The sequence below is a fragment of the Equus asinus genome, chromosome 14 (genome assembly GCF_041296235.1).
Source record: "Equus asinus isolate D_3611 breed Donkey chromosome 14, EquAss-T2T_v2, whole genome shotgun sequence".
NCBI lineage: Eukaryota > Metazoa > Chordata > Mammalia > Perissodactyla > Equidae > Equus > Equus asinus.
The window spans coordinates 9,209,201-9,353,379 of NC_091803.1; the positions used below are offsets into that span (position 1 = coordinate 9,209,201).

The 144,179-nt window shown below is 49.1% G+C and overlaps 1 protein-coding gene across 1 annotated transcript; it reads right to left on the reverse strand.

Moving 5' to 3' along the window:
- Nucleotides 1–1,303: 1,303 nt before the first annotated feature.
- Nucleotides 1,304–114,490, reverse strand: LOC123284083 (potassium voltage-gated channel subfamily KQT member 1-like). The gene is made up of 10 exons (XM_070485386.1): nt 114,463–114,490; nt 114,085–114,245; nt 73,194–73,320; nt 72,613–72,691; nt 72,173–72,269; nt 71,388–71,528; nt 61,241–61,351; nt 57,153–57,275; nt 56,069–56,213; nt 1,304–8,207 (listed from the first exon to the last, which is right to left on the reverse strand). The coding sequence occupies exons 1-10, from the start codon at nt 114,488–114,490 to the stop codon at nt 8,083–8,085; spliced, it is 1,137 nt and encodes a 378-aa protein (XP_070341487.1). The 3' UTR covers nt 1,304–8,082.
- Nucleotides 114,491–144,179: the final 29,689 nt, after the last annotated feature.

The following is a 144,179-nucleotide window of genomic DNA, read 5'->3' on the forward strand; positions in this document are numbered from 1 at the left end:
CATGCTTAGCTTCTCTTTGGCCCAAGTCATTGGGTCCTTGCACCTGTGTGGCCAGGTAGTGACAGGCAGAGAGAATGCTCCTTCTGCAGGGCATCAGGTCAATGAGGACTGTGCTGGGTAGGAGCATTTATGGCATTTCAGGTGCTCAGCAATCAGGGAGCCCTGGCACCAAGCTAGGATGCATCTGCCAGGGCTCAGGGCCCAGGCAGAGTAGCCACTGCTAAACGAAGGCCAAGCTACACCCCACTGTCAGATGGTTCCTTTTGTTTGTTCATGAGACTGTTTTCAAAAGTGGTGGCTCCTGGTGGCCTGCATTTCTGCCCAGGGAGAAGGTTGTGGCTTTGCAGCCTGGGCCTGGGGTCTCCAGTTTGGCTTCTGGCCCTGCTCAGGGCTACTCTGACCCTCCTGCTTGGGTTGGGATTGGTAGTCCCCCTGCCCTGGTCTTGCTCACTGGGGTCTCCTGACTGAGTACCATGAGGTCCTGCTGTGACAATAGGCCAACTTCACTGCCCCTTCTGACCAGTCCTGACCCCATGTTTTGGTGTTCATGCAATGCCTCAATTCCATCAGCCTTTCCTTCCAGGCATTGCCTGCATAGGACTCAACTGGGGAACACTGTTATTCCCTGTCCCTGGGGAGGGCCTGCATGTGGGAGAAGCAGCATGATAAGGAGCAGGGTGTGGCCAGGCCCAGGGCCTCGAGGAGGTACCTGTGCTGCTCTCCTAGCAGTTCGGTGACTGGGCATGGTGCTCAGGGAAGTGTCCCAGTAAGCCACCAGGATTCGGGTCACTTGGCCCAGACCTGATGAAGGGGTGGTCTGGGCCTGGTGCAGGGGAGAGCATTGGCCTGCTAGAGAAGACAGGCCCTGCTGAGACAGCAAAAGAGCACAGGATTTAAAGTCAGGTGCCTGGGGCCTGGCCCTGGCGCTGCCCACAGCTAGCGTGTCCTCTGGGTAAGGTCCTCTTGTCTCTGGTCTTGGGGCTCCCATTTCCCAGTCTATCCATCTCCTGACACCTACAGGGATATTTTCCCAGCCCAAACCCAGGCCAGGTGGTCTGATGAAGTCTACTTCCTGGTGCCGGAGACAGGCAGGCTCCCAGGTACTGCCACGGACTGTGGGGATCACTGGGGAGAGCATCTCAAGTGAAGCCCTCTGAGCCCCTGGGGACGGTCTCACGCTGCCCCCACACACATACACATACCCGCCAGCCCAAGCTTAATCAAGCTGGAGCCAGTTTTTCTGAGCATTGCTCCATCCAAGTCCATCCCTATCTCATGACCATGGTCCCCCTGCTCCTATGTATTTCTGATAAATGACTCATATCCAGGATATGTAAAGATAGAAATAACTACAAATCAATAAGAAGAGACAACCCAAAATAAAACAGGCAGAAGATGTAGGCATTTTACAAAGGACAACATCCAACTAAATAATAATAACATGGGAAAGGGTTCAACTGTCTTAGCCATCAGGTTACTGCAAATTAAAATCATAATTTGATGCCACTAGACAGCCATCAGCACGGCTAAAAAGAAATGATGGAAAATGCCAAGTGTCATTGAGGACATGGAGGCCAGAATCCGCTATGCTGCTGGTGGGTGGGAAAATGGGCCCGCCTACTTTGGGAACTAAAAGTGAACATGGCCATCCCGCGACCCGGCAGGTCCACACCTAGGCATATCCTCACCAGAAATGCAGCCCATTTGTTCACCAAAAAGCCTGTACAGAATATTCCTCACACTGATGATAACAACCCCACACTGGAAACTGTCCAAGTGGCCACCGACAGTAGAACGAATAAACAAAGTGTAGGCCGTTCACACGGTGGAGTGCCAGCTGGCAGGGGAGAGAGAACTGCTCTCCTCAGCCATACGCTAGTCTCATAGGAAGTCAGACATGCAGGTGTGTGCCTGTGCGAGTCCATCTATAGAAAGTTCAAGAACGGGCGAAGCTGAATCCTGCTGCTAGAAGCCAGGACAGTGGTTACCCCTGGGCATCACTGACAGGAAGCGGGAGCACAAGGCCTTCCTGAGAGGCTCTGCTGTCTCACTTGGGTGCTGGTTGCATGAGTCCTAGGGGGTGAAATGCATTGAGCTGTACACTTGAGACCTGTGTACGTGTTTGTATGTACTTCATGCTTCAACAAAGAAGTTGAAAACATAAAGCTCTATATATGAGGACAATCCTTTCTAAGCCTAACTTGAGAGACGGACAGTGTGGGCCTGGAGAGGGGCTGGGTCTGGCCCCCAACTCTCCCTAACCCCTGCTCAGGGGACCTGTGCCTCTGGCCTGCGGACCAGGCTGCCTCAGGGCTCAGTCTCCTCTTCTAGGTTTAGGCAGAGCACACACGGGAGCTGTGTGGGACCACCCCCCAACCACCAGAAGTGTCTCCATAGCAACACCAGTGCAATTTGTGAAGTCATTTTGTCCTCCAGCCACCTCTAGTGTATGGACGTTGTCCTCTCCCCAACATCCTCCAACACTGTTGCCAGGTCCAGGCCATTCTCACTGAGGATGTGTGCACGGTGGAGAGGGCTGAGCCCGGGTCCCAACAACGCCTGGGCCTGGGGTTATTGTGATGGCTGCTGAGGAAGTAAGAAGCCTGCTAGTTTTCCTCTGGGCCTTCTACCTAGACAGCAGGCCCACTCCCTGGAGCAGTGGCCCCACGAGGCCAACCGCATCCTCCTCACATGCTCAGATGGAGGAAGTGAGACTCCCCAAGGTTAGGGGGCCTCTGGGGGCTGGTTCGCAGCTGGGCCAGTGCAGGCTGGGAGCCAGATTGAGGGCATCCGATTCCCAGTCCCGTCTCTTTCCCACTGAGCCACTCCGCCTCGCTTTTAATTTAATTAGGAGAACATTTAATCCCCCCGAGATGGGTTTGAGCCTGGCTGGGACTGTGAGGCTCTGACAGGGAGCCTGTGACTCATGCAGCTTCGCATAGCCCTCCCGGGCGGGCTCCCATGGGGCTTCCTTGGCACCTCGTGCAGACAGAGGTGGTCTGCAGCTCCAAAGAAGACGGGACAATGGTCTGGAAAGACAAACTGGTCTCATCTGTTCCTGGCAAGCCCCCTCCCTTGTCCCCCTGGACACTGGCCCCAGAATGGCCTCTCCATCCTTTCCCACCAAGGTTTGCAGGGTGAGAAACAAAGTGAGGAGCTCAGGCTCTTGCAGGGGTACAGTGCCTGGTGCCTCCTTGGGTCCAGGGGGTGGGCTGCAGTGGGCCCTGGGTATGTCTGAAATGTCCTAGGCAAAGCTGGTCTCATCAAAAGAGCTAGCCCTGGGTCCACGGAGCCAAGAGCGGGGCTGAGCTTTGTGACTTTTGCCCCCATTTCCAGAAGGCATGGGGCTGGCCCTGGCCTCGCTGACAAACGCAGAATTCAGGAGACATTAGTAGTGATGTGGATGAAAGCCAGGCCACAGCGGCCTCGCTGGAAAAGAGAAACTTGAAGATTTTGGCGTGAGATTCTGCAGGGTCCAGGAGAAAGTTGAAGACATGGAAATTCTAATTAACGCACACAGGGCTGGTTTTGCTCAAGGATCTACAGGCTGTCATGTTGCAGGAGGCCCGCAAGCACATGCTTGCTGGGGAGGTGCTCACGGTCACCTGGTGGGGGCCCTGCAGTGCCCTAGCCTCAGCCCTGCCTCCCATGCCTGCCTTTCCTGGAAGGCCCCTGGCCCTTCCAGGGCCCATCTCAGTGGACAGGGTGCTGCCCTACACTCTCCGCCTGCAGAGCAGAATGGGGAGTGGCTAATAAACATGAGCTGAGTCTCGCCCATCCAAGATGCCATGACAGAAGAGATGGAGGGGACCAGGGACCAACTCTTCTGGGGGGACCCTTTTGGGAAACCATAGGCTGCTGTGCTCATGGAGGGCCTGGCCTCTTGCACCATCTGTCTTGGGCATCCATGTGCAACTGATGGGGCAGATGTGAATTCCAAGCCAGTCCTCGCTGACTCTGCAGCTGGGGAGGGGACTTCATGGAAATGGCTGCAATCTCCCGAGGTTGCTGGGAGAAGGGTACCCAGGCCACTTCCGCTAACAGCCCAGAGCTCAGAACCACAGATCCTCATGCTGAGGCCAGTTCTAACCCTGCCATCCCAGGCCCTGTGTGCTAGCACCCATGCCGAGCTTGCTTCATGTCCCCCTTGAGAGGGACTGGCCAGGCTTTGGCTGGGGGGATCCTGTCTGCCTTGGGCAGGAGCAGCAGTCTTAGAGCTCCTTTTGGCCTGGGACTTTAGGGATGCTGGCGAGGGAGAGGTGGAGAGGAGCCACACACTCCCTGCTCCCTAGGAGCTGAGGGCCAGGCAGGGAGACAGACCCCCAAAAAGGGTCCCAGGCGCCGTATTGAAGGCTCAGGGAGCTGGTACCGAGGGCCTCTAGAGCTGGAGGAGGATGCGGCTGCCTCGCCCGCAGGCATCCTGGCTGAGGCAGGGATGCCTTAGCAGACATCGGAAAGATGAGTAGGAATCTGATGGCTGCAATGAGTGACAAGGGCGTTCCAGATAGGGACACCATGTTCAAGGCAAGGGATGCACAAATGGGTGGATGCCCCCCCCACCCCACCACCACTATCCTGCTAGTGACTCTCCATGGGCAGAAGACAGTGGGTGAAGCAGGATCCCCAGAACTCATCTCAGCTCTTATTGGGGTACAGGGCTCTCCTCCCCTGGTGGGGAGCTCCCTTGGTCCCCCATACTGTACTCTATATGCCCTGTTTCTACCTTACACTTGCCCCTTGGAAGCCCTGTGGCAAGGCTCTGGGTAGGGAGGACAGAGCGCAGGGAGCTTGAGGCAGATGGGCTCCCTTCTGGCCCTGCTGGACCCAGAAGACTATCTCCCTGAAAGCTGTGTGGGAAGCTGCATGTGCCAGAGCTGGGTGAGGGCCCTGGGACTGCACAGGGACACTGGGATTTGCCTACAGAGCTGGCGTGGCTGAAGCCACCGTCTCCCCAGCCTACTACACCCTGGCCCCTGCTCGCTGGCGGCTCCCTAGTTTTGCACCAGGCTTGCTTGCAGACCCCGGGCCCCCCACCCCTCACTCCACCAATGGCCAACAGGCCCCAGAAAAAGGAGCTTCGCCCAGCCCCAGGGACCTTCCCGTCATCAAGGCTGCAGCGACCTCACCTCCCTGGGGCCCTGCGGGCAGGGAGAGCTTGAGATGGAAACAAAATGTGTCTTTATTTATGCTTTTAATTTGAATTCTGGAACTGGCCCAACGTGGTAATACATTTAACATCAGTAAAATGCTGAAGAAAAATGGATCTGTTTTTCAGTAACTGCCTCCCACCCACTCTGCCCCCTGCAAGACCCCCATGCACATCCCTGTCCCTTGCACACACACATCAGGGTGTGCACCTCTCTTCCTCTCTTGGGGTCCACAGAGCTGGGCTGCTCGTGGGAGCCACGTCCCTGAGCAGCTGGAGCCGAGTTTAATTAGGGGCATCAATCACCAGGTCGGCCGTGCAGGAGGCAGAGGAATGCGGCCCCAGCGTAGGCACAAAGGCCTGGCCTGCCTTCCCGCCCCAAAGGTCGGTGCAGCCTTGAGTAAACACGGTGCCCACTGGGGCTACCTCCTCCTCCAGCCATGGTGGTGGGCCCTCTGCTCAGCCTGTAGCCCTGGGGGCAGCTGGGTTCTGAGGCCCTGACACCACTTTCATTGGCCTGCATCCTACCGTTCCGACCGGAGCTCCTCAAAGGACAGTACCCCAACTACTGAGGATGCAGGCTCACAGATGCCCTGCCATCTCAGCCTTGACTCTGCCCTGACCAGACCACAGTGCCTCCAGGTGGCCCCTCAACTGAAATCTCGGTCTCCCTGCTCCCAGCCACAACCAAAGAGCCCTCATCCGTGCACCACGCCTGGGCTCCTTCCTACCTTGCTCACATCCGCTGCTTCTGGACGGGTCTGCACTGGGAAAGATGTTCGCAGGCTAGGGTGGGAACCCAGTCAGGTGAAGACTGGTGTTTTGGCCTTACCTAGGCCCAGCCAGCGCTGGAGGTGACAGAAGACACTCCTTTCCTCCAACCAACTGGCCAAAGTGTGGGAATGCTGGCCTAAGAAGTCCCATAGCAGGCTCTCTGGATGAGGATGCAGCAGGCCCACTGCAAGCAGAGAGCTTGGGGCGTTTCAGGTCTGATGGCCTCTGTCTCGTAGGAGGAGGACAAGAAGTGGCCAAGCGCCCCTGACGATGCAGCTACACTGGCTTGTGTTGCCTCCTGGGGCTCCCTGGGCAGATGGGCAGCCTCTGGCCCCAAGAGCTTGGTGTGTGCCAGCGTGGACAGCCCTCACCTCAAAAGGGGTGACTGCCCAAAGCAGCGGTGGGCCATCTCAGACTCCAGTCTTTCACCACCCTCACCCTGGGCCTCAGAGCCCAGGGAGCTGATGAGTCCTGACTGCCCGGCTGGATGGGTGGTGGGTGACAACCCTGTCCTCCCAGGGTGCAACTCTTTGTATCTACAATCTGGGGGCTGGGCCACGGCTGAGAGAATGACAGAAAATGAGCTCTGACAGGAGAGAGGCCAGGAAGACAAGAAGGGGCAGGCTGAGGCCTGGGTGGTGTCCAACCACACGAGGGTTGTAGTTCTCAGTGGGCTCTTGAGTGCCCTTGCTCTGAGCAGGCACTGCCACCTGTGTTGCACACAATACCAGCTACAAAACTCCAACTTTTACCACTTTGGGGTCTCTTCATGCCCTGGAGTCTGTACAGGCCTCAGCCAAAGTGGTAAGCTGGCGTTCTGCCTTCAGGTGCTGACACGTACCTGCACAACCCGCTGCTGCTCACACCTCTGCACTGCCCATTTATCAAGTGAGCCTGGCAGGTCATCTCCAGGACGGACCCAGAGTTCAGAGCCCCATTCCTTGGGGTAACTCAAAAGCCTGCTCTGGTGCTGAGTCCACGAGGACAAGTCACCCCTGCTTCCCAGTGATCCGGTTGGCTCCCACCAAGACCTGTGAACACTTCTTATGTACGCCCTGCCAACCACGGGGTGCTGCCAACCTCTCTGTGAGCCTGGGGGACCTGGAAAGATGGCGAGCGGGTCCTGTCTGGTCAGAATATCACCTCGAGACAACCCTATCCTTCTCTCATTCTGCTACCTGACTCTACCAGTCCTCAGGTCACATGAGCAGCCAGGAGACCCTGTAATTCGGGTCCCAACTTCCTCAGTTACCTACCAGGCAAAAGCCACACCCGGCTGGCAGCAACGGCAGCAGGCCTAGGGCCTCACTCTGACACAGGCACACATGGTTCAGGACAACCTCAAGACCCCTAGAAAGCCTGGAGAGCCTGACACCCTTTAGGGAGCTGTCTGTAGAGAGAAGGAAAGAGTGCCGGCAAGTGCCCCTGGGAAGGGCTGAGAGTGCCGCTTACACATCCCGGAACAGAAAGACTTCTCAGGGGATCCCCAATGGGGTGGCAGCCAGAATGGGCCCGAATGCCCTGCTGACCCCGCCACAGGCTATCACCGCTGGGTGCCCTGGCAGGGAGTACCGAGTCACATGTCACAGGGGAATCACACCACGGCCGGGCCCCGGGGATTGGCCTGGCGATGCCGTGACGGCGGGGGAGGACGGGCATGCATCCCAGGCCAGCTGTGCCTCCAGGGAAGGCCAACTGGAAGGCGGGGAAAATCAGCCATTTCCTCCACCTGAAGGAGCCCCTGAGGACAGCAGCGGCAACTGGCAGACAGCACTCGGCATCTGCCCCGTGGCTTGGGCCGGGGTTCCACGGGGAAGTGCTGAAAAACAAAGTCGTCTCTTTTTGGGGGGCGTGGAAGGGGGCTAGAGGAGAGAAAAACAATCTTCTCAGACGCTCGAAGCACGAAAACAAGTGGAAAATGTTCAGTCTGGTTTTCCGTAAGTCAAAACAAGAGGATCATGTTCCCAGACTCGGCGGGAAATGCCCCTGCTCCCCTCCTCGCCTGGTGCCCAGGCACTGGGGCCAGCCCATGGTGGCTGGTAGGCCCAGGTTGCTGAGGGCAGGCAGCAAGTGTTGGGTGCTGGGTGAGTAGACCCAAGTCCCAGCATTGAGCCCTTTGAGCCCTATACCCCTCTGCCCATCATCCACGGGCAAGTGGGCACTCACTGTGACACATGGGTGATGGGAGCCAGCAGCGTCTCCCCTTCCAGGTCCAGGTCCTCAGCAAAGCTGTTGGTTCTCATGAAATGGGCCATGCTCACTTCTAGCAGCGTGGGGCTCTTCTTCACTGCGGGGAAAGTTGTGGCCATGTTAGGCGTCTGGAAGGCTTGATGGCAAAGGGGCTCAGGGCTGGCTAGAGCTGGACTCAGATGCCCACCCCAACCTGCCAACCTGGCCATGGGACAGACCTGTATACCATGACCCTCCCCACAGATGGACAAGATGCCCACTCGCAGGGCCAGGTGAGGAGTAGAGATGGTGCACGAAGCCTCAGTGCCGAGGATCTGGGCAGGCTAAGATGACCCCCACGTGCCTGAGGCCTCAATGGCTGAAGAGCAGTTGAGGGCCAGTGATGCCTCCTCAGAGTGAGGACTGTGCCTGGGCTGAGCTCAGGTGTCCAGGTGTCTCTCAGGTTCACACTTGACATTTCAGGTCAAGAATAAAGCTACTGACCAGCATACGTCTGTTAAGAGAAACTGATTCCCACCACCAGGCCATCACTCATGTGGACAGAGGGTTTGCGACGCCCCAGTGAAGACCCAGGGTGGTAGGACTACTGCCTACAAGGAATCACAAGCCCGGGAGGGTGGGACAGCCACAGAGCTCCTGGCCCCTCACTCAGGCCACGATGCCACATCCACCACCCACACCCCAAGGGAGGCACAGGAACCACCCCAACAGCTGCTGTAACATTCAGATTCCTGGGCCCACCCTCAGCAATCTGACTCTGGTGCTCAGGGGTGACTAAGAATATGTTTCAGTCCCCTGATTATCAATCTGAACTTTTTTTTCATATAAAATTTTTATTGTAAAAGTATTAAGTACTTGTAAAAAGTGAAACAACTCAAAGATTTACGAAGGCCTTCCTCCTCTGCGGTCGCCAGTGTTAACTGTCACCTGGATTCCTAGCTCATCCCTCTCTGCTCATCATAGCAGCTGACACCAGGTAGGACTTGCTTTTATGCACATGTGATGGCTCTGTTCTTGTCACTTTGTTGCTGTCACTCTACAACATGCTCATCTCATTTTTCTACAGGTATACAGACATGGACCTAAGTCTTATTTTAATAGTTGTGTAGAAGTCCGTAGTTTAGAACTCCCACAGTTCTCTCAACCATTCCATGTTTGATGGACACTCAGGCTCCATTAGCTTTAAGCCACTGCTTTAAGATGACGCACCACCCATCTTTATGAAAACCTGACACTGCGGCAGGTGAGCGAGTGCTTCCCTGGTAATTTTAATAGATGTTGCTGGATTGTTTTCCCAAGAATGTAGCAATTCAGATTCCACCAGCAGCGTGTGAATGTGCCAGCTTCCCCACATCCATGACCTAACCAGCTGTTGGCAGCCTTTGCAGGGCCCGCCAAGCGTGGATGAAGACTGGGATGCTGTTTTTCCTTCTGCGCTGAACGCCTTTTATGGCTCAGAGGCTGTTTGGATTTCCTCCTACGGAATTGTCTGTTCATATCATTTGCTCATTTTTGCTTGTCGATTTGTAGGAATTTTTTATATATTAGAGATGTTAACCCTGTGTCACATGAGGCCCAGATCTCCTCCCCAGGCTATCTTTGTTATTTTAACCTTAATTATTTTGTTGTTTCTATCATAGAAATGTTTTCTGTTTTTAAACTGACACCTATTTTTTTGCATTTTTAAAAAGGAAGGTTTTCTCATCCCAAAGTAATACAACTTTCTCTTAAATTTAGTTGTAATATAAATTTGTGAATGTGTGTGTGTAAATTTTAAAACATTTACCATTTCTGCCTAATATTGTGGGAGATCATCAACAATCAGAAGATGAAAGTGTAAAAGGTATTGTATACAATCTTACTAAAAAAACTAAAGTAAAACAAACTATAAAATTTCGAAGAAAACATAGAAGAAAATCTCTGGACCTTGGATTTGGCAATGAGTTTTGATGTACGACACCAAAGGCTCAGTCCTTAAGGGGAAAAAAATTGAAAAATTGGACTTTATCAAAATTAAAAGCATTTGTTCTACAAAAGACACTGCTGAGGGAATGAAAAGACAAGCCTCTGAGTTGGAGAGAATGTTTATACGGCACCTCTCTGGTCAAGGACTTGAATCCAGAATATATAAGGAATTCTTGCAACTTGACAACAAGAAAGCCAACGACCCAATTTTAAGAAGGGATTACAAATAAGCACGTGAAGAGATGCTCAATTCAATCAACATCAATTATTAGAGAAATGCTATTGAAATCCACAATGAGCTACCACTACACCCATATAGAATGGCTAAAATTAAAAAGTGGCGTCGATTTTAGATATTTGGAAAAAATAAAGTTAGAGCCTTACTTCTCAGCTTACATTAAAAAAAAAACAAAAGAAAAAAACGTTGAAGCCTGATAACATCAAACACAAGGAGGCAGAGCAACTGGAACTCTCACATGTTTGCTGGTGGGAGTGCAAAATGTGCAGCCATGTGGGGAAAGAGTGGCAGTTTCTCATAAAGTTAAACATACACTTACCATGTGACCCAGTGGTCCCTCCCATATATTTACCCAAGTGAACTGAAAATTTATGTTCACAAAAATCTGTACATAAATACGTATAGCAACTTCACTCAAATTCCCAAAACCTGAAAACAACCAAGATGTACTTCAATAGGTGAGTGGATAAACAAACTGTGGTGCATCTATACAATGGAATACCATCCAGCAGTCAAAAGAAATGAACTAAGGAGTCATGCAACAATATGGATGAATCTCAAATGCATTTTGCTAAGCAGTGAAAGAAGCCAGATGCAAAAGGCTACATATTATATGACATTCTAGAAAATGCAAAACTACAGGGACATAAAACAGGTCAATGGCTGCTAGTGTTTAGGGGAGGGGGAGTACTTGACTTCAAAAGGGTTGCATGAGGGAACTTTCAGAGCTATGGAACGTCTCTGTATAATGCTGTGGTGGTGGATACGTGACCTCAGGGATTTGTCAAAACTCATAGAACTGTACATCTCCAGGAGCGAATTTTACTGTGGACAAACTAAAAAAAAATCAAGAGACCGTTGGAGGATCCTAGGATGGAGAGTAGACTGACGAGTGAATTCTGGGTTAATGAATGTGTGACAGTGCTGAAAGGGGAGGGGAAGAAGGAGCTGGCCTACAAAGCCTCAGTAACAATCTTTTGACCAGACACGGTATGGCTAAAGTTAACAAACTATCATAAACCCACTATTGTAGTTGGTAGGTTTGTTTCTCATAGGGGTACTACATGTTCATGCGGGTTAAACAAATAAATCATAGATAATGGGAGCCAGGTTTCTCACTGCTACAGAAAACAAGTAACAGAGCAAGTCGGGGGGTATGAATAAACTCTGTGATCAGAAACATCATATGAATTCATATTTAGCTTAATGTAGACACAGAAATAAATATAGATATGTGTGTATACTCAGGTTATGTACATACATATATGTCCTAGCTCTGTCCACTGACAGGCCCTAGAAGTAGTGACAACCCTGGAGCAATGGGCACACCCAGTGCCCAGATCCTGGCTTCTAAATACCATTCTCAATCCAATGGCCAAAGCTAGGATAATGTGAGCAACAAAATAAATAATAATAGCATTGGAAAAAGAAATATTCCTGAGTCCATACTGATTCAGGTTAACAAATAAATAATTGGAGGAGCAGGACAAATCTTCCTTACAGAAGAATTCCAAATAATAATTGTAGAAAGAAGGAGAAAAATAGAAAACCACCATTAGGACAGCACAATGATATTTGCTGCAGGCAAGATCCCTGGATCAGTGCTAAAATTAGTAGGTGAAACTTTAACAGGTAATTTCAAAGTTTCTCCCCTCAAATATTTATTCATTGCTATGTTGGTTTTAACATAGGTACACCAATTCTTTGATACTCTCTCTTGCTGGAGGTAGACTATAACTCTCCTCCCCTTGAATGTCGGCTGGACACAGTGACTTGCTTCTTACGACTAGACCATGGAAAGGAAAAAAGTAACTTGATGGTGGCGGAACCTAGCTGACATCGCCTTAACCAAGCGTGTCAAGGTTAACATCACCAGTGACGAACCATGTTGATGTCATGTACCCTGATCCAATGCAGTGAGAAAAGCACCTCACTTCTGTGGCATTCTTCCCCCAAACCCATAACCCCAATCTAATCCTGAGAAAATATCAGACAAGCCCAAATCGAGAGACATTGACACCTGACTAGTATTCCTCAAAAGTGTCAAGGTCATGAAAAACAAGGAAAGACTGAGAAGCTGTCAGATCAGAGGAAACTAAGGAGACCTGCTGACTAAATGTGATGATGGATCCTAGAAGAGAAAAAGGATATTAGCAGTTAAATTGGGGAAATCCAGATAAGTTAATTAAACTGTAGCTTATCTAATAGTATTGACGCAATGTTAATTTCTTAGTTTTGATAATTGTACCATGGTTAAATAAGATGCTAATGTTAGGGGAAGCTGGTGAAAGGTATATGGGGACTCTCTGTACTATTTTTGCCTCTTTTGTAAGTCAAAAAGTTATTTTTAAGTAAAAAGTGAAAAAAACCTGTGTACAATAGTACAAAAAAATCCTTAGTATGTAATTAAGAAGATACAAGAAGTCTAAGGAGAAATGATAAAATCTTAATGAGAGACATTTAAGAATACATAAATAAATAGAGAAATATGCTTTTGTTCCATTGACTAGAAAACTGAATATTGAAAAGATTGTCCCCAAATCTTAATAAAAATCCCAAGGTTTCTGTATTGGAACCTTGGACAAGCTGATTCTAAAATTGATCTGGAAGTGCAGAAAGCCAAGAATCAACAATATTCTTGAAGAACAACAAGGTGGAAGAACTCACTCTCCCAGCCATCAGTACTTGTTACGAAGCATTGGTCATTCAGACGTTGTGGTGCTGATGCAGAGAGAGACACACACACCAAGGGGATAGGATTGAATGTCCGGAAATAGCCCACACACATTTGGATGCTTGCTGTGTATCAGAAGGGGCCTGCAGATGGTGGGAAGAGGATGTTCAGGGTCAGTTGGCTGTCCACATGGGAAAGACAGTACATTGGACCCTTACCTCACACCGTACACCAAAAATTCACTCTTGACGTTCCACGCAACTGAAGACTAATGAAGAGAAGCAAAACTATAAAGCCTTTATGCTTGAATCTAAAAGAATGCCTTTGTGACCTCAGGGTTTGGAAGGATTTTCTAAAACTTAAGCAATAACCATAAAGGAAAAGACTGCTTAATTTGACTACGTTAAAATTAAGAGCTAATCATCAAATGACACCTTAAAGAGTGAAAAGACAACCACAGAAGAATAGTATCCACAAAATATAAAGAACTCATACAAATCAATAAGAAGAATATAAACAACTTGGTGAAAAACGGACAACAGACAAACAGGCACATTACAAAAGAGGAATCCAAATGGCCGATGACTACGTGGAAAGGTGTTGTGCCTGACTAGTAATCAGAGAGATGTAAATAAACTCAGGGAGCTCACAGCCCATCGGGGTGAGGGGCAGACTTCCAGCAGGAAACCGCATAGACATTACTTAGTCACACCCGGGAGAAGGGCTCGGAATGAAGGGCTCTCTGCCCGTGACATTCTCAGAAAGCACAGGAAAGTAGCCGGTAAGCCTTGAAGAATGCATGCACATTCAAAGGCTCACAGGTCTGGGACCTGGCGGGAGCATTTACTGTCCCCATTTTAGAGATTCGGGGCAGAGATTCAAGTACCCTGGGTTATATTATACAGTTGTCAAGTGACAGAGCTAAGACTTCGTCCAGGATTCAAATGTTCTTTCAAGAAAAAGGAAAGGAAAAAGAACACAAATACATATTTTTATGTCTGCATCACTTGTATACAGAAGGAAGGAATGGTGGAGTGGTGACTGGAAAGCAGGGCTGCTTTCCAAACACCCGAGATGACAAGTGCCATCTCTAAAGCCCATGAGCCAAGGGTGAGCCACCTGACCCCTGAGAAAGGCTCAGCCTGGCCTTTTAGGAAATTAAAATGTGCATATCGGTTGGCTGCCCAGAGCGGGTGGGGCCTGCACCTGCCAGAGAAGAATGTGTGCTGTTTGGTTTAATCCTGGGAACAGCACATGGGGCCCCACAGCAAAGGGTGAAGAGAGGGGCTCCGCAGGTTTGTTTTTCCAAATTAACAGGAAAGGCGCTGCTCTGCCCAGCTTCTGTGTTGGAGGGTGGGGGTCTGCCTCCCCCACCACGGGCAGGTGGTGAGCAGGGCTACAAAGCCCCTCCCTTCGCTCACCTGCAGTCACAGCCTGGTCAGGGACCTGCAGGAAGCTGCAGGGACTGCTGGGTGGGGATTTAGATCCTTGGCCAACACAGTGGTACACTGCTTCCTTCAGGCAAGGGCTTTGGGGTAAATGCTGTGTCTCAAGAGACCCAACTTGTCACACCCACCAAGGAGCCTGAGGTTGGTGTTTCACAAAGATGTGAAAAGACAATCAACAGCCCTGGCCTCCCAGCTGCATGGCAGGCCGAGCCCATGGTGGACTCTACAGGGCAGCTCATCTGGACACTGGGCCCCAAGGAGGGCAGCAGAGCCACGCCAGGTGAGCCATCCGGAGTGCCAGACCTCGGGGAAAAAAGAGCACTATGTCCTGGCGACAGTGAAGTCACACTTTCATAAGACAGTCCCAGTTTTCGATGCTTTAATTCCTTGGCTGCCTTTGCCTTGTCAAGGCCAGAATCTGGGCCTAAGTGTTCAGGGCAGAACAAAACAATTTTGTTTTCTAGGAAAATGGGAGGTCTGGGATGGCGAACACAGCCTCTGGCGTGGTGACTACCACAGCTGGCGACACTGGCTGCCAAGTCTCACCCTCTCTCCAGAGAGCAGGAACCAAACAGCACAGCATCTTCCATTCCAGCCAGAGGCCCTGCTCGATAGGGTGATTTTAATTTTCTTTAGAAAAATACACGCACAGAAAAATGACTAGAAGGAAATAGATCAAAATATTAACTGTGTTTGTCTTTGGGTGAAGAGACCAGGGGTGATTTTCTTTTCTTTCCTTATCATTTCCCTATTTTCTATCTTGGATGTTCCCTTTCCAAGTCAGGAAACAATAATTTGTGGCAGTCTCCCATATCTGTGCCTCACTCTCCATCCCACGGCCCTGCACGTCTTGTCCTGGAGTTACCAGAGTCTGTCGGAGCATCCTGCATCCCTCCGGCCAGCCTGCAGCAGTCCATGTGGCTGCAGAGAGCCATCTCTCGCCACAAACGTCCTCAAGGCCTTCCACTCCCAGGAGCGCCTGGTCTCACTTACTTTGGTTCCTTATCCAGCCCCTGCCCCCTGCCCATTCCAGTCCCTCGCTCTCACAGCAAGGCCAGCTCATCCCCAGCACTGGGACACACTTGGCTGCCCTGAAATGCAGGAAGGGAAATCCCACTTCTCCACCTTCTGCTTCAACTGTGACCTCATTTCATTTTCACAGCAGCCCTTTGGAGTGGCAGCTTTGATCCCCATTTCTGGATGAGCAAACTAAGGTTCAGAAAGGCTATAAATCATGCCCCTGGTCACACAGACTAGGCCAGGACTCCAGCACTAAGTCAAACTTGCTGTAAGGCCCCCACCCCCCCCTTGCCCTCTGCCCTTTGCCCTGGGAGAGTCTCTCCGGTTTCTGGGCCCTCCCTGGTAACTTCACCCGGCCCACCCTGCCTCGTGACTGATTAAAATCCTGTCTAATCTCCCAGGTGTAACCCAAGTCCTCCACAAAGCTTTCCAAGGCTCGGCAGATTGCCCCCTCCCCTGGATGGGCGCGGGGCTTATTATGTGTGCCTGCCCTCAGGTCTATGCCAGATCCTCAGCACGGGGGCCTCGCCTTCCACCTCCCCCATGTCCCTCCAGGGCCTGGCACAGGCACGTTGCCTGAGCCAGCTCACACCCCACAGGGATAAACAGAAGCTTCCCATGTCCTTCCCAAGTCAGAGCCCCTTCCCTGGCTGCCCCCCTCCCCGCCCAAGAAATCCACCCAGCTCTTGGCAGACTTGCCAAAGCCCTGCAGATCCTGCACCGTGAATGAGAACCCCCTCCCCAGGGCATCCGGACAGCTGCAGCCAGGCCCTGCGTGACATTGCTGAGCCGCGGCCCCAGGCCTATGCCAGCTGCCCATGCCCGGCTCACAGTCCCCAAGCCAGCATGGCCACACTGCCACCTGTGTCTCCACTCAGAGGCGAGAAGTAAGAGACACAGACAGAAAGTGTAAAAGCCATTCCCACAACAGCTGCCAGGAGCAGGGCAAAGAGTGGAGTGAAAATGTATGGTCACAGCTGGCACCCAGTTCTGCTCAGGAAAATACCTTGTTTGAGTGGACACCTGTTGTTTTTGCCTGTCCAGCAGCCAGGCTTGGCTTCTGGGAACAGTTTCTCAAATCTTCCTGAGAGGGTACAGCCTTCCCCCATCCCAGGCTGCAGGGTTCAGGTACCCACTGGCCGTTCCCAGAGGGGGCCTGTGGCCCAGGCCTTGGACATCAGAGGCAGGTCTGAGGACGGCTCATACCCTGCTTGGGGCCAGTGTGAGCCTGGCCTCAGGCTCTGGCAGGAATGATGGGCAAAGAGAGGGCCTCTTTCTGTTGGGTTTGCAGAGCTGGCAGCCATCTTGCCTCCATTGGAAAGTGGCTTTCTGAGGACAAAGCCATCCCAGGGGCCAAGAGGGAGAGGGAGAGGGGGAGGGGAGCAGAAGAGAGAACAAGGCGGGTTGGGGGAGAGTGAGAGCAAGCAAGCAAGGTCATCCCAGCCTGGAGTCCTGCTGTGCCTGAAACAGCTGGGTCCAGATGTGTGAGCTAAAAAAAAAAAGTCTCCTTTTTGCTTCAGCTAGTTTGAGTTGGGGTTCCATCATTTGTCACCGAGAGAGTCTTTAGGAATGTGTGTGACAAACTTGGGGGTGAGGCGTGAGCCTGAGGGAATGGGTCTGGGGCGGCAGGGTTACACAAGAGCTGAACTACTCGAATTTCCCTCCCTGCGCTTTGGGGAGCACAGGGCAGAGGACAAAAGCTGATGGGAAAGAAGTTATCTCTGCAACCAGCCAGGGAGCTCTTGGGGAGCGGCTCCCTAAAGCTGGTGGCCTGCTTTCTGCTGTGATGCCAACCCCCTCTCCACACCTTGGGGTAAGAGGATGTTTGAAGCAAGCTGCAAAACATGCTGGATCTCAGCCAGTCAATAGCCTGCAGAGTAGACTTGACACGAGCACAAGCAACAGTGATGTGACGGTCCGTGGTGACCTTGGGAATCCTGACCAATCCACACCGCCAGAGATGAGGGCACTAAGGACCCTCAGCCCCAGTGCTGCCCCTCACATTGGGGCTTACAGGGTTCAGAAAACGCAAATCGGAGAGGGAACAGAAATGGTTCTGTGGGCCCAAGGGTTGGCTCCAAATAGCGGGGGCGCTGAGGAGGACAAGCAGTGACAGAGCCAGGACAGGATCAACCCTGAGTGAGTGCAGGAAACGGAAAGGGAGCAACACAGCCACCCACACAAATCGGGTGACCCTCCGGGGTCTCCATGCTCCAGGAAGTCACTGTCCAGGTCTCCCAAGACACAGTTCCAGGGGACGGTTCCCGGCAGCAAGAGCAGCCCCAGGAAATGTTAATATACAATGGAATCTGGGTTAAGCACTGTCTTCTCCAAGAGTTGAGCTCACAGGACATTCCCAAGAAACCTCTGGAGAGGTGGGGAGGAAAGTTTCTGGAGGTCTTCGGATGAAGAAAACAAAAAAGTGGCCTTGATTTTCAAGGCGAAATTACAGAGGAAGAAAAAAATGTTTTTAATCTAATTAAGAACGATCTTTTCACCTTCACCACAACATCACGGAAATGTGCCAGTTCTTAACTTCACACAATAATCAAAGCAATTAGTGAGGGAGAAGCCTTGGAAAGCAGTGTAGATGTTCTCAGAATGTTTAATGGGGAAATGAGTTGCAGGCCTCGTTCTCAGCATCCGGCTCCAGGCCCTGGCCACCAAACCCAGACATCTGCTTGGGCCCCACCCCCCAGGCCCCGAGGGCGCGGGCTCGAGAAACACAGGTCCCTTCCCAGGCCGCCTCCCAGCCAGGCCAGATCCGGGGCTGAGAGGCTCCCCATGGCTCCCCAAGCTGGAGCCTGGACACAGTCAGAGCCACCCCAGAGCTGGGGGGAGGTTTAACGTCAAAATTATGTTAACAACTGATTGTCAAAAATGATCAGCTCAGCCTGGCTCCCCCACCCCGTCCCTGCTGGCTGCAGGAGTGCTGGGAGGCAAGGAGAGGGCAAGGGGCCCGGAGGGGAGCTCAGCTATGACACCCCCAGTTTGCATAGACACCACTTTGTGAAAAGACAAGGTGGCATCTGTCCGGCACGGCCCTGTAGGCCCCATTCCAATGCTGCTGGCCTCTTAATGGGCCCAGGAGTCAAACTGTTTGGACATGAGGAATTTCCAATAATCAGAGGAAATATGGAGAAAAGAGGACGACACTACTTAGGAAATCGCCTGTTCCAGAGAGCAGAGGGAAGAATGGCTGTGTTAACTGGCTGTGGAAGAGACTGAGACTGCGGGTGGGTCAGGCAGCTCAGCAAAGCACCTCAGGGTTGTATGGCAGGCACAGGGGACACAGAGGTAAAGAACACATTGTCCCTGTTCTCAAGGAGACGCAGGCAGCACAGGGGCCTCACCCATGTGCCCTCGGCACTCACGTTCCATACACACCAAAGGCTTCTTAATGCAAACCTTACCAGATGATTTTGTGAGCACTATCTCTGACCTCAGGGCTCTGCTCAGCAGCACACAGGGACAGGCCAGAAAGGATGCAGAGTGAATCCCCTGAGGGGCAGCCTCAGCAGTGGGAGATAAATACCCTAACTCCCTTAGCAGCTGGTGGAACGACTCTGAGGACATCTCTATACAGCTTCCCAGCTGCCTGCCATGGAGTTCTTCCTCGACAAGTGACCTGCACAGGGATTCCCAAATTGGGCTCTGTGTCCAGTGAAACTGATTCAAGACAGTGTGACAGGAAGCCGCTGGAACATTTTAAGGAGGAGAACAGCAAGGTCTACTTTATATTTAAAGAATTCTCTCTGGCTACTGTGCGAAGAATGGAGGAAAAGAGGCAGGAGTGGGAACAGATCAGGGAAGAGGGAAGGGCAACAAGCGAGGCAGAGAACTGGTAGTGGCTTTGACTAGGGAGGTGGCTGGAGAGAAGGCAAGGAGGGGGCAAAGTCCAGAAGGGTGACAAGACCTGCTGATGGATTAGACAGAAGCACTAAGAAAAAGGCATCCTTTTAGAAGATTTCCAGCCAGGTTTAGAGAACAATGGCATGCTGCTCCCCTTCCCCTCTGGTTTCAAATTTCCCTACTCACCTCCTCCAAAACATAAACCCAACAAGAAGTGCAAATAAAAGTGTAGACAACCTATGCCTTCAGCACCAGTAGGAAACAGAATACCGTGGCCTTCAAATTATCTGTAAATGGCAAAATGAACCAAATTCCAACCGTGCTCTAGCCACCTGCCCACCACTGCAAGCCTCTGAATGCAGTCAGGAGATGAGGCTTAAGATGCCCTGTCAACAAATGTGAGGAAAGTGAGTGACCTCAGCCAAAATGGTGGACTAGGTACATCTGAGGGCCTTTCCCTTCACAGAAACATTGAAAGATCAAGCAAAACCTTTAAAGTGACTCCAGAATCAACTTCATCAGAACTCCAGAAAGCAGGCAAAGGTTTAAAGCAAGCAAGTGAACACCAAACCAAGAAACAGGCAAATGAAAAATTGTAGGAGAGCTCTGTGGCGTTTTTATTGTCCTTGCAATACTCTCTTCCCTAGCTCAGTGGCAGTCTTGAAGACAGCAGCCCACATTCCTACTTTGGGGCCCTGCTCCCTGGTTCTGGAGGCAGCAGAGCAGATCTCATTTTCAAAGAACTGTGTTCTGTATCATCTGGGGGTTGCCTAAAGGACTGACACAAGGTGATTGCCTTTGTTTCCTCTAACATGGAACTCACTCAGCGTGAAAAATGGTGGACATTCCTTGCAAATACTATAAGGGGGTCAAACAAATCATGGCTACCTGTGGAAAAAGGATACAGTTTGAGGCATACAATAGAGCACAAAGTCTGGAAGGAAAAGCTGGGGAGAGAGTTTCTTCAGGAAATCAGGCCATTCAAAAGCACCTGTGTATACTGAGGAATTGAGAAAACCAAGAGCACGCACAGGGGAGGATGCACCCTCAGAAAAGTCCTGAGCACACACTAAGCTTTCACCTCTGACTGATCTCTTCCCACCTCAGACAGGAAGAGTTGCAGACAGCCTGGCCAAGTCTTAAAGGATTGTCCCAGCACAGAGCTAACCTGCAAAGATTGGGAGAGTTCTGTTACTTTTTTTTTCCCCTCCCTCTCCTTCTCCCTTTTTGTATTCCTGGCACTCAAGAAGATCTCTGTCAAAACACCAGCTGAACACAAACTAGAGGAACAATAACTTCAGAGACCACACATGACAAAGAATATGGATTTCACAAAAATAGTTTAGAAGTCACTAAACAAACAGCTTCAACTCACATCAAGAAAAAAAAATCCTGAGAAGGGAAAAGAATCAGATGTCTAGAGTTACTACATATAATATCCAAAATATCCAGTTTTCAACCAAAAAAATTATGAGACATGTAAAGCTTCATGTAAAAAAACTATGAAGCATGTAAAGAAACAAGAAAAAGTATGGCCCATTCATAGAGGAAATTAACAGAAACTGTCCCTGAGGAAGCACAGACATTGAATACCAGACGGAGACTTTAAATCAACTTTGTTAAATATGCTGAAAGAACTAAAGGAAATCATCAACAAAGAACTAAAGGAAACCAGGAGAACAATGTATGAATACATAGAGAATATCAGTAAAGATACAAACTGTAAAAATGAATTAAACAAAAATTCTGGAACTGAAAAGTATAATGACTGAAATGAAAAACTCGCTAGAGGGTTTTATTAGCATATTTGAGTGGGCAGAAGAATCAGTGAGCTTGAAGAGAGATCAGTTGAAATTATCCAGTCTCATGAGCAGAAGGAAAAAAGGACAAAGGAAAAATGAATAGACCTTGAGGGACCTGTGAGATACCATCAAGCTTAACAACATACTCATAATGGGAATCCCAGAAGGAGAGGTGAGAGAAAGAGGCGGGAAGAATATTTGAAGAAATGAAGCCAACAACTTCCCAAATTTGATGAAAGATGAGTCTATGCCTCCAAGAAGTTCAATGAACTCCAAGAAAGACATCATAAATCAAATTGTTGAAAAAGACAGAATCATGAAAGGAGTGAGAGAAGTGACTCATCATATACAGGGATACTCAATAAGATTAACATCAGATTTCTCATCAGAAAGGATGGAGGCCAGAGGGAGTAGGATCGAATTTTTAAAGTGCTAAAAGAGGGGAAAAAACTTGTGAGTCAAGAATTCTATATCTAGCAAAATTATCTTTCAACAATGAAGGAGAAATTAAGACATTCCCAGATAAACAAAAGCTGAGGGACTTTATTGCTTGTAGACCTGCCCTATAAAATTCACTAAAGAGAGTCTTTCAGGCTGAAATGAAAGGACACGGAGAAAGTAACCAAAGCTATACCAAGAAACAAAGAATTCCAGAAAAGCTAACTCCATAGGTAAATATAAAAGCCAGTATTCTTGTACTTTTAGTTTGCAACTCCTCTTTATTTCCTATGTGACTTAAAAGACAAATGTATAAAACAATTATACATCTGTGTTATTGGGAATACAATACACAGACTGTACAATACATATAAAGATATAATTTGTGACTATAACAACTTGAGGGAGATGGAACTATACAGGAGCTGACTTTTTGTATGCTATTGAAGCTACGCTAGTGTCAGTTCAAACTAGATTTATAAATTTAGGATGTTAAATGTAACATTCAAGGTAACCACTAAGAAAATACCTAAAATACATACACAAAAGGAATTGAGAAGAGAATCATTATTATATACCAACAAAAAATTGGTTAAACACAAAAGAAGGCAGTAAAGGAGGAAATGAGGAACAAAGAAGGTATAAGACGTACAGAAAACAAAAAGCAAAATGGCAGACATCCTTCCTTATCAGTAATCACTTCGAATGTAAATGGATTAAATTCTCCAATCAAAAGACAGAAATTGGCAGAATGGATTAAAAAAAATTACCATAAAAAATACCATCTAGGTTTGTGAAAGTACATTCTGATGCACAACAATGAAATCGTCCAACGATCTATTTCTCAGAACATATCCCTGTTGTTAAGCAACACGTGACTGTATATACATCAAACAACTGAACCTCAAAATATAAGGAGCAAACATTGACAGAACTGGAGGGAGAAATTAACAGTTCTACAATGATAGTTGGAGATTTCAATACCCTACACTCAGTAACATGATACAACAACCAGACGGAAGATCAATAAGGAAACAGAGGACTTGAACAATACTATAAAACCAACTAGACCTAACAAACTCATATAGAAAATTCCACCCAACAACAGCAGAATACACGTTCTTCTCAAGAGCACATGGAATATTCTCCAGGATAGATCACATGTTAGGCCATAAAGCAGTCTCATGAAGTTTTTTTGAATTAAAATCATACAAAGTATCTTCTCCAACCAAAATGGAATGAGGGTAGAAATCAATAATAGGAAACTCAAAAATTAACAAATACGTGGAAATTAAACAACACACTCTTTAAAAACTAATGAGGGGCCAGCCCCAGAGGCCTAGTGGTTAAGTTTGGCACACTCTGCTTCGGTGGCCCAGGTTCAGTTGCTGGGTGCAGACCTACACCATTCTGCTAGCAGCCATGCTGTGCTCGCGGCCCACATACTAAAAAATAGAGGAAGATTGGCACAGACGTTAGCTCAGGGTGAATCTTACTCAGCAAACAAATAAATAAAATTAATGAGTCAAAGAAGTCATCACAAGGAAAATTAGAAAATACTTTGAGATGGAAAGAAAATGAAAACGTAGCAAACTTAGGGGATGCAAAGAAAACAACACTCATAGAGAAAACCATAGCTATAAATTCCTCCATAAAGAAAGAAGAAAGATCTCCAATAACCTAACTTTATAGTTTAAGGAACTAGAAAAAGAAAAGTAAACGAAACCCAAACTTAGCAGAAAAAAGGAAATAATAAATGTGAAAATGGAGAAATGAGTGGAACAGAAAAACAATAGAGAAAATAAACTAAACCAAATTATCTATTTTTGAAAGGATCAACAAAACTGACAAACCTTTAGCTAGATGGTCTAAGAAAAAACTAGGGAATATGCAAATAGATATCATAAGTGAAAGTGGGGACATTACAATTGACCTTACAGAAATAAAAAGAATTATAAGAGAAGACTATGAAAAATTGTACTCCAACAAATTAGATAACCTAGATGAAATGGACAAATTCTTCAAAACTCATGAACTACAAAAATTGACTCAAGAAGGAATAGAAATTTTGAACAGACATATAACAAGTAAAAAGTTTGAATCAGTTATCAAAAAACTCGAAGAGAAGTCCAGGACCTGATGGCTTCACTGGTCAATTATACCAAAAATTTAAAGAAGAATTAACATCAATACTTCTCACAGTCTGACAACAACAACAACAACAACAACAACAACAAAAACAGAAGAAGAGAGAACACTTTGCAACGTATTCTTTGAGGTGAGTATTACTCTGATATCAAAGCCAGACAAACAGGCGCATGAAAACAAAGCTAGATACCAATATCCCTTACAGATGCAAAAAGCCTCAAGAAAATACTAGTAAACCAAATCCAGTAGCATATTAAAAGGATCATAAACCATGAGCAAGTGGGTTTTATCTCAGGAATGGAAGGGTGGTCCAAAATTTTTAAAAAATTAATTAATGTAATAAATCACATTAATAGAATTATCCCAATTGACACAGAAAATGCATTCAACAAAATCCAACAATCTTTCAGGATAAAAATACTCACAAAATTAGGAAAAGAATGAAACTTCCTCAACATGATAAAGAGCATTTATGAAAAACCCATTGCTAACATCATATTCAATAGTGAAAAGAATAAAACCTTTTACCCTGAAACCAGGAAGAAGCCAAGGATGCCTCTGTTTTTCACCTCTGGTTTTCAACAGTGTACTGAAGTTTCAGCCATAGCAATTAGACAAATAAATAAAAAGCATCCAAATTGGAAAAGAAGACTTAAAACTACTTTTAGTCACAGATATCATGATCTTATATATAGAAAATCCCAAAGAAGTGACAAAAAAACTACTAGAGCTAATAAACAAGTTCAGCAGTGTTGCAGGGCACATGTTCAACGCACAAAGATAATTTCTGTTTGTATACACCAGCAATGAACAATCTGAGAAGGAAAATTTTTAAAAATTTCATTTACAATAGCATCAAGAAGAATAAAGTACCTAAGAATAAATTTAACCAAGGAGGTGAAAGACTTCTATGCTAAATACTACAAAACACTGCTGGGGCCCAGCCGGGCCCGGCCTGGCCCTGTTGCCAGGTGGTTAAAGTTCCATGTGCTCTGCTTCGGCAGCCTGGGGTCATGGGTTTGGATCCTGGGCATGGACCTACTCCACTCACCAACCATGCTGTGGAGGTGTCCCATATACAAAAAAAAAAAAAAAATAGAGGAAGATTGGCATAGATGTTAGCTCAGGGTTAATCTTCCTCAAGCAAAAAAAAAAAGGATTGACAACAGGTGTTAGCTCAGGGCAGATCTTCCTCAGCAAATAAATAAATAAATAAAATCAAAAAGAAACCACTGCCGACAGAAATTAAACACCTAAATAAATACAATGACATCTTTTGTTCATGGATTGGAAGACTTAACATTGTTAAGATGACAATATTGCCCAGTGATCCATAGATGGAATGCAATTCCTATCAAAATTCTAACGGCCTTTTTCGCAGAAATGGAAAAATTGATCCTAAAATGTTTATGGAATTGCAAGGGCCCCAAATAGCTAAAACAATATTGAAAAAGAACAAAGTTGAAAGACACATGCTTTCCAATTTCAAAACTTACACAGAGGTATAGTAATCAAAACAGTGTGATACTGGCATAAGGATAGACACATAGACCAATGGAATTAAATAGAGAACCTAGAACTAAACCCTCACATTTATGGTCAATTGATTTTCAACAAGGGTGCCACGACCATTCAATGGGGAAAGAACAGTCTCTTCAACAAGTGGTGCTGGGACAGCTGGATAGCCACAGGCAATAGAATGAAGTTGGATCCACACCTCACACCATATACAAAAGTTATCTCAAAATGGACCAGCAACCTAAATGTAAGACCTAAAGCTATACATTTCTTAGAAGAAAACATAGGAGTAAATCTTTATGACCTTGGATTTGGCAATAAATTGCTAGATATGTGGACAACAAACAACGTTGTGAATGCACTAAATGCCACTGAATTGACTTTGAAATGATTAGTTTATGTTACGTAATTTCACCTTATTAAAAAAAAGTGGAGGCACAGAAGACTTAAACGAAGCAGAGCTATAATCACCCCATAAAAAGAAATTCCAACGTGAAGTGTCAAAACGGAGAACATAATGGAGATCAGGAATAGGCAGTTGGTAGCACCAGCTACAGTGAAGGATCTTGAAGTGACTGGGATTAGAGGTGGCAGCCTTAGAGAATCACTTCTTGGGGAGGCTCAGATATATAGAGAAGTGGCATAGCAGTGAAGGTAAAGAAGGTAATAAGGGGGGAAATGAAAGAATCCTTCAGGAATTAAAGAAAAACAAGACGTACCAATTTCCTCAGACACACCCGCAACAGTACTATCTGGAAAAGAAACTGCATAAAAGAGGACAAACCTGACAGAAGAGAGCATTCTTGAAGCAGGAACTCTGACCACTAAGTACAGAATTTAAGTAAGCAGACTACATCCATATGATACTACTGCGACAAAAAGAAGAAAAACTTTTCTGATAGAAAATTCTTCTCCACAAGCCAACCATAAAGCTAGAGGAAACTATAAACAATATTCCAGACTGAATTAAATATCCTCAACATTTGGGATATGAAAACATACCTCGAATCAGTAAAAAACACTTAGAAAAGAAACACACACACAAAAATTAAAAACAAAAGAAGAAATGACAAGAGGTAATTGAACTGAAGACAGAAATAGAATAAAAGCATGAAAACAGATAAGATAATTAAAATGAGATAAAGATAGAAATAAAAAGAGTCAGAGTAAGCATGGTTGAAATGGCAGATGGGCAAAGGAGGTCCAACATGCATATAACTGAAGTCTCTTAAGAAGAAAAAAATAATACAACATAAATAATATCTTAAGCCATATATATACAATAAATTCTAACTCTTACATTGAAAGAACCCACATGGTACCAAGGAAATTGATCTGGAAAAATCAACTCTGAGACATTTCCTAGTAAAACTATTAGACTTTAAAAATAAAGAAGAAATCCTTAGGGTCTCCAAGCAAAAAGATGAAATAACTTACAAAGGTAAAAGAATTATCCTGCCAATAGACTTATGAAAAACAATACACGAAACAAGACAGCAGTGGAGCAAAATTTTCAAGAAACTTAAGAAGTACAAACCAAGGATTTTATATCCAGTCAAGCTGACATTCATGAATCAAAGTGATAGAAAAGCAGTTTTACATATTTACAAAATATTGTATGTATGAGCCCTTGTTCAGCAACTCTTAGAGAATGAGCATCATCCAACAATGAGAAGACTGGGAAAGCTTAGCAAAACAACTGATGGTGAACATTTTGTATATTTAATTATAGAACTAGATGAAGACCCAGATAGAAGCATGGCTGAATAATATATAAACATAACATGTCCTGACAAAATAGAAAGAATACAAATATGAAGGGAAAAGGAAGAGAGAATGAGAAAGTATATTGTAAGTATATATTAGATATAGTATATAGAGAGCCTGACATATACATAAGAGATAGGAATCCACTGATACAATTAAAAGTGGCACACCAATTAGTATAAGGTCAAGTAAGCAAAAAGGGGATTAAACCACAACAAAATTAGTAATGCAAAGGAAACCACTAGTAAAAAATATAATAAACATTCTTAAGTACCAAAATAATTTATGAAAAAGCAAAGCAGACACACAGAATAGACCAGCAACATCGGTGTGATGCAACACAGGTAATATTTACAATATGTGATAATATAAAGGAACAGATAACACGTGTCAGTTATATTAATAAATGTGAGTAAAAAGTACGCATCTTAAAAAATATGTTCAAACCGGCTCATAAAACAAAATCCAATTCTATGCAGTAAAAAAAAAATCCGACATCTAAAATTCAGTGATTGAAATGACTGAAAAACACAGGAATGGATAAAGATTTGCCAGGGAAATGTAAACACCAAGAAATGAGGGGTTATGATTCTGATATTTAAAAAAGTAGACAACACTAAAAAAGCATTAAATGAGACAAGAATACTTTAATAATGCTAAAAGCCACATTTCTTAATGGAGTTAAAACAATTATGAATAACTATGCAACAAATACCACAGCAACCACCTATATAAAACAAACTACTGGATATGCAGGGGAAAATATAAACACATTAATAATAGGAGAGTCTAACATTCCACTTTCATGTGAGAGACAAAGCGGACCAAAAAATAAGCAAGGATATAAAAGATTTGAAGAACATAATCCATAAAGTAGATCTTTTGTATATATATATAGAACACTACAACATGAGAATAGAGACGATTTCTTCTTGAGCACACATTTATAGGTCTAAAAGTATATATCAATAAAAAATAAAAATACACAAATTACCAATTCAAAAAGCTAGAAAAAGCACAGTAAATGAAAAGAGAATACAAGGCAGGAAATAAAGATAAAAGCAGAAATTAATGAGGCAGGAAACAGTAAAATGGAAGACTAAATTCATAAAATAAAAATCCTGGTTATTTACAACAAAAAACCCCAAAACAGACAAACTACTAACTGATCTAAGGAGAAAAGAGAGAAAACACAAACATGAAAGAAGTGACAAGAGAAAGTAACTATTAATGTGGAGGAAATTTGAAAAATCATAATAGATTACTTAGTACACTTCTATGCAAAAAATTTGCAAAACCCAGATGAAATAGATAATTTCCTTGCAAAATACAGTTTATCTAAAATTAATCTCAGTAGAAATAGAAAGCCTGGACACACCAATTTCCAAAAAGTAAATAAAAATATTTTCAAGAAACTATCCTAAAAGAAAGCACCGTATCCAGTACATTTCACAGAGGAATTCTGCCAAAACCTTTTAGAGGCCAGAGAGTTCTAATTTTACATATATTGTTTCACAGCACAGAAAATGAAGGAATTATTATTCCAAATACTTTTTATAAGCAGGTGTAACACTGATATAAAAACCTGATAAAAATAGAACATAAACAGTAAATAAAAGACCAATATTATTTATGAATGCTGATGGAAAAATTCTAAATCTTTCCCCCATATTAATAAGTTAAAGAAGAAACATGAGTCCTCCAAGAATTTATCAACTACTCCTAATAAAACTCTTGTGAAAATACAAGTGAATAGGTACTTCCTTGATATAACTACACAAATATTAGAAGAAAATAGGAGTGAATTCCTCTATAAACTAAGCATAGGAAAAAGGCTTCCTAACTGTGACTAAAAATCTAGGTGTGATAGGAGATCAATAAATTTGACTACAGATATATTAAAATAAACCTCTTGCATAGAAAAATACTTTAAGCAAAATCAAATGACAAAATGGAAGGAAATCTTTGCAACACATGTTACCAACAGAAGGCTAATGGCTATGATATACACAAAGCTTTTAAAAAGTGAGGGAGTAAAGGACTAAAATGACTGTAGAACAATAGGCAAAAGATATAAACAGACAGTTTAGGAAATGATATCTAAAAATGAACCATAAACTTATGAAAAGATTGCAGTTTCATTCATAAAAAGATAAATACAAGCTAATGCTAAATTGAGATACCATTTTTCACCTATTAGACCAAGAAAAATTCAAAATCTTAATAACATAATCCAGTGAGGCTGTGTTGAAACAGTCTCACACTATTGGTGTGAATGCAAAATGGCACTGTCCCAATGGAGGGGAATTTGACAATATTTAACAAAACTAAATGTGTATTTATTTCAACCTAGCAATCCCAGTTTTGGGAATCCCACTTTTAGGAATTTAGGAATTCAACAATATGCAAAAATATGCATAAGATTATTCAGTGCAGTATTATTTGCAATTACAAAATATTAGAAACTAACCAAAGCACTGGCCACAGAATGGTGAGCACAGCTGCCATCCAAAAACTACCTACACATATAAGCACAGGAGACTGGTTGAAAAGACTGCAGTACGTACACACTGAGGAACACCATGCAACTGTAAGAAAGAATGAGAAAGCTCTCCATGAATGAATATTCAGTGATTCCTAGGAGATGCTGTTAGGTGAGAAAAGCAAAATACAAAAGGGCACATAGAGAATGCTACATTTGTGTGTGTGTAATAAACAAGGGGAAATGAGAAAATAACTATATATGTTTCATAACGTACACACCACACACAATTCATACACTATCACACACAAATAAAACAGAAAATACTGTAATTGGTTACCTATGAGAGGTAGGCAGAATTAGGATGGAAGGGTTACGAGAGGGAGGCATATTTCAGTAGACCTTTCTGTATAATTTTGACTCTGGAAGTATATTAGTGTTCTATATATACAAAAAGTAAAATTAAATCAGCAAGATGTAGGACACCTGTGGAATGGTGGAATGAGGACTTTGGAAAAACTGCTCCCTAAAAAACAATGATAAAACTGTCAAAAAAAAACCAAACTCCATTTAAGAACTCCAGAAATTAACCAAAGGCATATAACAAATTGAAAAGTGCTTATTCAAGAAAATGCTAAACTTTGGTAAGAACAGCTGGGTCTGTGGCGATTTAACTGGGGGTTGTTCCCATCCCCCCACCTAAGCTCAGTGGCACAGTAGCCTTGAGGACCTTCAGCCTCAGTGCCAACAAAGAGGGCTAACCTGATTTGGAGCTCCACGGAAAACCCTCTGCACTATGTCAAACAATAGTGATCTTAGTGGCAAATAATTGGGGAAGACCAACATCACAGCTACTGAAGGCTGCAGTACTGGTTTGGGCAAGCAATAGATGAGCAAAAATTTCAAAAGGGATTCTTGAGATCTGGAAGACTGCACACACTCTCAAGAGAGACCAGAGAAGACCCCTGTATATACTTATCCTCGGCTGACTGTGAGACCCTGAGCAAGCAGAAAGGAAAAGCCAGAAAAGATTTATAAACTGCTGAAATTTGAATGAATATCTCAGCTCATACACAGATCACCTCAGCAAATGGTAGAAGCCTCATTGGCTCAAGATGTTTAAACAAAACTTCTGACCGATCAGCCTGACTGCTAGGCTATGCTGATCCAGGAATGACACCAAGGAAGCTAGGCTTAGAAACAAAAACAGGAACAATAATTTTTTAAAAACTGAGCAGAGACATTAGTTGACATACACTGCAGGAGACAAACTGAGGAATCAGTACAGGCAAGGTATAAACAAATCAACAAACAAAAAACCCAGCAACGACAATCACCCCTGGTTAGGGGGAAGAATCACAATCCAGAGTGCCTGCATTATACAAAATTATCTGTTTTTAATCAAAAATTTTGAGACAGACAAAGGAACATGGAGTGTAACTCTTAAATAGGAATAAAGAGCATTCAATAGAAATGATCTCTGAGGGGGCCCAAATGTCAGCCTCCTAGGCCAAGACTTCAAAGCAGCTATTGTAAATATGTTCAAAAAACTAAAAGAAACCACGTTTAAAGAATGAAATGAAAGTAACATGACAATGATTCATCAAATGGAGACTATCAATAAAGAAATATGAATTATAAAATAAACTAAATAGAAATTATGGAGTTAAAAAGTACAATAACTTAGATGAAAAACTAGAAGGGATAAACAGTGGATTTGAGCCAGCAGAAGAAAGAATCACTGAACTTGAAGACAGAACCAGAAAGATGATTCATTCTGAAGAACATTAAAGAGAAAGAATGCAGAAAATGGAACAAAGCCTCTGAGGCCTGTTGGATACCATAAGAATGACAATCTTGTGTAATTGAGTCCCTGGAAGGAGAGGAGAGAAAGGGGCAGACAAGATTATTTGAAGAGATAATTTCCTGAAGCAGATTGTTCTCAGTGAAGATGCTTATTTTAATTCCCAGATTATATTATTATGAAAAATAAGAAAAAGAATCTAACAAAGGAATTAGAATGGTATACTAAAACACCTATACAATGCAACAGAAGGCAGTAAAGGAGGAAGAGAAGAACAAAAGAGACTTGAGACATAGAAAATGAATTCAAATGTTGAATTATTTGACAAGGACTTTAAATAAGTCAGCATAAAAATGCTTTAATAGAAATTATAATTTTCTTGACACAAATGAAAAAATCTTAGCAAAGAATGAGAAGCTATTAAAAAATGAAAATTATAGGACTGAAAAATACACTAACTGAAAATAAAAAAGCTCGCTGGCTGGACTCAATTGTAGAGTGGGGATGACAGAAGATAGAATCAGTGAACTTGAGGCTAGATCAATGGAATTGACTCAATCTGAATAACAGAAAATAGAATGCAAATAAGAAGTGAAAAGAGTCTCAGGGACCTGTTTGACAATAGCAAAAGAGCTAACATTTGTATCATTGGAGTCCCAAAGGAGAGGAGAGTGAGGGAAAAAATTGCATTCAAAGAAATAATGGCTGAAAACTCCCCAAATTTGGTGAAAGATAGAATCCTACAGATTCAAGAAGTGAATGCAAAAGCATAAATCCCAAAAACATCTATTATCAAGATAACACTATAAATTTCTGAAAACTAAAGCTGAAAAAATTTTGAAAGAAGAGAAATGATGCATTACTGATAGAGGAACACTAATTTGAATGACAGGGGATTTCTCATTGAAAACCATGGAAACCAGAAAGAAGTGGCATAACATTTTTCAAATACTTAAAGAAAAGAATTGTCAACTGTGAATTCTATAACCAGCAAAAATAGACTTCAGGAATGAAGGGGAAATAGACATTCTCAGATGAAAAGAATTTGTTGCTAGCAAACCCACCCTTAAAGAACAGCAAAAGAAAAGTTTACTATCTAATGAGAGGCTCAATGGATGAGGAGGAAATACTTAAAGACAATTGTATTTTAAAAGTGGTGAGGAGAAAAGAAACTAAATGGAAGTAGGTTTCAACACTTCACTCATAAAAGTAAAGCACTGAGACCAGTAGATTATGATAAGTTACATATTTATGTTGTAATATCTAGGGTAGTTACTAAGAAGATGACACAAAACTACTTACTCAAAAACACAGCAGACATCAAAAGGATAATAAGGGAGTGCTTCAGACAATTCTGCACACATAAGTTTGACAACTTAGATGAAATGGGCCCATTCCTCAAAAAAGTCAAACTACAACAGTTCACCCAGTAAGAAATAGATACGTTTTATAGCCCTATAACTATTAAAGAGATTAAATTTGTCATTTAAAAATTCCCAAGTAGGAATCTCCAGGCCTAAATGGTTTCACCGGAGATTTCTCTCAAACTTTTAGAGGAGAATTAATGATAGTGCCACACAATCTCTTCCAAAGAAGCAGAAGAGGAGGGACTACTTTCCAAGTCATTTGATGAAGACAGAGTCCCCTGATGACACCACCAGACAAAGACGTTACAAAAAGAGAAAACTACACGCCAATATCCATCATGGATAGAGATGCAAAAATCCTTTTAAGATATTAGCAAGGCATCATGTTCCCTGAATTCAAACTATATTACAAAGCTATAGAAATTAAAACAGTATAGTATTGGCATAAAGACAGACATATAGATCAACAGAACAGAACAAAGAGCCCAGACACATATGGTCAATTAATTTACGACAAAGTAGCCAAGAGCATACAATGGAGAAAAGACAGTCTTCAGTAAATGGTGTTGGAATATTGGACAGCCATATGCAAAAGAATGAAAGCCAACCACCATATCTTACACCATATACAAAAATTAACTCTAAAGACTTGAGTGTAAGACCTGAAACCATAAAACTCCTGGAAGAAAAACAGGTGGTAAGCTCTTTGACATCAGTCTTGGCGATGAGCTTTTGAATCTGACACCAAACTAAACACCAAACAAAACAAACTACACAACAGACTACATCAAATTAAAAGCTTCTGCACGGCAAAGGAAACCATCAACAAAATGAAAAGGCAAGCTAATGAATGAGAGAAAATATTTGCAACTCATATATCTGAAAGGGGGCTAATATCCAAAATATATACAGAACTCATCCAACTCAATCGCAAAAAACAGTCAGATTTAAAAATGGGCAGAAGATCTGAACAGACATTTTTCCAAAGAAAACATACAGCTGGACAAGAGGCACATGAAAAGATGCTCAACATCACTAATCAGCAGGGAAATGCAAATCAAAACCACACTGAGATATCACCTCACACTTGTTACAATGCCCATCACCAAAAAGACAAGCGATAACAAATGCTGGCATGGATGTGGAGAAAAGGGAACCCTTGTGCACTGTTGGTGGGAATGTAAATTGGTGCAGCCACTATGGAAAACAGTAGAGTGGTTCGTCAAGAAATTAAAAATTGAACTACCATATAATCCAGCAATTCCACTTCTGGGTATCTATCCAAAGAAAATGAAAACCTTAACTCAAAAAGATATCTGCATTCCCATGTTCATTGCCACATTATTTACAATAGCCAACATATGGAAACAACCTAAGTGTCTGTCAATGGCTGAACGGATAAAGAAATTGTGGTATATATATACAATGGAATATTAGCCATAAAAAAAGAATGAAATCGTGCCATTTGCGACAACATGGATGGACCTCGAGAGCATTATGCTAAGTGAAATAAGTCATATGGAGAAAGACAAATACTGTATGATCTCTCTTATACATGGAATCTAAAAAACAAAACAAAACCAAAAATACCAAGTCCATAGATACAGATAACAGATTGGTAGTTGGTGGTTGTCAGAAATGGGGGGGGGGAGGTGGGAGAAATGGGCAAAGGGGATCAAAAGATAAAAAATAAAATAAATACACAAAAGACAAAGTATTCATCCAGGAGATACATCCAACTAACAGGAATTCTAGAGAGAACAGAGAAAATAAAGAGGAGGAAATTAATAAATAAAACAGTGATTTCTTAGAGTAGAGATGTGTCTTCAGATTAATAGGGCTAATTCATCAGGGGTCCAGCAAAACAAATGGGGGATAAAACATCCCAGTCTGGGCTGATCACTGTGACATTTCAAAATAGTAAGCATTAATTTTTTTTAAATGTAAGTTTTTAGAGGTAGGGAAAACAGGTTGCCAACAAAGGAATGAGAATATTAGCATCCTCCTCCCCAAAATAAAATATAATCAAATAGAATTCAGCAATTTATGAAAGAATTATACACCAGGGCCAGTGAGATTTATCCTAGGAATGCAAAATTAGTTCAGTATTCAAAATTATTCAATGTAATGCACCATATTAATAAGTAAATAATAGAATTCACATGATCATATTAATTGATGCACAAAATGCATTTGACCAAATCCAATGCCTTTTCATAATAAAAACTCTTAGGAAAAGTAGAAATCAAAGGGAACATCCTCAATTTGATAAATACCGTCTACCAAAGAAAACCTATATCTAACATTATACTTTATGGTAAAAGATGAATTATTTTCCCTTAAGATTCAGAAGAAGAGAATGTTGTTCACTCATCATTCTTATTCAACATACTCCTGGAAGTTATAGCCACTGCAATAACACAAGAAAAGTGAATGAAAGGCATACATATTGGAAAAGAAAAAATAAAAATGTCTCTATTTGAAGATGACGTTATAGTAGAAATGCTGAAACCCAAAGACAAGGAGAAAATCTTGAAAGTAGCAAGAGAAAAAAAGGGAACCCCAACAAAATTAACAAGTTCAAAAAGCATTAATGAAGAATCTTACACTCAGAAAGATGTGATTTTTCAAAGGAAGGCAAAGTAAAGACGTTCCCAGATAAACCAAAACAGAGAATTTCTTGTTAGCACACCCACTTTATAAGAGCTACTGAAGGAAATTTTTCAGGCAGAAAGCAAGTTATTCACACATAGAAAACAAAAAGTACACATAAGGGTAATTATGTAATTATACAAGAAAATATAAATGCATATTTCTTCTAACTGAATTAGAAAACAATTGTATAGAACAATATCTAGTTGCACTGTCAGGCCTGTACCATATAGAAATGTAACATATTTGCCAATACCAACTCAAAGGAGGTTGATTGTTGCAAGCTGTAATGAGCTAAGGAAATGCCAAGAGTTGGTCATTTGGATCCAAAGGAACAAAGGAAGAGGATCAAAAATGTTAAATAAGGAGGTTAATAAAACTAACACTATAAATATATATTTGCTTTCCTTTCTATAAATACATACAGTTATATAATAATTTTTACCATGTATTGTTAGGTTTATAACATACATAGATATGTTTAACAATATTACCACAGAAATGGGTAAAACAGAATAAAGCAATATAGGAGTAACTTTTCTGTCTCTAACTGGGATTAGGTTAGTGTAAATCTGAAGTAGATTCTGACAAGATGTAGATGATAACTACAAGAACCACCACTAAGGAGATAACTCAAATAGCCAAAAATAACTAAAGAAACTTAAAATTTATATCACTAAATGCAAAAGGAAGCAGTAAAGGAGAAACAGAGGAACAAAAAATACATGAAACAGCAAACAAAAAGTAAAACCGCAAACATAAATCCAGCTATTTCAATAACATAATATGTGAATGGATTAAGCAATGAAAAGGCAGAGCTTATCAGACTGGATAAAAACATAAGATCCAAACTATAGGCTGTCTACAGGAAGCGTACTTTAGATTTAAAGATAGAAACAGATTGAAATTAAAAGGGTGGAAAAAGATATGTCATGCAAACAGTAACCATAAGACACTTGGAGTGCTATACTAAAAGCAAAGTAGACTTTAAATAAAAAATGTAACTAGTGTTAAAGAGGGACATTTTATAATGATAAAAAGTCAATTCATCAGAAGATAATAACAAGTGGAAACATATATGCACCTGACAATGGAACACTGAGACACATGAAGCAAAGACTCACAGGCTTGGACAGAGAGCCAAAGGAATAGTTGGAGACTTCAACAGCCCATTTTCAATAATGTATAGAAGAAATAGGCAGGTCAGTAAGGAAATAGAAGATATGGACAATACTATCAACCAACTAGACCCAACAGATATTTCTAGAACCCCGCAGGCAACAATCATAGAATATACAGTCTTTTCAAGTGCACACGGAACATTCCCAAAGATGGACCATACGCTATATCAGAAAACAAAGCTCAATAAATTTTAAAGGATTGTTCTAATTCAGAGTATGTTTTCTGAGCACAATGGAATGCAAGCACAAATCAATAACAGAAAGAAATTTGGGGAACATATAAATATGTGGAATTTAAACAACATACTCTTAAACAACCAATGAGTCAAAGAAGAATTCACAAGGAAAATTGGAAAATACTTTGAGATGAATGAAAAAGAAGGCACAATATATCAGAACTTCTGGGATACAGTTAAATCAGTGCTAAAAGGGAATTTTATGGCTGCAAATGCCCACATTAAAAAAGAAAATCAACCTCAAATCAATAACCTAACTCTGCACCTTAGGAAGTTAGAAGGAAAAAAACCTAAAACAAGCAGAAGAAATGAAATACTAGAAACTCGAGTGGAAACTAATGAAATAGAGAATGGTCAAATAATAAAGTCAATAAAATCAAAAATTGGTTATTTGAAAAGATCAACAAATTTGACAGACTTTTAGCTATATTGATGAGGTAGAGGGGGGACTCAAATTACTAAAGTTAGAAATGAAAGAGAGAACTTTACAGCTGACCTTATAGAAATAAAAAGGATTATAAGGAATGCTATGAACAATTTTATGCCAATAAATTATACAACGTATAAAAAATGGAAAAATTCATACAAAGTCAAAAACTACTAAAACCGAGTCTGAAATAAGTAGAAAATTTGAATAGACCTATAACAAATAAAGAGACTTAATTCGTAATCAAAACACTACCCACAAATAAAATCCCAGTGGGCCCAGATGGCTTCATTGGTGAATTCTACCAAAATTTAAAAAAAAATTAATACCTATTAATTCTTTACCAACTCTTCCAAAAAGATAAATAAATAAATAAATAGAAGAGGAGCAAACACTTCCCAACACATTCTATGAGGCCGGTATTATCTTGCTACCAAAACCAGAAAAAGACATAAGAAGAAAAGAGAACTCAGACCAACAACTCTTATGAAATAAATGCCAAATGACCAACAAAATACTAGCAAATAAAATCCAGCAATAGACAAAAAGGATTATACACTATGACCAAGTGGGATTTACTCCAGGAATGCAAGATTGCATTAACATCTGAAAATCAATTAATCTGATGCACCATATCAATAAAATAAAGGACAAAAACTACAAGATTATCAGTAGAAGAAAAGAGAGAGAAAAAGCATTTGATAAAATTCAACACCATTCCATGACGAAAAAAGCATTCAAGTATAGTACGAATAGAAAGAAACTTTCTCAGTCTGATAAAGGGCATCTATTAAAAAAAACCACAGCTAACATCATACTTAATGGTGAAAGACTGAATGATTTCCTCTCAAGATCAGGAACAAGACAAAGATGACTACTATACCAGTTCGATTTGACATTGTATTGGAGGTTCTATCCAGGACAATTAGGCAAGAAAAAGAAAGAAAAGGCATTCAGTTTGGAAAGAAAGAAGTAAAACTATTTCTATTCACAGATGACATGATTTTATGTACAGGAAATCTCAGGAATCCACTAAGAAACTATTATAACTAATAAACGAGTTCAACAAGGTTGCAGGATATAAGATCAGTATGCAAAAATCAATTGTATTTCTACACACTTTCAATGACCAATCAGAAAATGAAATTAGCAATTCCATTTACCATAACATCAAAAAAGAATAAAGCACAACAGTGTGAATGTACTTAACGCCACAGACATGTACACTTAAAAATGGTTAAAATGATAAATTTTATTTTATATACACCTTACCGCAATAAAGGAAGAAAAAATACTCAGGAGTAAATTTAACAAAAGAAATGCAAAACGTATACTCTAAAAACCACAAAACATCATTGAAAGAAAAGGTCTAAATAAATGAAAGATATCCCATGTTCATGAATTGGAAGACAATATTGTTAAGATGGCAGTACTCCCTGAATTGATCTACACATTGATCACAATCCTTATCAGAATCCCAGCTGGCTTCCTTATAGAAGTTGACTAGCTGAGTCTAAAATTCATTTGGAAATTCAAATGACCCAATCTTGAGAAAGAATGAAGTTGGATGATTAACACTTCCTGATTTCAAAACTTATTACAGAGTAACAGTATTCAAGATAGCATCGTATTGGCATAAGACAAGACATACAGATCAATGGAATAGGAGGAGAGTCTAAAAAATAAAGCTTTACATCTTTGGTCAATTGATTTTTGACAAGGATGCCAAGAGCCTTCAATGGGGAAAGAACAGTCTTCTAAACCAATGGTGCTGGAACAACACAAAAGAATAAAGTTGCACCACTCCCTCACACCATTTATAAAATCAACTCAAAATGGATCAGAGACCTAAATATAACAGACAATACTATGTAAAGCTCTTGGAAGAAAACGGATAAATCTTCATGACCATGGATCTGGCAGTGCTTTCTAAGATACAACACCAAAACCACAAGCACCAAAAGAAAAAATAGGTATATTGGTCTTTATCAAAATTAAAAGCTTTTCTGCTTCAAAGGACATTAGAAAGAGAGTAAAAAGACAACCTATAGTTGGGAGAAAATATTTGCAAATCACGTATGTGGCAAGGGACTTGTGGCTAGAATATATGAAGGACTCTTACAACTCAAAACCAAAAAGACAAATCTCCCAATTTTTAAAAATGGATGAAGGATATGAATAGACATATCTTTAAAAAAAAAAGACACACTTACGGTCAAGAAGCACATGGAAAGATGCTTAACATTGTTAGTCAGGAAATCCACACCACAATGAGATTCCACTTAACGCACACTAAGATGGCTATAATAATAACTTTTAAAAGACAGATAATAACAAGGATCGGTGAGGATACGGAGAAAATGTACAGTGCTCATCCATTGCTAGAGGGAATATAAATGGCACACTCACTTTGGAAAACAGTTTGTTAGTTTCTCAAAAATTAAACATAGTGTTATGACTTGACTCAGCATTCCTCTGCCAAATATTTACCCAAGAGAAATAACATCATATATCCACGCAAAAACTTGTATACAAATGTTCGTAGCAGCATTATTCATAATAGTCAAGGGGTGGAAGCAACCTAAATGCTCATTAACTGATGAATGGATAAGTAAAACATGCTATATCCATACAATGGAATATTATTCAGCTATAAAAAGAAATGAAGTACTTTTACATACTACAACATGGATGAATCTTGTAAACATTATGCTAAGTGAAGGAAATCAGTCACAAAGGAGCACATATTGTATGATTTCATTTTTATGAAATGTCCAGAATAGGCAAATCCTTTGAGACAGAAAGTAGGTAAGTGTTTGCCTAGGTCTTAAGGGGATAGAATGAGGGGTGGGGAGGTAAGGTTTCAAGGGTACTGGGCTTCTTTTCTGGGTGATGACACGTCTAACACTGATTGTGGTGATGGTTGCACAACTTTGGGAATATATTAAAAACTACTGAATTGTATACTTTAAATGGGTGAATTGTATGGTACATGAATTTTATCTGAACAGTTATCAAAAAACTATGAGAAAATATTCAGGTCTAGGGTTAGGCAAAGAGTTCTTAGACCTGACATCAAAAGTACAATCCATAAAAAGGAAATATTGGATTTCATCAAAATTAAAAATATTTGCTTTGTGAAGGAACCTGTTAAGAGGATGAAAAGGAAAGCTACAGAGTGGTTGAAATATTTGCAAACCACATATCTGACTTAGGACTAGCATCTAGAATATAGATAGACTTCTCAAAACTTAATAGTTAAAGGGGCTGGCCCCGTGGCTGAGTGGTTAAGTTCGTGCGCTCCGCTGCAGGCGGCCCAGTGTTTCGTTGGTTCAAATCCTGGGCGTGGACATGGCACTGCTCATCAAACCACGCTGAGGCAGCTTCCCACATGCCACAGCTAGAAGGACCCACAACGAAGAATATACAACTATGTACTAGGGGGCTTTGGGGAGAAAAATGAAAAAAATAAAATCTTCAAAAAAAAAAAAAACTTAATAGTTAAAAAAAAAAATCCAATTGGGAGGCTGGCCCCATGGCCTAGTGGTTAAGTTTCGTGTGCTCTGCTTCAGTGGCCCAGTTCGGCTCCTGGGTGTGGACCTACACCACTCATTGGCACTCATGCTGTGGCGGTGACCCACATACAAAATAGAGGAGGATTAGCAACAGATGTTAGCTGTGGGCGACTCTTCCTCGGGAAAAAAAAATCCAACTGGAAAATGGGCAAATGATGTGAAGGAACATTTCACTGAATAGGAAATACAAATGGTAAATAAGCATATGAAAAGACGTTCAATGTCACTAGCCATTGGGAAAACGCAAATTAAAACCACAGTGAGATATTGCTACAAACCTATGAGAATAGTTAAATTAAAAATAGTGTCAACACTGGATGCTGGCAAGGACACAGAAACTGGATTGTTCCTACACTGCTGGGGAGAACATCAAATGGCAAAGCCACTTGGGAAAAGTTTTGCAGTTTCTTAAAAAACTAAACATACAACTACCACGCAACTCAGCAGTAATACTCTTGGGCTTTTATCCAAGAGAAATTAAAAATTATGTTCACACAAAAACTGGTACATGGATGTTCTTACCAGCTGTATCTGTGCACAATCATGTGCCGAATAACAACATTTTGGTCAACGAGGGACCACACATACGACAGTGGTCCCATAAGATTAGTACCATAGAGCCTAGGTGTGTAGTAGGCCACAGCATCTGGGTTTGTGTAAGGACACTCTGTGATGTTCACACAATGATGAAATCACCTAACAGTGCATTTCTCAGAATGTATCCCCATCATGAAATGAAACGATGCATGACTGCATCAACTTCGTATTGCTGCTGTAACAAATTACCACAAACTTAGTGGCTTAAAACAACACAGATTTCTTTTTTTATAGTTCTGGAGGCCAGAAGTCTGAAATGAATCTTATGGGACTAAAAGTCACTGGCAGGGATGACTCCTTGTGGAGGCTGGAGGAGAGCATCTGTTTCCTTGCCTTTTCTTCTGGGAGCCACCGGCGTTTCTTAGCTCAAGACCCATTCCTCGCACCGCATTGAATTTTCTCCCCCTGCTTCCAATGTAACACCACCTTTCTCTTCTAAAGTCACATCTCCCTCTGCCTCCTTCTTCTAAGGACACTTCTGATGACGTGGGCCCGCCTGGATAATCCAGGATCATGTCTCTATCTCAAGAGCCTCAATTTAAGGATCTGCAGAGTCTCCTTTGCCATTTAAGGTGATAGTCACAGTTCTAGGAATTAGGACCTGAATACTCTGGGGGCCATTATCCAGCCTACCACAATCTATAATAACCCCAAATTGGAAACACCCCAGATTTCCTTCAGTGGGTGAATGGCTAAACAAACTGTGGTACATCAATATCATGGAATTCTACTCAGCTATAAAGATGAGTGAACTACGAATACAAAAAACAATTTGAACCAATCTTAAGAGACTTAGTATTAAGAGACTAAGTCAAAAGAGATGATCCCAAATGTCATGTGCTGTGTGATTGCATTTATACAACATTCCTGAAATGACAGTTATAGAATTGGAGAACAGATTAGTGGTTTCAAGGGATTAAGGAGGGACGGGAGTGGGAGGAAAGTGGGTGTGTCTATAAGAGAGCTAACACCAGGGATCCTTGTGGAGATGGAAATGTTCTGTATCTTGGCTGTCTCAATGTCGCTATCCTAGTTTTTACTGTGGAGTTTCAGAAGATGTTACCACAGGCAGAAACTATGTAAAAGGTGCATGGGATCTCTCTGTATTATTTCTTATGCTTGCATGTGAATGTCTGAAAACACAAAGTTTAATTTTTAAAAATGGGTAAAAGAACTGAATATACATTTCATCAAGAAGATATATAATTGGCCAATAAGCACATGAAAAAGTTCTGAGCAGCATGAATCACTGGAGGAATGCAAATCAAAACCAGTAGGGCGAAGCCCCTAATAGGATGGTTGTAACAAGGGAGACAGACAATAACAAATATTGGTAAGGATATGGAGAAATGGGAACCCCCACAGATTGCTGGGTGGGGTGAGGGGGGGAATGTAAAATGGCACATCCATTCTGGAAAACAGTGGCAGTTCCTCAAGAAGTTCAACAGAGAGTTACCATTTGACTCAGCAATTCTACTCCTAGGTATCTGTTTGAGAGGAATGAAGGCATATGTTCACACAAAGTCTTGCACGTGAATATTCATAGCCGCATTATTTATAATAGCCAAAAGGTGGAAATAATGCAAACATCCTTTAACTGATGAATGGATAAACAAAGTGCTATATCCACACAATGGAATACTTTTTAGCAATAAAAAGGAATGAAATACTTTCATTTGGTATGACTTGGATGAACCTCAAAAATATGCTTAAAGAAGCCAGAGAGAAAAGATTACATTTTATGATTCTGTTTATACGAATTGTCCAGAGAAGGCAAAGCTATGGAGACCACTAGAGAGTAGATCAGTGGTTGCTGGGGGCTGGAAGTGGGAACAGGGATTAACTATAAACGGGCACGATGGATCTAATGCTGGGGTGGGGGGTATTCTAAACCTAGATTGTGCTAATGATTCCACAAGTTAGTAAACTGCTAAAATTACACTGAAAATGGATGAATTTTATGGTATGTAAATTATACCTCAATAAAGTGGTGTTTTAAAAAACAAGTTAAAAATGAAATGTACCCAACTAATTTTCAAATGAGTAACATAACCACATTGAAAGGAGAGAGAGGGAGAGAAGGAGAAAATCACTAATGCAAGTAATTGGAGACTCTAGCTAGTATTTGACTGTATACCCTCAGTCTCGAGTAGGGTGAGGCCGAGAATTACAAACAAATCTTGGACTCTTTTCAGTAGGTTTGATTTTGTAGTGATAAGGATGAAGCAATTAAGAAAAGTATTTTAGATGCACTGTAGACAGCAGTGAGGCTGTGCGCTGATGTGGCTGGGAACCAAGCATCTCGTTGTGGATGAAGGGACTCCCAAAGAAGGAAGAACCCAGTGCCGTGGGGGCGAACTAGACATGGGTGTGGACTCGAGAGTTCTGGTGGGAATATACTTCTGTGTGTGCACGTCCGTGTGTCCGTGTGTATGTATGTAAGTACAGTGTGAATTTACGTGTGCGTATATATGCATATATTTCCTTAGCTCCATGCACAGGAAGGGCCTAGAAGAAAAGAGACCTAGTGGCAATGAGCAGACCCAGTGACCAGACTTTGGTTTCTAATGATTTCATTCCCCATTAAAAGGAACCAGTACTCAGAAAATTGGCTCATTCGAGGGCTGGGGCAGAGTGGGTATAAAATGAGCCTGAATCTTGTTATTCCAGAACATAAAGAAATGCTTAAAAAAATAAACAAATAAGCGAGCATGTCACAAATACACAGAAGCCAGCTTAAAGGGGCTTTCACTGGCCACATCTGGGACAATTTGAATATCAAAGTAATTAAGGACGGTAAAAACTTATGATAAAAAATTCAGTAGCCTATGCATATAGATAATAAATTCCATGGAAATAAATCACTGGGAGAGAAAGAAGGCCTTTATCACAGTAGAATGTTGAGATATTTTCTCTTGGAATACCATTCTAGCTGGACGGCATTTTTTTCCCAGTACTTTTGTGGAAGGGGTCTGGAGTTGGAAAGCCATTTTGCAACCACTAATAAAATCTGGTTCCAGAAAGCCTCTAAATCTGGGAGACATTTTTTGATAAGGAGCAGGATATTTGCATGGCCTTAAAGTATCTCTCCCAGACTGATTATTGGTTACAAGGCAAAACAAAGTAACTGCTCAGTGGAGCAAAAGGACAGTGCCTCCACTGGGTGATTAAAGTAACAGCACCAATTAGGGGCAGATGGCATCATGTGCCTCGAGTCGTGATACCCCAAGAGGTACGGAGTGTTCCAGTTGGGAATGCACACCTGAATCTAAACACCAGGAAACAGAAGACAAACTCCCCCCTCCACCGCCCAGGAGGTGGTGGGAATGTATCCTTCAAAATGTCAATGTCAATGTCATAAAAGATAGACATTGGAAATGTTCCAGATTAAAGGAGGCTAAAGAGATGACAACAAAAGGCAATACTGACCCTGGAATGGATCCTGCGTTGGAGGAAGAAAAGCTCCAAAGGACATTGCCATGTCAACTGGCAAAACTGGAATATAGATGGTGGATGAGGTAAATGGACTGGATCAACATTTAATTGCAGAGGTTAACCATGTTGTAGCTTTAAAGGGGAGTACTTTTATTTCTAGGAAATACAGAGCAAAACCTTTAGGGGCAAAGGGCTATAAAGTGTGCAATTTACTTTCAAATGGTTCAGAAAAAAAGTGTTACGTGAATATACATATAGAAAAGGGGTACAAATTATAAAATAAATGAAGCAGAATGTTAACAATCAGTGAACCGAATCTTAGTAAAGGGTATTTGAGTGTTTTCTACCTCATTCTTGCAGTTTTTCTGTAGTTCAAAATTATTTCCACATAAACAGCTTTTAAAAAACCCAAACAACTCTGTTATCACTTCAGTCCAGTGGTTCTCAACTAGGGGTAATTTTACCCCCAGGGTACTTTTAGCAATATCTAGAGACATTTTGGGTGTCATAACCAAGGGGATAGTGCTGCTGGCTCCCTGGCAGAGACCAAGGATGCTGCTAAACATCCCACAATGCATATAATAGCCCCCTCATCAAAGACTGATCTTGCCCCGAATATTGATAGTGCTGCAGTGGAGAAACACTGCCCCACCCCGCTGACAAGGTGGAGAATGGCTCTGCTGACGGTGGCTGGCAGGGATGTCACGAAGGGAGCCCTGCCTGTGGGAAAGCAAGGTCAGACTGCCCTGGAGAAAAGCAGCTTGGCAACATCCACTGAAATTAATAACGCACCTAATACCTGTGTTACAGGCTGAGTGGTGATTTCATTTTCGTACTTGGACACAAAGAAGATCTTCATTTAAAACAAAGGGGAGATTGGGGCTGGCCCCGTGGCCGAGTGGTTAAGTTCACGTGCTCTGCTGCAGGCGGCCCAGTGTTTCGTTAGTTTGAATCCTGGGCACAGACATGGCAATGCTCATCAAACCACGCTGAGGCAGCGTCCCACATGCCACAACTAGAAGAACCCACAACAAAGAATATACAACTATGTACTGGGGGGCTTTGGGGAGAAAAAGGAAAAAAATGAAATCTTAAAAAAAAAAAGAGGAGAGATTTCACAGGCCACATCCTCTTACTGTAAGCTTGTTAAATTAGAAATAAATAACAGTGATAAAAAATGTACTGCTCAAAAATGAAGAAAACATTTCTTACACGAACCCTAGATTAAAGAGAAAATAAAAATACAAAGTAAAAACCATCCAGAAAGCAATGAAAAGGAACATATTTCATTGTAAGATTTATGTGTCACAGCTAACGCTACAATCAGAGGAAAATTTATAACCTTTAAAACGTCTTTTAGAAGAAAGACTTTAAATAAACGAACTAAGTTTTACTCTTAATTAAATTAAGAAAATGAAGAAAGTTAGCCAGGAAGAGGGAGTTAATAGTCATAAAAGCCCCCGTTGGTGAAATAGAAAACAAAAACAGCAAAAAGGTAGTTTTCTGATAAGATAATAAAAGTATAATAAATAAAATGAAATAGATAAATCTTTCATGAGCTTAAGAAAAAAAGAGAAAGCTATAAAAGCTCAGGCAAGAAAAAAAGAGAGGCAGTGATGGAAGACATTAAACCACTAAAGGAGAAAATTAGTTTCGACCAAGTGGCGACATAAATGAAACCCTGGCGGAATTAAATAGCAATGAATAAATTACCCCCAAAGAGGCAGTAAATTTACTTAGAACAAATTACCATAAAACAGACTAAGAGGAGATTAAAGTTCTTTTAAACACGTACCAGCCCCAGATAGTTTAACCACTTAGTTCTAATATTTAACTTTTAAAGAGAAGATCAATCCAATGTTCTTCGGAGTGTTCTGGCACACAGGACAAGGCAGACAGATCTCCCTTTTGTAAAATGTATTTGCGCCCACATCACGGCAGCTTTCCCACTCTTCTGAACCTGAGACACTGTTATTTCTAGAATCAGATATCCCGGATGTCTTTCATCAGCACCAAGAGGACAGTTTCACAGTTTTAACGACTGGTTCAATGGATATGCGATACTTTCTTTAAGGAGAGCTCCACTGATGGATATGTCCGTGGTTTACTATCTTTTGCTATTTAACAATTGCAGAAATCAGTATCCTCATGATGGATCATTTTGCAAATGTGCACTGTCAGTGTAGAATAAGTTTCTGGAAGGGTTGAAGGGCATATGCTTCTTAATTTTCATTGAAATTGTCTCATGCGTCTCCACAGAGGTTGCATCAATTTATTCTCCCAACAGCAATCACCGAAGTGGAGGGTTTCCCTGTACACGCGCGCCCATAGAGTGTCATCAAACGCTTTAAAATTCAATAATCAGAGAAGTAGAAAAGTCCCATTGCTTTAACTTGCATTTCTCTCATCATAATCAGGGTTATCTGCATCTTTTCATGCTTAAAAATTCTTGGCATTTCCTTTTCTGAGAACTGTTTTTATACCTTTTTTCCTTTTATCTTTATGATTTACAAGAGCTTCTTAATACATCGATGAAATTAGGCCTATGTCTGTGATATAAGCAGCAACAATTTTCCCCAGGTTATGATTTCTTTAAATGATTTTTGGTATTTTTTTGCTATGTGAAATGTTTTTATTTTACATATGTTTTCATGGAGGTGTAATTGACCTATAATAAATGCACACGTTGAAAGTATACAATTTGGTAACTTGTGACACGTGAGGAAACCATCGCCACAATCAAGATGACAAGCATATCCAATGCCCCCAAAAGTTCCTTGTGCCTTTTGCACTCCTCCTCCCGACGCTGTCCCCACGCTTCCCCACCTCAAGGGAACCAGTGATCTTTTTGTCACTCTAGATTGGTCTACATTTTCTAGAGTTTTATATAAATAGAATAAGACAATATGTACTCCTTTTTTGTCTGGTTTCTTTCACTCATCATAATTATTTAAGACAGTATGTACTCCTTTTTTGTCTGGTTTCTTTCACTCATCATAATTATTTTGAGATTCATCCAGGCTGTTGTGTGTATTAATAGCTTATTCCTTTTTTATTTTTGAGTAGTATTCCATTGTATGGATACACTACAACTTTAAAAAAATTTATTCAAATATTGATGGGCATTTGGTTGTTCCCAGTTTTCATTAAACAGCTATGAACATCCCATGCACAAGTGTCAGTATGTGCATTTGCTCTTAATTCTCCTGGACAAATACCTAGGAATAGAATGGCTGGGTAACATGGCAGGTCTATACTTAACACTTTAAGAAACTGCCAAACTGTTTTCCACCGTTCTGCATTCCCATCAGGAGTGTATGAGAGCTCCATTTCCTCCACATCCTTGTCAGCACTTAGTATGGTTAATCTTCTTAATTTTAGCCAATATAATAATTGTGCAGTAGTATCTCGTTGTTTTAATTTGCATTTCCCTAATAACTAGTGATGTTGAGCATCTTTTTACATGCTTAACCACATAACCACATATCTTCTTTGATGAAGTGTCTGTTCAAACCTTTTGCCCTTTTTTTTTTTTTTAAAGATTGGCACCTGAGCTAACAACTTGCCAATGTTTTTTGTGGTTTTTTTTTTTTGCTTTTTTTTCCTCCCGAAATCCACCCCCCAGCAGTTAGTTGTATACTTATAGTTGTGGGTCCTTCTAGTTGTGGCGTGTGGGATGCTGCCTCAACATGGCCTGATGAGCGGTGCCATGTCCATGCCCAGGATCCAAACCAGCGAAACCCTGGGCCACTGAAGCGGAGCGTGCGAACTTAACCGCTCGGCCACGGGGCCGGCCCCCTGCCCATTTTTCATTTGTTGTTTGTCTTCTTCTTATTCAGTTGTAAGTGTCCCTCATATATTCTGGGTACAAGTCCTTTATCATATGTAAGATTTGAAAATATTTTCTCCCAATTGCTGTTTTGTCTTCTCATTCTTTTAATCATGTCTTTCAAAGAGAAGGTTGTAATTTTCATAAGTCTAATCTATTTATTCTTATTACGGCTTGTGCTTTTGGTGTCAGGTCTAGAAAATCTTTAATTCAAAGTCGCAGACATTTTCTCCTATGTTTTCTTCTATAAGTTTTAGGCTTTAAATTTAGGTCTATCATAAATTTTGAGTTAATTTATATATATTATGCAAGCTGTAGCTCCATGTTCATTTTCTGGTATATGGATATCCAGTTGTTCCAACACTACTTGTTGAAAAGACTATCCTTCAGCAAGTTCTCTTTGCACCTTGTCAAAAATCAGCTGTCCCTGAGTATGCAGGTCTGTCTGGACTCTCTATTTTGTTCTGTTGATCTCTTTGCTTATTTTTATGCTCATACCATGCTGCTAGTGCTATCCTCCAACTTTGTTCATTTTCAGAGTTGTCTGGTATTCTAGGTTGTTTCATTTCCTATGAATTTCAGAATCAGCTCGTTAATTTCTCCAGCACGCCTGCTGGGATCCTGACTGACGCTACATTCAATTTAGAGATCCACATCGAGTCTTGTGATGCGCCATGGGCCCCTCTCCGTTTATTTAGACCTTCTCTGATTTCTCTCAGCAATGTTTTGTAGTTTCAGGGTACAACCCACATCTTTTGTCAGATTAATCTCTAAGTATTTCATATTTTTAACGCTACCGTAAGTGGTATTTTTAAATGCCAATTTCAGATTATTTGCTGCTAGAACATAGAAATAGAATTTACTTTTGCATATTGATCTTGTATCTGCCAATTATATTATCAATAATCATTTAAATCCTTTAAATATATATTATAGGATCCGATATGAAGTGTTTCTGCTATTATTTTTCTAAATATTCTGTAATTTGAGATTTTATTTCCTCTTTGACAGAGGAAGAGTTACGAACCAGGAACATCAACCAAAACAGTAAAGTGCTGACTCCAGTTCCGACAAAACCAGAAACTGTAGTTCCAAAATAGTCCACAGGTCCTTCCTAATGCAGCAAGTCAAGAACACGAAGCCACTGGCATTAATATTTGACTAGACACAACAAAAATCAATTTAAAAAGAATTTCAAATGCTATGTGGTAACAATCACGTAACAAGTGAAAAAGCAGGAATAGTACTGAGCGATTGGGGTGGAACCAACCCGGGTGTGTATGTTCATTAAAACTAAGGGGGGGGGGACATATGTCAAAACCCTAACAGGTGCTCCCTCTGGGCGGTAAGACAACAGGCAACTGTTCTTTCTTCATTATTCTCTTCTGGATGTTTCATGTGCTCTATGAGAAACATATACAACTTCCCTAATCAGAGAAAAAGTGTCTTTCCAAATTTGAGAGTGGAGAAATTGAAGAGGTGAGCAGTGGTGGAAAGTCCTCTGGGCAAAGGTGACCAGGTGGAAAAGCCACCTGTGGGTGGGGACAGGGCCTGGTTAGTAGGGCAGAGGTGTGAGCTCGAAATGTGAGGCAGGACCAGGTGTCACGAGACTCAGAGAGACTTCCGGACAGTGGCCTGGAGGGGATGGGGAATTCCGGAGGGTCTGAGCAGCGCCACAGCCTTCCTGGACCTCTGTGTGAGGTAGACATGTTTGTTAAGCTGTTCACTGGCCGCACAGAGCAGAATAGGGGGAGGCAGTGAGGAGGGTACAGTGATATCCTCCTGAGTGGAGGCCCGAAGGCTGGAAGAGAACCAAAGCCATGGGGGTGGAAAGGAAGGGACAGGAGTGAGCAGTTGGGGGTGGGGGGCAGCATCGAGAAGGTTCTGATCCAGGAGCTCAGGAAACACCCGAGGAGCCTGGTCCAGCCTGTCCTCCTGCTCCGCCACATCCCTGCACCCACACAAGGAATCCCAGGCCCTCAGCCTGCAAGACCTTGTGGGGGCCGCTTCCCCAGGACCCTGAGACTGGCATGACTGATGTTTGGCACCCAGGATGGTCACCAGACGTTATAATCAGAAGTCGTCTCCAGAGCCTGGGCCAACCTCACACCCTGAGACCAGAGCAGGGGTAGAGATGCCAGGAGGGCGCCTGGGACCCTGCTCTTGTCCCGAACAAGGAAACTTTGACCCGGGTGAGACTGAGGAAGTCACAGAAGCCCTGCTCTGGCTTCCCTGCGACCCGGTGCTGGACCCCACCCTCTAGGTCCCCAGTGCCAATCCAAGGGCCACCCTGCTTCAGGGTAACCTGGGGGGCTCGTTACAGACGCACATTCATGGGCCTCCCCAAAAGCACTGTGGCTCAAAATCTCGGGTAGGCTTCTGAGTCTGTGTTAAAAGTAAAATTCTCCAGGTGATTCGGGGGACCCCCAGGAAAGTTCCAACCTGCAACACCGCTGCCTGGCCATCTGCCAATGGGGAGCTCGTGGCTGCCCTTGTTTTCCTGCCACTAAGCTGAGGACTTTTGTTTCTGGCAGCAAGTGGACCTGATGCCATGAAAAGCCTCTCCCTACAAGTTCCCTGAGAGGCTTGCTGAGACGAAAGAAACGTCCCTCCATGGCACCAATGCGCTGGTCTGGCAGGGAGGGGTCCCCACGGGCCAGGGAGGAAGCAACTGCAGCAAACAGACTGTGCTGGTCTTGACACGCAGGCGGTCCTGGGAGTTTGCCCCCCTGAGGAGACGCAGTGTGGACTTTATTGGCCCCCAAGAAGAAGAGGCAGGGCCTGGAACCAGCACGAGGCAAGAATCGGTAACTGAGGCTCCCTTTATAAACCTGGGCCCCTAGAAAGGCTGAGCCAACAGTAGCCCCAAATCAAACAAGGCAAACCCATGCATTGGCTACGGAGGAAAAAAGGAAATTCACTAGTCTTGGCCTATTTTTTTGGAGATAAGTCAAAAGTCTCCTCTTCATATGTGTAGCTTAGGCTCATTCTTACAAGAGGTTGGGTTTGTATTTATGCTAGACAGTTGTCTAGAAAATCCAAAGCTATAAACCAACACCACAGAGGTTCTGGATTGGTTCACTGGGTCACCCTGTACAAGCAAAGGGACAACTTCTCCAGAGAACCTGGTCCCCTCCATCAGGGCACACAGGAACCCCACAGATAACAACCGCCACCACAACCTAAGCTTACAAACCCACAAGAAAACAAGCCACCACGAGCAAGAGTCAGGAGAAGCCACGGTGAGCAGAGTTAGACTCTGAAAACCACAGATGGTGAAGCTATAAGACAGAGGCGATGAAATAAGCATGTTCAAAGGACCTAAAAATTCAAAGTTGTAATGTAAATTATGAGGAAGACACAAGATGCTAAGATTAAGCAGATTAACCCCACATACAAGTACAAACAGAAATGAAAAAAATAGGTGGTAATTGAAATTAAAATCTCAATGGATGGGGCTGGCCCCGTGGCTGAGTGGTTAAGTTCGCGTGCTCTGCTGCAGGCGGCCCAGTGTTTCGTTGGTTCGAATCCTGGGTGCGGACATGGCACTGCTCATCAGACCACGCTGAGGCAGCGTCCCACATGCCACAGCTAGAAGAACCCACAACAAAGAATACACAACTATGTGCTAGGGGGCTTTGGGGAGAAAAAGAAAAAAAAAAACTCAATGGATGGAGTAACCATTGGATTAGATACATCTGAAGTTAATAAACCAGAAAGAAGCCACCGAGGATGCAGCACAGGGAGACGGAGATGGAAAATACTGGAGACAGCCAAAGAGGGCAGAACGAGATGGCTAAGTCGAAGCTTCTAGGAGAGACTAGAGCGATTAGGGGAGGCAATATTTTTAACATTCCATGACATGATGGGGTTGATCTTCCACACGATGAAAGATATAAACCCTCAGATTCAGAAATCACAACAAATTGCAGGCAGAATAAATAAAAATAATTCACCTTGATTCACTGTAGAGAAATGACAGAATATCAAAGTCAAAGAGAAGGTATTCAGAGTCGCCAGAGGGGCGAGGATGCCCTACTTGTCAGTGATCTCCACAGTGCACAGAAGCCAGGAGACCATGCAATATCTCCCGAGTGTTCAGAGAAAATACATATCTCAATCTATAACCTTCTCCCCAACTAAACCATCATCTGAGAGCACAGGCAGAATCCAAACATTCTAGACAAACAAATACTGAGCTGCCTATCGACGAACCTTCACTGAAGAAAGCAAAGGCTTCAGGAAGAAGGAGCTTAAATGCAAACTGTGAGATGGAAAATTGGCAAATCTGTTGGTAAGTATAAGCAAGTCTCAACTGTATACAACAACAAGTGACTAATTCAGAGGATTGCTGGGAAAGGTGAAACCCAAACACAGGACAGCAATGGCCCATGAAATGGGAGAGGCAAGAGGCCATGGGGTTTAGAGCACGCCGGGCCCCAGTGAGTTTCAGGGGCCATGGATCAACTGCGGATGGCAGTCAGCGGAGCATTCAGGAGAGAATCCTGTGGGACCCACCAAAAATGCAGAATCAGCACGCACAGCCTTGAAAGGGGGAAGAGGCGAAAGGCAAGGCCGGGTGGGGTGGGCAGCACAGAGAGTGAGCTGCAGGTGGCCGCTGCAGAGCACCCCGTGAGTGGGCTCACAAGAGCTCACCGACGTGAGTGGTGAGTGGGAGCAACAGACCCCCAGTGCAGGCTGGGGCCTTTGTGCATTGGATGCGTGTTGCCCCAGCACTTGGGCTTTTGGCACGTCATTCTCTGAACTTCATTGTTTCCCTGAAATGTTTTGTGATGACAGTAAATGGCCTCTCTCTTTCCCCAGTAGCCTATCTTAAACTCCGCTTTGCCCTCCGTTGTTGCACCCGGGGTCTCCGAGTCCCCAGATTCCACCTCCCGCTGGTTTCTAGCTCCTCTTCCTCCCCAGGGTCCCAATGTGACAATATCACTTCAGGTCCTGGACTGGCCTGCCACCATGTCCTGCCCATGGTCCCTGACCTCCCCCATCTCTGCTCCCCCAGGGGAGCAGTGTAGCTCACCCACAGCCACTCCTGCTCCGTGGACTTCTGAGATCTGGCCCATTCAACGCCTGTGGGCTCCTGGTCACTCCACACACCCGAGACCTCGAGTCAGGAGCCAGGATGACCCAGACAGCACGGAGTGTGCCAGGAGCCCACATGGGCCTCTCCGTGAGGCAGCAAGGTCAGCACCCACTTTACAGATGAGGTTGCCTGGCCACCGTGTGGAGATGCGTAGAGAGCAGCTGGCCCCCTCCGCGCCTCTGTCCAAGCTGCTCTGCTGCTCATGCCCTTCCTTTCCCTCCCCAGCACTGGTACTCAGCCCTAATGTCACCTCCTCCAAGAAGCCTTCCTAGGCCTGATGAGGCCAAGCCAGGTGCCCATCCCTCAGAGGCCCACACTCCCTGCCACACTGCTGCTTCGCCCATCTTCCTCCTGGGATGGCAAGGACACCCTGCCACCCCACAGGACCTCACTCAGGCCCTGCACAGAGCAGGCCCTCATGAACAGTCACTGGTGAGCCAAGACAGGGTGAGCAATTGAAGGACTAGGACTTGCAAGAGGATAGAAACTGTGAAGGGGGCGCTCCTGCTGCCTATGACATCCATCCCCGTGAGCAAGTCCTCCAGCTGCCAGTTACATTTTCCTGGAACATGGGGATCCATCCAGGAATTACAGTGGCTCAGACAGGCTCTGGAACCCGTCAGGAATGAGAGTGGGCAGCTCTGCCTCAGACACTGGGCCTGAGGGTCACAAGACAGAAGCCCAGAGACACCGTGAGCTTGAGACACAGAGAGAAACCACCAAGGTTGGCGAGAGGCGGGCAGCGGGCGTTGTGCATAGGATGCGTTGCTGTGGGCACTGTGGACAAGCACTGTGCTGGGATGGGGATGACTCCTGCCTAACAGGCCCCTTCACGCACCCAGAAAGTGCACCCTGGCGAGGTTCAGCTTCGAGGCCTGGGTCTGGCCTGATGGTGGAATTCAGCATGGCTGTCGTGCCCCACCACATGGGAACTGGGGCTGCAGGCCTTTCCCAGTGATGGCATCTGCCCTGGGATTAGCACCCTGTCTCCCCACACCAGGGCTCTCAAGGGCCTCTGGGCGAGGAGGACTCAGGAGTATCAGGTAACCCACGGGGCGGGGGCCACTCTGAATCCCCGGGGGCCAGGGCGACAGCTCAGGCTCCAGAAAGCCAGTGGCTCCGGGCTGGGCTGACTTATCGAGTTGGCAGGAAAGGAAAAACTCCTCCGTGTGGGAGCATTCCACAAAAGGCGCCTGACCCTCCCTGCACTTGCGCCTCATTAACATTCCGCAGACGTCACTAAGGACTCAACACCAACAGGCTGAATGGACAGCATCATTTAGGGCTGCTCCGTATTCAGCAAACAGCAAATGATGCTTCTCCCCACGCCCGACCTGCCCATTAGCATTTGCAGAAAGCCCCCATTTGCATCGCGACAATGGTCTGCCCCTGAATCTGGAGTTGTGGGGGCACTGGGCATTTGTTGGCACAATTGTCCTTTGTGCCCACTCTAGTGGCCAGGCGGGGAGCACGTCCCAGGGGCTCACCAGTGATGTGGCCGGGCCAGAGCCAAATCTCAATGGCATGTGATGAGGCCACGGGTAGCCCAGCACCCAGTGGGGTGGGTGCTCAGGCTCGATCTTGCCCAGCCAACTCCCAAGGAGGATGTCCACCAGTAGCCCCAAGAAGCAGGGAGTGGCTGCAACCCCTCTCCAGAATGCTTTCTGCCCTTCTGCCAGGGCACAGTGACCAGACGCAGGACCCATCATGGGTCAGCCGCCTGCAAACCAAGAGCTTGGCGGGCCAGGCGCCAGCTGCCCATAAGCACAAAGGGTCAGGAACAACATGAACTTGTCATCCTCTGCTGTGCTTGAGACAGTGACATTATCCTCACAACTACGAATAAGCTGGAATGTTCTGGTGGGTGCTGGAACATTCTGCTGGGTGCTGGGAAGAGGTCCAAGAGAGGAGGGATGGACACAGAAATGACAGAAGAGCAAATGCACAGAGCACTGAGGAAGGGGACAGCTGCGGGCACACACAGTGCTGGTTCTGGACCCCCGGTCCCCACTCCACCAGGAATGGGGGGTCAGCATGTATGTGCTGCTTCCTCTCTGCCAGACTTGGGGCACCAGACACAGAGTATGACCAAGGCAGGGCCTGGCTCTCAGCAGCCCAGAGTCTGGAACAGAACAGGAAGAGGGGTCCCTCCAGGGTGGGGGCAGGCCTCCTGGAGGGACATGCCATGGGTGGAAGGAACCCTAGGACTTTGACAGGCAGATGCTGGGCCAGCAGGAGCCAATGCAAGGCTTGGAACACCTGACGTCCATGGGACCATAGCAAGTGGTCTGGGAGAGCAGTGGGCATCCTTGAAACCCCAGTGGCCCTGGCCAGCCCTGGTGGGTTGGAGCTGAGGGTCCAGGCCCTGTCCCCACTCCTCATCCTATATGAAGGCTTCTTACCAGAATTGTCACAGCTCTCCACCAAGAAATGGTCTGGCCTCCGCTCCTCCGAGACGAGGTCACACGTGATGTGAGGGACCGTGAGAGTCCTCTCTCCGGGACTCACTCCATTGTCCTTGTCCAGTTTGAACTTTTTTTTCTTTACCTAAAAAAAAGACAATGAATTGGCGGTTCCTGGGCATCCTGTGCCAGGCCCTCCGCCGGCCCCAGAACACCCACCCAGGGGCAGCACCAGCTGGGCCCCTGCTCCAGCACCCTCACACACAGACGAGGTGGGCAGTGGCTTATGGTGCTGCCAGGGTTCCTGTGGGGCTCAGCCCAGTTGCTGCCCTGGGAGTTCATGGCCAACATGGGCAGGTGGCAGGAAACTGGCAAACATAAATATATAAGAACACACCAGGGCAGGTGGTGACAAAGGCTGTGGCCAGCAGGGGGTCAGAGCCTGTGATGAGAGGATCAATGGGGGCCAGCAAAGACTTCTTCGAGGAGAAGACTTGAAGGAGGTGAGGGAGCAGGCCATGTGGGAATCTGGGAGAATGTTCGAGCATAGGGAACAGTGGGTTCAAAGCCTACAGAGGCAGCCAGAAACGGGCAGAAGCTGCCAGCCGACCTCATCCTTCATTCACTACTCCAGTCAAATCCAGAGACTCTCGCCTCAAGCCTGCTGGAACTCCCCTGCACTGTGACCTCAACACCCTCTTCCTCGAGCTGGGATGCCACCTCCGTCCCCTGCCGCCCGCCATACCCAGCACGGAAAGCCCAACATCAAGGCCCTCTCAAGAGCCTTCTCTCCAGCAGCTGGCCAGAATCCAGCCTGTCCCATTCCTGGGGGCTTCCTCTGGACCTCCCAAAGCCCTGGCCTTGGAGGAGCCAGTCCCACATGCTCCAGAGCCTGGGGACACTGGCATGGCGGGGGCCCAGCACAGGGTGTACACCCTCAGTGACTGGAATGGTGCTGACGTCCACTGTGGGCTACACTGAGCTGAAACACCAGGGTCAAGTCCTAGCCAGGAGCTGTGGCTCCCACGGCCTCCCCACCCACTAGTGAGTGCCCCCGTTCTGGTGGCAGGTGGGGGCTGCTTACCATGGCAGACTTCTTGGGCTTGGGGCTGGGGGAGAGCAGAGCGTGGTTCCGGGAGGGCTTCCGCACGTAGATCTTCCAGGTGGAGGAGTCGGGATTCTCAGCTGCGTAGCACCTCCACGCCGTCTGAAACCAGCAGAAGGGAGAGGCTGTCCCCTGCTGAGCACCGGACGGGGCCTCAGGCAGAGAAGCTGCAGCCCACCCCGAATCCTGCCTGTGCATCCCTCCTGGCAGGACAGCCAGGCATCCTGTGTGCCTCTCCCCAGGCTCAGGGCATGCCCCTCACCTCCCAGAGCCTATTCATGCCCTAGACAGCCTGGCTTGGCCCCTTCCTATGTCAGGCAGCTCATGGCCTGACACACTGACTGTTACTTGCAGCTCAGACACCACAGAGGCCTTCCCCTGTGAACCGCAGTCCATCTGCCACCACCTCCACCCACCAGGCCCTCCTGCAGTCAGGCCCCGCATCAGGCCCTGGAGATGCCTAGCTGTCTGCCTCCTCTCCAGGCATGCACGGCAAGTGCACAGGCAGGCGCAGAACTGGACAGCGGGGGTCCATCCAGTGAGGACGGGCTGCAGCAAAGAGGTTGGGGGGGCGCGACCAGGCGGAGTGTGAGGAGCAGGGCCCCTGGGGCTGCTGGGAGGAGAGACTGAATGGCCAGGAAGCAAGGTCCCTCTCAGAGACACAAGGCAGGGCCCACGGGTCCCAGCACCATCCTGCAGTTGGGAGGAGCCTCCGGATGGCACATGGGTCCATTCTAGAGGCGACTACCATGCAGGGGATGACCCAGAGGAGGAGATGCCATCGGCAGGGGACCTGAGGGGAGGCCGTGCCACATCTAGGTGGGCAGAGATGGGACAGTAGGGGGTGCCAGGAGCTTCGTATGAGGATACATCCTGGGGGTCTTGTCACTGCTGGCGGCCATGGGAGTCTGAGAAGGACGAGGTAGAGACTGTGCTGGCACGCTGGCAGGGTTCCTGGGGTCAGTCATCTCACCCTTGTGATGGGACCCCAGGCAGACATGGCAGCCAGTGGGGGGCATGTGTAGCCCTCACATGCACCCAGGACAATCAGGAAAGGGCCACAGGCCCACTGCCACATCCATGCCAAGCTGCCTCCACATCCCACAGTCCCAAACAGCCTGTGCATGTCCTTCCCGCAAACACGACATCGCCTGGCTGCCTCGTGCTTCCTGCCTTGGTTCACACCATGTGCGCTGCCCTAGGCCCCAGCTCCAGTCTTTCTGCCGTGGGTGCATCTGCACCCCCTGAACTCACCGGTAAACCTGCCTTCTAAGAGATGCTCATTCCCGAGGTGTGCAATTCCTGGGAGCAGCCCAGGGCTCCTCAGGACAGCCACCCGTGTTCCCGTCCTGCAGGCGGTCTGCCCACGGCAGGCTGGGCCGGTTTTACAGGCCTGATTTATGGTCTCCCCGAAAGGAGAAACTGTGGGGTCATAAAACTGGGCCTGAGAGGGGCCCGGCCCCTCAGCTTTATAGCCACTTTTATTTCCTTCCCGTCCAGGTATAATGTCCAGGCCCCAGACGGTGGGTTCCGGATGGGCTTCAGAGGAGCGAGCAGAGACCCGGGCTGAGCCACAGCTCTTAGGTTGAACAACGGACAGCTGCCCACCCCTCAATGGGGCCCTGCTGGAGGCCCCCGGGGGGCATTCAGCTCTGGGTGCGCGGGGCGGGGGCCACATGTGCGCTGCTGCTGCCCTGCTAGGCAGAGGGCCCCACATCCACGGCCAGATACATGACGACGCCCATGCTCCAGAAGCCCCTGCCCGGCTGCTCCTCAGGCAGGCCCTGGGCCCACTTAGCCCCTGCAGGGGCCAGTGACTAAGACTCTCAGAGACAAGATTTTCAAATGGGTCTTGTGCGTTAGTCTTCGTTTGCATTAAAAGGGCTGCCCAGTTCTCTGGTGAGTTTTAGGAGCCTGGGGTCACAGACCAGAGCTGAGTGTCTGGGGGCTCAGGGCCACCTGCCTCCTCGCCCATCTCCAGAACCTTCCTTTCCCCACTGCTCTCAGGCTTTGCCTCCTCAGGTCCCCCAGCCCGGGAGCCTCTGGGAAGGTCTCCTTACAGCAACCTTGGGGTGAGGGGAGTGAGAAGCTGACTTGCCTGGCTCCTCACCAGGCAATGAGAGGCTTCAGGGTAAATGGAGCCCCTTGCCCACCACCAAAGGCCTGGCACACTGAGCCACGGGCCCTGTGGGGGCAGCTGCTGGGTCTTCTGCAAGCTAAGCGGGCACTGTGAATGCAGAGTGCGGCCCGTGCTGTCAGATCGCTGGTCCTCACCTCCCGTCACCCAAGAGCATTGAGCCCCGTGGGTGCTGGGAGGGGCCCAGAAGGCACTGAGGCTGCACAGGCAGGGCCCTGACCCCTGTGGGGGAGGGCCACAGGGGGACCCATTACTCCTCCCTTCCAGACTTGCCCCCATGCAGAGCAGGGGCGGCCATAGAAAGAGGAAGAAGATAAGGGAGAGAAATGACACCAAGGCTGGCCTCTGCAGCCAGGAGGTGAGGGGCCCAAAGAACCAGCCACACCAAATCCAGGACCGGCCAGGCCACCTCCTTGTCCCCCAGCCCAGCCTGCAGAATGTGACCCTCAGTGGGAGCTGCAGTGGATGGCGGCGGACTCCCCCGACTTCTGGGCCCACCCTACCAGCATTGCTGGATGGTTCCCGGCAGCAGAAGTTACGACAGGTGAGCACGTCTGTGCTGCGAATGTGGCTCTTCCATGTTCTGGAGAGATCTGAGCACACGGTCTCGGGAGCTTCATGGGTCGGTCACTTCAGGGTGGAGAGGGGTTCCTGACTGCCAGAATGGACGTTGGCTTGTATTTGCCCAGACGGACACAAGGCAACACGATGACGATGAGGGAGGACAACAACAAGGCCGCCGCGGTGGGTCACCTGAATGAGCGAGGCTGCCGCCGGAATCTGCCAGTGGAAGTGTTTCTGCCTCTGCTTCTGCTGCACCTTCAGGGCAAAGCCCGAGCCGAGGATCCCCCAGGAAGGGACAGAAACCAGGGCTCGGGTCACACAGGTGACCACTGGTCGGGCCTGGCCTGTAGAACGCAGGAGCTGGGGAGACAGGGTGGACACTGGGTCACTGGCTTGGGGAGGCCCGTCCCGCTTGGCACCGCAGGCCCCACAAACGAGGCTGGCACCTCTGGCTCAGTCAGTCTGCCTGGGCAGAAGGCAGCCCCATCCAAGGGGGCTGCTGCTGCCACCTCAGGATTGCCCCTGCGATAAAGAGGACTAGCTCACTGGGGAGGGAGCTCCCCACCTGCAGAGGAGATCAAGTCATATACCTACGCTTGCACATGCGTGTGCATATACACACACATACCATCCTACGCGATGCATTTCCACATGCACATACACTACACACATACACTGGACAGCACACACATGCCTAGACACACACAACACACACACACACATACGCCATGCATGTACCGCACAGACAGCACATATACACATCCATGATCTACAGACACACATACATATGCAAATACACGCCCCATGTATACCTATGTGACACATAGACACACACATGCACACACACACTATGTGGTCTATAACACGCATGCACATGCCACACATATACACGCATAACACACATGCCGACATACATACATAGTGAACTAGAAGATTCTAACGCTCACAGTCTATGATTTCTGGAAAGGACATGGATCGAAGCCCCTCCCAGGCAACAGCACAGGACCGCTCCCTCCCTCACCAGGCACACGGACCCCACCTCTGCGGTCATGTTGAAGCCACATTGGCACCTCCTCCCTACCCTCAGGGACCAAATAAGCTAGGCTGCACCCCACCGTCTGCCACGAAAGGCCCAGCGATCACCATCAAACCATGCTAGGCTGCCTCTTATACTTGCTACAAAGGACCCCACTGGGGGTTGGGAACAGGAGGGCAGGTGGCTTCCACAGGCCCTGTGGCAGGTGAGCTGGGTTCTGAATGTGCCGCACCATGAGTGAGTCTGCTCACTGGGGGACCCCCAGCCAGCCCCAGAGTGTAGAGGAAAGCCAGAGAGCGGTGGAGACGCCACGCAACATGGAGCACCTACCGCCGGGAGTGTGAAGAAGGAGATAGCGAAGACGGAGAAGCAGGAGGCAATGGTCTTCCCGATCCACGTCTGGGGCACTTTGTCTCCATAGCCAATGGTGGTGACAGTGACCTGCAAGGAAGAGGGGCAGCAGTCAGCAGTCAAGGCCCCAGAAACTCAGCATGAGCATCTGTCCAGCCCGAACCCACCTCCACTCAAGACCTGCCACCTTGTGAACGGAGGCCAGGGAGACATCTCATCACCAGATGGCCAAGTGGCTTTGCCAGAGGACCAGTGCCAGAGCAGCAGACAGTTGTGTCTCCCAAACCTAACACTGCAAAGGAAGCACGTCCACCGGGCTGTGCACAGGAGCTCAGCACCAATGGAGGACCAGGGCCCGCCAGCCGGACAAGCAGGCCAGGAGGCCCACCCCATGGGAAGGCCAGGCGTGGCCTCCCTGCTCCACCCGCCTGCCCCATCCCCGAGGAGGTCCACCACCCAGGCCACCGACGTCGCTCTGCACCAGCCCTCAGAAGGCCGGAAGCTCCCACTGAGGCTGGTCCTCAACAAAATGCCAGGATGGGGATGACATGCCACTTCCTGGAGCCACCCCGGGCACCAGATGTTTCGTTTGTCCTTTTTTTTCTGAGAGAACCAGACGCAGTTCGAGCCTTCTTCTCGGTGGGGGAGGTGTCCATCCAGGGTGTGGTGGGACAATGGGAGTGAGGGGCTGCTCCCACCCCGCCCCCACGCCCACCCCAGGCTCGCTTCCTACTGGCATCTGAGGTTTGCTCTCTGGGGCCTCTGCCGGCTGCAAATGCCCCAGAGTCTGGGCTGTGGGGCTGCCTGCAGGGTGTTCAAGGTGCCAGCTCCGAGCCTGGCAAGGGGACCTGGGGTGGCCCAGAGTCACAGCTTATCCTGTCACACACTCACATCCACACACCAAGGCAGCAGTCACAGTGGTCCTGTGAGCAGGCAGCCTGGCTGGCACCCACCTGCCCCATGGGCTTGCCAGCCTGGCTTCTCCTCTCCAGGGCCTCCAGTCCTGGCTAAGAACTGCCTCTGGCAGGCCCAGGAAGGTCTGTACGGTGCCCCCATTCCATCCCCTGCCCCATGAGGCTGGCACAGGGCGTGGGGAGGCCATTTGACAGACTCTGACGGAAGACAAGGCCCAGAGAGGAAACAGCGAGTTCTACAGTGGTGACCACCCGCTCACCCCAGCCCCCCAGAGCCCTGGGTCCTCGGGCCTCCCTGAGCTCTCCACCAGCCACTGAGGGCGGAGGGAGGGAGCAGAGAAGCCCAGTGGCCACAGCTGGGCAGGGACACACACATGTGCACATGGACAGAGACAGACAGGCACACACGAATCAGAATCACTTGAGCCACCCAGGAAAGGCCCGCGGGAAACGGGAGCCACGGAGGAGCCGGGCAGCAGGAAGGGGCGTGGCGCAGAAGACTGATTTACACCAAGGGCAAGTCACTTCCTGGGGAGGTACGGCCACGTGGTGAGCTCCCATGAGCGGGGATATTACAGGCTGGCCGCTGCTGAGCCCCCCAGCCCGACCGTGCATCTGTTTATGGTCCCCCTGCTTCTGAGAGCCATCTCCCACAAGTGCCCCCATGGAGCATTTCCCTGCCATGTCAGTGTCCCTCAAACACACATCCCACAGACAGACGCTGAGGGCACCGGGCCTCCTACTACTGGGCCCTTTAAAGGGATCCCCGAGCCTGTGCACGTGGGTGCACACTCACAAATGTGCTTCACACACGCGCCCTAAGACATGCAACAGCCTGATGTGCTCAGGCAGCAGCGTGGCACACACAATCACATGCATCTCAAACACACACAGCACAACAAGGTCACATGAAGGGGGGCTGGCACACTTGTCAAGCCCAACTCTCTGGGCACGCTTAGGCCCAACAGCTTACACGCACACACAGGCATGCACCCCGGACCATGGCCTAGGCACCTGCAGGGTGCAGCAGGGGCCACGGGCAAGGCCACTGGCAGGCTGGCAGACAAAGGGGCCTGGGGAGCCCAGAGCCCCCAGAGGGCCTGCACCCCACACGTGAGGCCCGGGTGCATGGAACCAAGGCAGAGGGAGCTGCCAGCTGGGAGGGGCATCCGAGACACCACACCCAGCCTGCTCGTGGAAAGCACAGTCGTCTTTCATAAAATTATTTTATTTACATAATCATATGATGGGTTTCCTATTATTTTAATGAATGAATATAGAAACCTTTTTAAAATTTCTCAGTTTTATTTTCTAATGTGGTATCAATAGTTATAACCCACATAAACAAAAGCTCTCTGGGGTCTTCAATAATTGTTAAGAGTGCAAAGGGGTCCCGAGACCCACAAGTTCAAGGATGGCGCCACGCGGGGAGTGAGAGGCAGGGTGGCCTCTGAGACGTGCAACCAGGGAGGCGCAGGAGGCGCTCCCACGGGGGGAGAGTTTAAGGGGCGCCTGAAACTCAGGCCTCAAGACAAATAACATGTAACGTAACATTTTAAATTACCAAAATTAATGCAAAAATACCCCCACGATGACTGGGAACTGGATGTAGGTGGGGGAGGGAAGGGGCTCGCATGGAAGGCCCCAAGGGCAGAATGGAGCCTGCACCCATCTCCCCCAGCAGACAAGAGCCCTGGAGGGGGGGACCCCCATCCGCATCCCCTGGCCCCCATGCCTGGTCCCAAGCTGCCCAGGAGGTGCTGGCAATCCCTGCTGGCGGGGCGGTGGGCAGAAGTGGGAGAGCCCCGGGCCAGGTGTCCCCCACCCCCTCGGTGGAGGGCTAAAGCTCAGAGCTGGGGACCTCAGCCTCCCCTCTCAGACCTTGTCACAGACCCTCTTTGTCAAGTTAATGACATCCTTTCAGCTCTTTGAGGAAACGGCCCATCCCCGCAGAGCTGTTTGTTTTTCCTGAATTCACAGACACAAGCAGCTCAGGAATGGGCCGTTTTATAGCTGCTGTGCTCGGAACTTGCCCTCGATGGCGGGCCATCCAGAATGCAGATCTGCACGTCCGTCCCCCAGGCCCACAAACTCGGGGAGACACAACCCAGCTGCTGCAGCACACACTCCCCATGCCCGGTGCCGCCCGGGCCATGGCGCACACCGGCTGGCTCACATGAACCCATGGATGGCATCCTGACCATGACAGGACCATGGAGGCAGGCGGGGGGGTGGGGGCAGCCAGGCCATCCTTGTCCTCCCAGGAGTGGGAGCTGGAGTATGTCCTGCACCGTTTGTGTCTCTCCTTTGTGTCTTCACTCACATTTTGAGGACAGGAGGCAGGAGAGAACCTTCCAGTTCCCCCACACACACGTTCTGTCCTGAAAAGCTGGCACTGGCACCATTTTATTCTCTCGTTTGTAAACAGCCTTCCCTTCAAGGGAGATGAGGGCCTGCCCGGAAACCCCACCTCCACTGTGGAGGCCATCAGCCTGCGGCCACCCCAGACCAGGCCCACCTGGAGATGTCATGGTTGTCCATCCAGAGGGAAAGGGCAAGAGGACGATGCCAACGCAGACACTTAGGGGCTCACATCACAGGTGGCACCTCTGATGGGCAAACTTGAGATGATGCTATGCGTTAGGCACCATCTTACAGAGGGGAAAACTGAGGTGGGGGTCAGTCATTGTGCCTGAGATCTCCCCACTGGTAAGTGACCGAGCTGGCACTGAACCAAGGCCCTCATGACCCCACAGGCCATGCCATGCCATGACGTCAGGAGGCCTGCAGAAGAAGCCTGAGGCTGGAGGCTGCTGCCCCGTCACAGGCCCAGGCCTTGCACAGCCTCCGGCCACCGACCTGCCCGGACGAGGCTGCAAAGACAGAGCCAGGGAGAGGGCAGCCTTGGGGAGGAGAAGCGTGGACAGAGGGGCAGGCTGGTGAGAGGCAGGGCTGTCTCAGGGCAGTGAAGGAGGAGCAGCGGTCCTGGGCTCTTGTGCCCAGGGGACACCCAGCCCCGGCTTGTCGTGGGGCTGCCCCAGGAGACCCCAGCCCAGCTGGTGGAAATTGGCCGTGAAGGGGGCAGACGCCGGTCCGCAGGGGCCGAGGGAGCAGCCCAGGCCAGCTTGCAAACTACGAGCAAAAACAAAAGCCACCCCAGACCCCAAAATAAACCCACTTCCTTTCAGCAGGAAAAAGGAAATAGATGAACACAGATCCGCGCTGGCCCGGGGCTTCTCGTCCCTTGAGTTTATCTTCTCCCTCACAGCAACCTTGGATCCTGGGCCCGGTTGAGTACCGTGGCCCCGCTCAGCGTGGCTCACAGGCCCCAGCACCCCTACACGGGGATACGGACTACAAGGACTGATGAGAAGGGCCGTGCCCAGGGTCGTCCTGCAGAACCACTGGGTGGGGTCAGGACCTCCCTCACTCCTCCTCCTGAGCGGGAGCTCCAGACAGAGGCTGACATGACGCCGCGGACACCCTGGGTGCCGGCCAGGCCACGTCTACCCCGCAGAATGGCCAGGCTCAAGGTCCCACATGTTGGATGCCCAGGCGACTCTGCCTTGAGAGCTCAGTTCAGATATCACCTCCTCAGGAGGCCCTCCTGGATTCCCAGAGCGGGCAGAGGAGGTCCTCCACGGACTCAGCAAATCTCTGTATGCAGACCCCGTCTGTGACTCCGAGAGCACAAGACCAGGACTGCCCAACCCCTGCTGTACCCTAGTGCCATGCAGAGCAGCCTGCAGCGACATGCCTGACATCACATCCAAAAGTAAAGAAATGTGCCCTCGTACCAAGAGCCAGCCTCGCCAAGAGGCCCGCGGCATCCAAGGAACGTCTTCACGGCAACAGAAACAGCCGCTGCCTTCCCGGGATCACAGCCCACTCAGTGAGCCCCACAGTGGCCCTAGGAGGTTGACCTGTTGTCTCTCCCATTGTACAGATGGGGAAACTGAGGCACAGAGCAGTCATACGCTCTGCCCTGGCCCCAGAGCCAGTGTGGTGGTGCAGCTGTCTTTGCACCCCAGGAAGCTGACTCCGTGGTCTGCCCTCCCCATCTCTGCCTCACTGACCTGCTCTGTCATTCATTCATGAGCCCCTGCCCTGCTGCCAGCCTTGCCCAGGCCCTGGGAAAGGGAATCAGACACACAAGGTCCCTGGGACGCTGGAGGGGCCGCTCTGTGAGGAAAGTGCTGCAGGTAGGTGGGGGTGGGGAGGCAGGGGCAGAACAGGACCCTCAAGACTAGCAGGCCTAACGAGTGTGATTGGATCATGGCAGCCATAAACACTTGAGTGTGAATTAGCTTGCTGTAGGGTCATCACCTGGTGTCTAGCTTTGGGGAGCACCAAGAGAACCACGGCTGGTAGCGGCCCTCTAAAATTTACTACAGCCTTTACTTTGTCCTCGTCCTCTCTGGGTGCCTGGCACCCAAGGCTTTCTGTGTTCTCACGGACAACTCTCTAACAATCATGGAAGTAGGTACTCACACCCATTTTACAGATGAGCCCAGAGATGTTGGGTAACCTGCCCAGGGCCACATAGCTAGCTGGTCGGTGGTGAAGCTGGGATGCAGTACCACGTCTGACTCCAACCCCCAGTTCCTGACCACTACATTACCCCACTGCCTCCTGTTTCACTGTTTCCTGATGCTGACCATGTTTCTTCCCCTCAGGATGAAGCTGGAAAGTTCTTACCCTTGCTGACATGAGCTGAACCCCACCCCAGAGGAAACCAATTCTGTACACCACCCTCACAGGGCCTGCCTTGGCCATGTAAGAAATCCCCCCAGGTGTCGGTCAGTGGGCAGTAAGTACAGAGAGATGGACCTGCTTTGTGGACTCCTACTCATCCTGCAAAACCCAGCTGTAAAGGCCTTTCTCTGGCTGGGCTCCCAGAGCCTGCATTTCTCACGCCATACACTATAGTCTACAGAGGAAGGATCATACTGGGGTGGGCAGTGGCCTGGGGACAAGCAGACCCTCTGTTCTCTGCTGCCCAGCACTCCCAGGCCTTGTACGGAGCTCCCGGCAGAGAAAGAGCCCTGGAACGGGTAGGGTCTGGGTGCTGGGGGGCTGGCCCACCATGCCCAGGCCCACACAGCCTCAGTTTCCCCAGCTTCAGACGAGGTCCTGACACTGGCCCTACCCACTTGGCGGTGCTACCAGGGCTTACATAGGAATGTCTGGGAGGCCCTGCCCTCACCCAGGCCCCACTCAGCCCCTAGACCCCTCTGGCCTCCTCCAGCCTGGGAAGCCAGGACCCTCTGGAGTCGACGGCTAGGGAGAGAGGGGACAGGAGTCAGACTCTATTTTAGATGGTGGCTGAGACGCAGAGCTGGCTCCCAGCCTTTCACTCTCAATTCTAAATTTAGATGCAGGGGTAAACAGAGCCGGGCAGGCTTCTGATTGGAGAGACCCCCGGGCGCTAAACAGAGGAGCCCGTGTGTGCAAAACTGCCTTTCCCTCCACTCCGACTTTCATACAAACAAACGCAGTTTGTTCCAAGGGCAAAGAAAAAAGTCTTAAATCCTCCCCGAACACCTCAGCAGCCAGGTGTGGGGCGCCATATGTAGGGGAGCAGGGAGCCCTCACACCCGAATCAGGCGTCCCCACCCAGGGTGGGGGGACATCAGCCGCTGACCTGGCACCTTTGCTGGACAGAGTGGAAACTGAGGCTGTGAGAGGAGGGACCTTCTCATGAAGTCCACCTGGGCCCCCCACCGTCCTGGGCTGAATGACATCCCCCCGAAATTCTTGTCCACCTGGACCCTCAGAATACAAGCTTGTTTGGAAATAGGGCCTCTGTGGAGGTGATTAAGTTAAGGAACTCGAGTTGAGATCATCCGGGGTTACCCAGCTGGGCCCTAAATCCAACGAGAAATGCCCTTATAAGAGACAGAAGATGTGGCCACAAGCCCAGGAACGCCTGGAGCCCCCAGAAGCCGGAAGAGGCAGGAAGTATGATCCCCTGGAGCCTCCAGAGGGAGTGTGGGCCTGCGACACCTCGATTTCAGGCTGTCCTCCAGAACTGGCAGAGAATACGTTTCTGTTGTTTAAAGCCCCCTAGTCTGTGAGACTTCATTGCATCAGCCCCAGGAGACCGCAACACCCACTGTCCCGGGTGCCATGGACAGAACCGTTCTACGCACATCAACTCACTCATTCATTCACACAACAGACACCCACTGGCTGAGCCCAGATGCTGAGGACACCTGGGGCCACCCCTATGGCACCCACAGCCCAAGGGGCTTGAGAGCGTCTCCACATGGTGGCTCCCCAGCAGGATTCGCCACCGCTCTCCAAAGGAAACCCAGTGGACGGCACTTCCCACACCCCAGCCGCCCAGACGCTCTATTTTAGGGTCCATCCCACGCATCTCTGAGAAGCTGGGCTGGCTCCTGGCCGGCCCCTAGCCCAGGCCTGGGGAGGCGTGCAGACCCAGCAGAGATCAGATATGGCCCAGCTTCCAGCCCTCGCTCCCGTTAGGTGCCCTCTGGCAGCACCCCCCATTGAGCAGACCTCCTCCTCGGCCTGCCGAGGCCGGGGAGCCGTGGACAGTGTCGGGTAGGGGGGTGGTGTCACTCCCCTTTGGGGTGAAGGAAGCCAGGACAGAGGAGACAGAACAACTGCCGGGGCGCAGTTGCAATTGGCAAACTGGCCCGAAGCCCTGATCGGGGCCGCCCCGGCTTGCGTTTCTTGGGCTCTGTTTGTCCGAGACGCGCCAGGAATACAGCCCATAACTCAAGGCTCGGGCTGCTCCCGCCCGGACAGCTGCAGGGGCAGCCGCTGCTATGAATGGGAGCTGTTTGCCCCGGAGCCCCGGCAGCGGGGGCCCAGGCGGCCCAGGGGCGCAGGGCCTGGCAGAACAATGGCCAGGCCAGGGCCCGTGGTGGCCGAGGCTGGAGCTGCAGCTGACGGCGCGGGCCGGGGCACCCGTGTCAAGCTGGGCAGAAAGGGGCCGTTTTCCCGGCTGCGGGCGGATGTTTGCACAGGTGTGGGAGTGGGAGCGCCCCAGCCCCGGCCGGGGGTGGGGAGCAGCCCGCGCCCGCAGCCCCGGGCGCCCGAGGCAGGGAGGGCAGCGCCGGCTGAGCCTGCTTATCAGCGCCGTGGCGGGCAGTGCCCCACGCGCCTCCTGCGGCGCGGCGGGTCCCTGGGAACCCTCCCGACTCTGGGTAGCCTGTTCCTACATGGGCCCTGCCTGTCGCTAGGACGGGACCCCTCCGCCAACCACGGGCAAGCTCCCTGCTGGGGACTGAGCCCGCCCACCCAAACCTGCTGGGGCCTGCCACGCCTGGGCTGCGGGGCACAAGCCTGCAGGAGGGCAGGCGGGCAGACAGAGCTGGAACCTGGGCCTTCCCCAACCCAGGAGCTTAGTCTTTGCCTTCCCTGAGCAGCCTGGCATGTTGGAAGCTTCCAGAAAACACGCTGACTCGGCCAACATCAAGAACCCCCCTGCGTGCCTGGCCTCACAGGGGCGGGGACGCAGAAACGGCAGAGTGGCATCCCGCCCCGCCGAAAAAGGTGGGGATGGGCCTCCCTCCTGGAGGAGGGTGGGGAGCCCCAGGAGAGAGCCTGGCCTGCCCCTTCTGGAAGGGAACGCATTGGGGACAGATACAGCTAGGGCCTGGCACAGCCGTTGTCCCCCACCCAGTGCCCCTTCCACCCTGCGCTGCCCCCAAGTCCTCGGTGCTACCTCATGCAGGCTGCAACCCTCTCCTGCCCCAGCCGGAGTGAGCCTAGACATCAGCCAGCCTGCCCCCAGCTCAAAGGGACTCCCCCTCGGCCTTGCGCAGCTTGTAACCAGGGCCAGTGTCCCCCTGTTGTCACCCACGCCACCACTCCAGGCTCAGTTCTAGAGCGTCCTGGGGCACTAGCTCCTTGCACCCCGAGAGCATGTTGAAGGAGGTAGTGTTGCGTGTGCCCCACGGGACAGCCTGGGAGTTCCGGGGCCTGGCTGTACCCCAGAGACAGCCCACACCCCTGCCTTCCCCTACAGCGAGCAGCCGTCCCAGGCTGCCTCAGGGCCCTGCACTTGCTGTTCCCCATCCCTGTGGGTGGTAAGCTGCCGGCCACCCTGCAGACAATTCCCAGGATCTGCCTCCATCTCCGGTCGGAGATGTGAGTGGCGGGTTTGGTGCCCTGAAAACTTGCTCTGCGGGCCCACAGTCCAGTGACGCCGGGTTCCCGCCAGCAGCGGCACCCACGTAGCACGCAGTCAGACGTCCTGCAGCTGGCTGAGGCCCCCGGACCATCCACGGCAAACCCGAGTGGTGTTCACCTTCTGCGGGATCATCTGCTTCTGCTTTCCATCCGCCTCTCCTGCACAGTGGCAGCTCAGGGGAGCTAAGAGCCACCCAGCCTGGGTCCCAGCCACTTCCAAGCAGAAGCTGGGTGCTTGGTGGAGGGGGAGGGAGCACACCAGCCAGGCTCTGCCCTCAGCTCGCCCAAGGAGTCCCATCTTCGCAGCCAGGGGAGCCCCTGTGCCCCTGGGGCAGAACCCACACTTTTCTGGACTACTTTGCCTCTCAGGGCACAGCCCGCTCTGGCATTACTAATGCCCAGGGCCAGCTACCAAATTCACAGGCCTGGCGCATGTCACCACGTGGGAGACCTCCTCCGTTGGAGGTCCTCCCACCTGTCCTGGGTGCCTTGTTTGAGACATAATGTCAAGCTCCTCGACACAGGGGCAGCTGTGGGGCCAGCACAGGCCCTCAGAGATGCAGGGCACACATCTGACCCCACCGCCCCACACCTGCACCCAGGGCGAAGGGCGGCCGGGGCCTCAGGGCCGGAGTGCAGGCGAGGGGACAGGTAGCGGAGGACTCGGGCCCCGGTGGGGCAGGCAGAGCTGGGACCCAGCGTGAGCTGAGGCTCCAAGTGCCCCGCACCCACTTCAGCACCTCTGACTTCCCTCACAAACACAGGTTCAAAGACAAAAAGGTTAGGACGTCAAGTGCGCAGCCACCGAGGGTGCGGCCTTCTGAGTGCTGCCACTGTGCTTAGCCGCTGGCCCACCACACCTGGCCACAGCCAGCTTCAACCCCAAGCCTGCAGGAGGGGTTTTGAGCATTCGGGCAAGGAGTGCCCCTGTTGAGGCACAAAATCTTCGGAACCCAGAGCCCCCCAGCCCATGGGCAACAGCCTGCCCTCTGCTGTCTGTGGCCCTGCAGCCCCTACACTGGACAGCCCTGCCCTAAGTCCCAACTTACTACCCCCCACCAAAGGGCATCTGCATAGCTGCCAAACTCGACACGGCCCGACCTGTTCACGGCATCCTTCTCGGCCAGGTACACGAAGTAAGAGGAGAAGATGAGGCCCAGGAAGCCGATGTACAAGGTGGTTATCAGCTCCTGGAAACAGAGTGAGCAGAGAAGGCGCCCGTCATCTGGGCTCCCGGGCATCCAGGGGCCTCTGCGAAAATGCCTGGCCAACATCACAGGCAGCAGGGGCCTGCCCAGCAGCAAGTTCCAACATTTACCAGAAAGTTCTACATAAATTCCAGCATGTTTTACATGCAGACATCAGACTTCAAAATAACCTATTTCTCACAACTCTTGTAAAAGGCCAGTGCTGGGTCCTGCCCCCCAGGAGTGAGGCGGGCCCCCAGCCCTGGCCTGGACAGACGGTCTGGGCTTCACAGGCTCTGCTGCTGTGGCTCTCTGTCCTGCAAAGCCTTGGTGGGAGGAACGGCTAGGCCCTCTTGGAGGGGAGCAGGTGGGCCACCTCCACCCCCCCGGGGCTATTCTTGATCTGCCCAGTTCTAGATTTCTGAGCCTCCTGGACCTTTTTCCACCTTGCATTTCTGTCTTTTCATTTGCCCCATAGTCTCTTGTCCCCAGCTTGAAGGAACATCATTAGCCTGGCAGGCCAGGGATGCTGGCACCATTGGTACGGGCAGAACGGCCCGCCTGGCTTGGACTAGGCTCGGCTGAGCCCCTGCACTGCACCTGTCTGTCCCTATTCCAGGCCCCTGCACCTCCCCCGGACCACCCACCTGACGGTGGATGAAGACCACGGAGCCCAGCAGCCTCCAGGTGCCTCCCTGGCGGTCGACATGCAGCATTCTCAGGATCTGAAGGAATCGGATGCCCCTGCGAAAGAGAAGTCTCCATGCCCCGTCCAGACCACTCCACCCAGGCACCTCAAAGCCTGGCTCCGAACCTACCCACTCACCATTGTGCAACCCCCAACGCCCCTCACCCCCTTCCTCAAGCACAGGCTGAGGGCTAGGGGCAGACTGCTTCTGGGGGAGGCCCCGGGATCACCCCAGTTTACAGAAGAGCAGACTGAATCCTGGAAATGAACTAGTGCTCGTGCTGGGTCTGGAAGCCAGGCAGCCTAACTCAGCAGGGGCCCCAAGCCGGCCGCCCACCCCAGCACACCAGCCCGAAGCTCTCACCCCTCCCAGCCAGGAGAGCTGCAGCCCAGCTGTACCTGATGACTGAGGTGGCAAACACCTGCCCTTTGGAGCCCACGTAGAGAACAACCATGGAGGCCACAACCACAATGAGGTCTACGGGGGACAGTGTGACACCACCATCACCAGCCAGGCAGCTGGCTCAGGGTAAGGAGCCTGGCAGTTGGGCGGGACAGGGCCTGACAAAGGGGAGACAGAGATACCTCGGATGGGGAGACTCAGCCCTCTGTCTCGGGCACATGCAGAGCCCACTTAGCCCCAACCCCCCGGCCCCGGCTCACAGGCCACTGAGGGCAGCAGACACCAACGCCGTACTAAAGCACAGTCAAGACCCCCGCCCGTGATCAGCATCTGAGGACAGGGGACCCTGGTGTGGAGGCTGGCTCCCATGCTGGGACTTGGGATGTCACCTTGCTGGCCTTGGGGTCCTGCCCCATTATAGGCAGGGTAGCCTGGGGGTCTCTCCCTCCTCACGGGTACCCTGCTTGCTGGTGCTCATGATAGGCGCCCGCCCCACAGAGCCCCCTTCCTGGGGATGGGGCCAGCCCTTGCCTGGGAACCTCGGGGTGAAGTTTCCGTGGGGGCAGGCATGACTCACCAATGATGGAAATGCGCTTCCGGGCAAAGTGCAGCCGCCCCCAGATGCCCATGTACTTGCTGCGGCAGCCTGCTGACCAGAGGCGGACGGCGTACTCTGTCCCAAAGAACACCACCAGGACGATCTCCTGCAGGGCAAAGGGGCACGAGCTCACCACGCGGCCAGCCATGACACCTGTTCAGGCGGGGCTACTCCAGTGGGCAGGCCCCCAATGTGGGAGCCTCTGCTGAGAGACGTCGCAAGAGCAGCCGGTCAGGGTCCTGGTCTGCATTGCCCCTCCGGAGAGGCCAGCGACCCAAGCCCAGGTCCCCTGCTGGTGGACACCAGTGAGGCCTGCTTCTCTTCAGACCAGGGCTTGACCATGCCCAAGGGGACATCCATGCCAGAGCTCAGGAGCAGCTCTGGGTCTTGTGCTCTCGTCTGGCCCCAAGAAATACGACATCTGAAGCCCACGTTCTCCAGCCAGCACTCATTTAAACCACTGAGTCCCCAGAGTGCAGGCCATACATCCCAATTAGGGGGTTGGAGAACATCTGTCCTCATGGACAATCCCTCTGTCACCTCACATGGCCACCATGCCACCAGGGACACAGTGTCCACCACTTGGCAGCCTTCACTGGGGCGCAGGTGCAAGAGCTCCCTGGGGCAGGGGAGCTGGGTCACAGGAGAAAGCAGGGTCTCAGAGGGCATCACAGTCCTAAAGGGAAGGGCAGGTACAATGTCACCTGTGAAGTAATGCCCCCTAGAGGGCCTTCCCATGGCCCAGGCCTCCAGCAGAGACTGTTCCACAGATGAGCCTATAGTCACGGCACTCTGGGGAGGTGAGGGGAAGCCAGAGAGCAAGGACCAACACCTGGCTTACGATGGACAGGCAGGTGGGTGGAAGGAGAGATGGAGGAATGGAGGAAGAAAGGGATGGGTAGATGGGTCAATGAGGATGGATAGCGTAAGAATTAATTCAAAAGGAAAGTGCTGTACACCAACCAATTGGATACCCGAGACGAAATGGACAAAATCTTAGAAACACAAAACCTACCAAGACTAAATCATAAAGGAATAGACAATCTGGGGGCTGGCCCCATGGCACAGTGGTTAGGCAGCCCGAGTACGCGGGTTCAGATCCCAGGTGTGGACCTACACTACTCGTCAGCTATGCTGTGGCAGCATCCCACATATGAAGTGGAGGAAATTGGCACAGATGTTAGCTCAGGCTAATCCTCCTCAAGCAAAAAAAACAAAAAAACAATCTGAATGGACCCATAACTAATAAAGAGAATGAATCAGTAATCAAAAATCTCCCAGCAAAGAAAAGCCCAGGACCTAATGGCCTCACTGGTGAATTCTATCAAACATTTAAAGAAGAACCAATACCAATCATTCTTAAACCTTTCCCAAAAAATTGAAAAGGAGGGAACATTTCCTAACTCGTTCTATGGGGCCAGCATGACCCTGATACCAAAGCCAGACAAAGACATTACAAGAAAAGAAAACTACAGACCAATATCCATTATGAATATTGATGCAAAAATCCTTGGAGCTGGCCCCATGGCCGAGTGGTTGCGTTCGCACGCTTCACTTCGGTGGCCCAGGGTTTCGCTGGTTCGGATCCTAGGCGCGGACATGGCACCACTCATCAGGCCACGCTGAGACAGTGTCCCACATGCCACGACTACTAGTACCCACAACTAAAAAAATATACAACTATGTACTGGGGGGATTTGGGGAGAAAAAGCAGAAAAAAAAAAAAAGATTGGCAACAGTTGTGAGCTTAGGTGCCAATCTTTAAAAAATAAAAAAGTCCTCAACAAGATACTAGCAAACTCAATTCAGGACCATTTTAAAAGGAGTATACACCATGACCAAGTGAGATTTATTCCCAGAACGCAAAGAGGGTTCAACATACGAAAATCAATCAGTATAATATACCACATTAACAGAATGAAGGAAAAAAACCACATGATCTCAATTGATGCAGAAAAAGCATTTGACATAATTCAATACCCTTTCATGATAAAAAAAAAAGACCAGTAAACAAATTAGGAATAGAAAGAAATTACCTCCACATAATAAAAGCCATATATGAAAAATCCACAGTGAACATCATATCAATGGTGAAAGGCTGAAAGCTTCTCCTCTGAGGAACAAGGCTCTCACCACTTCTATCTGACATAGGACTGGAGGTTCTAGCCAGAGCAATTAGGCGAGAAAGAGAAATAAAGGCACCCAAATCGCAAAGGAAGACGTAAAATGATCTCTGTTTACAGATGATATGACCTTATGTGTAGAAAACCCTAAAGATGCCACAAAAAACCATTCAATCTAACAAATGAATTCAGCAAAGCAGGATACAATGCCAATGCACAAAAATAAGTTGCATTTCTATATCAGTCACATTGTTTCTACAAACAATAAACAATCTGAAAAAGAAATCACAAAAACCGGGGCGGCCCCATGGTGCAGCAATTAAGTTCTCACGTTCCGCTTCTGCGGCCCAGGGTCCGCTGGTTCAGATCCCGGGTGCGGACATGGCACTGCTCATCAAGCCATGCTGTGGCAGGCGTCCCACATATAAAGTAGAGGAAGATGGGCACAGATGTTGGCTCAGGGCCAGTCTTCCTCGGGGGGCGGGGAGAAATTACAAAAACAATTCTGTTTACACTAGCAACAAAAAGAATAAAATATTTATAAATTAACTAAGAAGGTGAAAGACTTGTACAATGAAAACTGAAAAATGTTGCTTAAAGACATGAAAGAAGACAAATCAGTGGAAACATATCCCATATTCATGGATTGGAAGACAGCGTTGTTCGGATGTCAACACTACCCAAAGTGATCTCAGACTCAAAGCAATTCCTCTTAAACTCAGGATGACGTGTTTTGCAGAAAAAGGAAAAAAGCCATCTTAAATTCATATGGAATTTAAGGGACTTTGAATAGCCAAAACAGAATGTGGTCCATCCACTCAGCGGCATATTACAGAGTCTTGTAAAGGAAGGTGATTCTGCCACAAGCTATGCTGTGGACGAACCTCGAGGACGTTACACTGAGTGAAATAAGCCAATCAGACCTGCTTCCAGCTCCCTGCCCTGTCCTCCCCCCGGGAGCCTGGCCCTGGCAGGGGACTTCTGCTTCCACTGGGTGACAGTGGCAGGCCCTGCTCCCACACCTGAACTCTGCCCTCCAGAGAGCCCACCATGAAGGGGTGGCCAGACACTGCTCGCTGGCTCCCAAGTGTCCTTAATTAGGATGAAATACTACTTATATCATCCAGCTTGTGTTTGGGGCAAGCTCAGCGGATAATGGGAGAAAATGTGGGAGAGTTCACCTCTTTCCTTTGCAAAAAAGCTCTCAGTTCATAATACTGAATCCATGCGGGGGGTGTGCACGGTTGGGGACACATGGGAGACGGCAGGAGAGCAAGGGAGTGTGGACACCTCAGGCTCTGTGGCCTCATGGGGAGGGGGAGCACAGGGTCCTGATCCTACCTCTGTCCTCAGCTCCGAGGGCAGCGGCCTTGGCTGGGGGCTGGCTGAGCCCACCAGAGCAGAGGCCACATTCATCTGCCGAGACCCCTCGCCCTGGGCCCAGAACTGTGCCTGCCCTGGTTGGTACTCGATATGGATCTACCGAATGAATGAAGGAATGAATGAACAGATCACCAAGCAGGCTGAGAGCTCCCTGGTAACAAAGACTTTGTCCTGTTCATTTGTTTTCCCGAGAATTGGGCCCTGACACGTCTCAGCAGGTGTGACGAGCAGATGAGCGCGGAGGTCCCAGCAGTGACAGGATGAGGATGGGGAGGGGCTGGCTTCCAGGGTTTGGCAATCATGAGAAGGGCCACAGAGCCACCAACCTCCGGGTCCCCGAAGCTGAGACATGGGCGCTGGTGTCCTTACGGAGGAGGGGTCATCTGACCACTAGTGGCCCCGAAGGGGACGAATAGCAGCCCCCGCAGAGCGGTCCCTGGAGCCTCCATCCCAGCTCTGGAGACCCAGGCGCCATGGGGCTGACAGATCACTGAGCAGCTGTTTTCTGCCTTCGGTGCCTTTGTTTATCACTTAAATACCTTCTTCAACTGCGTCCTAAGCAGGTTTGAAGCTACTTCTAACAGACCTTAGAAGAAATAATAACTCGTAGGGACCGCTGTTGACGGCTGCATGTCCCCCCAAATTATCCTGGCCTCGCACTTCAGGAGAACCAGGCTGGGAGCTGAGAGCAACCCCTGCCCTCCCGGGTCCGGCACTTTGAGACCGCGGACGCCCCTTCTGGACAGCTGAAGTGTAGGAAGAATTTAAAACAACGCAAATCCCCAAATATTGTTTGGGTCTGGAAAGCAGCTCGAGGCCCCGCCGGCCACGCGGGTGCTCCCGCATCTGAGCCCTGGGCCCAGGCCGGGCTGCGTTCATTGGGGTGGCACTGCGGGCACACTGGGAAGGGCAAGAAAACGCCCTGTTAGCATCTCGAGGCCTGAGATGGGCGAATGAATGTTTGCTCGGAGACAAGATGATCTCTTCACCGTCAGCCTGGAGCACTAGGCGGGATGGCAGTTGAGTCAAGGCCACAGCGAGGACTTTGGGACTGGGCCCCGCTCGTTGGGACCCTATAGCCCAGGCACTGCGAGGGGGCAGATGTCCCAGGCAGCCTGGCCTGTCTCCATCTCTTGGAGCCATCTGTCCACTGACCTGGGCCCCGGGAGGGCTGGCAGACTGGCCTGAGGCTCTGAATCGGCAGAATTCTTTCACAAGAGGGGCCTTGGCCACCCCGGGCTGAGGGCTGCCGCGGGGGCATTGACTGGGCTTGACCGTCCGTTTGTGGAGGCTGGGAGAGGAGCCGGGATAGGGCCTCAGCCAGCCTGTGGCACCACCCCCGATTCAGGGGACAACATCCACAGTCCAAAGTGGGCTCGTGGAACGGCAGGGCCAGCCTCCAGCCTCAGTGGTCCAGACCCAGGAAGAGGGACCCCCGGCCGCCCTCCACGCCCTGGGCTTTCTCTGCCCCGCAGGGACAGGTCTGAGGCTCACCTGCCTTTGCAAACCAGGCCCTGAGCAAGCCCTGAAATGAACTAAAGGGGCATCACAGCCCCCCAGAGACTGCCAACCACCGCCACCTCCCCCACGCTCCTGCTCAAGCCACCCCATGGCTCCCCACTGTCCACACAGTAGGGTCACGGTCTGAGGCCCCTTCCCATGGACTCAACCCAGCCCACCCTGAGAGCTTCCTACTGGCCCAAGGCACCAGCCCCCGATGCTCCTTCCCTGCCGCCCCCCAGTGTTCTGTGTCTGGGATATTCTTCTTCCGGTCCCTCCCCTCTACTTGCCCCCTCGAGGGCCTCACGCCCTTCTCAGCCCAGTTCAGGCACCCCCACCCTGTCTGCGGAACCACCACCCACCACACCTGTGGAGGCCAAGGACCTTCCTTGGCTCCCCCACTGATAACGGAGACAGCCCAGAGGCCCCTCTCGGTGAGCAGCACGTGGTGCCTGCACCGCAGCTGGTATGTGCATGGGTCAAGGATGCAGGCCGGGAGGCTGGAACATGGACGGCGCATGGCCCTGAGTCTGCCCCGCAGAGGCAAGAAGAGGGGCCGTCAGGGATCTCTGCTGAGACCACAGTCAACCAGATGGACAAAGGGACCCCTCCCGCCCTGGCCACTGTCCCTCAGACAAAGCAACGCCGCCTCCTGGCTGCAGCCAGCTTCACGGATGAGGGACTTCTGAGCCGGGCTGGGCACTGAGACTGGGGTACAAACTCAAGCATTTACCGCCTGCCAGACGCTGGTCAGACACACAGAGACAGGGACATCCAGGGTCCAAGCAGCCAACTAGCCCTCCACCCAAAGGCCTGAGTCCTTCCATGAGCTTTAGTCCAGGCTGATGCTGGGCTCCTCCTGTGTGTCCTACAACTTGTAGGCGCTCGGGTGGCTCTCAGCAGTGTTCTTTGCATGATTTAGAATTATTTTTAAAGACAGAGTTCCTAACAAACAACCCATTAAAAAATGGGTAAAGAACTTGAACAGGTGTTTTTCCAGAGAAGACATACAAAGGGTCAACAAGCCCATGAAAAGATGCCCAACATCCTCAATGTCATGAGGAAAACGCAGATCAGCCCCAGAGAAACACTGCCTCACACCCATCAGGGCGGCTCCTATCAAAAGACAAAGTAAGTGTTGGCGAGGCTGGGAGAAACTGCACCGTTGGCGGGAACGTCAAATGGTGCAGCTGCTGTGGAAAACAGTATGGAAGTTCCTCGACAAAGTAAACGTGGAACTGCCAGCTGATGCAGCAGTCCCACCTCTGGGTCTGTCCTCAAAGGAACTGAAAGATGCGTGCCCACCCATGTTCACAACAGCTCGATTCACAACAGCCACAAGGTGGAAGCAACTCAAGTGTCCATCAACAGACGGATGTGGTCCATCCACACAGCAGAATATTACACAGCCTTAAAAAGGAAGGAAATCCTGACACCTGCTACAGCACAGATGCCCCTCGAGGACACCATGCTCAGTGAAAGAAGCCAGACAGACACAAAAGAATAAATACTGTAGGATTCCATTTCTATCAGGACCCAGAGGAGTCAAATTCATAGAGACAGAAAGGAGCGTGGTGGTTTCCCAGGGCTGGGGGAGGAGAGGGGGTTTAGTTAATGGGGACAGAGTTTCAGTTTGGGAAGATGGAAAGTTCTGAAAATGGATGGTGGTGATGGTTGCACAATAATGTGAACGTGTTTAATGCCACCAAACTGTACACCTAAAAATGGTTAAGATGGTAAGTTTTACGTTCTGTGTATTTTACCACAATTTTAACAAAAAGAAAGCAGATTAGTGGTTGCCAGGGGCTGTGGGCGGGAGGAATGGGGAGTGACTGCTGACGGGTATGGTACTTCCTTTTCGGGTGATGACAAAGTTCTGGAAGGAGATAGAGGTGACGGCTGCACCACAATGTGAATTACTAATTGTCACTGAATTGTCCACCTGAAAATGGTGAATTTTATGTTACGTGTCTTTTACCACGATACAAACAAGTGCCGTGGGGCACGTGGCAGAAGCGCCAGGGCGCTCTCCGCCCGGGCCTCTGTCCTGGACCTTCAGGGCCAGCCCCGCCCCGCCTGTGGTGGGAGAGTCACCCCCAGCTGTCCTTGAGCATCTCCTTCCTAACCCTCCCCCACCAGTGTTAGCTCAGCATTGAGCGACCTAACTAAGCACAAGTAGTGGCCGCAAAGGCCACGTGGGCCCCAGCCAGCTCTCCTGAAGGGACGGCGTGGGGTGGAGTGCACGGGGATGGGGGGAAGGCAAGGGCCAGGCTCTGAATTCCCTGTCGCCTGGGTCCACGGCCAGCCTGACAGAGTGCACGTAGCGCTGCACAGAGCTCGGTGGCCCCTCCACGGAAGGCTCTGGATGCTGACGCAGAGACACTGTGGCACCATCACGCCCCATGCTCAAATCCTGCTGTTCGGCAGACACACACTAGGACCCTCCTCGAACTCGACCCAGAGAAAGCTCAGGGCCACAAACAAGGGGCACCAGTCCCACAGGCACGGCGTCCTGCGCCTGCACTCGGTGTTCTGGGGTAACGGTGGGGCAAGAGCAGATCTGCAAACCCCAAGAGTCAAGGCAAAGGTTTGCAAAAGCGGGGGCTTATCTGGGGAGCTTTCTACCCTGAGCGCACAGGGGGAAAGGTTGGCGATTACTCAAACATTTCGTAACTCTCTGTGGAAAGATCGCTCACAGGGATGGGTGAAGGTCGACAAGGCTGTCTTATCTGCGGTTGTGTTTTTATCAGCCAGCGAATCCTCATCCTGGGAAGACCGTCTAAAGCCCAATGTGTTTGGAGGGCCAGCGCTGGCGGCATCGCATGATTTAGAAGCGCTAGGCACGGCCCTGCCGTGAATTGCTCCCATGTGACAGATAGCAAGATGGCCTGAAGGCTAACGTGCTGTGCTCAGCCTGACGTTGGGTGGAAGAAATTTTTTCTGTTTTTTTTCCTAAACAACAAATAAGTCTCTTAGATCCTTATCGTTATTATTCCAGTGGTCTCTGATGTTACTGCTCCACTATCTTTATGATAAAAAATTAATTCTAAAGAGGGTGGAAGATTAACTGCAGAGGAGTAAGCACTGAGGTTTGCGGGGTGGCGGGGCTGACTGAAAGCAGGAATCAGGGTCAAGGAAAAAAGGCATGGCAGCCTCCCTGGTGGCCCTGTGGATGCCAGACATGGCAGACTTGGGACACAGCCTGGGGGACCCTTTTTAGGAGCTCCTGGTGGCCTCGAAGGCCTCCTGGGCAAGAAGGTGCCCCTGCCTTCCCCGGTGAATGGAACTTCACCAGGCGAGAGGGGGGCCCGGAGACCTGGAGGGGTGGACGTGGGGGCCACACCAGGTTACCCATCAGGGCCAGGGGTTCGGGTGACCAGGGGCAGGGGTTTGCCCTCCTGCCATAAGCCTGGCAACCCTGTGGGCCCACCATGCTCTGGGCCAGGAGGCGTCCCCAAGGCGGCTGTGGTCTCACAGCACAGAACTTGGCTGGGGGCTCCAGAACCAGCTGTCCCCCTCCACGTGGGACCCGAGAAGCCGCAGAAGGAGCGGGTCTGGGCATTCCCGGGAGGGTCAGCTGGCCAGAGAGCATGAAGCAGGCACGGGCCCCTCAAAGCACCCTTTGTTCAGGGGCCTGCCTGGGGCCAGCTGCTCCCAGCCGTGCACCCGTGGTGAGGGCTCATGGGCCTCCTGGTGACATGTGCTGGGCACAGCTGGGGCCCTCAGTGCAGGCTTGCTGCCTGGCCTACACAACACCAGCCCCCACCCCAGCAGAGCTGCCCCAGCCCGGGGGAGGCGCCACAGTGTTGCGCTGCGGAGGGGCGGGAGGAGGACAGAGGCTAGGAGGAGGCAGAGAGGCCTGAGCAGGGGCGGGTCCTGTCTGCTGGGGACCCGCTGGGGAGCTGATCCCCACCTGCCTTCCCTTAGCCGTGGGGAGCCCTCCTGCTCAGCTGCTCCCCCTTGGCCCCGAGCCCCGCTGAATGTGCAGCCCATGACACTGAAAGGGCCTGCCCCCTGCTCCCTGTGGCCCGTGGGCCAGGCCCTGCATCAGGCACCAGGAGAACAGGGAGGGGTGGCCCTACTGCCCGGGGAAGCCCCACTCCCCAACAGGACAGCGAGATACAAGATCACCAAGCCCCCAGGGTGGTGACCAGGGTCGGCCGTGCAACCCTCCAGGCCTCAGTGTCTTTGTGTGTAAAATGGGGGTGCTGGCAGCACCCACCTCCTAGGGCAGTGAGAAGGATGGAATGAGTAGAGCTCCCTCAGGCCTGTGGAAACGCCAGTGGAAGGGTCTAAAGGACAGGGTGGTATGGGATGGCCCTAAGAGAGAAGTGGGAAGGTGGGAAGGTGGGAAGGTGGGCAGGCCTGGAGGAAGGCGCCAGGCAGAGGGGTGGGGAATACCAACCCTGTTGGGGCCTGCATGCCACCCTCCCACCCCTGCAGGGGCCTAGGTCCTGCCCTGCCCAGACCTGTCTCAGGAACCCCACGCTGCCCTCCTGACCCCATATGATACACCCTAAGCCCTTCACCCCGCCATGCTGGACCCAAGCTGTGTCTTCCTGGCCTCCCCTCCCTCCTGCAGAGGCGGTGGGACTCATCCGAGCCCAGGGGACCTGCCCCCCACCCTTGGCTGTCTCCCTGAGGCCAGGGTCTGCCTATCCCACCTCAGAAGCCCAGCCCAGTGCTGAGGCCCAGCATGGCACCCGCCTGGCACTCAAAGTGCCACAGGGGAAACTGCAGGTGGATGAGACTCTAGCTCCTTCCACAGCTGCTGGAGGGGTACTAAGTTCCAGGGGGCTGAAGGGGCCCAGGAAGACCCACAGTGCCCCTAGGCTGGAGACTTCTTCCTGTATGGGTCTGGGGTCACCTGCCTGAAGTCACTGGGGCTTTGGGGTCCCCACTCCAAAGCCTCTCCCAACAGGCCAGCACCCTGAACTCCCATGAGGCCCCGTGAGTCGTAAGACCCCGAGGGACGCAGAAGCCCCCAGCCCCGAGACGAGAGCCGGGAAGGGCCAGCAGCTCAGCGTGCCAGCCCCACCTATCAAAGGCAGTCACGGGTTTCAGGGTGACCCTGGAGGCACTGGGTCCCTTGTACCCGAGAACCAGTCCCACTGGCCAGCTGTCTGGGCAGCCATTCTGCAGACCGAGCAGGAGAGGCCGGGAGGCTTGCTCCGTCGCCCTCAGGCAGCTCGAGGCCTGGCTGTAGGGCTGCCCGCTTCCCCCACCCTGGGTTTCACACTCAAGCGGCTGCCTGGGGGTGCCAGGGACGTGGGGGGGGGGTGCGCTTCAGGGGCTCCTTTTTCCTTGATGGGCCGGTGCCACCTCCTGGCTGGGGTGGGGTCCCCTGTGCCACCCCTAGCCTCACAGGAGCCACGTTCAAACGTTTTGTTACAACTCTACAGGCTTAGTGGCCAACAAGGCAGGGCCATGGGCCACCCAACTAGCAGAGAAGGCACCTTCTCCATGCACGGCTTCCCAGGGCACTCCTCCGGAGGTGCGGATGGCCTTTCAGGGAGCAAGAAAAACGCAAAGACGCCCCTTGAGCAAACCCTCCCTGCAGCTGAAACTCAGGCCACCCCGCTCCCTGGAGCCTCTGGAGCTCCCCTCAGGCCTCCCGCCCCCCCCAACACCCCCAGGCCCCTCCATCCGCAGTTCTGCAAGTAACTGCAAACTCCTAACACCTGTCACCCGCCTGTCCCCCCCAGCACTGCAAAAGGGCCTGAGCCCCATGGGAATGCGTTTTGTGGGGAGACGGGGAGGGGATAAGCCAAGACAAGAGACTCGGACCACACGGCAGCTCGAGCACATTCTCCAGCCCCTTATCATCAAGGCCAAATCCTTCCCAGGATCGCAGGCTTCTGGCCCCAGCCTCGGCATAAAGGCTGCCCACCCACGGTGGGGAGGAGAGCTGGGCCCCTCGGTAATTTTAATTTCATATGGACTGCCGGTGCTGTACCAAGGCCGACTAGAGTTACATGAGATGCGGGGTTTAATGAGGTGCCTCCAGCCCTGGGACCCAGCTTGCTGCAGCAGACGGCGAGCCAACGCCTTGGGGGTGCAAGCGCTACCCACTTCCTCCCCACCTGGGGGTTCCCAAGGTCAGGAGGTGGACACGGGCTTGGCAGCCACCGACACCTGGCCGGGGAGGAGGAGGCAGATGCGGCCAGGGAGAGGGCCCGCGGGCCGACAGCTCCCTCCCAGGCCGGGGCTTATCAGCAGATGCTGACGAGGCAAAGACTACATGGGCCCCAGATACCGCCAGAGCACCTGGCAAAGGGCTGGCGTCCAGGAGGCATTTGACAGATATATGCCTGTGTGTGTTTATGCAACAGATAATGTATATATTTTATCTCACTATTCGCTTTTAACAAGCAAATTTCAGCCTATGTGGGAGACAACACATGCAAACACAAGGAAGTTGCTAGCAAGCAACAAGGTCAAAAAGCAGCAGGGAAATTACAAGTGTCCAGGCGGGGTGGGGGCGGGGGCAGGTCCCAAGACCACTTTCCCACCACGCAGAGGGGTCCACTTTCCATAACTCTCTGTGTAGCCTGCACACTCCGTGGTCATCTCCTCTTCCTGAGGGCGATTTACAAGAGCATTGTTTAATTTCCGAATAGTTATTAAGCCTTTTTTGTAACCTCATAATTATTTATTTCCGATTGTATTAGGTTTTGATCATGGCCAGCTACATCTCAATTTTTCGAAGTGTGCTGGGTTTTTTTACAGCCACATAAAACAATTGGTTTTATAAACGTTCCATGGGCATAGGAGATAAAACATCTTTGTTATCACAATCCTTAGTTACAGTGCTGGTTTTAAAACGTGGTCCTGAGATTCCTTACCACTCCCCACACTGCATCTCGGCTCCAGGAATGCTAGACCAAAAGACAATGGCAAAATGACGCTGCCCAGTCTCCAGGCCTGTCCACTGCCTGTCTCCTGAAACCAGATGTGAGGAGGCCATGTGGCCCTGGAGAGACCTTAGGGAAGAGTACTTTGCCACTAGGTGGGTCCGCCATCCTGGAAGTGGAGCCTGCAGCCCCAGCTGACACTAGGCAGAGCAGAGATGAACGGTCCATCCAGAGCCTGCCCACAGTGCCGGTCAGTGAGCCCCTTGTGATGGTGTCTGAAGGTGCCAGATTAGAGAATGCTTATTATGAGGCTTTAGATAATAGAGACAGTTCAGATTACTGTTAGGATCTGGAATTGCTCACAATTACAATATGTAACTATCCGTGTCCTCATTCAGATTGTGTCTGCTACAATTGTCCTAATCTGAGGGAGGTGCATTCACATCTCCAGAGATGATTACATTTAACCCATTTTTTCTTGAATTTCCAATAACTTTCACTTTACATTTTTTGTAATGTTGTTTGATGCATAAAAGTTTACAATTACGTCTCCTCTAGAAATGGGATTGTCTCAGTGCCAACAAGAACACTGTCCATCCCACTTTTGTTTTTCCTTTGGTCTGCACTTGCTTCACAATTCTTTGGCTAACCTTTTATTTTTCAGCTGTCCAGTATCAGTCTGATTGACCAAATTCCTCTGATCAATGTATTTGTTAAAAATAAAAATCCTCCTAACTGTCTTCTGCCTTTTAATAGAGGAATTCAGGCCATTCACATTTAGTGTAAAATTGGATAAGTCTGATTTGATTATTTTCATCTTCCTTGGTATTTGCTATTTTACTTGGTTGTTTCTTTCATTTTCCTTATAGTTGCAAAGTTGATTGACGTATTATCCATTCCCTTCTTATTCATAAATCTGGAAGTTTCACTGAATTCTTCCATGCCACCACTGTGATCCTTCAGATCTTTAAACTTCAGTTCCTTCAAACCTGCTCTGATCTAAAAATGGTTTTCACTGCAGAGTTTCCCCTACAGTTTTCTCCCCAGTATGACAGGAATTTGTGTACGACTTCATTTGCTCCCTCTCCCTTCACCCGCATCAATGGCTCTGTGGGTGAATAAAGCAATCTCCAACATCGCCTTTACAGACTTCATGAAACACTGCACCTTTTGCAAGAATGCTAACGTCACTTTGCAATCAACCAGCATCCCATGGTGAGACACAGCCGGAGGGGATGGAGCAGGGAGCAGGGTGCAGCAGTTCAGGTCTTTGGGACAAGACCGATGATAGGAGATGACGTCATTAGGGGATGTTTGCACGCCCTGATGGTTCTGCTGTCCCTGCTGCCTGTAACCACAGGCATGTGACAATCACGAGAGCTGGATGGATCTGCCAGGCTTCAGAATCTCAAAAACTCTGGAAACTCAAGGTCAAGTTATTTGATTTTGCTTCCACATTTCAAGAGATGAAACTCTTCACTCACCTGCACTTAGGCGTGTGGAAACATCTTTCTTCCAAACAAATAAAAACAAGGAAAAATACCCATCCTTTCTTCCTTCATTTATTCATCCTGTACCCAGCATGGTGACCCCTCGTCCCCCAAAACTTCTGGGCCAGCTTCCAATGCTGGGAACACCAGAGCCCAATCATTTGTCCATCTAGCCGCACCTACCAGGTGCCAGGCCTCCTGCATGCCAGGCCCTCCTGTGTGGGGTGCATACTTAATGCTAACTCCAGGGCCTGTGACAGACAGCATCCCGGACCCAGGCCCACGGCCACTTCTGTGAGCCAGGGGGGAAGAGTGCCCTACTCAGCACAGCCCTGCCAGGAACCTGGACCTCCAGCCACTCCCAAGGCCACCTTCCTCCTGAGGACCCTGCATTGCAGGTCCTGCCCTCAGGGAAAGAGCAGACGAGGCCGTAGCAGCAACTCTGTCCACATAGCCTCCTTTCTGTCCCCCACTGACCACCCCTTTCCTGCCTCGGGCCTTCATTTTTGCAGTTCTCTCTGCCCCTCAGACCCCTTCTCTCCCCTCGGGGCCAGCTCCACCACCACCTCACAGGGTCTGCTGGTCCATCCCCAGCCACCAGCGTTCTCTACCACTGAGTTCCCTTATTTTCTTTGTGGTGCTCATCAGTATTGGAAGCTACCTCGTTTTCCAGCTCACAGGACCACCATCCCCACATCCAATGGAATGCAAGGCCTGAGCCCAGGGACTTCTCCTGTCTTGCTCCAGCTGAGTCCCTGGCTCCGAGCACAGCGCCAAACCCGGGGCCTTGGGCCATTAGTACAATAGGTAACAAGAGTCACCAAGGGCCACTCACCTCTCACTATAGAACAGGGCAGATCAGAATGATCCCCATATCGCTTGCTCCACAAGCCCGCCCCCCTCCCCACGCCTTGGGCACCGTTCAGGGTCCATGTGTGTCGTCCGCCCGCCAAATTCATATCTTCAAGTCCTGACCCCCAGCACCTCAGAATGTGGCCTTATTTGGAAATAGGGTCACTGCAGATGGCATTAGTTAAGATGTGGTCACTAGAGTGGGCCCCTAATCCACTATGACTGCTGTCCTTATAAACAGGGGACATTTGAATAGACACAAACCCAGGGAGAATGCCATGTTTGGATGGAGCACTGGGGTGATGATGCCACAAGCCAAGGCATGCCACTGATCAGCAGAGAACCCCAGAAGCTGGGGAAGACGCCTGGGCCAAATGTTCCCCCATGGCCCCCAGAGGGGCCAGACCTACCTACACCTTGACCTCAGACTTCTGGCCTGAAGGGTTGCACTGGTGCTCGGGGGCTCCAGGTTGTCACCAAGGTGAAGCCAAGGGCTAGACAAGGGTACCTGGGGATGTCCAGACCACAGGCCCCAAAGGTTTCTCCTGGGAAGGCGTCCCACAAGCCTTGGAGAGACAGGGCCCTCCTTTTTCCTTGCAGGGGAACATCGGCCTGCCCCTTCCCCACTCCATGGAAAAATCTGGACTCTGAAGAGAGAACTCAAAATGCTGGAGGCAGCATTCCAGGCTGATGGCCAATAGAATCCAAGGCCCAGGGACAGGAGAAGGTGGATGTCGGGGGAGGGGCATCCAGGGCTCTGAACCCGTTGAAAAGGCAGGTGGGGGCTTTCCAGAAAGCAGGTCCTGACACCCTCGAGCCCCACTGTGTGGCCTCAGAGCCTCACGCACACAGGAGTGGCCCGGACTGGCCACCCTGCAATTAGTGGTGGAGGAGCGGGAGGCCCAGAGAGCACCCGTGCCCGCTGCAGACACCAGGAGCCGCCCAGCAGCCAGCTTTACACGTATTTAAAGCAAATCCTCCGTCTTCCCCAGGCAGGGCTATTTCCATCTATAGGCTGGTAAATGGGGTTTATTTTCAGCGCAGGAACCCCACTGCTGAGGGCTGTTAACCTCAAGGAAGTGCCAGCCCTATGATCGCCACCCCACGGCCAGGATGGGGAAAGGAGGGCGGAAGGGAGACGGTATTTTTATCTGCCGAGAGCCCAAGCTTCCAAAAATGTCTTATTTAAGAATTTACCCAGAACTAGAAGTTAACCAAACCAAAAGAGACTTGGGGATGAAAACCCCTTCTAAGGACCTGGCTGACACGCCGAGAGGGCTCTGCCCGCCGGTGGCTGGAGCGGCATTGGCTGTGGCAGGGGCTCGAGGGCGGGAGGCGGCCGCGTGCGCGGGGCGCGTGTGCGCGGGGCGTGCGGCCCGCTCCTGCGTGCTCACTGCCAGCCACCTCGCTCCCGCTCTACACAGCTAGAGATCTTCATGACAGGCGGTGAATTTAAACAGCTTTTTTTCTTTTCTTTCAGGAATGTTTTAAGGGATTGAGAGGACATTGTGCACAGATTTTGCTGTTTTAAGAGCTAATATGTGAACAGCTTCAGAAGGATGTATGTTGTTTTAGGGCTGAAGTTTACAGAGGAAAAGTGTGGGACGAAAGCAAACCTGCCGTGGGCCGGAGGGCCACCTACTTGAATTTCATCCCTTGGAGAGGGGCTGCCTTCCCGGGGGGCGAACCTGGAAGGAAACAACGAAAGCCTGATCTTTGGCCCCCCAGGCCCCCCGACGGTGTCTTGTCACCAGAGTGCTGTGGAGGGGATGTCAGCTGCACAGTGAGCAGCAGAGGGGCCTGGGAAGGGCCTGAGCAGTTCTGGGGCCAAAGGCTGCCAGCCCGTGTCCCCTGTGAGGAGGGTCCCCTGCATTTGGAGGGCTGGGTGCAGATGCTGCAAACCCCACAGTCCCCAAACTGTCCGGGAACGACGTCCCAGCACAAGATGGTCTTGTTTCCACCTCAGGGCTGGGGCCGTGCCTCCTCGGGAACAAACACCTTCCAAGACAGACACGCGGAAGTGATCTGAGAAGGAAGATAACCCGACTAATGAGAGAAATTGAATTTCCAATGAAAAACTTTCCCACAGAGAAAACTCCAAGCTTGATAGCTTCACATCCTATCAAACACTGAAGGAAGAAATCGGCAATTCCACACTGACTCGTCCTGAACCAGGAAGAAGGGACGCTCCCCCACACAGTCTACCTAATGCCTAAAGAAAAGATGCCGTGAGCAGACAAACCACAGACAATGTCCCCTGTGAACACAGATGCAAAAATTCTATACTAAATTTTAGCAAATCAAATCCAACAATATGTATTTTTTTAAATGCATCATGACCGAGTGGGCTTTATATTAAGAATGTAGGGTTCGTTTACTATTTGAAAGTCAATGAGTGTAGTTCACCATATTAACAAAGTAAGAAAGGAAAACACACATAATTATCTCAATAGATGCAGCACAAGTGACAGAGTCCCACAGCCTCGCTCGATACACACTCTATTCCCAGCAAACTAGGAAGAGAACTTCCTCAGGAGATAAAGGGTGCTCCTAAAACATCACACTTATTGATGAGACCCCAAATGTCTCCCCTAAGATCAGAAATGAGAGGAGCACGAGCGCTCACTCCTCGCTGCTAACTGTCAGCGTGGACGTCCCAGCCAGCGAGGCGGGCAAGAACCGGAGATCAAAAGCACAGAGATTGAGAAGGAAAAGATAAAACTGGCTGTGTTTGGGACAACATAATCATCTCCACAGAAAATCCCAAAGAATCTCCTCAACATCCAGAACGAATGTTAGCAAAGCCACAGGATACAAGGTCGACATACCAGCAACAAATAATCCAAAAGCAAAAATAAGGAAACTATACCATTTCCACAGCGCCAAACCCACGAAATATTTAGTAACGACTCTCACAAATTACGTGCTCTGAGAACCACAAAACACTGCTGAGTGAGATTTTAAAATATCTGAATAAGCACAGAGATATACGGTGTCCCTGGACCAGAAAACTCTATTAGTAAGACGTGTGTGATGTCTAAATTCACCTACCCTTTCACCACAGTGCTAGTCAAAATTCCAGCAGGATTTTTTGGTAGAAATTAACAAATTGATTCTAAGATTTACATGGAAATGCAAAGGACCTAGGATTGCCAACATACTTTTGAAAATGAGCAAAATTGAGGGATTAACACAGCCTGATTTCAAGGCTTACTATAAAAGCCACATTAATCAAGACAGTGTGGAAGTGGCAGAACAGATTACAAAGCCTAGAAATAGAGCCACGCACATGGTCAACTGATTTTCATCAAAGGTGTCAAACTAATTCAATGGAAAAAAGGTGCTGGAACAATTGGATAACCACATGCAAAAAAGATTTAACCTCGATCCATACCTGTCACCATATATAAAATTAAACCTGAAATGGATCACAGATCTAAACACAAAATGTAAAATGATGAAATTTCTACAGAAAACATAGAAGGAAAATCTTTGCAACCTCGGATTAGGCAAATATTTCTTAGACAGAACACAAAAAGCATGAACCTTAAAGAAAAAAAACACTCCGAAAAACTGGACTTCATCAAAGTTAAAAACTTCTGCTCTCTTGAAAGATACTGTTAAGAAAAAGCAAAGAGAAGCCACGGCTTGGGAAAAAAATATTTGCAAAACATAAATCTGATCATCGAAATCTATTATCTAGACATATCTAGAATACATAAACAACTCTCACAACTCAGTAATAAGACAAACGACAATTACTAAGATGGGCAAAAAGTGAACAGACGCTTCGTCAAAGATGTACAAATGGCAAACAAGCACAGGAAAAGATGCGCAACGTCATTAGTCACTAGGGAAACGCAATTAAAACCACAGAGAGACGCGGCCACACGCCTCTGGACTGGCTAAAATGTACAAGTCAGGCAAGATTAAGTGGTGGTGAGAATGTGGAACAACCAAAACCATCCTCCAGAGATGGGAGGAATGGACGGAACCGTGGAAAACAGTTTGCAGGTTCTTAGAAAGGTCAACACGCATCGACCACATCATCCAGCTGTCCCACTCCTGGGGACTTACCCAAGAGAAATGAAGACACATGACTACTCAAAAACCTGTATGCAATAATCAGAGCAGCTTTAATCATAACAGCTGAACACTGAAAACAGCTCAAATGTCCATCAGCCTGTGACTAGATAAACAAACTGTGGTACATTTTATCCTTTCCAATTAAAAGGAAACAAAGTACTGAACGCAAGCCACAACATGGATGAAGCTCAAATGCATTCTGCTAAGTGAAAGAAGCCAGACACAGAGGCTACATAGTGCAGGATGCCTTTCCTGTGATGTTCTGGAAAAGGCAAAACTACGGGGACAGGAAACATCCGTGATTACCACGTGCTGGGGACGCGGGGGCTGGGGGAGCTGCCAAGGGGCACTGAGGCATTTCTGGGGGTGACGGGAGTGCTCCAGGTCTTGATCGCAGTGGTGGCTATACAACTGCAAACATTCGCCGGGACTCACGGAACGGCACACCTAAAGAGGGGCGATTCCCCTGGGCGAGATTCAGACTGCCGTAAAACCAGATCGAAAATAAGAAGTCAGAAAAACCATCAAACCAACCTAAGAGATGGATGAGCATATGGATCATTTTTTTTTTTTAAAGTTAACATATGAAAAGGAAAGATAAGCTAAATCAAAGAGCTGGTTTGGGGAGATTTTATATAAAAAATCCCTGAGTCAGAAATCAGCCCCTGTCTGCCCAGAGTGGACGCCTGGCCCTCCCAGACCCCGAGCTCTGCACGGCCTGCCTCTCCCTGCTGACTGCAGTCCTGGGCCTCCAGGTGTCAAACGCTCCCTGTCGTTGGGGACGTACGCTGCTGCACCCTGCTCATCCCCCAAGAGGTCTCCCCCACCAGCTGTTGTCTTCAGTGTTCCCCCTCCGGGAATGAGGGCAGCATGCTGTCCCTCGAGTCTTCTTGGCCACCTGGCTGTCCAGTCCCCCTCTCACATCGTGGCGCACACGGGAGATGCTCAGGAAATTGGTGCTGACGAAGCCTGAAGTCTGGCTAAAGTCTGAACCTCATGCCTGGGACCCCAACTCTATTTGCAGCCTGGTTCTGGGCTGAGTCCAGGGATGCCCGCCACCCACCCTGCAGCCAAGGGAGCCCGTCAAGGCCAGCTCCCCCTTTAAGGCTCCTTCCAGAAGCCCTGACCACCCCTACCCAGAAAGCTGTCTCCATCAGCCTCAGACTCGCTGCCCAAGCTCCATCTGCCCTGGGGGGACCTGGGCTCATGTGTTGGTTTGGGTCCTCTGGCACTCTGACCTGGGGAAGTGTATCCCAGGCCCCTGTGCGCCAGGCACCCAGCTCACATCAGGGTCCTTCCAGCGCCTCTGCCCCCACGCATGCTGCGAGCTGCTCAGTGGGGAATGTGCAGAGCGCTGGGCCTCCTGTGGCCTTCAGAGTATGTAGGCTTCTTCCGCCTTCTGCCCACACCACTTAATCCCCAGAGCAACCTAATGAGGGGCAGGGGGTGACAGTGAGGGTACCCCAGATAGAAGAAGTCCAACTGTGGCATCATGAGCTCTTCCCCTGTGAAGACCCCCAACACCATGACCGAAAAGGTCCCCTCTGGGTGGGCCCCAACTGCCTGAAAGTTAGCAAGGGCAACAGGCCGAGGGGGAAGAGTGGGCCTCCCGGGATGGGAGAGGCCAGCTGTAGCCAGGGGGAAAAGGAGGAACGCGCGGTGAAGGCCAGATCGCAGGGAGGCCACATCTGGGAGGCGGGGCTGGTGGAGCCGAGCAGGGACCCTGCCTCGAGAGCCTTTGTGGGTCACAGGGAGGGGTACGGGGGTCCTTCACAGCCGTGGGAAGCTTCCAGGGGGTTCTAAACAAGGCAGGGACCGAATCTGATTCGTCTTTTGAAGAGGCCTGTCCTGGTCGCCACGTCATGGGTGTTGGTGCAGCTGGGCCAAAGGAGGGAACAAGGTGGGCGGCCAGCATGCTCTGGACAAGGGGGAGCAGAGCCCAGAGCAGGGACAGAGTGAAGCGCAGGTCAGAGGGTCTGATCTCTGACCCCTACACAGCCAAGCCCAGACCTGTTCCCAGGAGGACTCAGGGGACACCCTCATCATAGGGATGCTCAGTGCAAGCACAGCCCAGTTCACAGTCAAGGAGCGTGAGCACTCACGGGAAAGAGCAAGAAAAGTCACAGCTTCGGGCCACATAACCACAGACAGGTAGGGCCCAATCTGCCTCTGAGACAGGGACCTGGGCCCAGGGCCCCCAGCTTTTAGATGGCTCCCGGGGACATCAGCTGGCAGCCCAGGCCTTTGGCCCAGGGAATCCCCACAGGCCAGGCCCGAGCCTGCAGTGAGGGCCATGTGATGGGACAGCATGGCGCCCCTCGAGCTGTGCGCAGGGACCCCAGGGAGGAGCACGTGGCTCCTGGCTCCTCCCCACGCTAAGGTCTGAGCCAGCAGCCTCATTTCGCCAAGGCTGAAGCCAGCAGCTGTCTGCTTTTGCTGATTCTAGAGATAGTAAAAAGAGCAGTGGGGGGCCGGCCCAGTGGCATAGTGGTTAAGCTCGTGCACTCCACTTCGGCAGCCTGGAGTTCACAGTTTCAGATCCCGGGCGCGGACCTACACACCACTTGTCAGCCCATGCTGGGGCAGGCGTCCCATATAAAACAGAGGAAGATCGGCACAGATGTTAGCTCAGGGCCAATCTTCCTCACTGAAAAAAAAGAGCGGTGGTGGTTGGGGCTCAGAGAGGAAGGGATGAGTAGAGAATATTGAGGAGGGGCACAGAGGATCCTCAGGGCGTTGAAACTGCTTTGTGTGATCCTGTACACACCATTCCACATTTGTCAAAACCCACCGAGTATATAATCCCACTAGTGACCCCCAAGGCGAGCCTTGGACTTGAGTTCTTAGCACTGCCTCAGGTTGGTTCGTCAACTGTAACAGACGCCAGCACTAACGCAAGAGGTTAATAACGGGGGACCCTGAGCAGATTGGGGAGCTATATGAGAACTCTCTGTACTTCCTACTCAATTTTCCTGCAAACCTAAAAATGCTATAAAAAGTAATCTATTCATTTAAAAATTTTGACTTAAAAATGGAGTTCTATTGGCACAGACCACGCCCACTTGCGTCCACACAGTGTCTGGCCCTCTCGCTCTACACCAGTGGAGCTGGGAGCCATGTGTGGCCTGAGAGCCTGAGACAGTGACCTTGGGCCCCCAACAGAGATGCTTGCCGACCCCAGTCTGTGCCACCGCTGGGACGCACGGCGAGTGACACCACGCTCACATTCCGGTTCCAGTCTGTCCCTCCCCAGGCCTGAGGGAAGTCAGCCCCCTGCATCCTAACCAGAAAGTGGCACCAGGGTCCCCCCCTGACACCCCATAGAGTGGAGACAGAGGCACATGTGGGTGGCACAGCAGGCAGCGGGCCAAGGCCCCTCGATTCCATCGCACAGAAGGCACAGCCAGGCCCGCAGAGGGGCCTTGCTACCGCCTAGAGCTGGCCATCTGCTGTCACTCATGTCTGTTGCCTGCCAGGTGTCCCAGACCAGCCTGTGGGAGCCTGGCCACCACACAGATCACCTCTTGTTCTCATCCTGGGCACTCAGGGGGCAAGAGAGCCCACTCTCGGGGCCATGTGGACAGACGACAGGCCCCCAGGAGCAGTTCCTGGAAAAGCAGACAGCCCAGAGCCCTCCAGAAATGGGACCCACTGTGGCCAGGTCAGTGGGCACCACTTGGTCTCCATCAGGGTCCACCACACCCAGCCCAGCATCACGGATGGGGGACAGGGTGGTGCCGGCCCACCCTGAAGCCTCTCACAGCCTCTTGGGAACCAGCTGCCCCATCCTGGAACTGGCAACTGAGATGTCCCCTCGCCCAGGGTACAAGGGCTCAGGACATGGGTCGGACCCTGGGAGCCTCACACCAGCATCTGAGCAAACTGGTAAGCGGTGATAGAAGAGGGCACCCATGGAAGAGAGCAAGGTGTGGGTGGGGAGGGGGCAGAAAGATGGGGTGAGGGTGAGAGAACCAGCAGCTTCCGGCCAGTTCAGGCTTCACCTGCACCCAGGGCTGTTGCGACCCGGCCAAAGGGCAGAGGAGGGGCAGAGGGTCCTTGTGCCTGCCATTTCAGGGACTGGCCACCACACACACACATATCGCTGAACATACAGACAAATGTGTGTGTGTGCACACAGACAAGCTCTCACGTACATGCCGGCACGGGCCAAGCTGCCTGTGATGCAGCTGGATGACCTCACCTTGAAGTGGGTCATCGTGCTCCTCCTCCCCACACAGCTGCAAACCCTTCTTTAGAAATGTTGTCCCCAAGGGATTTGTAAACTCCAGAAACGTCTTCGCAGAATTCAGCCATTTGCAGACACGTACCCGTGACCCCCCAGGACGTCAGGGTGCCCCACTGCACCCACAAGGCTGAGAAAGGGCATGTGAACTGCCACTGAAAATTCTCAGCTATACAGAGATTTTCCTTTGTTTGTTCAATATGAAGTCTTTTAAAGAGACCTAAGAATACAGCAAATGACACGACAAAAAAAATGTGTGTTCCAACCCCACCCCTGCTTTATTTTTCTCCATTTCGCTACACTCGGTGCAGACATTTTTGAAGAAATAAAATGCATCAGAATCAGTAAGAGCCTTCTCTGACCCATCTCCCCAGAAGGAGCCATTATTTGGGGGTGTAAATGCTTTCTACCCATGTTTCTACGCTTGCAAGATGTGCCATCAAATAAAAACACGTGTCCACGGGACATCCAGGGCCGAGCCACCGTCCTCCATCACCAGTCGACAGCACAGCTGCCTCCCCGCTGCTGCCCACCCCTGCTCGGCCTGTCCCCCACCCATCAGAGGAGAGGCACTGCCTGAGCCCCCGCATCATCACAGAGTCAAAGCCGTGTCCATAGCAGCCCCGAGGCCCCGCGCACCAGGCCCTGCCCTCACCCTCCCACCCTGCTCTGGGCCCCTCTTGACCCCTTCCACACACGCCATGCACACACTTGCTCAGGGTCTTGATGCGTGCTATCCCCTCTGCGCCGAAGTATCTGCAAGACTCGGTCCTTCACCTTCACACTGACACCACAGTCACCTGCTCAGCGAGGCCAACTACGACCCCTAGCCTGAGGACGCCCCTCCACCACCCACATCACTTAGCACTTGTCACCCTCTGAGTACTCAGCTGTGCATCCTGGGTTTGTGCCGCCTGAAACTCATAGAAGAGGAAAGTGGAATAAGCTCGTTGTTTGCAGCACAGGACAAGGTGGGACTTGGGGCATATTGATACAAACCAATAAGCCAGGCAGTGAAGGGTTAAGTGAGAAGATAAGCATTACAGGAATCTTAAAAGGTGTAAGTACAAAGTAACTATTAGAACAAAAGGACAAGACTTCCTCAATATCAACACATTTTTAAAGAGCAAAGAATACATATCCTGTAGCGAAAACTCCCACAGCAAGGATGACAAATTACACAATTATAAAAGACCATGACAGAGGCGAGACCAAGAACACTGGTCAGGTTAATAAACGCAAAGGAGCTTAACTTATCTTTTAAGAGAAAAATATTTTAATTTGACTCACAAAATAAGACAACGATATGCTCCACAGAGAAACAAAGTTTAAATAGAAAGACACAAATAAGTTAAAAGTAAAATGAATGAAAAAGATATACCATACTAACACTAAGGAAAGGAATTTGAAGTGGCTATATTAACATCAGACAAAGCAGATTTCAGAGCAAAGAATATTACCGGAGATAAAGAAGGCCATTTCATAATGATAACTGGGTCAATTCATCCAGAGGACATTAACAATCCTAAATATTAATGCACCGAATAACAAAGCTTCAAAATACATCGAGCAAAGACTACAAGAACTGGAAGAACAAAAAGACAGATCCACAATTACGACTGGAGATTTTGATGCTCCTCTCTCAATAATCGACAGAACAAGTAGAAAACCAGCAAGGGGACAAGAGCCTGGACGACACCATCAACCACAGTGACCTAACTGGCATTTACAGAACAGTCCTACCAACAACAACAGACTACACACTCTTTTCAACTGGAAAATGGAATATTTACAAAGAGAAACCATATGCTGGGCCATAAAACAAGTGTCAATAAATTTTAAAAGATGCAAATCATATTAAGCATTATCTCTGACCACCTGGGAATTAAGGTAGAAATCAATAACAGGAAGGTATCTTGAAGATCTCCAAATGTTTAGAAAGTAATACACAACTAAATAACTCCTGCATCAAAGGAGAAATCAAAAAGGAAATTAGAAAACATTTTGAATGGAATGAAAATCACATGAAACACTAAAATCTGTGGGATGTGACTAACGTGGTCTTTAGAAACAAAGGTATGCCACCAAACACCGAGAGCAGAAGAGAAGAGGGCTTGCCAATCAATGACCTCAGCTTCCACCTTAAATAAACTAGAAATGAGAGCACAAACTAAGTAAGCAGAAGAAAAGAAATAATAAAAATCAGAGCAGAAATCAACGAAATAAAAAAAGAAAGAAAAATTTCAGCAAAATCCCAAATCAAAAGGTGATTTTTTGAGATCAGTTAAGTCGCTAAAACTCCAGCCACATTGATCATATATATGTACATATATATATTAAAAAAGAAGCACAAATTACCAATATGAGGAACAAGAGAAGAGACATTACATATTCCACAAATGTTAAAAGAATAATAATGGAATATTATGAACAACTTTATCCCAATAAATTTAACAACTTAAGTGACATGAACAAATTTCATCAAACACACAAAATACCAAAGCTCACTCAAGAAGAAATAGATAACCTGACTATATCTCCTAAATATGTTCAAAATCTAGTTAACAACTTCTCATGAAGAGAAGTCCAGGCCGAGACAACTTTACTGGTAAATTCCACCATACACATAGGGAAGAAAGCAGACTGGTTCTACACAAACTCTCTTCCTGAGGGGAGAGAGAGGACCCCCCAGCTCAGTCATGCCAGCCTTACTTTCACACCAGGAGCAAAAACATAAGAACACTGTGGACAATATCTCTCATGAACTTAGATGCTAACGTTCTTAGCAAAATTTTAGCTATCTTTAGTCCAATTTAGTCCAAAATTTAGTCCAATAATATATATATATATATATATATATATATATATATATAAAAGGTGAAACAACAGACCATGTAGGGTTTATCCAGGAGAATGCAAGTTTAGTTTAACATTTGAAAATCAATCAATAGAATTCACCATAGGAAGAGAGTAAAGAAGAAAAAAAGTATAATCATCTCAAGAGATATAGAAAAAGCATTTGACAAAATTCAACATCCATTCATGTTAAAAAAAAAAAACTCTCAGCATTAGTTTTGGAAGGGAATTTCCTCAACCTGATAAAAGATATTTACAGAAACCTACTAACATCACACTTGATGGTGAAAGACTAAATGAGTTTCCTTCCAAGACTGGGAACAAGGCAAGGATGTTCACTTGTTCCACCGCTATTAAACAACGTACTGGAGAGGCTGGCTGGCGCAATCAGGTAAGAAGAACAGTAGGCATCCAGATTGGAGAGAAAGAGGTAAGACTGCCTTTATTTGCAGACACGATCACCAATGTAAAAAAAAATCAATGGAATCCACAGAAAAGGCTACTAGAGCTAAGAAGCGACTTAGAAAAGTCTCAAGATGTAAGAAAAATATATCAAAATTAATCACAGTTTAAATGCTAGCAATGAAGAATCAAAATGAACAAAGAAATTTTTAAAAAATGAAATACTTAGGTTTCTGACCACTGATGTGCAAGACGTCTACACTGAAAACTACAAAACGTCTCTGACCAAAACTAAAGATCTAAATAAATGGAAAGATATACAATGTTCATAGTTCAGAAGATTCAATATTGTAAGAGATCAACTCTCTCCCAGTTGATCTCTGGGTTCGATGCTGTCCCAAACAGAATCCCACCACGCTTCTTTACAAAAATTGTCAAGCAGCTTCTGAAGTTTATACAGAAATGGGAAGGATATGGAATAATGAAAACAACTTGAAAGAGAAGAATAAAATTGGAGGATTTACCTTATTTCGAGACTTCTAAAGGTACAGTGATCAAGGCAATGTGGTATTGACATAAAGACAGATTTTGGCATAAAGAGATCAATGTATCAGAATAGAGCATCCAAAAATACATCCACATTTTTATGACAGAGTTTTTAAAAAGCCGTCAAGGTGATTCAATGGGTAAAAGATATTCTTTTCAACATACAGTCCTAGAATAATTGGACATTCATATAAGAAATTATAAACCTCAACCCAAAATTCACACAGTATACAAAAATTAACTTATGGACCTAAATGTAAACACTAAAATGAAACTACCAGAAGAAAGTCTTACTAATCATGTGTTTGGTAAAGATTTCTTAAAGATACCACAAAAAGCATGAGCAGCACAAAAAAGGAAAAAGCAGTAAATTTGACTTCATTAAAATTGAGAACTTCTAGTCTTTAAAAGACATTATTAAATAAATGAGAAGGAAAGCAACAGACTGTGGGAAAATATTTGTAAAACATGGATCCATGTACCTAGACTATACAAAGAACATTCGCAACTCAGTAATAAGACGACAACCAGCTCAATTTTTAAACAGGCAAAAGATTTGAAAAGATACTTCACCAAAGAAGTTACACGGAAGCCGCTTAAATTGCACATGAAAAGATCCTCAACCTCATTAGTCATTAGGAAATGAAAATTAAAACACAACGAGATACCGCTACCCACTTTTTAGAGGGGTGGGGAAATGAAAAAGACCGGCCATACCAAGTGTCAGTGAGGATGCTACGCAAGATGGTGCAGCCACTTCGGAAAACAGTTCGTCAGTTTCTTAACTAGTTAAATAAACACCTACCATATTCTCCAGCCACCGTATTCCTAGGCATTTACCCAAGAAAAAAGGAAACACAAGTCCACCCAAAGACTTGGACACAAACATATTTATAAATAGCTCAGAACTGGAAACGGCCCAAATGCCCATCAACGTATGAATGAATAAACCCACAGTGACTCATCATACCGTGGAATACAACTCAGGAATTAAAAAGCATGGACTCTAACACACGCAGCAACCTAGACGAACCTCAGAATAATGATGCTGAGGGACGGGAGCCAGACAGAAAGAGTATCAGCGGATGAGTCCACTTGAAGAAAACTCTAGAAAATGCAAAGCAATCTATCCTGACAGAAAGAGACCAGTGGTTACCTCCTGAATGGGGAGGGCAGGAGGAAGGATCTCAAGGGCACAAGGACACTGTGGGGGTGATGGGTGTGTTTGCCATCCTGATGGCGGTGACGGTCTCACGGTGTTGACACCTGTCAAGGTTTATCAGGTTGTGTGCATTAAATATGGCGGTCTATCACGCGTCAATGATACTCCAGAGAACTGGCTTTGGTTTAAGTGAGCAGAGCAAATAAGCCGGAGGCCACAGCGTCTTGTGTAGATCCAGGCACACATGCTGCCACTGCAGACAAGCGTCTGTTTGTCCGTCTCTCCCCGTTGGATTTCCACTCAGGTGCTTCGAATAAACCTCTCGTTGAGGTCACTGGCTCCCAACCCGGCACCTTGCTGTGTATGGACGGCCCTCCCACCCACCTCCCCAGCACCCCCACCCTGCCACTCCACCCTGCCAGGAAGAGGATGCCACTGTCCCCCACTGTCCCTTTGGCCCTCGAGGCTGTCAGCTCTGGTCTGAGAACCTCCACCACACCGTACATGCCCACTCCCACAGCCCGGAGAGGGGTGGGAACGTGTGCGGGCCAGCCAGGCAGTCTTGGGGTCTGGACCCCACCACCTCCCAGGAGTCTCCCTCTTGCACACAGCCCGGCTCTGGGCCTCGGAGAGCCAGACCCAGCACAGTGCACCTCTCAGGTCCCAAAGCAGGAACGGTGGAGCCCTGGGGGCCCCAGGCCTGCTGCCCCACTGCCACCCTTTCTCAAGTGGGGTACAGAGGCCTCCAGGGGCCCCCCGAGCCCCCTTGGCTGCCCGTTTTCATGGGGACCAGTGACGGAACCTTATGACGGGCACTGTGAACACTGGGGAGAGATGGGAAATTCTTACATACTCCCCAGATGAGAGGGCGTTGTCCCAACGTCCCAGGGCCACTACTGGTCTGACAGATATCATCATAACAAAGAAAACGACCTCGAGCCTGAGAGGAAGACAGAGACCCCGAGCATAAGGAGGGTGTGTGGGGAAAGTTCAGAGGATCTGGACAGCAGGGACCCTGAAAACAGTGAGGTCACCAGGGCGGGCGGTTGTGGTCAAGGCCAGACTTCCTCAGCAATCGCCAGGTCTGGGGACCTCAGGGCGTCAGCAACACTGAGAAATGAGGAGCCAACGGATCCCAGCCCAGTCCCCACCCTCCCTAGCCAGGCTCCGAGAACGGTCAGGGAGAAGCCACACAGGCCCAACTCGAGGAATTGAAAATGAAATAAAGGTGCGCGCCCTCCCCCAGGTCCCCCCGCGAACCCTGCTCTGAATGCACCAATTCTTCTCAGCTCATCGTGCTCGGAAACTGACCAGATCATCGCCCGCCAGGAAGGGGGCAGGCTGCGCCTCTCAGCACACACTTGACATTTTGTTCTCGTCCAGGCTTCCCGTGCTGACAGTTTCTGGATTAAATGTGCAAATGGAACGTGGCCCCGAGGGGGTCTCCCTCCTGCTGGCCCGAAGCTGCGGGCTGAGCGTGCTCGTGTGCACGTGTGCATGCAGACACGTGTAGGTGCCTGAACGTGGACGCCACGCGAGTGTGTCCACACGTGTGCCTCCGTGTGCGCCTGTCCCCGTGTATGTGTGTGTGTACCTCTGCTGCGTCTGTGTGACTGTGTGTGCTGAGTCTGTATGTGCCTCTGTGTGCATGTCTGCATAGGCATGTGCCTCAGCATGCTTGCCTCTCAATTAGGCATCCAGGCTGCACCAGGCACGTTTTCCCCAACCTGCTACTTCAGCTCCCTTGACCTTGACCAAGCTGGGAAAACAGCTCGCAGCCACCCCAGCATGGTTTTCAGCACAGGGAGCTTCTCTTAGCCCCGTGGTGGTTGGATCCACTTTAAAATGCAAATGTGGAGCCGGTCACCATGAGCCTCAGGCTGAGGGTCTCTGCCTGCAGCCACTACCCAAGGGGTGGTGACGCTATGAAGGCCGAGGCCCAGAGCCTGCCTTCCTTCCCAGGCACCAGGAGATCCGCAGGATCCAGGACCACCACCTGCAGTAGAGGCCCATGCATTCGGGGTGGGGACCATCGCCCCCAACTCCCACCACCCTAAAGATGCTAGAAGGGCTTCTGGGCCTCTTCTGCATTTACAGGTGTCACCAAGTCCTCTTGAGCCCCGCTGGGGCCAGCCCAGGGGCCAGAAGGAGCTGACGGGCAGTGGTCCGGGCACACTGGGCTGGCGTAGGTCTAGGGCATCTCCCTGGGGGTCACCCACGGCTCCCTTTGCCCCGCTCGCCCACGCGGTACACCCAGCCATCACGCCAAAATACAGTGGAGGAGTCTTAGCGCCCTGCCCCGAGGGCAGCTTAGTGAGGCAGGGGCTGGGGGCCTGGGTGCACGGGAGGGCAGCCCTCATCCCCACAGGGCTGCACTGAGCCCCCTTCTTTCCACCCTGAAGTCACACAATGACACACTTCAATGGCTGCACAGCCGGGGCCTCTGGTTTCCATTCTGCGTGACCTGGGGAGGCAGAGAACGTGATTATAACCCATCTGAATGCAGTATCCTGGGGCGATTATTCTGGCACCTGCACAGCCTCCAGCCCCCGCTCAGCGTCCAGCCACTCGGTCAGCCCACTCATCTGGCTGCGACAGCTGGCGGACCCCACTGCGCCATGCCCCACGGCCACGAGGCCCTGCGGGCTCATCCTATTATCCCTGACGACTTCCCCAGGGCAGCCCTCCGGGAGCCCCCACGCAGAGTGCGGTGCCAGGCCCCCACCCGCACCCAGCGACACGGCTGCCTGCTCAGCCCAAGCCCCGTTATGTTATGTCAGCTGTTACCCCGTGCTTAAAACAAGGCACTCCAGCTGGCCGGGGTCAGATGTAAAAACGAAGCCCCAACAAAACCCAGCCCTCCAGCCAGCCTGCGCCGGAGACCCCACTGAATGTGGCACTTAATGACGAGCTTCTCTCCAGCCCTCAGGCATAAAGGAAACACCTGTCCCCTGACGGCACACTCTAATCCCGCTCCATCCCGAATGCAGGAGCCTGTGGGGCCCACAGCAGCGCCCCGCCCCCACAGCGTCTGACTTTTGTCCTGGGCCTCAGGGAGACATTGACAATGAACGCGCCCAGTTTTGGCGGGCGGGGCAGCAAGAAAACCCGGGAGCTGGGCCTGGGAGCGCCGGGAAGCCATGGCCTCCTTCATGGCACGCACCTTCCAGTCAGACCCACAGCGCAGAGAGACAAGCGTCATGAGGGGCCCCTCCTCTGGGGGCGGCTGCTGGGCAGCCACAAAGCCCATGACATCTCGAACTTCTTATGTAACACTCCCCGTGGTTTGTTTGACTTCATGTTTAACACTCAACCTGGCAGCCTGGGTGCATGGGAAGAGCCCCCCCTCCTTGGATAGTCGTCACCTTCTTGAAGGGCAAGAGGCCCTCCTGCGTCTGGCCCTGAAGGGGCCTTCCTGCCAACACCAGAGGCTGAGCTGAGCACCCGATGGACTAGAGCCGGCGGTGCCCCTCTACCCCACCACGCCAGCACCCTGACCGGGGCAGCTCCACCTTTGGTTACCAACCTGGGGCCCACTCGTCATGATTATGAAAAGAGGAAAGCAAAGAAAAGAGGGGGCACAGTGGCAGAGGTGGCAAATATGAGACCAGCCAGACACTTGGGAGTCTCAGGGAGACAAGCCTGGAAACCGCGCACCCCAGGTGCCAGGAGAGGCCGTGGGGCCCGCTGAGCCGGTACCTGGGTGATCCCACCCCGTGCTCCTCCTGCCCAATGGGACATGAGGCCACCCCGCAGCTCTGCTAGGCGCCCCCGGGGCCTGTGCACCAAGACAAACAGGCTGCAGCAGGGAGGGTGAGGGAACACAGCCGTGGCCGACAGAGCCATAGGGCGCGGGCCGGGGTCTCCCCCCAGGGCTCCTGGCAAAGCCCCCCACACCCACAGGTGGTCTGAGATGCCGCATTCACCTTGTGTCCCTTGGTTTTACAGCTTGAAAACAGGAAACAGCAGCGAAACAAACAGCCAGGGCCAGCCACAGGCGGCTCACAGAGCCGGGAGCCCTGCCGGCTCAGCCCTGGCTGGTCTCGGGGCCTCCTCTTGGCCATCGTGGAATCTCCCCGGGACCCGAGAGGACCCTCCTCCAGGCACAAGCCAGGGCCACCTCCCCCTTTCCCTCGGGAGGTGAGGCTGGAACTGACAGCCCCAGCGGCACCGGTGGGGGATGTGGGAGAGGCATCTGGTGGGGGAGGGGGAACAGACGCCCCCTTCCCAGGTGACCTGGGGCTGCAGGTGGACGTGCCCCTGCCCCCCAGGACTGGGAGCACTGCGGGCCGAGCACACCCGCAAGCTCCTCCATCCCAGGGGGCCTGTGTTCCTCCCTCTGCACGGGCCCCAGCGGACAGACACCGCCCCACCGGCCGGGAGCGCGGCCCTCAGACCACTGGCTCGGGATCTGGTTACGTGTTTATTAGGGAAGTTTCCAACATTTTCCGCAGTTTCCTCTCCCTCCTGCGCAAGTCCCCCATGCCCTGTTCGAACAGACTTGATGGATAGGACAATTCTGGCCCGCAGCAGATAACGTGAGGCCCAGTGGGGGCTTCACAGAGGGAGTCTTTGTTACAGAAACGAGTCAGCGTAGGACCCCTCCACACACAGGGCCCGGTGTACTCATGGAAGGTTCCGGTTACAGCTGAGGATTCCCGTTTTCACGGCTCTGGGCTGAGGGCAGACCCCGCATGAAGGAATGTCAGCTGTCCCCCTCAGGAGCAGCTGCCTCCAGGCCAGGAACGCGGCCAGCCCAAACCCTGCAACCCCCACCGAGGACGGGGGACCTGCGGGGGGGGTGTAAATTACGTCCCCCGTGGTGGGGACAGCCTGAGCCACCGCCCTGGGCCCCACAAGCCTCAAGCCCTCAGCCTTCTCCTGCTCAGACATCCTCAGGGCCCTGGGGACTGTCCCCTTCATAAAGTGGGACAATGGCATTTGCCCGAAGCCCAGGAGGGAACCCACGAAGGGAGGAGCAAAGTCGCTCTTGGTCAAGGAGGCCAAAAACCAGTGACAACCACACACGACGACAAAAAGCCACTCCAAACACAGGGATTCACCATGAAGCACGCCCACTGACCTGGGGTGGACAGCAGAGAGCTCAGGGGTCTGAGGGAGCAAGGGGCTGCAGTGCGTGGGCAGGCAGCGCCAGGCGGCCCAGTGTGGGGGCTCTGGACATGGCGCAGGCTGCTGGCCACAGACTCACCAAGGAGGGGCAGGGCTTTTGTTCTCAGGGGCCCCAGCCTGCACGGGGGCTCTGGCAAGTTGGCTGAGTTTCCTTGGGGGCAGTGTTTTCAAATTCTGCTTGGTAGCCCCTAAGACTCTGTTCACAAACTCACTCAGGGACCCAGACCCGGGGGGAGCTGCAGCGGCTGCCTGGGTCTCCCTACCCCTGACATGGCTTGCGGGGGTGGCCCCACACAGGCTCGCCCCCACCAGACACACACTGTCTACGCCAGTCCCTTCCTCATGGTCTGAGGAGCAGCCATGGACCCCCATATCCACCCCAGACCCCTCCTCCTGGAGGCCAGGGTCCCTCCATGCTGTCTCCCTGGGGTCGGCATCAGGGGGGCCGTGGGGCAGATGAGCAAGAGATTCCTTCTTGCAGCCTCACACGGGGCCACCCTAAGTCCTGCTGAGCAGAGCTGCAGGCCACTCGGCACCATCGGGCTGTGCAGCCAGAACCCCACACCCACTGGTTCCAGGCAGCACCACTTGTCCCTCTACCTGCTGGAGCCACCTGGAAAGAAATCCTGCCCTTCTCATTTACCAGCACAGAAACATCTGGAATACGGTCTTCGGTTTAGGGCACTTCTTAGCTCTTAGTGTTTCTCCCTGAAACCAGCGAGGCTTGGCTTGCACAGAAAGTCAGCTCCCCAGGGGGGCAGCTGAGACCGCCACCCTGCAGAGGGACAACTAGACACCTGAGCCAGCAACAGCCCGACTGTGGCCTAGTGGAACATGTATGTGCAAATGCAGGTGTGCAATCAGGAGGGTGCGTGTGCCACTGCCTTCCAACGCCGGGGGTGGGGGGTCAGTCCCTCCCCCATCTTGGGCACTGGCCCCCTCTTACACAGGGCCCTGCAGTAAGGGTCCTGGGGGTGCAGACAAGAAGCCCAGGTCCTGCCCCCGAGAGCCCAACCTATTTGCACACAGACCTGGCACGTGGTGCTTAATAAATATTTGCTGGCTGAACAAATGTAGGAGACAGCACCCCAAGCAAGAGTCCACCGGGGTGGGGGGGCTACATTCCGGGGCAGAACATCAGAGAAGGCCGGGGTGGGGGGAACCAATTCTCGGCACGCAGCTCTCATGTGCCGGGGACAAAGAGGCAAAGGAATTCAAGCCTCCAAAGCAGGGAGATGAGGTCTTCCCGGAGGACGCTGAGGTCCAGGGGAGGGAGCAGGCAACACCGCAGGGGGGGGGAGGGGAGCAGGAAGGTGTCCCACAAGCACCTCTGCAGGAGCGGGGCTCTGTTGCAAATGTAGGAGTTCACCAAGTACAGAGGCAAAGCCTGGGTGAGTGGAGCAGTGCCAGCAGGAGTCGGCCACAGAGAAAATAAGACCTTGGGGTTTGTTAATGGAAAACCTGGGCCACCCGCCGGTGCCCTGACCTTGGGCAGAAGTGACTTAAGTCACTCAGCCCCTCGTGAGTCGCAGCCCCTCGTGCGAGAAGGACATTGCAGAGGGCGTGCACAGGCGAGCTCTGGGTGATGGCAGCGGCCAGCCCTGACATTAACACAATCGTCTCCACCGGCATTTGAAGGATGTGGAGAGCAGACACTGGAACCGTGTGGTCTGCAGGGGCCCATGCAAATGTGAGCTGGGCTGGGGGACCGGGGACAAAGCCTGCATCTTGTTCCACAGAAATGGGGGACCCACCAAGGGTTTCTTGGGGGGGCCCACAGAGTCTCTGTGGGGCCTCATTTTGCAGCTGAGAAACTGAGGCCCAGAGAACCGGATGGTCGGGGGGGGGGGGCGCGCAATCCAGCTGGCGGGAGGGCTGGGTGCCGGCGGCGGGGCTGAGGGAGCCTCAGCAGCGAGGGAGGAAGCCGCAGCGATGACCTCATCCCCCAGGCCTCCGGGCGCGGCTCCGGGGTTTTCAACCACAGGCATCGAAGGACAATCCCCGGTCCGCCCTCCACCAGCAGGCACGGAACACCCTGGGTTCGTGTTGTGTTTTGAGTGCCTCTCTCTTTGTGTGGGATTTGAAAAAGAAAAAAAAAAAGGCTTCCATTTGAGAGACACCTGGGCTGGGGTAGGGTCTGTTGCTGCAGGGAGTGGGGGGGGGTTTCTGCCACCGTGGCAGGGCGGGGAGTCACACAGAGGGGCCACCCAGACCCGGAACGCGCTCCCAGGGCGCGCGCGCACACACAGAAACGCAGGCGCAAAGCGCAAAGACGCGGACACGCACTGTCCACGCGCGCACGTGGCAATGTGCACAAGCAGTCAGGCACACAAGCACACGCGCAGACACAGGGCTTCCTCTGGATTCAGGAACCGTGTCGGGAGCCGTCTTGGCAACCCCAGAAGTGGCCCTTCTCCCCAGGCAGCCACAGACAAAAGCTCAGATCTCTCACGTGCCTCTTAACAGTTCCGGGATGGACCCGAAGCAGAGATGAGATTCCTCCCGAAATGGCTTTTTCAGGCCCACCGAATATCCCTGGTTCAGCAGAAAGTTTAATCCCTCCGAGGCCGCCCGGGCCTTCCTTGCACGGAGCTGAGATAACAGCTTTCTGGCACCATAAAAGCCGAGCTAGGGAAAGAAATGAAGAAATATGGGCTCTCTGGGAAAACACAGCGCTGAAGGACTTTTTTCCACCATCTAAACATCACGCTGCTCTCCGAACCCTTGCGCGGAGCCCACCTCGCCCCTCGGGGGCCCCGGCTGCGGTCTGGCTCCCGCGCTCGCTCCGCGCTCTGGGCCCGGGCCAGTGGCGCCCGCATTAGGCAGACGGCAGCGCCACCTGGTGTCCCAGGGCGCAGCGCCGGGCGCGCCCCACTCCGGGGGCTGCAAACTCCGCTTCTGAAGCCCACTCCTCATGCCCGCACCGGTCTCCCTCTGCCGGGGGTCAACACCCCCTTCCCGCAGGCCGAAGCCCCCCCAGGAAGCCCCCGATTTCCGCCTGGGCCTCAAGCCCCAGGGCCTGTGTGTCCAGCCCATTCGGGAGGCTCTGAGCTGTGGGCGGGCTCCCTGCCTGTCCTGTCCACCCCCCCGATACCCACTTACTCCTCCTTCTCCTTCCCCTGGGAGGGGGTCCCCTCCTCCGGGAAGCCCTCAGCATCCCCACAGACACATCTCACCCCAAGTCCCTCTTCACCTCACACCTCCTTCCTAGCCCCACCACAAACATAATTCACACCGGCCTCTGGAGGCTGGGCCCCATGGTTGCCTCATTCCTGCTGTTACCCCAATGCCCCCTACCCCCATGGCCGTGACTCTCCAGTGGCAGCCAGACACAGCCAGCTCAAACCCACCTCGAAGGATCCGTCTCCACATGGTCAACGAGTTGGAAAGTCCTTGGAAACCCTGGCAAGGCCATGGGAAGGGTAATTCTGAGGTGGTCCTGCCTACCCCCTCCATTTTAAAGGTGGGGAAACTGAGGCCCAGGACCACACAGCAACTGGGAGTGCCCCTTGGGAGCAGCTCTGGGCACATGGGCTCAAAGAAAGGGGTTCCAAACCTGGAGGCACAAAGCTGGGCATGCGGTGTGAGCACGGCCCTGGGCCCCTGCCTTCAGGGAGCGTGGGATGGAGTGAGGAGATGGAACACCTTGAACCCACCCACAGAGCCCCTGTCACACCCAGATTGCTGAGAAATGAGCAGGTTGCGATGGGAGGGAGGGATGGGGACCCCACAAACGGCAGGTCAGGGAGGGTGCGCCAAGGAAGTGACGACCAAGGCGAGGCCTGAAACTGGACAAGAAGCTGGTCCTGTAATATGCCAGAGAAACAGCTGGGCCACTAAGAGAGCACGTGCAAAGGCCCTGAGGCAGCAGGAGCATCCGAGGGTCAGCAAACAGTGTGCTGGAGTGGAGGGAGCGAATGAGGTAGAGGGAGGTGCGGGGGCAGGGTTCCCTGAATGTTGGCACTTTGGGGCCCGAGAGAGAGAGGCTGAGTTGGTTCCAAATGCCACAGGGAGCTTCTGAAATGATCAGATGTTTGTTTTAGAAAGCTCCCCGCCCCCAACCAATGGCCGCTGTGTAAGGAGGGCAGCTGGTGAGACATGAGGGTGGCAGGGAGATGGCTGATGTGAGAGAACCGGGGACAAGGGAGGAGGCACAGGACCTCCGCCCTCACAGGGGTGGAAAGGGAGATGGGACCGGAGCAGCAGTGGGCTCTCTGCTTGGGGTAGGGGAGCTGTTCACTGCACACCCACCCCGGGTCCTTGAGGGAGAGGGAACTGGGCCCAGGACCTGCACCCCTGTGTCCCCCAGCCCATGTTGAGCCCCATCCTCAGCCTGGGAAACGGTGTGCGCAGTTCAGAGAATGGCCACTAGGTGGCAGACAAGCCTTAAAGATGTCAGGCCGGCGGAAGAGGCTGGTGCCAAGGAGGGAGACAGTGGGCAGGCAGGCAGCAGGGATGTGACAGGGGCCCTTGGCCACCTCCCCAGCTCTGGGCCCCACTGTGCCATGAAACCTCGACGGCGAGCTCTGTCTGAACATGAGAAGGGCTTCTGGCCAGTTTGGGAGGAGAGTGCAGGCCGGACCACCAGGTCCCTAGTCCCCAGGTTGTCATGGAGGTAACCCCTCCACTGGTCTGGTTTCCACCCCCCGCGCGGGGCGTGGGATCTCACAGGTACATCAGCGGTGATTCCTGGGAGCACAGGGAAGGTCCGTGGAGGTCCCCGCCTGCTGGGCCGCTGCAAGTTTGATCCCCTCTCCATCCCACCCTCCCAGCTGCACCAGGACGTAGTGAGTCACCACCTGAACTCAGGAGCCTCGGTGCTGACAGTGCCTGGATACAGGGCCCAGGAGGGGGCACCTGGTGCTCTTCACATCAGTCCAGGAACTAGGTGTTGTCGGAGCCACTCAAAACCCGAGGGTGAAGCTCCCAGCAGTGGAAGGACTGACTGAAGACATCCAGGGGTTATATGGGCTGAACGGTGTCCCCCTAAAATTCATGTGTTGGAGCCCAAACCCACAGCACCTCAGAATGTGACTGTTCTCAGAGAGAGGGCCTTTTAAAGGATTAAGGTAGAGAGAGGTCACTAGGATGGGCCCTGATCCAGTGTGACTGGGGTCCTTATAAGAAGAGATCAGGGCACAGACACGCACACAGAGGGACAACCATATGAGGACACAGGGAGGAGACGGCATCTACACACCAAGGAGGGAGGCCTCCGGGGGAACCAGCCCTGCCGACACCTGCATCTGGGACGTCCAGCCTCCAGGACTGGGAGACACTAAATGTCTGTTATTTAAGCTGCCCAGTCTCAGGCACTTTGTTCCGGCGGCCCCAGGACACTCACACAGAGGGAGCAAGGCCAACCAGGCCCCTGGCCCCACCCAGGGCCCCAGCAGGTACACACAGCAGGAGGGCAGGCTTGGAGTCTGGGCCCCACTCGGCAGGGTCCCCCGGGCGCCTTCCAGCCACTGCCTCCTGAAGCCTCGGTCTCCAGCAGACAAGGAGCTCAGCAGCTGCTGTGAGGAGAGGACCCGAGGAACAACTCGCAGAGCAGCCGTGCTTTATGGGGTCCAGGCTGGCGCTCGAAGCACTACATAAAATCCCAAAGCACCAGAGACGCCCGCCCCACCCCTGCTGTCCACCATCCAGCGCCTCCTTTGCTGTCTGGCCAGCGGGAAGGGCGGTCCCCACTCCAGGAAGCAGGCACAGGGCTGGCGAGGGCACCTGGGACACCCACGACAGACAAAAGTGTCACTTCTGCCCACCGCTCACCTGCAGGGGAGATGGACCCGCCCGGCCTGCCCCATGGCCCACCCAGAGCAGGGGTTTGGGGACATTTCTCTCTAGGCCAGTGGTGGCCGACACACCACCCAAGTGCAGGATCGGCCGGCCTGCCCCATGGAGCTGCAGCTCCCAGGGCCTCAGCAGGGACCCGTCTGGCACCCTCGGCAGCTTCCGCAGGTTCCCACAACCAGAGGGAGGGGTGACGCAGGCGTGACCCAAAGGCGGTCCCTCTCACTAGGATGGCGGCTAGCCTACTTTTTGCCGTTAAGTCTGTCCCTGCTCTTCCATGAGAACGTATAACCTGATTGGATAGCAGAACAACACACCTGGACCCCAGGGGGTCACCCAGGGGACGTGAGAGGACCAACATCAGGATGTCCTCAGACCTGGCCATCTCCACGGATGCAGCAGAAGCACCGGACAAGAGGCAACACCGTCACGTTAAAATCAGGCCTCACGTCGGACTCAAAGGACGCCTCCCGACCTGAGCAAACACACGTCCCTCCGCCCGCCCGAGGCCGGCACGTTCCTTCCAGAGAAGCAGGAGGAGCCGCCGTGACCGATGGAGGCCGCCGCGCCAAAGCCCCACGCGCTGCAGCACGCACCTGCTGGCCGGCTCCACACCCAGAAAACCCTAAAGGCCCAGAGGAAAGACTACGGACAACGATGGCAGAGTGTAGTGACACCCCAGGCTATGCCAGGGACAGAAACCCATGGTGTTCACGTACACCAAAAACCTCCAGAAAACATAATGGAAGAGAAGATGCCATCTGTGAGGGCCACAAACAATGATTAGTAGCATTAGGAATAAACCTAATGACGACTATCGAAAGCCTGTGTTACGAAACCATAAAACCCTCCAGATGGACAGACCACCATGACCCTGGACAGGAAGACCCCACACCAGAGAGGTGCCCATCTCCCCCAGAGCCCTTCACCAGATTCCATCCGATTTTTCCCAGGAGCCAGACAAGCTGACTGCAAAGGTCATTGGGAAGAACAATCGAACCAGACGTGCCAGGGAGCCCCTGAACACAGCCGTGCGCAGCGATCACACAGACCTAGGACACACATCATCAAAGCAGCGTGGCCCTGGGGATGAGCCCAACAGACAGTGGAACAGACCTGGAGGAGCCCGGGGGAGACCCACGCGCATCTGGACAGCTGGTTGACGATAAACACGGCCCCTCAAGCCGGGGAGGAGAGCCAGACTCTGAAGGAGTGGCACTGGGTGACCGAAGGCCAGGGGCACGGAACAAGACCGGGTCTGTTCCTCATGCCACATGCCGGGACGTTCCCAACTGCCAGCGACAATTTAAAAACACGAGAGTAACCCACACAAGCGCTGGAAGAAATCATGGGCGAGGTCCTCTATCCTCTCAGAGAGGGGAAGCTTTCCTGTAAACCGAAGTCCAGAAGCACGAAGGAAAGACACACTGGGCCCAGAGGAACCCAGCCGAGGAGTGGGTGCAGGCGCTGCTTGCGTAGGTCGTGGGGACGTCGCAGATAAGACACAAAAATGCAGAGACAGAAAGATGCCGCCGTCCCACAGGCCCCATGCCCACAGCCGTCAGCGTTCAGGCTGCCTCCTGGGGACAGGAACAGGCCCCTGTGCCCCACCTTCTCCACAGCTTCACAGCCAGGCCACCTTTGAGGTGTCCCCACTGCACCTGGCCCAGCGTAACGGAGGCGGCGTGAGTCCTTCTCAGTGCTGGCTCCCAGGCCTCACCAGGGCCACGCTGACCCGAGGCTGTGGGGACCCCTCCCAGGCCCTGTCACTCAGCGCTCACGGCTGGTTGCAGGGAGAAGAGCCCTCAGACCCCACTCTCAGAGGGAGGGGCTCGGACAGGTGGGCAGGGTCGGGGCGGGGCCGGCACTGGAAACCCCTTCTGTCCTCGCGCCACCTCTGAACACCTATTCTGGGACCAGGGACACAGGCACGAGGGCTGAGAGCCTCGAAGGCCTGTGGAAGGAGCCATCAGGTGGCCAGGGTGGGGACACTCTGGGTGTAGGCTGTGGGCAGGGGCTGGGACATGTGCAGGGTCCGGGTACTAGCCATAATCCAAGTCAGGAGTCACCCAGACTAGAGCCACAGTGCAGGCCCCTGCTAACCCCAGTCCCAGCTCCTCGTGCCTACATCCTCCTGTCCTTCCTTCCCAGTCCAGCTGCCTCCTCCTCTAGGAAGCCCTCCCAAACCACCAGGCCCAGGTGCCTCTCATTCTGAGGCCCTTCCAGCCTGATGGTCACATCCTGGCAAGCGTGGGGGGTCTCCACACCGCCAGTCCCGGGTATCAGAGCAAGCCCACAGCTGCCGGCCAGCAGGGGCGCTCCAGCACAGGGTCATCGTGCAGGCGAGAGAGGCCAGGAGCCCCTCACTCCACCCACAGCCCCCACGCCTGGGACACGAGGAGGTCCAGTGTGGCTGTGACAGCTGGCTGGCCCCTCGTGCTGCTACTTACCATCCAGAAGAGGGTCCCTGTGGCCAGAGTGACATACTGCTCGATGGTAGACAGCACGCTGAAGATGAGGCAGGCCAGGACGATGAGGAAGCTGCGAGACAGGAGGACACAGCGGTCAGCCCCATTGGTCAGCTCCTGTGGCCAGCGTGCCCCCTCTGCCCCTGCCACAGACACAAGCCCAGGTCCAGGGAGTCGAGGGGCTCACCCACCATGCCCAGCCCACCCCACCCAGCAAGACCAAGCCCCGCCCCTCCCCAGATGGAAGAACTCAAAGGGCCACCCAAACCCAAGTGTCCAGCAGCCGGTGAATGGATGCATGAGGCACAGCCCATCCACACAGCAGGTGTTGTCATTGGCAGAAAAGGAGGACGTTCTGACCATGCTGTGGTGGGTGGACCGTCAACATGGCGCCAAGAAGCCGGGCACTGAAGACATGAAATGCCCAGAACGGGAAATCCACAGGGACAGGAATCCGACTGGGGGTCACCGAGGGCCAGAGGGACAGGGAGTGACGGCCAGTGGGTACGGGGTTTCCTTTGGGGGTGATGAAAGTATTCTGAGCTTAGACAGTAGTGATGTATGCACAACCCTGTGAATGCCCCGAGAATCAGTGAGGCACACACTTTATGCAGGGAGCTCTCAGGGTGGGACCACGTCTCCATACGTGACATCTAATAAGATCTGGTATCTGTTCTTACAAGTGCGTCCACAGGGCAGCCAAGGGCCCAGGGGGGACAGGAGCTCCCGGCCCCCACAGGGTGCCTGGTGGTTAGAGCACAGAACCCAGCCTGCCGGGGAGGGCGGGCCGACTCCTGCTAACTGGGTTAACTCCTGCTAACCTGTTAACGGGTGTCACCAGGGCCCCGGGCTCCCTGAGGGGCTGAAGCCTTGGAGCCTGGGCTGCTCTGACCGCTGTCTGCTCTCTCCTCCCCGGGACCATAGCTGGAGCCCAGGAGCTCAGCAAAGGGAAGGTGGTAGGATGGCCCCCAGCCCACCTGCACACCGATACCACAGACGGCAGCTCTGACCGAGCCCCAACCATAAAGACAAAGAGCCCTTGCTTCCTGAAGGCCCCTGACCCTCCAAGGCCCTTCCCCCTCCCTAGATGTCACCGAGCCAAGCTCCCAGCCCTCCTCCTGCCTGGGGGAGAGGGACCTCTAAGGGGACATTCCAGGGTCTGCAAGCACCCTCTCAGCGGGTTCTCAGGGACAGGACAGCAGAGGAGCAACCGTGTGGCCCCAGGGACACAGGTGTGGAGAGACTGCCGGCCCACGACTCGGACCCCCTACCCAGCACCGGGAGCCCAGGCTATCTCCCCACCCCAAGACCCTGCTTCCAGGTGGTCCAGGATGACCTCCCATATCAAGATCCTTCGCAGAATGACACTTGCAAAGCCCCTTTTGCCATGCAAGGTCACAAACAGGGTTAGGGGTCTGGACATGGGCATCTCTGGGGCCATCTTTCAGCTGACCGACAGTCCCCACTCCAACAAAACCGGCCGCACCTGTCACGTGCCCCCCGCCCCACACCACTGTCCCCCAGCCTTTATGCCCCACATGTAAAGAAAGTGAGGCCCAGGAGGGAAGGGGGCTCTTTCGGGCCAGGGCCAGGCCCCAGGGCTTCCCAGACCCCACGGCCAGGTTGTGCTCAAAAAGTTCTAAATTCTCTACGTCTTCTGCCTCCCAGAGCAGAGGCAGTAAAGAGAATGGCCTGTGGCCTCTCCTGCCCTCTCCAGGGCATCGTGGTGGCACCTGCCTCACACCAGGCTGTAACGTGGCCATCCTTCGGGAACCAGGAAGGGAGCTCGTCTCAATTCTCCAAGACCAAAGAGTCCAGCGCGTTATTTCTGTATTTTGGATATTAACCCCTTATCCGATGTATGGTTTGCAAGGATCTTCTCCCAGTTGTTAGGTTGTGTTTTGGTCTTGTGGATGGTTTCCTTTGCCGTGCAGAAGATTTTTTTGACTTTGATGTAGTCCCATTTGTTCATTTGGTATTTTGTTTCCCTTGCCCAGTCAGACGTGGTACTTGAAAATAGGCTGCTAAGACTGATGTCAAAGAGCATCCTGCCTCTGTTTGCTTCTAGACGTTGCATGGTTTCGGGTGTGACATTCAAGTAAAACCCCAGGGAGGAGGCTGCAGTTCCCCGAGAGCGAGCGTAGCGGGGACCCTGCGTCCCTGTCAGCGCACCTTGCGGCTCCGCGAAGGTCCGAAGCAGCGTGTGGGCGGGGCCCCAGGAGTTCTCCCAGGAGGGTGTCCCCTGTCCCTGTCCGCAGTCCACCGCCCCAGGGGGGGCGGGGCAGCGGCCGGGCAGCGTCTGGGCGGCGGCGCGCGCGCGCGCGCGGGGAGCGCGCGGCTGCTGGGCCGCCATCCTGGGAGGCGTCGGCGAGCCGCGCCTGCCTGGCCAGAGCCGAGCCCGGCGGAGTCCGGCCAGCCGCGCTCTGCTGCTCTCTCCCGGGCCGGGCTCGTCCATTCCCCCGACGTCCGTGGACGCCGCTCCGTGTCCCCGCTGGGCACGGCAGCCCGGGCCCTGCACAGCCACGGCCGCTAGCCTGAGGAGGCCCTCCTTCAGCTCCCGCTCTTCCTGCTCGCCGGACACGGACGACCAGGGCGCCTGCGAAGATGATGCCATCTGGGAGAGGTACCTGGGGGCGTGGGCCTGGGGGCTGGTGGGAGGCGAGCGTGTCCCTGAGGAATAGGCTTGTGCGCCGAGAGGTGCCCGTCAGGTCGCGGGACAGCTGTGCGGCGCGCGGAGCGAGGGGGGGCGGGGGTCTCTTCGTGTGCTTCACGCGTTCATGGAACGAGCGGTGTGTGCCGGGCACGGGGCCAGCCTGGGGATGCGGTGCCCGGGAGTCGGGCGCTGAAGCGGCCCCCGGGGTCTTGGCTTCTTGGAGGGACAGACGCGAAGTCGATAAGGACACTGGTCTCGAGGCGTTCTGAGGAGTGCAGGTCTCCGTCTTTTAGAGGCTGCGTTCCGTTGGGGTTTTCGTGAAGCCTGTTGTGCCCCTGAAGCTGAGGCCGGTTCAGGGGAAGTGGCCTGTCGAGGGCCACGTAATATTTGTGTGCAGAGCCAGTGCTTTCCAAAGCCCTGGACTGTGCGGAAGTCTAGCTGTTAGGGCTGCAGTGGGGGCTGTCCGGGGAGCGTTGTGAGCACAGGTATGTGTCCCACACTTGAAAGTCTGGCAAAGAAAGCGTGAGGCTCGAGGGTGCTCCGTCCGTTCCCTCCTTCCACAGAAAGTCCGGAGAGTTGACTTTGGGACAAGTCCTTCCTTTCCTCTGGTCGGTGCGTGTTCAGCGGTCTGGACACTTGAGGAGCAGGACTGACAGGGTGTTTGACCTACTGGACCTCACAGCCTAGTTGGAAAGGACAGATAGGCAGCAACTAATTACCTAGGAGATACGTGAAAGCAATTTTGTGCTGAGTGTTGAGAAATACGGCATTTACTGTTAGACTTTGTGACTTAGGCAGTGATGTTCAAGCTGAGAGCAGATGCCTAAAAGAAAAGGAGGACTTGTGCGGGAGAGCGTTGGGACAGGGCAAGGGAGGAGTATGGCCTGTCAGAGGAGCTGAGAGAGTGCCCTGGAGACTGGGGCCCGCGTAGGGCGCGTAGGGTGGGGAAAACACAACTTTTCGATTGAGGCTGGCACTTTCTATAGGTTTTTGGAGACTAAGTGTGGGGAATCAGAACGTGGACTCTGGAGCCAGACTCTGTCAGATGGGTCCTAGCTCTGCCACCCACGGGCTGTGTGAACTTGGGCAAGTTACCGTACCATCCTGTGTGTCAGTTTCCTGATCTGTAAAACGGGGATGATTATCATATACACACTCCATAGGTGAGTGTAAAGGTGAGAGGATATTTCATATCCGTAAAGTACTTAGAGCAGTGTCTGGCCTGTAGTAGGCGTTAGTAGTGGTTGATTAAATAAATGGATAAATGCATACATAAGTATTAAAGGCTCGGAGGCTGTCCCTGGTGAAACGTGTGGACTGGAATGGATTACAGCCAACTTTGTTTCCTTTCCAGCTTGCAGTTGCTACTGACCGCATCTGTAGCACTGTGGAATTAGAAATAATCTCCCTCGACTTGGCTGCTCTTGGTAAAACAATCTAATGCTGTCAAAATTATCCCAGGGAAATAAAAGCCTTTTCAGTAGCATAGATCACTTGACTTTTACACCCAAAGTCCTGGACATTATTGTTGTCTCCAGTTTATATGAGGACACTGAGACTTAGATGGATGAAAGGTCTTTGCCAAGGTCACCCAGTTAGTAAAGTGTAGAATCAGTATTAGAACCTGACTTTATATCCCCATCTCTCTTCATAGTGCCGTAGGTGCTAAACAGGTTATTTCAGTTAACGTGATCAGGCACAAAGTACCCTGAACTCTCTTATAATTTCTTTGTCCCTTAGAAAAGGAATCTGCTGCTGTCCTTAAGGAGTCGATAAGATCTCTGGGGTAATAGAATTCATTCTTTGTAATAGAAAATTATGAAAGGGTGAATCTGCAGGGCTAAAATGTTGAAGAATGTGTGTTCATTAAGAGTCTTTTAGTTGCAAGTGGTAGAAACTCAACTCAAAATGGCTTCAGGATAAAAGAATACATGTATTGGAACACTTAACTGATTCAGATATGGCTGGATCAAGGAGTTCAAATAATGCCATTGGGCATATGTCTCCTTTTGTTTTATTCTTGATTCTTAACCAGTCTCTCCTCAGTAAGGGAAAAGATGGGCACAGGCATCTCCAGGGTCTACACCCTACCAGCTTGTCCACCCCAGAATAAAAATTGTGTCTATTTCCCAACATCGGTTTAACAAACCTCCTGAGGTACGGTAGTTGGCCCAGGTTGGGTGGTATCTCATTCTTGGAGCCTGGGGTTGGAGTTGAGCTTCAGATAAATCACCTGGACTGATAATTTGGATGTGCTGGCTCCCTCAAAAGAAAATAGGAGGTTACTTCCAGAAGGAGTGATTAATGACATAGGCAGGCAATAAAAGAGAAAACATACTTTCACTACAGATGGAATATTTGGAGTTTCAGATTAACCCGTTTGTCCCGGTGTGATCCCTGTTGGCTTCCTGGAGGAAGTAGATCTTCCCTTTGGCCTTGATAAACATGGAGGGTATTGTGGTGAGGAGAGAAACAGGAAAGGTATTTCAGGCAGGGAGCCCCTTCTTCGCAAAGTCTTAGATGTGGGAAGATGTGTGCAGGGGCACTGAGGAGAGGGTTTGCCCTCACAGAAAGGTTAGGGCTAGTGTCTCTTGATTAGGTCCCTGCTGTGTGCAGACAAGTGATCGAGCTCCTCGAAGGGCTATGGATAGTCGAGAGTCATCGCACAGTCTCTGGAGGCGGATGCTTGAGTTTCATCGTCATTTTCAAGCTGTGTGATGTTGGGCAAAATCTTCATGTTCCAGGGCTCAGTCTCCTGTTCTGAAAAATGGGAATAATAGTACCACCTCGCTGTAAGAATTAAAGCCAGTGGGGGCCGGCCCGGTGGCACGGCGGTTAAGTGCGCACCTTCTGCTTCTCGGTGGCCCGGGCTTCGCCAGTTCAGATGCCGGGTGCGGACATGGCACAGCTTGGCAAGCCATGCTGTGGTAGGCGTCCCATGTATAAAGTAGAGGAAGCTGGGCAAAGATATTCGCTCAGGGCCAGGCTTCCTCAGCAAAACAGAGGAGGATTGGAAGCAGTTAGCTCAGGGCTAATCTTCCTCGAAAAAAAAAAAAAAAGAAAAAAGAAGAATTAAAGCCAGTGATGCCCAGAGAGTGCTTAGCATTGTGTCTGTCACCTTAATATTCGATAAACGTATTATTTTTATTTCCCTCAGTGACATGAGGTTAGTTTGACTCCCCCCTTTCAGATGAAGGTAAGTAACACGTGTAATGTGCTCTGAATCCAGAGACATGGCCCTCCTCTTATCAGAAAGCTCTTTGTTGGGGGGAAAGACAATTAGATAGCTAAGGCAGGGCTGAATCGTGTGGAGTCTTACCTCGTCCTAACAGAGCTGTGCTCCCACCATCCCAAATCCATGTCCATGTGGGGTTTTGAGTCAGAAACACCTGCCTTTAGGTCCCACTTCTACCCTGTACTGGTTTTGTGACTCATGAGCTACTCTCATGGTGCACATTTTAGGATACGTGACATCTTTCAATATCACACAGTTAAGAAGATTCAAAGCCCAGATTTGAATGTTGGTCTTCTGATTCCAGACAGGGGAAATCACAATCTAGGAAGTTCAACTCTAGGAATCTCTAGAAATTCAAGGGCTAAAATGACACGGTAGCATCCTCCTCCATCCATAAAAGCCCTTAGGAATTCAGGTAGCTCTTGGGGAAACCAAGGCCCCTCCTTGTCTCTCCACACCCCTTGGCCTCGTTCAGTCTCTGGGCCAACAGCTGAGCGCCCACCACACGTGGACACTAGGAGGTAGGAGGCTGCCTGTTGTTCAACACATGACCCAGGACCCTCTGGCCTTCCTGGGGTCAAACGCAGCTTTTCCTGCCCATGGCATCCATCTTAGGGTCGCTCTTGATTGCAGGATGGGGTGTCAGAAGTCCACTCAGTCATTCACACACATTAACCCACTCATCTGGATTATACAGCTCTGCCATTTTGAAAGCTCTCTCATATATGTATTTTCATACCATTCTCCTGGGAACAGCAATACCTACCATCTATTGGATATTTACTGTGTGAGTCTGGCTCTCTGCTCAAGTCCTGATGTATGTAGACCCACCAGGTTGTTTAAATGTCACCTTCTCAGTATGACCTTCTTGACCACTCTATTTAAAATTGCCTGCATCCTCCACCGCCCATTAGCATCCCCAGTCTCCTTCTTTCAGTTAATTTTTCTCAGTAACAGTTACCTCTCCCTAACCTAGCATCCAACGTAATTATTCATTTCCTAGTGTCTGTCTTCTCCCACTGGGATGTAAGTTCCACACAAGCAGTTGTTTCTGTTTTGATTACTTCCATGTGCCCAGAACCAAGCCTGGAAACTGGCATTATGGATGAATGAATAAATGAGCTTAATATTCACAATATCTCTGGGAGGTCAGTTGTATTATTATCCCTTTACAGACGATGAGGCTGAAGGTTAGGGGGAGTGCTTTGTTTTCGTTTTCATTTTTAGTCAATTTGCCCCCAATGTCACGAAACAGGAGAGACCAGAAGCGAGACCCATGGCCAGGGTCTCTGGTTCCCAGTCCCCTGCTGTCTGAGCGGCCACGCGGAGGGAAACAAGTCAGTTCAGTGGCAGTCCTGTTTCAGTCAGCACTGCTGTTTGTGCTTGCAGTGTCCATAAAAATGTTATTTTAGTCCTGACACTGATGCTTATGAATAAAATTTAGTCCTCATTCAAAAGCACATTAGCTGAAGCCATTTGGCGTCCTGTTACAGCGTTAATTTTTATGGAGAAGAATACATTGGCGAGGAGTACCTCTTCCACCTTCAAACAGAACAAGCGCCTCGAAGGCCAGGCCTGGTGACGCTCCCTCTGATCATAAGGCATTCCGGCATGTTGCTGCCGCTTTACTTATGGGACCAGGGATGTAATTTTCAGATGGTGGTTTGTTTTGCCGCCGTGTTACGTCTTGGGCTTGGCAATTACATTTCATTAACAGGGAAACAATAAGCCATAAATCATTGATCAGAAACAGGTTGTTAATCGGTCTAGTTAAAGCGGCTGCCGGCTGGTAGGGCGCGGACTACAAATTGATGGATGCCTGGGCTCAAAACTTGCCCAGGTAGCCCATTAAAGCAATACTGCTAATAATTTTCACTACTATTTATTGAGCTAAATTCCTATGTGCCTGTAAGTGCTTTATCCTCACAGCAACCCTAAAAGGACTATTCCCACATTACAGATGAGGAAATTGAATTCCAAAATGGTTAAATGATTGGCGGCAGTTCGCACACCTTGCACGTGGCAGGGTTTGGACTCTGAAGCTGGTGCTCTTAGTACATTCCTCCTACCCTAACTTCACCATTGGAGGGGGAAAGGGGACCGCATTTGAGGCCACCGGCCAAATGTCTGACTTGCACACTGCTCCCCGCGGCGGCGCCTTTCTGGGGAACAGACCTAAGGCAACCGCGAGGAGGTTTTGGGAGAAACGTAGAATTTGCAAGACTGAATTTTAATCTGTGCCTCCAAACAGCTGAAGTTGACTAGCACGGCCAGGCTGCAGGCTAATTCATCTGACTTCGTCTCCATGCCTGTTGTCCGCGAGCAGAGTGGTGGCAGCTGGGCCCGTTCACATCCTATCAACCTTGTCTGTTGGAATGACACCTGGCTGTGCTGAAGCCTTGGTTCCTGTAATTAGGAATGTAAACAACTCCAGCTTCCTCCCATCAGCGCTGGCTCTGTGCCTGCCTCCAGGTCTCCCAGCCCCAGGCTGTGCCTCCTGAAACAGGTGCCCTCCCCAAGCTGAGGCCCCTTGGAACTGTGGGTGCCTTTTATTTTGGGTCTACCAGTGACCTATTGGTCCCCTTACCCTTTCTAAGGCATGACCCCAGTTAAACTCATAGTGACCTCACCTGGGTTATTTATTCCCATTTTATGGATAAGAACATGACTTTGGGAGAGATTGAATGCATGAGCTAAGGTGACACAGCTACTTTATCTCTGGGACAGGTTTCTTTATTTAATCATCAAAAGTCCAGAGTATACATTAGTGTTCACTCTTGGTGTCGTACATTCTGTGTACAACATAAATTTGTTTGGACACATTTCTCAAGACATATACCCACCATCGTAGTATCATACAGAATAGTTTCACTGCTCTAAAAAATCTCTGTGCTCTGCGTGTTTCTCTGCCGGCCCCCCAACCCTGTGAAACACGCATCTTATTACTGTTTCCGTAGTGTTCCCTTTTCCAGAATGTCATATAGTTGGAATTATACAGTATGTAGCCTTTTCAGATTGGCTCCTTTCACTTAGTAATGTGCATTTAAGCTTCCTCCGTGTCTTTTCATGACTTAATAGCTCATTTCTTTTCAGCACAGAATAATATTCCATTGTCTGGATGTCCCAGAGCTTATTTATCCATTCACCTGTGGAACGACATCTTGATTGCTTGCAGGTTTCGGCAGTTATGAATAAAGCCGCTGTAAACATCCACGTGCAGGTTTTTCTGTGGACATAAGTTTTCAGCTCCTTTGCATAAATACCAAGGAGCACAATTGCTGGGTCCTTGGTAAGAGTATGCTTAGTTTTGTGAGCAGCCGCCAAACTGTCTTCCACAGTGGCTGGACCATTTTGCATTCCCACCAGCAATGAACAAGAGTTCCTGCTGCTCCTCAACCTCGCTCGCATTTGGTGGTGTCAGTGGTCTGGATTTTGGCCAGTCTAAAAAACTTTTGAACCCAGATGTTTTGGCTCTAAATCCAGTGAACCTTCTAGTGGGATAATCGTATCTAATAGGACCAGTGTGAAGATGAAATGACATCACACATGTATTAGGAAAAGGAGAATATCTAACCTTTGGCATGTGCCTGGCGCTGTGCTAAGTGACAGGTGGACTTCATCCTCACAATAACCTCGGGACTCAGGTGCTGTTACTATCTCCATTTTGCAGATAAAGACAGCAGCTCAGCGAGATTAAGTGCTGTGCCCAAGGATGTGTAGGGAGTGGCAGAGGCAGATTGAAACCCAAAGCTGCCTGACTCTGGGGTCAGTGCCTTTAACCACTGGGCTCTGCCTTGCCTCGTATATAAGATAGATGTTCAATAACAGTGTTGTTCTCCCTCAGGCACCCAGCAGGATCAGTTTCCATTCATTGCAGCAAAGGATCCACTGTGATGCCAGGGTCTCCATCAGGTGGCCTGTGGTGGTCCTCCTTGTAGCTTTTGTTATAAGACCCTGCGGTCAGCTCGCCAGCACACCCCGGCAGAGCCCCGAGTCCGTGCGTGCAGAGAATACGGAAGCCCAGAGCATCACCCTCCTCACAGCTTCAGCATGCGCTCTGAATCCTCGTATCATCAATAACATTGATACCAACTAATTTAAACCCACTGAACCAGTGAACTTGGGCTGCAGATGTGTTTATGAGCAGGATACTAAGTAGCTATTTTAACTAAGTGGAACATTTCTTGCTTCAATTAATGAAAAGGTAGCAACTCTAAGGAAATATTAGGGGCATTAAGTTTTATATTGGTGCCATTTATTATATATGATTTTTAACACTTTTAATCACTTTATTCCATGTTGACAGCTACTGAGAGAAAAAGAGCTTTCCACGGTGAGTGTGACCCAGGAATTACTGTCAAGCTGAGACAGATGATTATTAGCCCCTGAGTTGCCTCGGTCTTTTGAGGAAATAGTGAGGATTTTATTAGTTTTATTAATGGCACTCGGGGAGATCAAGTTATTGATTAGCAAAGAATGAGTCCTTAACACGCACATTTCTTGGAAAGGGTAAATGAAGTAGAAGGGAATTAACATTTATTCAGCACCTACTGTGTGCCAGGTGTGTGCTGGGCTATCTACATACTGAATTAAATCTCCAAGCAGTCCTGTGAGGCTGGCTACAGTGATGTCCATTACACAGAGGAGGAAATGGAAAGACTGAGATACTTGCTCATTCAGTAAAACTTTTGCACCCTGCTAGTTCACGACGGGGCTTAGATCGTGAATACTGTAATACACTCCCTGCCCTCAGGAAGCTTCTATTCTGGTGGGGGAACTAGATATTTATGATTATTTTTGATGATTATAATAGTGAAACAAGTGCTGGGACAAGGAGAGAATGGAGGTTCTCTGGGAACCTGGAAAAGGCAAACTTCATTTAGACCTTAGGATGAGAAGTTAAGGAGGGCTTCCTGGAGGAAGTGATGTCTAAGCTGAGATCTGGATGATGACCAGGGCTCAGCCAGGCAAACAGGGGAGGTGGAAGAGGGGTGGAAGCATGTGCCAGGTAGAGGGAATATTATGTACCAAGGCACAGTGGTAGGGCAGAACCACTAACTTCCCAAGGCTCGTGTCTCTAGTATGTGACAAAGCTAATGTCTGAATCCAGCTTTATCTGACACTTTCTATTGAAACCCAACACAAAAGGGAACCCGTGCTCTTCTTAGCCACATAATTAAAATCTCTAGTCCTCAAAGCAAGCATCCAAGTAGTCTGAGATATGCCAGCGGCTCCTAGTTCGTGCCTTGGTGGTCTGACAGTGACGTCCGTGGTCCCAGAGAGTCAGCATCTTAGGGCTTTGAAGCTAGGCGTGAGAATTGTTCTTGGCTTCCTTCATGGTTTCTCACACAGCGATGTAAGGCTTCAAGGGGATGTCTCTGTAAATGTTAGGTTGTGAGGAAGGAATCCCCGGGCTCGCCAGCTCAAGCGCTTGTAAGGTGCAGGGAGCATTTTGCCTTCGCGTTGGCGTGACTGAGGGTAAAGCAGTGCCAGCAGAATGGTGGTTCTTTCTCCACTGCCTGGCTCTGTCTTGCACCCTATGTGGCCCATTCCCAGGCAGGTGCTCCCCCTTGTGGGGTGGATGGCTCTCGCCGTTGTGATTCTTCATATTGTCAGTTGAAGTCCCGACCATATACGCAGGATGGTGTGGGATGCCAGCGACAACCTAAGCTCAAATGGAAGCCCTGCCATCTGAGACCCCTGGCTCTGATTGGCCGGCTTCAGCCGACTGCTCTCCCTGGAACACTCGCTGTTGTGAAGGGAATGCGATAAGCTGGTTGGCTGAGGCAGGGCTTGGGCGCTCCACGCCAGCTGTGCAGGGGCTGCGCGTGTCCAAGACACGGTTCTGGGGTGGGGGGGGAAATGGGGCTGTAACTGAAAGGATGGGGGGTGGATCCCGGGCTCTTGTGAGACTACCTCATGCCCTAAGGATATCAGTCCTCTCTTGAAATCCCAGTGACACCCACGACAAACACCATCCTTGGGGAAACACTGAGGGGGAGCCCCAGCTGTTTCAGGGGTCGCGTGGAAGGAAGCCAGTCTGCTCTAGAAACCCCAACACCGGCGTTCCCGTCGAAGCTGCACTTCCACGCGCTGTGACACCTCAGGCACATCTTTTAGTCACTCCGGGCCTCAGCTTCCCTCTTTGTGAAATAGGAATGTTGATCCTGGGTTTGCAGTGCTATTGGTAGGATAGATGGGATACGGGACATAAAACCCCCGGTACCTGTCACACACCGTCCACGCGGTAACCGCCAGCAGATCCAGTGAGCTGCCTGGCTTTGAATCCTTCCGCTCCTCTTAGTATGTTATTCAACTCCGTTAGCTGTATGATATCTTCCTTTTTCCTATTATTACCTTATCATATTTTTCTTTTTGTTCTATGTAGTCTTGTTTGGTATTTTTAATCTTTTAGATTTCTTTTTTCAATCTTATTATAACTTATTCTCTCTATTTACCCATTTTATCTTATGTTATCTACATAGCTTACCATTTCGTACGATATTGTAAAGAGAACATGATATACAGTGTTTATTTTCTAGTCACCATTTTTATCTTTCTAAGACTGCCTTTGAGCGAATTTCTTCTATTAGTAAATGCAATTAAGTTGATCCTACTTATTTATTTTTTAACCAATATTCGTTTCTTTAAATATGTTACTTGTTTTTAATGCTGGGTCTAAATACTCGGTGATTATCTGTTGTAATAATGGCACTGGAACTCTAAGCTGTACCCAGATACCCCAGCAACATTTAACAATATTACATTAGAGCCCTTTGCAATTAAAAAAATAAATAAAGGTACTTTAATAGCCAAGATCTTATTTTCGTCTCGCAAAAGCTCTGCCAGGAGGAAGAGAAAAAATTAAAGTTCAGAAAAGTGCACCCTCTTGACTCAAATCGCATAGCTGAATGGTGGAAGCAGAATTCTCTTTCTTTTCTTTTGACTCAGAGCCCATTGTTCTTTCCATGTTAACATGTTCTTTTGCTTCAGGACCATGCACCTTTTGAATAAAGCCAAATCCTTGGGAACTGGACTTCACTGTTTTTTTCAGGACAATTGAAATCTCATTTCCATCAAATTTCCCAGAATGTTCTTCACTAATCAAAGACAGTGTAGAGTTCACAGCAGGCTGAGGACGTGTCAGGTATCACAGCAGATTCTTGAGTGAATTATACTATTTTCCTCCAGCTAAGAGTGTTTTACCAGGAAACAGGGCCTAGTAGAAAGATCATGACCTTTGGAGTCAAGAAGAAAGACGTTTATATCTTGGCTTTATCATTTCTTAGCTCTGTGGTGACTCGGTTAATCAAGACATTTTCCATACCAGGGACAGCAGCCCAATGTAAAGTGATTTAAGTAAATAGAGGAATTTATCAGTCTATGTATATGCAGAGTTCAAAGGTAGCATTTGCTAGGTCTCCTGCCTATCTCTGAACCAATCTCTGTGTCCAGGGAGGGAAACACAGTGATTGGCTGTGCCTCAGCCATGTGCACATCCCTGGATGCACAAGGACTCAGAATGGGGGTGGATAGTTTCTCAAAGAGAAATCAAGAGTCCTGAAAGGAGAGAACAGTCAGGAAGCTTCATCAAGAAAGTTATCACAATGACCTTGAGCAAATTACTTCACCTTGCTGAGCCTTAGTCTCCTTATTTATGAGACAGGAAGAATGACATACTTACACTGCTTGTGGTTTGGATGAGATGTCAAAAATATTTTGCATGTAGTAGGTGAACAATAAGTGTGAGTTTTCTTACTCTCTTCTGATGCTTCCACCTCCATTTTTCCCAGACTCTCCCAGGAGTATGTATTGGAACAGCAATGGTGTGTCACCTTAGTAAGAAGCGTAGTTGCTTTAGTTGATTTGTTCTTCCTCCTTATAAAAAATGGTATATTTGTAGATAAGATGGAGCAGGAGATAATCAGTAAAAATAATGATACAGGAAATTCTTTCCTTGCTGAGAACCAAAAAAGAAATGTGATCCGAGACCAGATAAGATTTGGGATGAAAATGCTTTCTAATTGTTGTTTATAGCAATTCTCTGCAGACATTGGTGGTGGTAACATTCTACCCTGAGACCTTCCTAGGTTCTCAGGAGAATCCTTAATTTGTTGTGTGACTGATTGCTTTATACCCGTCCTCTTCTACCAGAGGGCTGGGATAAGACTGAGGACAAGAGAAAGTGCTAGGAGAGAATTTTAGAGCTGTTTTGTGTGGTTTAAATATCTAGAGAGATGCATATCATTTAAAATTATAACATAGGATTTAACTATATTATTTTTTCTTTACATTTAGATTTTTAATCTATCTAAAATTTAATATACAGTATAAAGTAACGGATTTCATTTTTTTCCCAGATAAAAGGCAGTTGTGCCAACACTATTTGTTAAATAAAAGTATGCTTTGGTTACTGGCATTTTTCATTATTTACAATTGTCATCTATAATGCAATTTATCTCAAGGTTCACCCCCCCATCTATTTATTTATTTATGTTAATACCGCATTGTTTTTATTATGATAATTTCATTATATGTTGTAATACCTTGCAAGGCATGTCATTCCTCACTATTCTTCTTTATTGTATTTTTGGTTATTTGGGGAAATTAGTTCTCCAAATGAAAATTACCATCATTTTATAAAATTGACAAAAGTTTGGTATCCAAATTGAAATTATATTGAATTAATATGATAATTTTCAAATAGTTGATATTTTAATACGTTGTCATGCCATCCATGGACATTTATCTTCCCACTTACTGTATCTACATTCATATTCTTAAATACAATTTTATAGATTTCTTCATTTAATTCCCATATCTTTGTGTTTAATGCATTTCTAAATATTTCCTAGCTTTTATCATGTTTATGAATATGTTTTCCCATTTTTATTTCTGAGTGCTCAATTTAGAAATGTATTGATTTTTGTGTATTTATATTACATACAGCCACTTTATCAAATTAAAATGTTTTTCTTTTTTTTGAGGAAGATTAGCCCTGAGCTAACTGCTGCTAAAATGGTTTTTGTGTGTAGACTCTTAGACTTTCTATGTTTATAATCGTATCAGCAAAGATAAAAAAATTTTCTCTTCTTTTCCAATAGTTCAGCAATCATTTATTTTTCTTGTCTTATTGTATTTTATAAAACCTCCCCCAAAATGAAAAATAATGCTCGTGTGCAGAGCATCTTTACCTTGTTCTTGATGTCAATGAAATGGTTTTTGAGAGTTTAAGGAGAGCAGTCCTGATGTCCATGTGCCATTTCAATTTCAAAATTAACAGTTCCTTTACTCGTATCTCATAAGACATGTTTTAAGGTTGAATTAGGTAGAAATCTTATGGCGGCAAATGGCAGAAACTGAACTTAAACTAGGTAAAGAACATTTGTAAATTCAAATAACTGTAAAGTTCATGTTGGCTTCAGGAACGATTGGACCAAGGTTCTCATTAATGACATCAGGAACCTGTCTCTCTCCATCTGTGATATTTTCTCCACTGGCTTCATGGCCACACTGTCCTCTAGTAACCCCAGACTTACGTCCCCTCAATGCAGCAAGCCAAACAGAAAGTGCACATTTTCCTAATAGTTCCAACTGAAGTCTTGATCTGATTTGGTGATCATGAGCCTCAAAACTAATCAGTCGCTTTTGCCCAGAGGATAAAACTGTGACGGGACATGCCTGGATTATATGCCTATTGCTCTGGCTGATTTTAAGGCCCAGCATGGGCTAAGAATGGGGATGGGAGAGATGATTCCCTAAGGAAAAATGAAGTGTTGTTCCCTAAAGAATGAGAATCAGCGAAACAACACGTTCCACCAAGTGACTCCTCATTATCCTAGTCTTCCTCTGGATATGTTCTCTCTCTTTTTAAGAAATTAATATTCCTTTAAAACTGAGTACTATATTAAAGTGTACTGACCAGAACACTGTGGAGGGAGACTATCATCATCTTCTTTCTAGACAGTATACTTTTGCAGTATAACCTAAGATTCTTCACCTTTTTGCTAACCACGTCATATTTCTGAGTCCTTTTGAGTTAGTGTTGAATAACTGACATCACAGATGTGACTACTTTCCCGGTCTTATCTACCAAAGTTTAGTATCATATTTGGTATTTTTAGAATCAGCTCCATCACTCCAGATTATTGGACTATTTTCCATTCCTAGTCCTGACATTTAGTCCTTTTTTCATTCTTTTCAGGCTTGTGTCATTTCATGAATATTTATTTCCTCCATGTATTCATCCCTCCGAGCCTTTGCCCTCCAGATTCCCATTGCCTGGGATGAACGTCCCTCTCCCATCCATTTGATGAATCCATAGTCTAATTTTGAGAACTAGCAAAATGCTCCTGCTGAAGTGCCCTGATAAGTTTTTAATATTTCTCTGTGAGCATTTATCACATTATGCTTTAAAAGAATGTTCTATAACAGATTAAATGACATAAGACTTTTCTATTTCTTGAAGATTTGACAGAATTCACTTCTGAAGCTTTCTAGGCATGTATTTTTTCTTGCAAAGTTGGATTGCCTCTGTGTCTGAGACTCTTTCTCCATTCTTCAATATTGAGAATTTGAATTTTATTCTTCTTCTCTTTATTAAGTGAACAGATTTTTTTTTCCCCCAGAAAACCATGTTTGGAGTTGTATTCATCATTTCAACTTTTTTTTTTTCTATTTCATAATCTGGTAATTTCTGCTTTTATCTTTGGAAAGTGCTGCCATCTGTTTTCCTTGAGTTAAGTATAATTTATTTTCATTTGTATAATTTAAAATTCATAACATTTAGAACTATGAATTTTCCTCTGAGACCTCCTTTGATACATCGTAGGGGTTCTCAGGAATTCATATTGAACTTTCTGTTTAAATTATAATTTTAAATAATTATGTACTTACGTCTTCTACCTGACTACTCATGAGCAAAGCTGAACAGTGTTTACAGAAATATGTGAACGCAGAATCTAAGAAATGTTGATCTGTTCTGTAGATAAATGTGCACAACGTTGTAGAGTAAGTGTGTGTATTATCATCTGAGTCTGTAACCATGCTTGGACTTCAGCAACACAGGCCAGTATGAAAAAAGAGCATCAAGTCAGATTCTTGCAGTTGACAAGTTAGCTTAATCCACGCAGGAATTTACCCACTCATGCAACTGAAAAGTCCTGGGTAATGAAGGATACAGGCATGATGCAATCAGCTGCTTAAATGATGTCATCACATATCTTGTCCTCTCTTTTTCTCTTTCACACACACTTCAAGTTGTAGCTATGTTTTCCCTTATTATCCTCTCTCTCTGTATTGTAATAAGCTGCCGTTCCTCTACAGATCCACACATGCACTCCTTATAATTCACAAGGCTTGAGGAAAAGAGGTACGTCCTGTGAAGTCCGGAGAAAGCCCAGGACAGCTCAACTTGGGATATGTGCCCATCCTTGCATTTCTGTGGCTAAGGAGAGGAAGGACCTTGATTGGCCATTCCTGGTCCCTGATGATATCTCTAGAACCACAGAAGTGGGATCTACCCCATGGAAAAAATGAAGATTGAGCAGCATTAGTAAGGAATTCAGGGTTGGGGGGGCGTTCCCCAAAGGAATGGATATTGGACAGGCAAACAGATTCCACAATGGCTGATCCCTAGGTGTTCAGTCAGACAGGGTTCATGGGTAATATCAAAATGAGGAATGTGTGGACTCTAGGAAGAGTCAAAATTTAGAGACCTTGAATGCCACATTGAAAATATTTGGGCTTCCTAGACATGTCACCCTAAGGAGGACAGGGTTTTACTTATGTGGCATCCAGTCGGGGAATGGTTCATTTAAATCTCATCATGAGGAAACATCAGAGAAACCCAAATGAGGAAAGTTCCATTTAAAAGAAAAAAATGGCCTCTACAAAAAAAAGTCAATGTCATAAAAGATAAAGAAAGGTTGTGGGGATGTTCCAGATTAAAGGAAACCAAAGAGACACAGCAAGTAAATGCAATCTGTGATCTACTACGTCCTGTACTAGAAGGAAGAAAACTGCAATAAGGGACTTTATTGGGTCACTTGACGATATTGGAATTCAGACGGTAGATTAGATAAAAGTATTCAATCAGTGTTAAATTTAGTGAAGAGGATAACTGGACAGTGGTGACATAAAAACACCTCTTATTCTCAGAAATACACACTGAACTATTAAAGGTAAAAGGCCGTGATATATACAACATACTCTAAAGTGGTTCTGGAAAATAATTGTGTGGTGTGTCTGAATATTTACATAGAGCAAATGATAAAGTAAAATGTTAGCAATAGGTAAATCTGAGTAAAGCGTATACAGGTATTCTTCGTAATATTTTTATTCTTTCAACTTTTCTGTAAGTTTTAAATTATTTCCAAATAGAACGTTTAAAAATATATTGGGATTTGTCTTTCTTTAGGCAATAGCAAAGTAATTGAAGTTTTTCAACAAGCTTGTGATATACGATACATTTTTAAATCTATTTCAAAAGACACTGCAATTAATGTCAACTCAGCCCTGATTCAGAACGCGATTTCATCTTGTTGGCAGAGATATCACACCATGCTCTTATTGGTTGTTTGAGGGCATTTTAAAGGAATTCAGGAAAGGGTTTCCTCACTGCTTGTATCTGCTGTGCCCTTTTCTCTACAAATCGGAAACACCTTTTAAAGAGAGATTGTGCTGTTTCCGATGGCGAGGGCACATTAGAATGGAGATGACCTGGAGGTGGGAGGGTATTTAGTGAGCTCTTGGCAATAGTTCTGCCAAGAAACAATGAGGGGAAGAGAAGAGAGAATGTCTCTGGGAGATATTTAAGGGAGTATTGTCAGGACTTAGTAACTAATTGAACATGGAAGCCGGGGCAAGGATGATGAAAAAGCCAAGTTGTCTGCTGTCGAATCCTGAGTGAATGATAATGCCATTAGCGGAACTGAAATAGAGGTAGAGAAGTGGGTGGATGGAGCTTCTGGAGCAACGTGGAAGAGAATGAGGTTGTTTTGGCGTTGTTGCCTCTAAGGGATTTCCAGTTGCACGTATTGAGTAGGAGATTGGAATGAGAGGTATGGTGTTGAGAAGAAGAGTCAAGACGCCCTGTGAAGTTTGCGGGTCCTCAGGGCATAGGTGGTCATAAAGCCTTGGGGACGGCTGGACTTCCTCAGGAAAAGTGGAGGCATGAAAAAGGAGAGGACTCTGGGATCATTGCTTTTTATGGATCACTCCAGAGCTCCTGGGACAATAAAAATTCACCACGCTTGAAATATATCTCATGAAGCCAAGTGGGACAAGTTGGGCAAAGTCCTAGTTTGTTTATTATCGAGGAAATAACTCAGAAATAGTGGAAGAGGTTAAGACTTAAATTCCTTGCTGACCAGAAATCTGAGTAGCTGGCAAATCCAGGCGAATGGTGGAAGGGTGGGCCTAGGTGTTGGGGGCTATCCAGAAATAAGAGCTGTTGAACATATGCCTTTAGACAGAACACAAGAATTGGATCATTCCATGTTTCCAGAGAAAGGACTTTCGCTGCCCAAACGCATCGCTAGAGTTCCTTACTTGAAAACGAGTGACAGAAGTGTTTATTAAGGTATTTTACACAAATAGTCTTTCTCTGCTTGTCAGGTTCCCATCAGTAAAGATTTCCGGGTAGACGAGATAGTTGACTGGTTAAGTCTCTCTCCGACAGAAGGGACAGAAATCCACCTCCAGCTGACTTAAACGAGTGTGTTGACTCACGGAACTCCCCACCAGGGATTATGCAGTATAATGTTTAAACTTTTAGGCTCTGGAACCTGACACCCTGAGTTAGAATCTTTGCTCCGCTACTTACTTATCCAAACAGTTTTCTCATCAGGAAAACAGAGACAATTATAGTGCCTACGTCATAAGGCTGCATGAGGGTTAATTGATTTAATATCAGTAAATCTCTTAGAACAGGGTCTGACACAGAGTAACTGCTAGTAAGCGTTGGCTAATTTTATCCCGCAGTAACTGGTGTTCCAACAATGCCCTGCATGAATCTGCCTCTGCCAGTTTTTGGACTGGCTCTCCTGTTGACATTGATCTCAGGCAAGCTCTCCCCTGTGCAAAGACAACCACCAGAAGCTGCAGGCTCGATGCTACCGGGTTAGCAATCCCGGCAGAATGAATGTGTCTTTTGCTTAATATTTCCAGCAAAAGTTCCAAGGGGCCGGCTCCGTGGCTGAGTGGTTTAAGTTCGTGTGATCTGCTGCAGCGGCCCAGGGTTCGGATCCTGGGCGCGGACATGGCACCGCTCGTCAGGCTACATTGAGGCAGCATCCCACATCCCACAACTGGAAGGACCTGCAACTAAGATATACAACTGTGTACAGGGGCGGTTTGGGGAGATAAAGCAGGAAAAAAAAAAAAAAAGATTGGCATCAGTTGTTAGCCCAGGTTCCAATCCTTAAAAAAAATTAAAAAAAAAAGATTGGCAACAGTTGTTAGCCCAGGTGCCAATCATTAAAAGAAAAAAAAAGGTTCCGAGGGTGACTTTCACTGGAACTAGATAAAATGGCCATCACTGAACTGGTCACTATGGGCAGTGGAATGAACTAGACTAATGTTCCCTCTGGAGCCAAGCACTGTGTTTGCTTCTCTTTCATATTGAAGGTATTTTCATCGTGACACTTGAGAGGGTAGGTTGGAAGCGGGTGAAGGGATGTCCTGGCAGTGCAGGACGAGAAAAGTAGACTTTTAACCAATCCTGCTGTATTTAGCTTTATGCCACGCACTCACCTCTTGCAAGTGCCTGGTACCCCCAAGTCCCAGGCCTTCCACGTTCCTTTGGAACAAATTTGCTTGCTCCTTTTTCGTGTCTGCCAGTGTGGGTGCTTAATTCCAGCTTTTTCCATCCTGCCAAGTCAGTTTTGTCACCCACTCTTGTCCCCTCTCAAGTTCACTTTATCCGTGTATATTTACGCTACTTAACGTGTATTTACAGTCATGTTAGTGGACTTTCTGGAGAGAGAGGAGAAGAATGCACATGTTCATTCCACTTGTAATCTTGATGCCCTACAGAAAGTTTTCTTAAGGCGGTGATTCCTGCCGTGCTGACAAATACTCTTCTCGAGTATAACGGTTTCCCTCAATAAGATGTGTTGGATAAATAGGAGAGACTATGGATTCTGCCTGCTTCCCTGAGCAGTGAGGACGCTTCTTTCTCTACCATTGATGGGAGGCACAGCAGAACTGTGCTTTAAGTGTAGCTGGTGAAGAAACTGGTTAGTAAGTACCCTTAAAGATGCTGTGGTAAGGACAGCATTTGGTAGAGAGATGTACAATGGTTAAGATCATGTGTCCAGTCTTATTAATCATAAATAAAGGTAAAAGAGCCCTTAAATGAGATCTGTGGGGAAACTCAACACAAGAAGCAGATGCTTAACTTCTGTGGGCACTTCTGGAAGCATCCATTTCATGAGACCTCTCATGGCCAATGTCTCTGCGTTACATATGCAACAGTGTTTCTAGGTGCCAACACCTTGGGCCAGCATGTGGGATATGAAGGTGAATAAAACAGGGCATCCACTGGGGCTTTGTTTCCCATTAGAAGGACTAAAATATTTTGGTAAAATGTGATGGCTGCCAAAATAGTAAAATGCCCACTGTGGGATGTGACATATAGCATGTTATACAGAATAAATTAAAATACCTGGTCAAAGTGATTTCCTGATTACGTTTTTTCAGACTCTTCAGTCAGTGGTTTCCACCTGAACTGGGAAGATATTTCTGTTTTTTTGTCCATAAGCATCAGCTCAGTGCCTGTGGTTAATGTTCAGAGTTAACCCATTTTTCTTATAATGCCTGTGGTTTTTGTATTTGTTGTTGTTACTTAATATCCGAGCTCATCTTCCCATTTAATGTCTTTTCTTTCAAGCATAAAATTTCCCCGCCTATGCTGAAATAGCATTTTAAAGAAAAAGGGTTCCCATATGAGTGTGTATTTTTAGGGCTAAAAGCAAAGATCCTGTTAAGGTGAATACAAAAACTCCACTATCTAAGTTAGCCTTGGGGCTGGTTAAGACCCAGAAGGTGGCAGGTAGAAGGAAGTGCTCAGGCCGGTTTTGGAAATCAATGGGAAAGTGTAAAAGTGGAATTTCTTAATAGTACCCCATCCTGAAAACTAAGGTGACTTTGTTTTTACTCAATAATATAATGAGTTTTATTTTGAGTGATGCTGGATTTAATGGCTAAATCAATATGTGTATTTAGCATTGGGCTTTATTTCCACAGTAAGTGACAGGAGATAAGCAGCCTTAGAGTGTGTTAATTGGTTTGTGTTTAGCATTTAGGCTAATCAGCAGTAGCAGAGGTGCCCCGGGCCACTTCGGGCCTGGTAATGGGCTTTATCTAAACCAGGCTTTGCTTGCGTTATTCACTGGAGTTGAATTGCTCCTGTTTCTTATACACTTGAACGTTAAGCTGGATTTGCAAGTGTAACTCAAGAATTAGCCCAGGTCTGGAACAAGGCAAAGCAAATGAAAAGCAAGTATCATGCCATCCCTGGCATAGGACAGCTGTGAGGGGTAATAAGAGCTGGAGAAGACTTAGCTGGGTGAAGAAAACTTTAAACCAGGCATCAGAGCTCGAGGGACCACATGTGAAACCAGGATTTCTCAAATTCAGCACTATTGCCGCTTGGGGCTGGATAGTTCTTTGGTGGGGGTTATCCTGTGCATGGGGGGGGGGACGTTTAGAAGCATCCCTGGCCTCCTTCCAGCAGAAGAGAGTAGCACTCCTGCCCCAAGTTTTGACAAACAAGTGTCTCCAGACATTGCCGACTATCTCCTGGGAGCCAGCATCACACCGGATTGAGAACCACTGGGTTAAATGAGGCTCAAATATAGCTTTGGTCCCTGCAGAGGTAGGCATGTATGTATGTGTGTATGTCGTTGTATTAGATGCTAGCATTTTAATAGTTTGGAGATTTCACGTAATTATCTGCGTTTTGGGGTTCTCCTGAAATATGGGGAGATCTGTCCTCAGTGCCACATGGTAATTACCAACAGGAGGTGGTTAGTAGCTGTCCCTTTTCAAAAAGACACATGCTGTCCAGGCCCCCCTCTGCTGTGTCTCTCCCAGGCTGCTTCTCTCATTTGCCTGCACTGGCTCCTGGAGGCATTTGCTTTTCTAACTCCTGCTTTAACTTTTGTGCTGTCAGAAGCTTATCCCTTCACGCCAGGAGGATTTGGGATCAGATGGAACTGAACTTGGGTCTTGGCTTGACCATTACCGCTTTTGAGTCTTCTCTGTGTCTCAGTTTCCTTATCTGTTGTATGGTTTAGCCTCAGGAGCATCTGCAAAATGGGAATGTTAACATATACAATTTAGAGAAGTTAGAGACTTAAAAGGCACCATATCTGAAAGCCCTAGAGCTTAATAAATGTTGCTCCCCTGTCTCATTTTTTCAAATGCCCCTGGGCTTCTGTTCCGAAGGTGCCAGACTCATAAGATTAGGCCATTTCCTCTCTTTCTCATTTGCATCTTTTCAGGCCATGGAGACCGGAGCCTCTATCCATCAGCTGACAATGGCCGTCAGGGCCGCCGCACTTTGTTTTCATGAACTATGAGGGGAAATGGGGGTTTATGAGGCAATATCAAGGGAAGCTGCTTCAACACTACTTTTCTCTCTTTCCCCTCAAGGACAAACTTCTGGGGACCAAGGCAGTTAGATACAGTGCCCCCGTTACACACACACACACACAAATCAAGCAGGAAGTCAGGCATTCAGGACATGCAGCACGGATTCAGACTCAGCTGGCGTCTGTGAATTAGCTCCTAGGACCTTGAGGTCCTGAGTAATTTCTCCTGTACTGTCTCACTTGTCAGCTTCCGTCCTGCTGGTGGTCAGAGAAAGTGGGACGTTCTGAGTTAGTTTCGCTGGTGCTTCACTGGCCTTTACACAGCTCCTTAAACCGTGGGGTCTTGTCCTGGAGTCTTTGCACATGCTGTTTCCTCTGTCTCATGTGTGCCTCTCCTCTCCCCCAAACCCTTTATCTAGTTACTTGTTCCCTTCCTTCAGCTCTCTGCTCAATTGTGAATTCCTCAGGGAAATGTCTTCTGATCACCTGATTCTGTTAGTTTGTTTCATGACCTCATGCTCCTCCTCTCAAAGCGTCTGTCATTGTTACCCTGTAGTCTCTTTAATAAGTATTTGTCTTCCCCGATAGACTTGCACTTGTCTCAGGTCAAAGGCCATATCTGATTTTGCACACCTTTATATCCTTAGCTCCCAGCATAGTGCCTAGAACATAGGTGCTCAATAAATATTTTCAAGTGAATGAGAGAATAGGTTTTCCTGGAGTAGCAATCTCCAGATTCCAGTGGCTTAACACAGCAAAGGGGTCTTTCCCCTTCAGGCACCCTTCTTGTCCACAGCAGTAGGCTCCAGCCTCTGCCGCATGTCATCCTTTCTCAGATGTGTAGGCAGAGGCAGCCTCTGCCATCTGGACTGTTGCATGGTCAGTGTGGCCAAATGTGCACCAGCTCTTAAATAGCCTTCCACCCAGAAGTGACATATTTCACTTCTACTCACATTGTATGGGCTAAAGCAGGTCACATGTTGTTGCCTAACCTCAGTGGGGTGGGAAGTGCAATGCTCCTGTGTAAAAACCAGTTTAACCGTCTTGGCTATAAGACCTGTGTGAACTACAGCCACTGACCTTGGGGAATCAGCTCTGCCAAGTCAGCCTTTCATTTTAGCTTAATTTATCCTGGCAGCGTGGGCCACATCTCCCGTGCTCTTAGGAAGCCCACATTAGCATCCATTCTTCCATTCCTTCAACTAACATTTTCAGAAACTGCATTCTGGGCCAGGCCCAAGGAGAGCAATGAGGCCAAAGATGAGTAAGGTATGGTCCCTGCCTTCAAGAGGTCTATAGACTAGTATGGGTGGGAGTTTTTAATGTGTTTACAGTCTAAGTGGCTTTACAGTGTGGAAAGTGTAATTTTTAAATATAGTTTTGTTTGTTAAGTTAGGGCTTTTAAATTGAGGTTCAAGGAAACCTGGCAATCTCTGGATATATTCTTGGATGTCTGTCACTGTCAAGTCTGAGAAGTATTCGTCTAGGGGGATATGTACATGGAATCAAATAAATGCAACAAAGTTTGATGACTTCACAAAGACACGTTATGTATAGTGCTGAGGGAATGACTAATTCTGCCTGTGGGAAGTGAAAGAAGCCTTCACAGAGGAGAGATTATCTGAACTGGGTATTGAAGAAGGCGGCAGAATGACTAGATAACTTGTTAGAAGAGAGAGTATGTTTTGGAGCTGATAGCTGATTCCTAGTCTGGGATTTGCCATTGATCAGCTACATGATATTAAACAGTTCTCTTAATCTCTCTAAGCCCGGGTTTCTCTTCTGTAAGAATGGACATGACAACACTCCCTGTTGTGAGAACGGTTAGCACACATACCACATTCGCAGCTTTCATTACCAGCTTGAGAAGGAAAAAAGAGTCCAAGTATGGAGGTACGTGTGCAGTGGCAGAAAGCTAAGACACAGCTTGGCATGGTTAGGAAAGTGGAAGTAGTTCAATGTGACTAGAGATATGGATTGCTAACTCAAATTCCTCCAGGGGCCAGGCAGGTAAGATCAGCAAGTGAAACCGGAGAATAAAGATGGGTGGAGACTATGGCAAACTGGAGAGCCCACCTATTGCCTGAAAACATTGAAATTTAACTGTTTAAAACACACGAGCAGGTACAATAAATCATGACTTCAGGCTGGGTTTGGCTGGTGGACTGCCAATAACAGCCTGATAACAGGCATGTGTGTGGTCATGAGTGTGTGTGCTTGTGTGCGTGTGCATGCAGAAACCGGGCTTGGAATGGAGACAATGTGAGGGATTATGATAGAAAGGGAGGCAAAATTACAAGGGCTATATGAGGTTGAGATCTGAGTTACAGAAGTGAGGATATGAAATCTATAGATTCCAGGCTTCCCTTCCCATGTGTTATTCAAACCAAAATTAATGAAAGCCGGGCCAGGGTCAAAGAGCCTTTGGAGTTTCTGGAAGAGATTGAGAGGGCTGTAAAGTTGGAGAACCGAGTAGATTCTACACCTGAATAATCAGTTAATGCCTTTTTAATGATTGTGAAGGAGATATGTACAAGTTCCAAGTCAATCTCAAGGATTAATTAACCAAGGCAACAGGGCCTGTGTCTGAGCAGATAAGCCAGCAGAGAGTGGCTTGCAGACAAGCCCATTTTACCGTCAAACAGGAAGACACAGATTCACGTCTTACCTCCTCTCACGTGGCATCTGCAGAAAGGACTCAGCATTTTCCTGTCAAAGTGTATGAGTTTGAGGAGCAGGGAGAGGAGAAATGATATGCAAGAACACTAAAAAGAAAGGAAGGTTTGTTCCTCATCCAATGAGCCAAATCTAATAAAGAAAGCTCCAGGGAGAAGAAAATCAAGATTCAGGCAGCTGAGAAAACCTGGTTAGCGGAATCATCTCTAAGCACTATTGAAGATTTCCTGAAATTTGTAATTCCACTACCACAGTTTTTTGTTTCTCAGAAGCCACTAATATTTTTTCCATTGTTTATGAAAATGTCCAGGTACCCTAGCAATAAAGTTTGTACATCACAGCCGCGGCTGACATGTCCCTGTTGGGAAGACAAGCTGAAGAGCATGAGACAGTTAAATGGCATTTCGAGGCTTGAAATAGTACATTATAATTTTGCCCTTGTCTCTACCCCTGCGCTCCAGGAGGTATAGAGGCTGGGCCACATTCTTTATATTCCCCCTGCCTGTTCAAGGGCCGGGAACCTGGCAGGTGTTTGATCAATGCTTGTTGAATAAATAAATTTATTAAATAAGAAATTCACAGTAAAAGCCCAAGTGTGTTTGGAGAGGTCGCAACAAAGAGACCAGATCTTAGATTGGAGCTATTGTTAAAACGTGCAGTTCAGCAGAGTGGTCGGGGGCAAGGTCATCGAGAGCCAACTGCCCAGTTCCTATTCCTAGTTTTACCACTTAAAAGCTGTGTGAATTTGGGCAATTCACTTAAGACACTTGCCTCAGTTTCCTCATCTATCAAAATGGTGAAGAGAACGTTATCTCCCTCAGGAGGTTGTTGTGAGCATCACATACATTAGTTGATATTAAATCTATGGGAAGCACACAATAGAATTCAATCAGTATTATTCCTGGGGTGTTTTCTGGTAACATTCAACACACATTTATGCAGATTCACCTAAAAGATCCTTGAATTTTCATTTAAGTGCCAGGTACTGAGTTCATTAATTTTGTAGGCTTAATTTTCTTTAATCCTTGATGACTGTGTTTTCTGTAGTTCAAATATGCCAAACTTGTTCCTACCTCAGGACCTTTGCACAAATGATTCTCCTCAGGTGTTCTCGAAGGGCTCTGTTGAAAAGAACACCCACTCCTACTGTCCCTTTCTCTTCCCTTACCTGCTTCATTTCCTTGGTGGCGCTTTTGATCATCTGAAGTTGTTCATTTGTGGTCCATCTCTCCTACTGGAATGTGAACTCCCTGAGGGCAGGGACCTCGTGTTGTTCGCTGCTGTACCCTGGGGGCCAATTCAATGCCTGGCACATGGTGGGCACTCCCTGAATACTTAGTGAATGGACGAATGAAAGTTCTGTCATCACCATTTTACACATGAGGACAGCATGTCTCAAAAAGGTGAAGTCACTTGCCCACTATATATAAGCAAAGGGACAGAATTAGGATTTATAGTCATGATTCCGAGGTCCGGGCTATTTCCACCACACCTATGTGACTTAATGTGTTGGAAACTACTCCTGGCTGTTACAGTGAGCTAAAGCTCTTGAACACAGCAGCTATGCTGAGCCACCAGAGAAAAGATTTTTAAGACAAAATTAATAAAATTGATGGTTAAAAATAGATGACCCTATTACACCTGTACTTGGAGTTAGCCAAACGGGAGGTTAAGGATATAGTCTTCTAGATGCCCAGTCTGCCCAAGATTTCTGACTCCAGCCACAAGTTCAGGGATCCTCAGGGCCACTCTCACTTCAGACCAGCTGGTTACAAATTTTGGGGCTCCCACAACTACCCTCGGGTGCAATATTTCACTGGAATGACTCTCAGAGCTCAGGAAAGTGCTATACTTATGATTGTGCTTTATTATAGCAAAAAGATACACATCAGAACCAGCCAAAGAAAGAGGCATATAGGGCAGAATCAGGCAGGCAGTTCCAAATGCAGAGCTTCTGTCTTCCTCAGAGATGCCTCATCCTCCGGACATCAGGTGTGGCCTTTCACATGTGGTATTGCCAAGGCAGGATGTTCCTCCAAGCTTTGTTGTCCAGAGTTTTCATTGAGGCTCCATGACTTCGGCATGACTGATTGAGTGATTGCCCATGTGGCTGAGCTCCATCTCCAGCCCTCTTCCCCTCCACCCACGTCAGGCTGCTGCTGCAAAGCTCAAAGCCTCTGAGCACAGGGTTGGTCTTTGTGGTCCGGCACAGCCAGCCCCCTCTCAGGCAGTTGGGTAACAGTTTATAAACTATCTCTGGGCCCCCTTTGAGGAACTTCATTAGCATAAACTATTCGGGTGCGGCCCCTCATGAATAACAGAGACATTCCAGTCACTCAGGAAATTTTCCCAAGAGCGAGGACAAAGGTCAGACCTCTCTCTAGAGGCCAAATTCCTTACTCCTCAAGCTGTCTCTCCAATTTTTTGGATTTAAGTTAAACCAACATTTCTCGGCTAAGAGTTCTTGGAATCCAACCCAGGGACATTGTCAGGTAGGAGAGACATTTTTGGTTGTCACAACTGTGGTGGGAGGTGGTGCGACTGTTACCAAAATATGAACAGACCGATTTTGCCCTCTCACACGCTGTCTTGCTCCTGCAAACACAGCAACTCTGATGAGGCTATCCTTATAGGTAAGGATATAGGAATCTGCCTATAAGTGTGGCGGTCAGACCAGGCCCCAAATATCTGATTCTGTTCACCTAGACATGCTGTAGGTCAGAGTAGCTCACAGGTGTGAGTACCGCTGGTATATACTACATCATTCTAGAAGCTACGTGGACAGGGCGTTAAATAACACTGAGTCACATAATTAGGACGTTACTCACATTTTACTTCTCTTTCTGTCTGATTTTGCCAAGGAGAGTGTCTGAGTTTGGGGCTAGTGTATCTTTAACACCTCTCTATCGTTAGCTTACCTCCTTGTTTTTTATAAAGAAAGAGGGGTTTTCGACTTGGACCCTTTATCGACAATGTCTACGTAAAATTTTAAAGTGTACTTCGTTTCTGTTTCTGATATATTTGTGCTTATCATCCATTTTTGGCAAATGATACCAGTTATGCTAAGTTTCCTTATACATATAATTTCTCTCAAGAAGTACAAGTTCTAATTTAAATGAGAGCTTTTTATGTAAAAGTCATTCAATTGAAAGACGATATTAAGTAAATGTGGTAGAAACTTGTGGTGCTCACTCATATCTGGTCCTCCCTTTGGGCATCCAAGGGAACTCTGTCCCGTTTTCCTGCAGGTAGACAGGGCCAGGACATTAGTCCTGGCTCAGAGGCAGGCTGAGGCAGGGAGTAGCCTGCGTGATCTCCCCACTGTCACTCAGCCACCATCCACCCAGAAGCCATGTGCTGAGAGGACCGTAAGCACTTTCTGGTGGAGCCTCCCTGAGGTGGGGGCAGAGCACAGCTCCTGCCAGCCAACACTGGGCACGTGGCATGAGCAAGAAGTAGGCATTGTCTGCATTAGACAATTGACACTTCAGGATTCGTTTGTTATTACAACATAGCCTAGCTCTCTTTGCAACACAGAAATTAGTACCAGGAGTGAGGTGATTTTATAACAACTGAAAATATGCAGCATTAGCTTAGCAGTTGGAAGATGAGGCACCTGGAAACTGCTGTCAGAGGCCACTAGCATGGTTCTCCCTAGTGGGCAGCAGCAAACATTTGGTCACACTGTCCCTTGTGATAACTTGGGAGGCAGACCATGCACCTGATTGACTGATGGCTCTAAGAAAGAATTGGAAAATAAGATACTAGGAGTGTGTGTTGGCTGCATGTGGCAATATATTGTGTGAAAGCAATGAGCTAGGAAAAAATTGGTCAGTTTGTAGTCAGAAATAAAAAATAAATGAATAAAGAGATTCCAGCAATTGTTTGCATAATCATAGTCATAGAACAGGAGATA

What these genes read in the sequence shown, in the direction of transcription:
- LOC123284083 (XM_070485386.1), bottom strand. Translation starts at nt 114,490, where the DNA reads ATGTTGACGGTCCACCCACCACAGCATG. An exon ending in ATGCCCTTTGGTGGGGGGTA is followed by an intron (nt 61,352 to 71,387) that starts GTAAGTTGGGAC and finishes TCTTCCTTGCAG; the next exon opens with GTCACTGTCACCACCATTGG. An exon ending in GGAGAGCTGTGACAATTCTG is followed by an intron (nt 8,208 to 56,068) that starts GTAAGAAGCCTT and finishes CTTTCCCCGCAG; the next exon opens with TGAAGAAGAGCCCCACGCTG.